General features: G+C 40.2%; 1 protein-coding gene across 1 annotated transcript; it reads right to left on the reverse strand.

Annotated features, from left to right (window-relative positions):
• Positions 1–9,544: 9,544 nt before the first annotated feature.
• Positions 9,545–114,693, reverse strand: NOX4 (NADPH oxidase 4). The gene is given in 20 exon segments (XM_034074456.1): positions 9,545–9,627; positions 9,630–9,692; positions 9,695–9,711; positions 14,828–14,928; positions 16,963–17,031; positions 17,602–17,710; positions 21,077–21,196; positions 45,303–45,384; positions 68,758–68,818; positions 85,947–86,009; positions 86,153–86,317; positions 88,251–88,476; positions 92,827–92,907; positions 96,128–96,200; positions 99,387–99,414; positions 101,309–101,406; positions 102,054–102,138; positions 103,140–103,250; positions 113,903–113,998; positions 114,621–114,693. Coding segments are annotated over 20 exon segments (1,755 nt in total). The 5' UTR covers positions 114,678–114,693; the 3' UTR covers positions 9,545–9,577.
• Positions 114,694–144,179: the final 29,486 nt, after the last annotated feature.

Consider the following 144,179-nt stretch of genomic DNA (forward strand, 5'->3'; position numbering starts at 1 on the left):
ATTAATGTAAACAGGCATCTCTGAAAAGAACATTGAGTACTCAAAATTGTGGACATTTATGCTAGTACTTTCCCAAAGAGTTATCTTGCACATTGCATAGAGATGAAAAAATAAATGCCACCTTCCTTTTAATACATTATTTTCATTTCAGCTCTAGTGGAAAAAATATAATCACAAAATTGGAAATTCAGAACAAATTTTCTGTCTCCTTCTTTGGGGACAAGAAAGAGTGAGGGAAGAATTTGGCCAGCAATGAAAAAGTCAAGACCTGCAACTACACAAAAGACAGGGCACTCATTTTTTCTATCACTTTATATGTGTTAATTGGAAATCATTACTTCCAAGGCTTGTTTCTTAAAAGAAAAATGGAAAGTTGAACTTAGTTTATTGCTTTTTCCAGATTTTAGGGATGGTAACGATTTCATCTGGGATCCCTATCTTCCTTCCTGAGATTGGATTTTAATTAATTGTTTCCTGTCTGTGTAGCACTCTGGTTCAAAGAAGGCCTTTGACTGGTGGGATCACAGGGTTAGGTCTTTTCAGGATATCTACACTCCTATCAGTGTGCTCTTGGGCATTTAAAATGTCAAAATCTCACATGCCTTATGAGCCCCAATTCAAAAGGAGACAAAACTGGATCATTTGTCTTCTTCCTTTCCAAGATAATTCCTGACTGTACATCCTCATCACCAGAGAAACCATTATGAGATAACGTACGCTGTGGCTAAAGGGTAAATAAATAACATGCTCCCTGCCCTCAAGCTCCCAGCAGCCGGCTCAGCATCTGGGCTCAAGTTATGGAGCAACCCAATTTTAGACCTGCCGCAAGAGATTGTCTTGAATGATGCTTTGCTTTAAAAGGAAGATATCCACTTGTTGAAGCTCAGATTATGGTAGGATTGTTTAGGTTGAACAGTACTTTTTACTAATGAAGGCTTGAAATAAAAGGAAGGATGCTTTACCACTAGAAAATAATTGGGTTTTTACCACTTGGATTCCACTCTCCTAAGCATCTTAGAAGACTGCTTTCAAAATCAGACATATTTTGGACATGCTCACACTTCCAAAGTAAAGAAAACGTTTGTTTGGTTTTGTTCTTTTTCATTCAGGAATGAAAAAAAAAAGTTTATATAAACAATGGAAAAACACAGAACTCAGAAAAAAAATCTCCATATGCACATTATGGAAGTGATACAGCTGATAGAGTCAAAATAATTTCTTGGGCATCAGTTCGGGGAAAGATGTCACAATTATGACTTTGCTCCTCACCTATTACAGACCAAGGGAATTATTTCTTACCCAAATGTGCTCTTGTGAATGATTAGAAGGAACACAGGGAGAGAAAATCTCAGTGGGATTAAACATTTCACAACCTGGTGCATATGGGCTAAAGCTACTTGTTTCAGATAAAAAACCAAACCTAATTTATAAGCCTACAGCTTCATCAGTGTATGAATCCTGGAAGAGGGTCTCGGTCACACATGAACCTCAGTGAAAGCTCTATCCTTCTGCAGTCACAGCAGCATCAGTGCCTGCTTCTCAAAGATGCAAAGCAGAACATATGTGTTAGGAGCTGTCTCCTTAACAGCACTATACTTCTTTCCCTTTATAAACAATAAGCTCTCGAGCTCCCTGAAGCAAAGAAACCAGGCAAGAAAATATTTAATCAGTGAAGGGAGGAATTTATATGCAGCTAATAAACTACGGGCTGTATGGAGATAGAAAATGTAATTGAAACAAAGCAGCCCTTTCCATCACTGCCCGCTGTCCTGAAATGCCTATGTGTGAAAGCAGAAACATGATTTAATTCCAGTATTTCAGTGATGGGCACCTACGAACTGACGTTCCCCAAACCAAATCCCCGATTCTCAATCAGAAGACAACTTAATCTGTGACATTTTGACCTTTCCCTGTTTTTTACACAGAAAACAGAGTGTTTCTTGACACAGATGCCCTTGTGGGCATCTTCTCATTCTAAAAAGCATCTCCAACACTGGGATGCTGCAACCCATCATTTTCCTAAAGCTCATCAAAGTGACTGCAAGACCCCCATTGGATTGTGAGCACTAGAAGCGTTACAAAAGATTGTGTATTCTATGGTTAAAATGGAGGACCTCTGCATTTCCCAAGGTGGTGTTTTCCTGAGCTAATGGAAGCAGAGGGTGGGAAAAGCCTCTCGACACACGTGTGCTATGGAGTGAGGAAGAGCAGAGGACTATGTGAGACATGGCTGAGGATGTTTCCAGCCATCTAAAAGTTAGAGCGTATCTCTGGACGAAGGCTAAGGGTATGCAGAGAGAAAGAGACAATCAGAAAGCTCAGTGCCCACTAAACTTCCATGCAGAAGGAGATTGAAGATTAATGAAAGAACCAATGCATCCACCTCTAACAGGCAATGATATTTCACTATCAGGTGGAGACCCTTTGCCAAGTTGCACCTCAGCCATGGTTTTAAACTCTGCTTGGGGACATTAAGTTTTTCTCAGAAGTAAGCACCAAACAGTTCCAAGTGCTTAAGCAATCAGAGTAATGCCATAGCTGAAGCTTCACATTCTTGTGAAATGTTTTTTAACAGTTAATTATGTTGCTATGACAGAACACAGGGAAAACACAGCACTTGTGTCTTCTCTGCAGAGATTTTGCCATTCATTCCTCATGAACATGACTGAAAATACGGGCAGGGTATACTCAATGGAAGTTGGCATTCGCCATCTTCATCTGTTCCAAAGAGCACATCGTTGAAGCATCTCACGCCTCATGAGGTACAATAACATACCCTGCTCCCAGACACTGAAGAATGCGTTTCTATAAAGCTACAGAAACACAAAGGGTATGTCCATGCCCTCAGATAACCACACTACTGAGACTGCACTCGGGAGTCAGACCAGCTCAATGTCTAAACAACTGACCCTCAAATATGACAGGTCTGAGCTCCAACCTGGAAAGTACAGGTACCTCACCCGGCTGCATTTAAACTTGCTTTCATGTCACATTGCAGCCTCAGTCTGAAAGCCCTTGACTTTCCCTGATGTGAAGTGTACCTTTAGGCTGATTCAGCACCATTCAAAGATGTGATGGCCAATGTTCTTACATGGCTTGCTTCTGATTACAGATAATGAATCACTGCTGTGTTTCTCCTTAAAACAGCTTTCCTCTTTGCCTTAAACCTCGCCTCTTCCCAGCGGCTTGCAGAGCTGTTGTGCGGTATTCCTAGCCAAGCTGCATTGAGTGCAGCTCAGAACACAGTCTGCTCTATATGCTGTATGGTATTTTGCATTTCTCTCAGATTATTGTAGGGAGAAGAAAAGGCTCAGAGGCATTATTTATTCAATTCAGAAGCAACCTGTTATCACTGTGTTACACTTCTAACATGCGAACACCACTACACAGCGCCAGGAGGGCATCCGTTACCCCTGAAAAAGAAATGACATGCTCTTTTGAAATCAAAAGATATGCCCTGCTGTCGATGAATATATTCTTGGCTACAGCACAAGGAGGGAGTTTTCACTTTTCCTCCCTCAGTTCTCATCCAAATTTCTTCCCCAGGGTTATAGAGTATGAGATGAGCAATGTGACCTTGCAATGACAGAATCCTAATGTGGGACTAGTGCACCAAAAGCAGTGCGGCAGTGTCTCTCTTCTCCGTGTTGCTATGTACACTAGACATTTATGTAACACTGCTTCTCATCCTCAAGGCTGTCCTTACCTAGGGTCAGCAGCAATGAACACAGAATTTATTTACTGAACTGTCAAAGCTCCTTACTGCTAGCACACAGAACCTGTTCAGTCTTTTGGTGAAAAGGAGTTAAAAGGTAAAGCCATTCCCAACCCCAAAGCTGCAGAAGCGGATGTTTTTTGAAACAGGTTAACTCAAAAGAGTCAGTGGTGGATTTATTTCAGACAAATTGCTTATTTCCAGGGTATTTGCTCAAATATACTACTTTTCTTCACTGCTTTAGCACTGAGTTGTGCAGAGACAGATAATGTCTTTGCATATGTTGGTTATCAAACCCCAGGGAGACTTTGTATCTGCACCTAGACAATAGGGTTTGGTTTAATTGCTCCTTCCCCTTTGCTCCCAGGTTCAAAATATTCCATCCTGTTAATTTCTGGCATTCATCATCCCCTCCTGCCCTCCTTGGTTTGCTCCTCAGTTGACAGCAGTTTACCTGATGCTTCAGGAGCTACTACTGGCTTCCCCTTTCCTGGTGTAACAGTACAGATCGTGAGGAGGAAGGTGCAGATTTTGGGCTGTGGGATGGACAGATTTTGCTAGGAAGAGGCAGACAGCAACTAAATACTTTTTGTAACGTCTGATATCCTCAGAAATCTCAGGCCTCTGCTAAGAGGCAATCTACATTGGGATGCGCGGCTTTCCAAACCTTTCTCTGTGCCACTGCAGTAATGGGACAGATCCTCTGCTGTTGGAACAGCTCCAGGAGCTCTCTTACAAACAGGATCCTTCTAGAGAATATGAAACTTCAGGCACAGCAAACCTTGAGCATGTCTCACAACTTCGAAGACATTCATAACATCAGATGAAGTGCACAACATCCCTCAGTACCAAGAGATCCCATCCCTCTTACAACACGGATGATACAAGTAGCAGGATACTAAACCTTCACAAATACTCATTCAGTTTTGTTGATCAAAATCTTTGTGTAAGAGCATTTGTTATACATTTCACTACAGCAGAGAACTGAGGGTTCAACCCTGAAAGATGCTGGCTAATTAATCTACTGTATCTACAAAGGAAATTCCAGACTTCCTGGGATTTACTATGCTCATTACAGGCACTAAAATATCAGGCTCTTTATGGGAATGAAGATTCTCATTTCATTTCCAGTGCGTCACTATAGTGGCTTTAATGAAACACATCAGCAGCAGAGATGCTACAAACCCCAAATCACCATTCACAGTTGAGTCATCAGCTTGTATTATATATATACTGAAAAATGTATGTTCATTGCAGAAAAGCTCAGTTCAGCACAGGCACAAGTGGCATTTTGATTAAACCTTGCTGTTAAATCCTCTTTGGCAAAACAATATAGACTGGTTTTCTTTGTGAGGGGTGGAAATCTGCAGACAAATCAGATACCTAATCCACAGAAGAACAGATCCAGCTTGTCTTAACTGGCATGTTTATTAAATGATTGCCAGGCTGAAGTGAAAACTAATCTCCCTAGAAGCCCTTTTATTCTTTCAAACAAGTAAACACTGCATTTTAATAACTATGTCTCTCTCTGACTTAAGGGACTTGGACCTGCTACAGGCAATGACTAGTTAGCCTCCTGCCTGCTTCTCCAAGCAATGTCATGCAGTTTGAAACTATAACCTGATGTGTTAGTGCTGAGAAGAGGCTTTTCTCTTAGGCTTCTGTTTTAAAAGCAAATCCTTTAACCAAAACAATCACTTCTCTGTTCTGTTATAGCTGAATTCCTGTTTCCAGCACAGCTGGTCTGCCACTTGTATTATTTGCCCCTTCTCAGCCAACTCCAAATCACTTTCTCACCTATGTGCTAGAAGCATTAGAAGCAAATGGATGACTGTGCACTTGCCTGCACTGGCTGCAAAGTGTGCTTATATCAGACTGTGCATAGATGCAAGTATATATAGTACTTCCTTTACCTGCAGGGCACATCAGCTAACAAGACAGATGAAGATCTGCAACCAACGGGAACAATGGGGATTCAGTGTTGAGGGAGAAAACCCATCACAAGGATGCAGTGGGTGCATGGTGCTTTCATGCATGTCTTCACAATCAGGCTAGCGTGGGCAGATGTCTTCAAACAGAGAGAGGGTTTTATCTCTTTTCCCTTACAGCCACTGTTCTCTGTTGTGGCAAAACAATAGTAATTTTTCAGAAAAAATGGATCTGGCTTAAACTTCCTACCCTAAACAGTGCAGTCATCAGCTAGGAGTCTGTGGTATGAACTGGTGTCTTCTTCCAGCCCATGCTCAAGGCTGTATCCCGTGATCTCTCATGCTTCTTTCAGTCCTGTCTCTAAGAGCAGATAAAAGACAAAGGAAAAATTCACATGCTGTTAGTGTCATACACTGAAATAGGGAAGTGTTACTTCAAACTCAGGGCTGGAATAGTCATCATGGTGGATGGGTTGAAGTGGGGTAGGATGGGTGGGTGGGATGAAGTCCTTCAGACTTCAGAGGTGAAGGTCACCACTGTATGAGGGCTGGATTCCCATAGCAGTGAATGGATCTGGTTTCCATCATGGCATTAAAACATTCCTGGTTTAAAGAAAAGTCCTGAAACATTTATGATGAATAAAACACAAAGTTCCCGCAGAGCAAACACTCAGGGGACAGCAGTTCTGTGGCAGACTGAGTGAGAAGTGGCAGAACATAGTGAGATCCTTCCCCTGCCAGCAGGACACTTATGACAGACTCACTTGCAGGACTCAGTGTAAAGCGTAAAGAGATGTTCAATTATGTAAATCCGGTTGATCTGTAAATGTGGAATTAAGTGCTGCCAGCCTTCACTTACTTGTCTGGCACCGAGTTATATTTCACGAACACTTGGCTTACAGATGAAAAAGCAGGGAGTTTAAAATAGGGCTCAGCTCAGTTTTGTAAGCTGGAGGCATGATCAGAAGCAGCAAGGATAATGCAGCCTGTAGAAAGACTGTGTTTATCGTAGCATCTGGCACTCCTGGAGCCAAGTCACAGTCACTAACCCGGCTCAAGGAAAAGATAAAAAGCAATTGAAGGTTCTAGCCTTTCCCAAACTCCACCCTCACCTGGTCTATCAATTACTCATATTCAATAGAAAGGTTTACACAATATAAAACACAAATATAGTTGCATTATCAATCAGATCTTTTCACTGTGGGTGCACTGAACTGATCCTAAAATGCTAATTAAGCCTCATAATGCTCCAGAAAGGTTGACAGTCCCAAGCCTGTTTACATGTGGCTCAGGGCTGAGGCTGGTATAGGACAAAGGCAGAAAGAAGAGACCTTGCCTCTGCTTATATCTTGCTCTGACAGCACTGCCTAATGTAATAAGAGGCATTTAACATGCCTACACGCAGCATCAGCTCCTGCTACAATGCAGATCAAGAGCACAGTGCTAGTATTACTATTTTAATTATAAAGTGCTAGCTATACAGGAGCTGAGCCAGGAAAAATGATCTGTTTTACACAGAGCTAACTACAAAACGAGGTGCTCATTATATGGTAATGGAACCGATATCTAGGAGATGTGAAACCACAAACAGCATCATGATTGCTTGACTCTAAACTGTATTTAAAAAAACATTAGATACCAGATCCTAAACAACAGGAAGAAGATCGTTGCCTGGTTGTGGTTAATAGATGCAGTCATGATTTCAATCATGCCTTAAGTTAATTGCCAGCAAACAAAAAAGCCTCCAGTATCAGCAATATCCAATATCTACACATTTGCCATCAGTGTTATCTTTATTATAAAACCCATGCAGGAAGTGTTTAAGAATAAATCTGAATGATAAAAAAGGATCTAACTCTTTGCTGCATACCTCCAGTTTTACAATGGATGAGCAAGATCCAATGGGAGAATTATGATCCTTCCAGCCTCAAAAAAAACATTTAAAACCAGTAGCTGCAAACGTAGGCTCCCATCTCACAGAGCATTTCTGATTTGGCTTCTCCCTTCCAGGCTACTTTGAGAATCCCCATCAGTAGTAATAGGTCCATGTCAGGCTCTCTCCTTTCCCCCCGAATCTCAAATAGGACAAAGCCAGAGCTGAAAACTTCAGTGCAAAGTCCAGCCCACCGAGGAACACATCCCAGTGTGGCTTCACCACTGCACCTCCACTGTGGGCAACTCCTGAGCAGGAGCTGCCCAGGCAAGACCAAACTCATGTTCACCACTTACACATACAACATGCCTATACACCACCTACTAGAAAAATGCTTTCCTCTGAACACTGATACTGACACTTGCAGACCCTGTACAGGGTTTGTAAAAATTATTGTCTTTCCTACTAGGATAAAAAGGTCTTCATTGGAAATGTAAACCAAATCAATTGCACTGTGCTAAACAAGGTGAAACCACAGGCATTAGAGATGCTGAGCCATCTTATGTCTGCATGTGCTGCAAAAAACCACAGAGTATTGCTCCCAAGCTCTCCTGGGAATTAAGGGTCAGGTTTTCTGCATGGCAAAGTGATGCTGCTCTAGATGCACTAAAATGATGCATATTTATGCCAGCTTTAGTGTCTGACTGCTGCTTTAATGCCCTCTTCTCAACAAAAAAGGGAAAGGGAGTAGAGAAGAAATAAAGGAAGGTGGGTCAGCTATATGACAGAGGAAAAAGAAGCTGCTCCTCAGAATCAAAAGTTTATAAAGTGCCTGATTCAACCTCTAGCCCTTCCATGGCAACTATGAGCAGAGTAGAAAACAGCATGTGGAGGAGACAGGAAGGAGAGCTTAAATTTGGATGTTTCAGATCCTCCCCTTTGGAACATACTAAAAATTCCACTGCAGCTCCTGTAAGATTTCTATCTGCCCCAGAGGTCTTCATTCTTACTCTGCTGTAGACCTGGCCTGATCTGCTTGCAGTGACAATGCAAACGAGTGTGATTCCAGCGGTGACACCCAAAGAATCAGTCAATCAAACATTCTCTGGGACCTTTAAAATTGGATTTCAACCTGCGTTGTCGCAAAATAGTAAGTAAGAGCATCTGAATGCTTGGAGTATTTGACATTCAAGGCACGTGAGTGCAGAGCAAGTGCAACTTCCATGCTGAGCGCCTGGTATAATAAAAGCATCATATCCTGTCTGCTCCTGTTAATCTCTTTTCTTGCTCCGTCTTTCTGGCTGCATAAATCACACCTATTTTGCAAACCCACTGAATGCTGAATCAATGCAAGATACAGAGTTCTCCATGTACCGTTGTTTGCTTGCCAAAAGGCTGTGATTTACAGCATGGTGAAGTCTGTTCACAGGTGCTACACACTTGTGCTCACTTTTGCATAGGTTAAAGTACATCGTTTCCCATACTCCACCATCTCTTCAGTTCAGGGCTGAGTATTCACATACACTATAGAAGTGGGACTAGGAGAGTAACACTCTATATTTTAAATCAGAATTCCTATTCTGCAATGTATAAAATTTTAAATATGGGGTGTTTTCACCCAAAGCCATGAGATTTGTATACCAACAAAAGCGATAGTCTTTGTAATACACTAAGTCTTGCCATTTGGATTAACATGGTTTGTTTACTGATCCAGCTTCAGGGGACTGAAGTGGAAAGAAGTTCAAACATTCCACCAGATTCTTCTTCTATCTGCTTTTAAAGCAACTGTGTCTCTCCCCAGCTTCTGCAGTTTTTAATTAACAGAAACAACTCCAAAGAATCACTGCTGGTCGACACAAATATTGTGTGAGGGCATTTGAGTTTGAGCATAAGCACTTATATTTGTTGGTTACTGCTGCATCCATCATTTTCCAATCTTTAAAATAATCATAAATAAGTAAATCTGTGCTACTCTTTGGTACATTTCTGTCTGTTTAAACCACAGCTGAACTTTTAAGTTGTACAAACAAAAAATTGCACTTTTATCTTCCAGAGGTCTTGCTAGTCCAACAGGCTTTCAGCTGAAGGATTCTTATTATACTCAAACCTCGTCCATAAGAGTTGCTGCTGTTGCTCAGTTTATGGAGTATCTTAGAGATTTTGTTTTGTCCACACAGAAAACTCCAATGGTCTTCCTGTAAAAAAAAAAAAAAAACCAAAAGAAAAAAAGTTATGACACTGCAAAAGAAACAGTAACTTCTGATGATAAACAACTGGATTCTCATCTCAGTGTATTAAGCTAACTATGAATAGATTTTAAGCTGAGAACAGCTCACTAGACCATGTAGCTAGTATCGATGAAGCCACCTCATCTCTCCAAGTATCCCTATAAAAAGCCTTACTATGTATTTGCATTAAGACAACCCTTAGAAAATAGTGCTTTATCTTTAGTCTCAACCAAGTTTAAAACATCAAGTTATGAAAAATTACTACTTACACTTTACTTTTAGCACGATTTATAACTTTTCTTGGATCAAAATGTGTATCACTGCAATGACTTCACCAGTACAAGTCATGAGTTACACAGCAAAAGATTTAGCCACTAATGGTGATTCCTTACACTAATGAAAGCATGCTACTAACCCATAATTATTCCTGGCAGCAGCAGAATAATTTTACTGCTTCAGTTTCACATTAGCATACAATCTTTCTTTCACCAGCTAGATCAGAAAGTCTTAAATCCAAAACACAGAACATGATCCTTGTTCATTATCCACAGCTATCAGCCAGTTCATAGTTAACCTGACTTTTTCATACCACTCACTGACAACAGCCTTTTGCTCTCTGGTCACTTAATCACAGGCTTTAAGCAGACTCACAGCCATATAGCATCTAAGGGCTATGAACAGCAGCTAGCATCAGAACACAGCAACATCCATATCAGGAGGACTGAGCCATTAATGATATCATCATCTCCCTTCTTTTGGAAGATGAGAAGGGAAAGGAAGGAGCAGGGAAAGAGAATGTGGTGCTGTCTCTTCTACATCACGGAAAAAAAAAAAAGTGAAATACATTCTTCATTTTCCTGCTGAAATTGTGCCACTACAGAGAAAGGTCTTAAAGATTTAACTACGATGGAAAGAGAGCACACAAGCTCAGGGAACATAGCTCAGTTATTGTGATCTACAGCACTCACTCAGAGGCTGGAGTCCTAAAGTTCTGGTCCTTTTTTCCAGGAGTCTTTCAGTATTTTATACTAATAGTCACTAATATAAAATGTTAGACATGCAAGATAATCAAATGCACAGTTTAAAGCTGCCTGCGTCCATGTTTGGCTAGAAAAGGGAAAAAACACAATAGGAGGAAAGCTTTGATGCATACTGTCCTGTGTAACTGCCTGAGTCAGGCAGCAGCTCTAATATGGCGATCCACTCTGTATCAGTGCACAGCAACACTGGCTTGGAACAATTGAGGACCCAAACAATCAAACAGCATCACAAAGTTACAGAGGTAATTGCAATGGTGTTCTTGTCCAGGCACCTTACAATGCTGACTTTCATTGCCTTCTATCACATCATCTCCCTATCAATCCATGGGAAATACTCATCACTCATACTTTCTCACCCTTATGTATATCTGATTAACCCTCCCATCCTAGCAATGCTCCTCTTAAACGTAAGGGGTGCTGTGCTGGTGGCTGTATTTGTAGAAATAATAAGAAGCACTACTGCTCATTGCTCTCAAATAAGATTCCTCAGCACCTGCAGACTCTGAACATCCTCTAATCTGTGCACAGCTGAGAAATGTTGAGCATGAGAATGAGCTCCCAGTCAGAATCTCTCTTTACTGTGTATTTGACTGAGAGAATCAATGTTATTGGGTTGGTTTTTTTTTCATTAGTTTGGTTAGTACAGACAACTAATAAGACCAAAAGAGTTTGCTTCTCTCCATTAGATATATATAGACCCTAATTCACAGACATGTCTGAGAAGCACATACTGCTAACGTGTTCCCATCACAGCAACACCTTTCCAAGGTACACAGACTATTTAGCTAGCAAACAGAACCTCAGAAAAGCTTAAATGATTTGCCTAAGGTCACACAAGAGACCTGTGCCTAAGGGTTTCCTGAAACCCAGCTGAGCCACAGCCTGATGGTGAGCCAGATGCTCTCAACATCACTTACAGGACACCTACCATCAGCATCTCTTCTGGACATATCACAGGAAACACAGACTAGTTTAGGTTAGAAGGGACCTTAAAGCTCATCCAGTTCAAAGCTCCTTGCACGGCAGAGACACCTTCCGCTAGACCAGGTTGCTCCAAGCTCCATCCAACCTAGCTTTGAACACTGCCAGGGATGGGGCATCCATGTACCACAACCCTCCACATACCACTTGCCTCCCACAGTTTCACTCCTCACATCCTCTCCCACCTGTGCCCCCCACTTCCCTCCTTGCAGACACCTTTCTTCCTCTCTGCCTCATGTGGCTCCTGGGGCTGTGACAGAAGCAGGCAGGCAGCTGACAGCTGCTGAAAAGCTACTACATGGAGTAGCACACTACTACCCTGAGCTGATGGGCTTTAATTGTGTTTGGGTCAATGGCTCACTCCCTTTGTTGCTGTGATGAAAATGGGCAGCAAGGGGGCCTTATATCTGAAAATCTTTGTAAATAACATCAACATGTTTACAACTAGGGAAAGTATGTTATAGGCCGCTCTTTGTAATGAGGCATTAATATAGGGGTTTACTCAGGGCACTAAGGAAATAATTTCTCAGTGTTCCTATGGGATGAGTAGGTCAGCATTTATTCTTACAACGCTTTACGATCAGCAGGAGGTGAGGAAGAGGTGAAATACTTTGCTACCCATAGAGTAAGAGTCAGAACTGGGACAGTTTCAAACCCCACATTTATTCTTAGGGAGAGCTTTCTCCTTTAAAGTGCATGAGAAATTTACCATACTATTCCATGCCTTTCTCTCCTATAGATACATATGCCTTTTTCTAGGTCAGTATCCATCTGGCAAAAAAAGCACACATCCATTTGACCAATTCAAAACTAAGCGTGGCAGCCAAGGCATGGTGTAAGCTTTCCAACCAGGATAAGGTTGAACAGGAGCAAGGCTGCTGCTCCATCCCCAGAAACACAGCACAAAACCCACGACCAGTAATTTATTATATAAATTATTATATATTTATATAATTTATATATATTTATATAAATTATTATATTATTATATAAACTATCCAATGTCCACCGCTGGGACTGCGGGTGTCATATAGGATATCAACAGTAGATGGCATGCATCTGCTCCTCTTAGTCCAGAGGAAAGACTCGGGAATCTGATGCTGGGCTGTCCCATGTCCCCCTCTGAAGGTCTGGCAAAGCTCAGACACTGACAAATGCATTTTGCTTACTTGGGACCCAAACAGCAACAATTCACAAACCGCAAGCCAATGACATGGTGAAACCGATGAGAAGTTTGCCAGCTGCATGCTTGTTTATGCTCAGCTTTCACTAAAATAATAAGATATAAAGTGGAAAATATCTTGGCTGCCCACAGATAAGCCCAAGGGGATGGCTGCAAAGACATGTGAAAGCCTGAACACCGGCACCAGACATTCGGAACAACTGGGAGACTAGGAAATTGAGCTATAGAGAAAGACATGAAATTCCCAGCTCCTTCAGAGAAATAGGGGGAATATTTCCCTACAACAAATAAGTTTCTGTGGGACAGCTGAGTTACATGTTGCACTACTGTTTATCATGTTGCATGTAACTACTATAGGTACAGACGTTGATACAGCAAAGGGCAAAGAAGCCCATGTCTTAGCAAGCTGCAGGATAATCATGAGTCAGAACATTATGTACTGAAAGACACTTCACTTGCAAACGGTGGCACAATTTTAAAGACCTGATATGAAAATGCAGAGAAAAGGGTACCTGAAGTCTAATTAGGAATAATGTGATGGAAAGCACAAAAGAAAAAACCACCTATGACTGCCACTAATAGCTTCATCTATATTATGTGTGTACTTACAGTCTTGCACAGAAGTGCAGAAAAACTCATCATTTTCAACTTTTAAAACTGCACTCACACAGTTAAACAAAAAAGACATTAGAAGGGAGCATAAAAGATCAACAGTCCTCTATGCAGAGAACTGAGCCAGAGAGTCAGCTTGCTTCTCTGACCTATTTCCCTTTCTTTTCCCATCATTCTTTACTATAAGACCCTTCTCTAAGTGATACTTGTTTCCACAGTGTGAGTATCCTACTAGGGATGTCCCTCTGTAGCAGCTTTTGGGCATTCTGCAAAGCACCCTATCCACAACATCCCCTAGGACCTGAATCCAGGATACACAGTGTCAGCAGCTTATTCTGCCAACTGTGATACCTACTAGCACTCAGTATGTTCCAAGAGCCAGGGCTCAGTGTCCCCATGGCACATCCAGCCTCAGAAGGGAAGAGTCAATGGGCCAGATGTTTCACTTCGGAAGTGCAACAGAAGACAAGTTCTTGAGGGAAAGTTCTGCAGGAGACCATGAGAGCACCTCTCAACCTGGTGCACCCAGATTGCTATCAACAGCTACTGAGGATGGTTTACTCCCACCCCACTGACTTTGCCTGGGAGTGGATTAGGGAAGATTCACACAATCCCTTCTATCAGATCAGCGTTAAAGGCAGAAAAACTGCCAGCTGGGGGTAAAATCATCAATAAAGATGGACCTGGACAAAGATTCTGCAGTCTAACTGCATCTCTTCTTTGGTTTACAACTGTCTTGTTTCAGATCATAATATGTTCACTTAGCACAGTGAAAAGGCATTGCCAGGTCTTAACAAAGAATAAAAGGTGACAGGAATCTCTACAGACAATATATGCTCTGAATAAAGACAATACAGGTCAGGCAGATTCTTCCTTGTGCATTTTGTTTGCAAACCAGCACTATAAATCAGGAAAATTATAGGAGAAATCAACAGTTTTAAAACTTGCAACTTTATCTATAACCCAACATATGTTGCAAACAAGATATTGTCACAGACAGAAACATATCTCCATGCAGTGAGATGGAAATCTATTACTTGTATTTTCTGGGCCACTGAACAACCTAGCTGCATGGAAAGATGAATTGTTCTGAGTGTAAAAAACCACAAGTTTCGGTTTGTACAGGATATTTCTCACAGCCAAATAGTAGCTACTTTCAACAACAGCTTAAACAGTAAAATCTAAGATAAAACCCCAAAATACTTTCATACAAGCACAGAAACAGATAAGCAAAACTGCAGCATCCTTCAAGCAGGCTGGTACTTACCGCCTGTTGCACTTTGCTATTTCATCAAAAAGGAGCTTCCACCGGGGTCGTCCAATCAAAAGCCTTGAGTTTAAAGCTTGGTATTTTTCACCAATTATTTTCTGCAAGAAACAGAAAAAATACTCCATTCTGCCTGATTTGCAAATTTCCTCATATCACCCAGGGCTCCCATTCCTGACATTGGCTGACGTACCATACCGCTGAGGTGTAAAACCTGAGCACAAGTCTCAGACAGTTGTGATTAAAATTGCAACCATTTCATGCATGAATACCTCTGCTCACTGCCTTCTCAATGGCTCTCCTTGGTGTTCATTATACATTGTTCCTCATGCAGCCTCTCATTAATCTCCCCATTACTTTTAAACCAATTTATTCAAGCCATAAAACAATAACCACACTCCTATTATTTATTCCCTCATTGGCTTTTAATGCTAAGCTGGAAGAAACACTGCTGATGCAAAATTCATATTTCTGTCTGAAGGTTTTTTTCCTAACTTTGTACAAGTAACTATTAAGATGACTATGTCTGAAAAAGTAACATGGGAAATCTTACATTTCTCCCTAAGAGTAGTTTGCCAGCTGTGTGGAGCTGCTGCAACAGCAGAAAGCAGCCAAAAACTGCTCCTTGGATGGAACCTGACCCATTCCAGGGATGCTTACTCACCAGGCTGGGGATAAGGTCAAATGCCCTTCCCTTGCAGGGCACTGCCCTTCCTTGGTTTTTTATTCTAATGTGATAAAAAGGCAGAGAAAATTTACATCTTCTCTAGGCCCCATATTCATTCCACTGCTAAACAACCTGAAACAGTGCTCATACCAATGCAAACAGTGTCTTGTCTAATTCATGCTCTGTTTGCCTTTTATATTCAGGAGGCATTTGATGAAGGATGGGCTTGGCTCCCTGTTGTCACACAGTCATGCTGCTTCTGAGCAAAGGGAGCATGAAGTGAAACTGTCCTAATTCTGGTAGCAGTCAGCACTTATGGCTAACACCAGTGAACACATTGCTGTATAGCAATGGAGAGTTGAGTTTAAGGTCCCCCCCGAGAAATCATGAGCAGCATTATGGTTCATGCCAGTTTTGTTCAATAGCCACAAAAGAAAAGTGACTTTAGACTTAAAACAAAGTTGACTTAAATAAATTCAGTAGCTGCTTGTTACACAATATTAGCAAACTTGCTTTGAATTGTCCTATTATTACAATATTGCTGTGTCATCACAATGCAGCCCTGCATTGAACATACCAGGTTCATGACTGGGTATCTTCAAACACTGCATTTCAATTGACATGTGTCCTCCAGGCATTAAATCTGTGGGACAATGTTCATAACTGCTGTAGCTATCACATCATTTAGACTTTGGAAAGTGTTCCTACCAGAGCTGTGAATGCTTTGCTATCTCCACCTGGTACCAGGCAGATCAAAATTCTTTGGGCATGGTTTCTCACTGCATTTCATGTTTCATAGTTATTATTAGGTTTGGCTTTGAGCACACTGCAGTCAATAGAAAGCTTTCAGACACAGCAGGGTGAAGAACGAGGCCCAGGCTCATGTGCTAAACAATGTAAAACGAAGATCATAAGCATAAATAGCTCCAGGAAATGCCAAGAGTTGGAGATTTAGCTCAGCTCTGGGCTTGGTAATACATGACTATTGACAGTTCAGCATAATTTCCAGTCTCATACATGCAGATATTTGCAACTTTATCTATGTTGGAGGCAAAGAAATACAAAGCACTTAAAAATAGCTAGTTTCTCTCAAAATATTTATTTGAAAGGAAAATTTGAGCGTGTAAGCTCCAAGAACTTTCTGCTTTGATTCTCAGCCCAGAAATGATGTAGATTTCCCATCAAACACAGCCAACTGTCTGGTCTGTGACCTGGCCTGAAAAGGACCTCTTTCTAGAAAAGGAAGATATGGATTTCTGCCCACACCTAATCAAGTTACGGCTGCTAGACCAGATTCTCTTAATGCTGCAGGGATGGACTTGCTCTCTTGCCCTAGTAATGAATCAGTCACTTGAGTTTACGGCCTCATTTCCTGTTTTTACCGTCTGCAGTAATTCCCTTTGCCTCTGAGTGACAGCTTGCTACCCCAAGTTCCAGACCTGTTTACAAACAGCATTTAGCCACATACCTGTATTCCATCTGTTTGACTGAGGTACAGCTGGATATTTATATAGTCTGGTCGATTCTCCTGCCAAAGCTGGGAGGATGATAAAAACAGCAAGTGAAATAATATCCCTTCTCTTAATGCAAGCGTAAAGTCACTTGTGCCCACTATGCTGAGGAATGTGGGTTTCCACACCAGTGAAGTAAGCTTTTTAATGAAGAAGTTACACTTCCATAGCACCTCTTTGTGAGCTCCAGAATGTTGCACATCATGCTGTGTACAAAATATTATCTCAGGAAGCTACACTGCTCTTAAAATGTAAATCCCCCTCCCTTCTCAATCTATCAGACAAGAGGCTAAATGCCACGCAGACTCCTTAACCTGTACTTTCTTCTTCCATCTCATAAATTTCATGGGTAACTGTCCAGACCACTGATACATGGCAGTGCCGTGCAATGGAATCCTGCTGTCAGATACACAATTGTTGTGTGCAGGTCCAAAAACAAATCTGAGTCCAAAAACAAAGTCTGAGTTGGGTATCCCAAGCAGAAGGACTGCTGGAGCTCGCTTGTTTTGAGCAAAGATGTCTTTCTCTATAGCATTGCACAGTGTGGACATACTTAGCATCTATTGACAGCATCCCTTCCAAGCAACCCCCATTACCTTGTTATGCAACATACAGAGCAGATCTGCAAACCAGCGAAAAGACTCAATGTCCCTGCACACCCAAATGAAGTAGAGTCTTCTGAGCTTGTAGCATTTCCAGCCGTCACTTGAAAACAAAATGTTGAGCAATTAAAAACTGTCATTTTAAAAGCAAAGATTAATTAAGATGCTTTATATTCATTACTAGAAACATGAATTTCCATTAGAAGCTAGCTGCTAAGTTGTTCTTCCTCCTATGATACATCTGACACTGAAATGACCTAAGGATGATCCTGAGAATATTAAATCTCTAGCACAGGGCTAATACCCTTCACAGATACTGTTTCTATGTTAGGAAGTTGTCAGCTATACAGACGATTTAGGCAGCAAATATGTATTCATGCATCATCATCAAACTTATATTTCAAAGCAAAGTAGGCATTTTAAGTTCAAGTGTATTATGTCAATCCTTTATTAGGCTTACAAAGCAACCTATAAGAGGAAAATATTGACAAATGCACTAATGTCAGGACTTAATTCTGCCTTTATATTTGAAAGGCTCTGGTTGATTATAATTAATACTGTAGTGAAATCGCAAAGACCAAATTAAATCAGAGCTCCATTGTGTTAGGGAACTGCGTGATATATTACAGTCCTCAGAAAATGCTAGGGGGTAAACTGTGGCCATGGGCAGATTCTGGCACTGCATTTGGAAAGAACAGGACTCTTGTGTCAGATTTGTAACTTAAATAAAACACAACTATAGCGCAAAGGTAGGTACTGAAATGAACTGGGAAAGAAACTACAAGTGAAAAAATAAATCCTGATGATTGATGAGCTCAAATAAAGCACAAACATCCAGGAAGTATCTTTGTAGTTGGCCAACGCTGCTTTCTGTTGTTCTGATCACTGAAACAGTGCACAGATGGTTTTCTCCTTTTCCTCCTAAAATAATTTTCAGGAAGATAAGGCCACAGCTTTCAACCTCAAATGCTAGGAGGAGGAGCCAACTGCAGTCAAAATGTTTCATGATACATGTATTACTTCAAACTCCAGTGTTGCCAGCACATCCAAAAGGATATAGTATCAATGGATTCTACATAAGTGATGGCTCCAACCACTATCTTACCTCCTCATACATCTAATCTTCTCTGTAAGCCTGAGGAGCAAGGATGGAGACATTCTCAACAGCATGGAGAGCCTGAGAACTTACCTTTCATGTCAGCTTCCACAGAGAGAAAAAAAAGTGCTTTAAGACTGAGGAGACTTTAAGACTTGTCCTTTCAAGTCCTGATTTCAGCTTTTTTATTTGTAAACTGTTGACCTGCCGAGCAGGATTTCCTCGCTTCTTCTGACTGCCTATACTAAAACAAGCCCTTAGGAAGAATCACAATCTGGTCAGATGTGACAAGATAACTATGAGCAGTAGCATGGAAAATAAGGGCCCTTCAGCATGAAAAGAAACAAAAAGGAAGAGAAAAATGCAAGGCATTTTGCAATCTAATGCTGTAATTCACTAACGAAACACTACTCTCGGTGATGAAACATTGAAGATAGGCAAAGAAGCTGTACTGCAAGACTTTATGAAACAAGATTTAAAATAGCACCTCAGACACATCCACTTGGGTCTACCTCCAGCAGAATATATTACGCAATAAAGGTGCAATCCACCATTATAAACAAATCCATATGTATATAACACTTCTTGTGTGTTTCTGTGGTTATTACTGCCCATAAGAATAGCCATTATTTACAGACACTTCTGCACAAAAAACTTTCCTTACTGAAGGTTGTATTTTCTTAAGAATAGGACATAGGGTTCAACAGTTAAGTGTAGGGAAGGGCATGAGCATGAATTAAATTGTGTACATAGAACAGGAACTCAACTGAGCAGGAAACAAATGACTGTGTCAACGGCCTGCTGATGTCTCCCTCAGACCTGCCCTTGACAACACCAGGACTGGTTCCGCTGCTTCTGCAGTGCTGGCATCATAAGGCAGTTTGCATATTCATACCTGCCAAATTCTGCTTCTAAGCCAGGGCAAAGTCAACAGGCAGATCATCCCTTAAACCAGAGCTTTGTTGATGTTTAAATACTGAGAAAGAAGCAGGCTGAGACTATTATTTTTTCCCCAGAATCACAAAATGATTCCCCTGCATATTGCACAGTGCAGAAGGGGAAGACTGGCTACAAAGGCAAGTTATGGCTTTATCCAGATAAATGGACTTCACATAAGCTTTTGGACACTGACCTTCTATGGCAATATCTATGCAAGTTCCCACAGCCTCTAATAACACACTGGTAGAGGCAAACATCTCATTACCTGCTGCTGGCCCATCATTATGCTCTGTGACATTTTTGCTAAAGGCATTTGTCAAGGATAATCCATCATAAGGAAAATAGTCATCTCATCCACCTGGCCCCCAGGTGTTCAGCAAAATGTGCCCTCTTTTTGAGAGGATGATCAATATGCTCTCAGGAAAAGAAAATGAGGGAGCCCAAGATGGTCTCTGGGGACTGCAGCTCTATGAGATATGTGAGGATGATCATTTTCAGAAGCACTCAGCACTGTCATGTCTAGCCCAGATCAAGCACAGAAGAATGTGCATATCACCTAAATTCTAGGCTTAAACCACTTTGGAGTTAGACAGAGCTGGCCATTGGAATGTTCTCAGAACAAGTGCTTCAGCTCTGCATTGTAAAACCCTCCCAAAGCCAGCTAGCCTTTCAATACATCAGGGAAGTTTTGCTGCTTTGGTTGGTTGTTTATACAGTGCCTGTGAAACAGGGGTGCTTACCGTATGACTGGAGCTTTTAGCCAATGCTCAACCAAAAACCCCCAAATTAATAAAAAAAATTAATCCAATCATAAAAGCAAGACTGTTTCACACAACTCAGGATTTAGTGGGAATCATATTGCCAGTGTGACAGAAACAAGAGGTGAAAAGTTTGGTCTAAATAGAACATGAAAGGCTTAGTTAAAAGGCATACCTAAAATGAAAACTTTTTATATGGGGTTAAACATCTGAATGCTATTTGAATCCAAGCTTGCTTTAAAACCTAAGCTTACACATTTACAGACCTGGAGAGCTGGCCATGCATTCCCAGTAGAGTGTCACAACTTCCTGACTCTCAAAACCTCACTACCACAGTCCGTAACCTGGGACTAGGGGACCAAGGCTGGCTGAAGGGCTGTGACTACATTACAGGCTAGGCTGGTATCAGGATATGAAGGCTAGTGACACTGTCTTAGTTCAGGTGGATTACTGGCACAACTCTGCTACAACCCTTTAGGTCACACAGCCTGTAAGGTGTGATTTATGCTCTTCAAGGGACATCCCAGTGCTCTACCTCTCTCCAAGGGATCATTCACTTATATTTTATTCACTTCCATTATGCTAACTGAAGTTTCTTATATTCTGACAGTCTTTCTGACATGCTCTGCTATGGTAAATTGAGGGGAATGTCTTTAAAAGGCTTAAGCTCACTTACAGCAGTGTGTTGAGCACTGATGCAAATGGTGTAACTCCAATACCTCCAGCCACGCAGAGGCTGACCTCGTAGTTCAGAGATTCCTCAAAGGGGCTTCCAAAAGGTCCATCCACATACAGTCTGCAGAAGAAACAAAAAAAAACAGCTTTAGAGAAAGCTGCTAAAGTAAGAGACAGGAAAGAAAAAGGAGCTGGAATTAAAATCCTATGAAGCATTTGTTTCAATTTTTTATTAGTCTTGGGATGCAGAATGTGAATGTCTTTTTCCTGGGAAGCTTTATGTGGAGACAAACCAATGCACAGGTGGTATGAAAAAACAGTTATATAAAATCTTGTGGCACATTCCATTATTAGAAAAGCTAATTTTTAAATCAAACAAGTGGAGGTGACTAAATTATCACTGCCCTTTGTATCTGATATTAAAGGACAAAGAAAGTGCTGCATTGGAAACAATGACAAGTTGGTGGCACATATGGAGGAAGAAAGAGTTTGGCTACTCCTGCCTAAAAGGTTCATCTCTTGAACATCAGAAGCACCTGAGATGGACAAAGGGTTAAAAAAAAAATCTATTTCTCCTGGCTTCTCATAATGCTTTTCAAGAGGCATACAGGGAATAAATAAGAGGTGACACATATCCATCCTGCAGTGTGCAAGAGGAACAAATTAATATCTACTCCTTCACTTCATGTTCAGTACTTTTGACTCATGCCTCTCATTATTATAACAGTTTTGTCCACCTTTTTATAAAGATCATTTAGGAGACTGAGTCTCGTTTCCAACCCATTTCTAGAACAGTACATTTAGCCAAGGTCCATTCTGTGTACAAATGGCTCACTGGATCATCACAATTTGGGTAACTGAATATAGCAAAGTGTGTTGGAACCAGGAGCTTGGTGACTAGGTATTTTCTCACAGCTAGGCTGATTGGAGATCAACATCTGGCCTGAGACCACAAGAAAGCTCCAACGTGTATTGGTTTTACACACACATAAACTGGTACTATTACACAACTACATCTAATGAAAGGGCATAAGCTTCTCCTTTATCACATCAGTCAGAGAATTAAAGGCAGAGATATCTTTTTCCCAGACAAAGTCTTCAGCCTCATTGATTCTTTCTTTTAGAGAGCTGGATTTTAGCCATAACTCAAGATCCCAGCCTGATCTCATTTCGTTTAGTTTTGTGGTCTGACCCTTGGCATCTTACTAGTCAAGACATCTTGTCTGGATGTCTTTGGCCAATATGGTCTTTTCTAGGAAATTTCTTCCAGACCTCTGCTAGTGCTGACCTCCTGATGCTGCATATATTAGCTTCCTTCTTCTACAATGTCTTATAAGTACCTACTTTTTGATGAATATGGAGGCAAAAAGGCTGATTTTTAACTATAGCTTGTTTTACAAGCTCCTTTTGTGGCTCTTGATGTCCTACCTGGAGAGAACAGGAGAAGACACTGGGCCAGCCACAGCCATTAACAGAAGCTACTGGAAGAGCTGCAGTAGATGTTTTTAGGTAACCAAAATTCATTCTTGATATTCATAACTGAACAAACCCAGCCTAAGTATGGTTATTATTTCTGTCTCTATTCTGAAGTTACTACAGTGTTCTTGGATATTGTCAAAGCTTTTCAACATCAGGTATCCTACTTCCAGCATGACGGGAATAACTGAAAAACAAATTCAGCCCTTACTTAGGACAGATCAGTTCTTTTGCACAATGGGGCCAAGAAAAAACCTAACTGGACATGTGCGTACAATATAAACAGAATGTTAAGTATCTTCTCATTAAATGTTTCCTGTTAAATGACAGTTTATGCCTATTTGCTTAACATGAGTTTATTTTCCAATAATGAAATGATGCCACTGCTGAAGTCACTGGTTTAAGAGATCTTCTGCATGTTGCACTGTCAGTTAACTGAGGAGGTAAAGCATTATCTCTTATTTAAATAAGCAACAGGGAAATGTAGAGAAGCAGGTTATTACTCTGAAATCAATCTGGTCCAGGGGACATTTTGAGAGAAGTCCACAAATGTTATGGGTCTCCGATGCATATCCCCACAGATCTAATTTTGGGACATCAGTGTAGTGTAAAAACAGCTAAGGGTAACAGGATAACGAAGATCAGCCAGTGAAGTCTACTGCCATTCCTGGCATACCTCTTATCCATGTGTTACCCTTATCAGATCCTGCCTAAGTGATGAAATCTGGAGAATCACTCCTACAGGTATGAAGGGCGTCAGAACATGCCTGAGGGAAATTCCTTGCATTTTGCACAAGCAGCACTGACTTTCATTTGGATATATAAACTTAAAGCCAACATTTTGGGGGAAAACCACAGGCAAATAATATAACTAGCAAAGCATAGTTTTCCAGCAATTACTACAGTGGATGTGACAATAGTCATATACTGTTGGGGTGCCATGGGACTACACTTAAGCCTACTTGAGGACTATGAGAAGTACATATTATGTTTGTCAGAAAGAACTAAGGCATTTCTGGAAAGTCTGAATGCCACTGACTACCCTGGCAGAATCAGATCTGAAACATGCAAAACTACATCTGGTCATCACAAACCAGTCAAGCATGGGGCATAATTCTATGTCAGAAATGCAAGAAACAGCCTTCAATTAAATATGTGCTTTGGTCAGATTACTCCAGTTTGTGGCCCATTAGCCCCATCTGGCCTGAAAAATATTTCTATCTGTCTGCCCACTGTGTCTTCCTCTGAGGGAGTGAGGAACAGTTGTTTGGACAGCAAATGCAGTGAGAGAAGCCAAGAGCCTCCTGCTGTGTCTGCATGTGGTCCAGCACAGAACAGCCAGAAGTCACCACTTCCAAGTGTGAGAAAGAGAAATGGGGAAAAAGCTGGAGAAATATTGCTACTGCATTAACCCACTCCACAAGACTGCCCAAAAGACTCATTCCAAGGATACGATCTCCCTGGAAGCTTCTGTTGGATGTCATAAACACGCACTATTTAACCCCATTTTACTATGGGGATAATTTATAACTAAAAGAAATGTGTCTCTTATGTCTTAATGCAAGTACTCATTTAGGAATGAATCCTTCTTTTATTCAAGTCAGTGGAAGAAAGGAACCTCTTGATCTGTACCAAACAGCGCAGCGATGAACAGAGCAGAGATTGAGTCATGGACATTTGCAGAGATTGCACAACTTTTGCTTCCTGTCAACATGCTCCTACTTTCTTTTGGTAGTACTGAAAAGTTTTGCATAAACCCAGTTCATTTCTGCACATGAAATCTCACAGCGTTCAATAAAAAGACAGACAACCCAAGGGGGTTAAAAGATGACTTTTTGTGTCTTGAGTTGTGCCCTAGAAATACCACACTACCCTGCTATGCTCTCCTATTCCCCAGCTTTAATTTAATTAACATGAAGGAAAGGAATGGAATTTTACTAAAAGTTTACAAATTCCCCCTTCAGGCAAACTTATTCAAGTAACGAGCTGTTCTTTCACATATATTCATTTCCAGTCTTAGGAGTGCTCTCAGTTATTCTGGCACAATTTCTTAGCTCACAAACAGGAAAAAAGCTCCTCAAAACAGAATATATCACCAGAAAAAATAATAAGCAGAACATATTCTTAAAAAGCATCTTACAGATAGCTGGTGAACATATTTTCTATTTAAATCACATTCATATTCTAGATGCTGGGGTACAGAAATACCCCAGCAAGCACTAGGACAGTTTGTTTCCAACGCTGGGAATGAAACTGCACCAACATGGGCTGTCCCTAAACCAAGGGACACTGTCTCAGGAACACAGGCAGCTCTACCGCTTTTGAGCCCCAAGTTATAGAATGATAGAATCACAGAATGGTTTGGGTTGGAAAGGACCTTAAGAACATTCAGGTCCAATCCCCTGCCATGGACAGGGGCACCTCACACTAGACCATGTTGCCCAAGGCTCTGTTCAACCTGGTCTTAAGCACTGACAGGGATGGAGCATTCACAACTTCTCTGGGCAACCCATTCCACTGCCTCAGCACCCTCACAGTAAAGAACTTCCTTATATCTAACCTGAACTTCCCCTGTTTGAGTTTAAGTCATTGCTTTCCATAAGGAACGGCACAGTGATGTGTGAAGACACTTGCTCACACCCCTGCTGGACTTGGGCCTCAATGCTATACTTGTAGGAGCCCTTAGAAAAGTTTAATGCTTATAGTGTACTTCATTACTCAACTGTAAATGCTGATGTTACTTTTTTCTCCCAGGCTCTCTGGGAGCTACTGTGAGACATTATCTGGGATGTTAGTGGAATAACAGATGGATAGGGGAGTTAAGAGCTTGTAGGAAATTTTAATTAAAGAAGTATCAGCAGTTGCAAGCTGAGCAAAGTGCTTGGGTACAAAGTGCTGCACAGAGCACAGAAAGTGAAGTCCCACTCTGATGGGAGTTAAATCTTATTCATGTCAACAGAGTAAGGATTTCACCCAGAAGTATATTTTATATCCTCAGAGCAGTATCCAGTTTGTTACTAAGACTCAGGTGTGGGTGATCTTTGTATGAGCAAGACTAATCCTTGATACAGCCAAAAGAGATGCAATCAATACAGTTAATGGAGCCTAGAGAGAGCTTTGGGGTGTGATGAATTGCTCTCTATGTCTACTGGCTGTATTGACTCAATCCAACAGGACCTTAGAAATCAGCATTTCTCTGGAACAGCAGCTGAAGGCCAAGCAGAACTGAAGTGGCCCTAGACACCTAGCCAGAGGTACCTGACTCCAGACCTAGATACCCACTGAGACAGCTGGAGCTTTGATAACTAACTCACACAGACACCTGTAGCTGGAGCTGAATCCCTCCCCTGCATCCTCATAAAAAGCCCGTGTCATTGGCTTCAACAGGTTTTGGATAAAGTTCTCCAAAATCACAGTAAAATCAACTAAATACACCCCCCCCCCCCCCCCCCCCCCCCCCCCCCAATGCTTGTTCTTCTCTTTAATTTGTCCTACAGAAACCAAAGTTCAGTTCTGCCATGAAGAATACGGCCTGAGAACTCCAAGGAACCAAGTATCTGATGGCTGAAACGACCTCCTTATGTTCTTATGCTGCTGCAATTCTTAATGCACCAGAGAGATGTTATCACCTCCCTCTGATAACCCACGATACCAGCCTCCACCTGCACATGATAAATATTCAAACAAGTGCCTTCATGTTACTCCCACACTGCCCTTCAAGCCTGGGAGGAAATCTCTGTGAACATCTGCAGAGCTATTTCATTATCTCCCTTCAAATTCCTTCTTAAGACTTCTCTTTCCTCTAATACCTAAAAACCCCACAACAAGCCACAAGTTGACAGTAGTTAAGCTGCTGATGTGCTTGCTGTTGCTCAGTCATATTCTGGCCCAATATTGCCTGAATTTTGCTGTCTGTATCCGTCCATGTTGTCTGCTATTCATAGAATCACAGAATAGTTAGGATTGGAAAGGACCTTAAGATCATCCAGTTCCAACCCCCTGACATGGGCAGGGACACCTCACACTAAACCATATCACCCAAGGCTTCATCCAACCTGGCCTTGAACACTGCCAGGGATGGAGCATTCACAACCTCCCTGGGCAACCCATTCCAGTGCCTCACCAACCTCACAGTAAAGAACTTCTTCTTTATATCCAATCTAAACATCTAGTTTAAGTTGGTTTGGTCAGGATAGTCTCTGCTGTGTAACTCTCTGTACCAGGATGGCTTCCTGATGCATGACTGTTCCTTTAGGACTCTAGGATAACAAATGTAAGTGAAGACTTACTGGAAACCAATTCTGAAATTTGCATCAGAGGCAATCTTTCATATGGTAGGCTTGCAGAAAGCAAAACTGACTATGGAAGCATTCTGGGCCACTTTGGAGCCCGAGGCTCAATTTACAGCTTTTAGTAAAAACCTAGCTACAACAAATTACACACTTATTTCTCAAAGATGTGCCTGGTACTATCAATGTGTTTAAAGTATTTTCCAGTGCAAAAATCAAGACAGTCGCTTCATCTTTTGAAGTCAACATATGACACTTCATGTCATGTAAACCTCAATTAAGAAGTGTATGCTGTGACATTGTGATTATTGACAGTGTTGACCAACAGCTTTTTGCAGATGAAGAACCAGCACTGAACAAAGCTCATCTTCCTTGGTTTGTATGGATTTCTGAAACTAAAATGGCTTTCAAGGTTTAAAAGTGTAACAAACTGGGATAGACAGCATGCGAGATCAGAGATTCCCATTTGTTCTCCTGAATCATAGAATCTTAGAATAGTTAGGGTTGGAAAGGACCTTAAGATCATCTCATTCCAATCCCCTGCTATGGGCAGGAACACCTCACACTAAACCATATCACCCAAGGCTTCGTCCAACCTGGCCTTCAACACTGCCAGGGATGGAGCATTCACAACCTCCCTGGGCAACCCATTCCAGTGCCTCACCACCCTAACAGTAAAGAATTTCTTCCTTATATCCAATCTAAATTTCCCCTGTTTAAGTTTTAACCCGTTACCCCTTGTCCTATCACTACAGTCCCTAATGAAGAGTCCCTCACCAGCATCCCTATAGGCCCCCTTCAGATACTGGAAGGCTGCTATGAGGTCTCCACGCAGCCTTCTCTTCTCCAGGCTGAACAGCCCCAACTTTCTCAGCCTGTCTTCATATGGGAGGTGCTCCTGACATTGTGAAGGATGATGTTTTCATTTAAGAAAATGGCAGCATCTTAGATGAGAAAGCTTGCAAAACCCAGTGGCTCCAATTAGCTTTATATACTATTTTGAACAGGATTACAAAGAGTTATGATTCTGATTCAGATTTCATAAGAGATCCCACTTTTTTAACTGCTGGAGTTTCATTTCTGACTGATTTTTCACATTTCTTCCTTTGAACCCTCAGACCAAGCTAATTTCTCTCAGAATTTAATAAAATTTCTTATTACTCGGTGCTGACTATAATAGGAGAGAAGCAATAGTTTAGACCACTCATTTCACTAAAAAGGTCTGTAAAACCACTGAGAACTACAATCAAGTATAATTATGCATTTAGACGACTTTGTACTCTGAAAGTACAAGTACCTTCTGTACCAAAGTCTTGGGTCAATATTCTTAATTAAGGTTGTATTAATTCTTCTCCATGGCAGCTTTTTTCTTTCCATTTTTATAAAATGTTTCCAAAATGTAGTCCTTTGATTAAAGATCACACAGTTTAATTTTATATTATAAAAGGAAATCAATTTTTCCACTTCCTTACCAACTACAGCATCTATTCTGTGCAGTGCCTTGCCTCTCTGTAAACTTGTCTCTAATTTTGCCTCAGCTAATAAAGTAAAACAAAAAGAAGAATATTTGTAATGACTGCAGCACCTATTGTAACTCCTTTTGAAAATTCAGCCTGTTATAATATTAAGTGATAAGCACTAAGATGCTGCAGACCAGCAACACAATTGAATGTGTTGGCCATGTCTCTCCACAACTCATTGCACAGTAATCTGCCTATCTCATTACAAACAGTATTTCTGCTTTTGAGCAATCCACTTTCATATCTGAGCTTTGGTCTCTTTCAGTATTTGCAAGAAGCTTTTTCTTGCCTATGCTGTTTCCTTTGGTGTTCACCTCAGAGTTGCCATATAACAGACAGTATGGGTCTTTCTCACAAGCACTGCTGGTATTAGCACTTAGCCCTCTTCTTTACCAGGTATATTATACTCACTAACTCAGGATATCCCATGTCCTCAGGTCTGTGGAAATACCAGCAGCATCAGTATCTCAGGGTACTGTGGGATACCTGAAGCAACTGAAGCATATAGAAGCATACTGATGCAACTGGACTGCAAATTTCAGATGCTGATTCAAGTTGCACACACAAAATTATAAATTAACCATCACTGGAGCTCTAATGTAGTTCCCTCTGCCAGCGTTTGGGTATTTTCAAGTAAAAAAGTCTAAATGGGAGTTTAGGACTCAGGAAAACCCAATAGTTAGTACATATATGAGATGTAGCAGTCCCCCACTCTGGAAGCTGTTTTGCACTTCCAAATATAATGGGGGCATAATATGCCAAAGCTCAAATACTTTTTTTGATAGAGTAGGCTGGGGGAAAACGAAGACCACTCTAACTAGACATCCATACTGACAGCAGGCGTTACCAGTAAAGCTCCAATGCATGTTAGGGATGGTGAAAGGAAAGCTGGCATCTGCTGACAAATCCCAAGGATGACAAGTGCAGAAATTAAAACCCTGGCTGAGTATCTGCAGAAACAAAAGGGGAGGAAAGAATCATCTGACTAGAGGGCTGGAAGACATAGCTGGCAGCAGATTAACCTGAAGACAAGGCCAGGTATATCACTATCTCCTCCAAAGGCAGTCCATTTAAGCTCTCTGGACTGGATTTAAGTGCAGATGAGGAACTCAAAGTGAAAAAGAAAAAAAATAAAAAAGGGAAAATCTCACAACAAATTCTGCAGTTGAAATGAAGTAGTTAATCCCAAATTAAATGGGATCCTTCATATGTAGTAAACCTAAGCACAAATGTGCTACCTAAAACATAATAAACCCTCGAGAAAAATTGCTGTGTCTCACCGCTTACTCTTTTCTACCTTAGGTTTGCACATTAGGTAAAAGTGACTTAGCCCAATCAAAAGCCACCTTTCCCTTTGTAATGAAATGTCTCTCACAGCTACATTGTTCCTTTAAGAAAACATGTTCTCCATAAGCCTCATATCCTATACCAGTCAGTAAATGTGCCTGTAGTAGGTTACTTTCAGGGCAGCTTCACGAAGCAAGTAATTACTGGTTTGGGGGCCTATAAAACATCTTTGCTTGAACTAAGCTGCCAGGAAGCCTATAAAGAAAATCTCTAAATATTGCTTTGACACTTGAGGAGTGAGGTCTGCAAGATAACGATAAGGTAATTTCAGGTGGCTTTCCAGATGTTCAGTGATGGTCAGACAAGCTGATTTGCTAGGCAGACAGTCCCTTATCTGGAAAAGGATATAGAAAACTGGCAAGGCCAAAATGGAAAGAAAGAATAAGTGCTGAATGCTAGAGGGAACCCTAAACAGTAGAAGTAAATAGCAGATTAAGGATGAGATCACCCAACTTGGAGAAGGAATTTCTGAAGTCAGCATAAGCCTATAGATGAGTCTGCAAGGGCAGAAGCATATCAAGCTACCAGTGAATATAGTGCATTACATCATAGATGCACTCAATGCAGCCCTGACTATCTTGACTTCTTCACTGTTTTTCTCTGAATATGCTCCAACTTCTTATTTCAAGTTTCAAGAGGTAACAGCCTGTTATTGTCTGCAATGTTCCAATTTCAGTCCTGACAAGGCTCTATAGAATGGCCTTACTATTCGTAGGTGGTAGTGTTATTATTATTACCTTTCCAGACATACAAAGATACCTCTCTACAACCCTCTTATTCAAAACAAAGACTTTTTCATCCCTTGCATTTTTAAATTCCTTCAAACTCTTCCCTTTCTATGTGCTGCAAGAGTATCTATGATAAGTCTTATTTTTAGCATTTCTGTGAGTTTTGAATGCTGAGAGAGAACAGGTGATACCGAACAAGACAGATGATCAAGTGATATGTTGAGAGATAGAGAGAGGGAACTAGTGTTTAAGTACTTCAGATGTATAATTCCCCTCATAACCCTTCTCACCCTTACTTTTCATAAATATTCACAGAATGATAGATTACACCTGGCACAGAGACAGCGTCTAAGGCGAAGGAGCTTTTCCTGTAGGTCCAATACCAGTTCCTACTGTCCAGGCTCCCTGAAGTTGTTCCGTGTATTCACAGAGAAACCCCACTGTGTGTGACTGGTCTTGTCATTCCAGGGAGACATAGCAAATCTTGACTTGGGTGACTTCTTGTATAAGATCAGTGTCCTGCAGCTCCACACTGCTCAAGCTGATCCCCATCATGTGCATTATCATTGTGAAATGCAGATCACAGGACTGTGAGGTCTGACGTCAAATTCCAGGTTTGATTTGACAGAGAGGAAGAGAAGTCCAGCCTTTTAAATCCATCTCCCTCATGCTGATCCACTCTCATTTCCAGAATGCCATTTACATCCTCTGCTATACCCTTCCTTCCAGTGAAACCAGGTGGCAACACTTCCTCAGACCTCCTCTCCTCCAATGCTTAATTTAATAGGCTGAATACTCTGACACTGACACAAAAGGCTGTTATAAAGTGCTATATATGATCCTATCATTTCCCTCACCCCGTGTCACTCTTTCTTCTGCAGTGATGAACTGTCTGACATTTCTGCCTATTCCAACTCATCTTCCTTTTCTTCCACCCACCTCCTGAAATTTGCCAGATCATTCAGAAATTTCAATCCATCTGCTCTGAAATACACTATCCTCCCTGGCGCAATATCATACAAGGATTTAATTAACTTGGTGTTTACATCTCCCTCCTTGTCATTCACTGCTTGATATACTGAAAAGAACCAAGTCCCAACATGAACTGCTATATATCTGATACCTCACCCCCTTCTAAAAATGTCTGCTAAAGAACTATTTGCTGCTTGCCACTTGACACCAATGACTTTTAACTTTCTTTCTTTTTAATACACTGTGCTATATTCTTATCTAGGCGATACTTTGCTAAATTCTCTATTGAAAAATCCCATACAACAATCAATAAAACCCAACAAACCCCTAACACCTGATTCTACAACAAAACAAATGGCAAAAATGCCTCTGAATTACAGGATATCAAGAATTAGCTCTGCTGTACTCAAAGGTATATTATTAAGCAGATATCCACTATACAAGTGGATATATATACATATATATATACGCCAAGTTTACCTTTTACTGTTTATCCTGCTGTAGTACCTATATCTGCAAGTAAATACAGCAGGACATGGGCACTACACAACGGAAGAAATCCCGGTGCTCTAGGTTCTGTGTATCTACCAGACCTTATTTTCTGAAGAGCTTATTCTGTATCCATCAACTGGAGATGATGATAAGGGTGCTGAGGCACTGGCACAGGCTGCCCAGAGAAGCTGTGGCTGCCCCAGCCCTGGCAGCATTCAAGGTCAGGGGCTTGGAGCAACCTGATCTAGTGGATTGGAACTGGATGACCTTCAAGGTCTATTACAACACAAAGTATTCTCTGATTCTATGATATGTATTCTATGGAAAGTAAATGACATGGAAAATCTATCATACTGGTGTTCCTCATACCATTTACTTTCTGTTTAAAAATTAACAATTTAATTTATACAAATTATAAGGTAAAAATTGGGCTTACAAGTGAATACTTCCTGTCTGTTCCTTTCTGAGATTCTGAAAACTGCATTTGTATTTTTTCCTAATGGTTGCAAACATCCACCATTTGCTAAGCCACCACCACATGTTTCTATAATACAGCTACACCTATTGTGGAAGTGCCCAAAGGTCCCTAATCAAAAGATACTTTCCCCCTTGGGTAAGAACTTTACAAAGAGGCAGGATTAATGCAGCAGCTTGGGTGCTGTGTTAGGATCCAGCCTGCTCTCTGCCACACCTTCCTTAGGAGTATTTGGGCAAGTGAGTTTGACATGGTGTGACAGCATCTACCTGTTAGGAATAGCTGTATTTCTCAGAGAAGAGCATTGCAGCAATGACCTCATTATAAGTCTGTGAGGCCCATAGATATATCTATAATGGCGGTCATAAACCTCATCAAGGTTTGCCAAGGCAAATGAAAGAAAGGGTAAAGATGGCTGTGAGCAAAGGCACCAGCCCTGTTACTTTTTAATCTTATTTCATTAGTTTGGTTAACTTTACTCAACAGTGTCAAAATGCTTGAGTGCACAAGGTTTTTATTTACCACCAGTGACCCAATGATAACAAAACCGTACATGACTTGAAGCACTTTGTTGTGTTTTTTTTTTCCTGTGAACAAGTTTTATGGTGCAATATCCCTTAAACATTCATTCGTCAAGGGGCCTTCAGAGCAGAGAAGATCAGACCCCAGACTCTTAAAAATCAAGACACCATTTTTGTTTTCTACATAGATGCTAAATATTTCAGTCATGAGGCTTCTTCCTTGGATGTCATAAGAAGGATGGAACAGGGGAATGAGCCAAATTTAATTGGCTTTTAATTGCCAAAACATTTCCACAAGGTGCAGATGCTATTGACTGGTGCCAGAATCCGAATGAAGGGCCAAATAACTGCCATCAAAGCTAATTCAGTGAGGGGAGTTCATCTGATCATGTACAGCTGGCATAGCCAATGCAGAGATAAATGGATTTCTTAAGCTCCAGTGATGCTCTTTGTTGTTGCTTGCAGCCAACCTGCTCTATTTTGCTATCAAATGACTTGAGAGAGCCAGCTCAAATTTCAGCAACTGCTGTTTGCAACCCCTTACAGTGGGTTCCTTAATTGTAGTGCAAATTTACACCAAGAAAACAAGAAGTTAACCATCAACCATTAACCACTACACAGACAGTATCTGCCACCTAATAATGTGAAGGCAAAATGCACGCAGACACATGAGAAAATGCATTCAAAAAGCAAAACATTGCTGCAGATGGCACAGTGAGAGCTGGAAAAGTTCCTTATCTCAGAAGTGCTGCCTGTGCTGACTCTAAAAGAGGGAAGCAGGGGCTGAGCCCCAGGAAACAGCCCTTATGCTGCACTCAGGGATAGGAATTAGATGCTCGAGTGCATGCTAATGGCATCATGGTTGAAAGAAGCCTTGGAGACTCCAAACTCACAGCCTGTTTTCTCCTGGGGACACAGCAATCTGCAAACAAATTAGCAAGAAATTCCTAATCCCCCTTTCCCTACACAAGACGGAGCTCAAGTTGTTCATCAATACCAGTATCACTTACCTGCCACAGAAGAGCCCTTGGGCTCTTCTACAGTCAGAGCCCTGTGCAGCTGAACAAGCTCCTTATATACTGCTCTACTGATCCTATAGGTAAAACTGTTCTCTTGAATTAAGGTATCTTTCTCCATGTAGTGTGTGGACTGTGCGCAAAACAGAAAGCTACATCTATCTTTTCTTCCTTCCTGTTCTCCTTGCCCTCTTCCCTTCACCATCCTGCTCAGACCACACAATATTCAGCATCCATGTTGCCTTCCAAGCTGTTCAGAAATCAAACTTTTCTTAAAGAGTCTTTTCTTCAGTTCACCAGCAAGTTTGACATACGTTAGGGCTGACACATGAAGTAAAACTTCATGCCACCTCATTGAAGCAAAACAACGCCAACAGAGAGGCTAGCACGTAATGACTGTCCTTCACACAGACCCTGCTCTTTCTGGATGGAAAGCAGCATAGCGTTTCACTTGGACAGAGCTGAAACATGTAACCAGTGACTTTTACACTGCTCAGATCATCTGTCATCCTTCACAACAGCAGCTCTTCCCCTTCTCACTCAGAAACACTGACACAACCACTGAATTGCCTACTGCTTCACCCTAACTCATGGATTTTGGTACTTTCTAGACTTTCTTGCAGCTTATACTAAAAAATTATGGAAAGCCTGAGATCATTTCATAACTCTACCAGATTTTATCTTACACCAGCTTGAACGAAGTGCCAATTTCCTAGATTTCAACAAAGTGAGTGGGATCTCTCCAACACACTTCAAAGTGATGCAGTGTTCATTTGAAACCCTGGAACTGCTTCCCTTGAAAACTGCAGTGGCAGGAGATATTCTTGTATATTATAAAGATCATAGAGTTTCATCTTCATAGTGCCCAAATGCCCAGTACATCATGTCTATGACTCCTTCACAAGATAATGTTACATCTACATGACTTGCTTCATCCATATGGAAAACATATCTGGGGATGAAGCATAACAAAATGTGTGGCCCAGTTCTGCAACCAGTTCTGCTTTGCCCTTGCTCTGGTAGTAATAGTACCATGTGATGGATAAATTGTCACTGACCACTTCCATTGCTCAATTTTCCCTAACATAAAAAGTATGGCAGAAATAAAAAGTATGGCTACAAATAGCTTTCAAAGTCTTTTGAGAGGGGATGCAAATACCTTTGCTTTGGAGAAAACACTGGAAACAAATGCCTGCTTCTGCTATCCATGAAAAAAGGAGAATTTAATCTATTTTAAGACCTTCAGTATTTGTTTAGAAGAAGAAAATCAATATAATAAAGAAATTTAATGTGTTGGTGATTTGTCTAAAAGAGGAAGTAATTATACCTTAAACATTGCAGCATTAGAGATCACCAACAACAATCTAGCAAAAAAACCTATTTTAAGCCTTAAAGACAAGGTATACAGTGAAGGGAAATACAAAGCTGTAATTTCTTTAGGTAACATCACAATGCACCACACAGAAGAAAGCAAGATATCAGTCCTCAGAATTGATCAAGTTTTTGTTAGACACTTTTGAGTACTGTTTGGAACCAGACAGAATACAGAGAACACACTGACAGCTGTATAGGTTGTAGAACTAGGTTACTGTACAGGTGAAATGGATTTGGGGTAGGAAGACTGACCCTGCTCCCATGTGGCTTTTTGGAGTCTGCAGCTATTTTGCCTTACACAAGGTCTCAGAAGAATGAAGTTCATTGCAGAGTTTGGTTTTAAATGATTTCCAACCACACACAAACTTCATTTAAATCTTGTACTACAAAGATACCTTGACAGCAACAGATAATTAAGTCATAAAGCAAAGTGTTATATGAAAGCTATTAAGCTCTAAAGCAAATTATTTTAGTGTCTTTTCTTTCTGGCTGTTGCCTGTAACACAGCTTCTCTCATTGCTTTGGGCAAAGAAAATTGTCACTATGTTCCTGATAGCAAAGAAAAGCATTGCTAGTTACTAAACACATGTAATGCCTCACTTTAGGTGCAGATGCTTAGACTGGTAATTTTCTGACTAATCTGTAGCCCAAAAAATTCTTCTATTAAAAAGCAACCACCAGGAACTCTGAATATTGCCCAATTTATCTTCACCATCCAACAACTCAGTACATATCTTCTATTCAAACAGCTTTTGAGTCAGGGCTTATCTACTTTAGTCTCCAATTCAGCTCATGAACAGGCTCAGCTAGCTGATTAGGCAACACGCAGAAAGGATTTGGCAGCTAATACCATGGGCTGTTGCTATTCTGCAGCTGCTAACAATGTTTTCCAGCTGCTAGCTGTCTGGATGTTCAAAAGTACTTGTGATTCTTACAAACCACTTGACATGGCTGTAGAGGATCTTTCCTTGAGGCTAGCTTGGCCTACTGAGCACAACTTCCCAGCACCAACTTCTGTCCCTATGACTGAGGATCATTAATATCTGGAATAACACACATACTATAGGATGAGATGGATTTTCTACTGCTGCCAGTTTTTAAGACTTCAGAGTAAAGCTTTAGACCAGCTGTTGAGGCATGTTCCTCCATGACATGGGGCTGACATACATAATTACTTGGGGATGGATGCTCAATTCTGAGTGGTTCAGTTAGCATCCCACAGCTGAGATCTCCTACCCATTTCTCAGAAGACATAGTAGACAGCTATTAGATCATTGTGGGCCCCTTGCTGTCCCTATTTATCAACAAGAGCTTGAAATCCAATGTGTTGCATGAAAAAATAAATGTGAAGCTTCTCCCTCACATATACTAAAGAGCCTGGCACTCAGAACTGAAGATTCCAGTTGCTAAAACTGAAATCTAGGCTCATGTCTTGATAAGAACAAGCCACCCTTGCTCATTTTATGCAAACTAGAATATCATAACCGTCTCTTTCAGCGTTAAAGCTTGTGCTCTTACACAGAGCATACACTTGCTCTGCTACCGCAGAGGAAGAAGCAGTGTACACTGTTGGCAGCAGTATTAAAGAACATGAAGAATGACTTGTGGTGCTGCTGAGATGCTTAAAGAACAAGTTTACTTGGTTCTTCAAACCCTGCTGGGGAAGGGCCAGAACAGCAATGAGTGTTGCTCAATTTCTGGCCTCCTTAGAGACCAGGAAATACAGGTTTTGTTTATGTCTTATATGAAATACAAAGGATAACATGGTAGGCAAATCCTTTTTCCCTCCCATTTCTTACATATATTTAGGGGCACAATATTGTCCACTTTCCCTATTATTATAGCCAAAATAGTTCTCCCTTTGCAGTAAGACTAACAGAACACCAACAGAAGATGCTTTCGCCTTTAACAGGCTCTACAAAAGAAAACACCGTCCAGGATCCCTCACTGAAAGCATGGGGCCAAAAATGTACAGGTAGGTGTATGGGAGTGAATGAAAGATGCTGTTCCCTTTTATCCATACAGTCGAGGAGAAACTCACTACTGTCAACAACCACAACTCTTTAGCACTTGTTTTTCAAGAATTTGGTTCTTGGATTTCTGTAACCATGTTAATTGTGAAATTAATTTTTAAACTAATAAAAGCAATATTTATTAAAGACTATGATAAAGCTGGATGTAAAGGCAGATGGGATCAATGTAACTGTTGCATAATGAATCAAAGAGCCTCACTAATGATTTCTGCATCAAACTACTATAACTTCTGTTTGAGCTGCCTAAAAAAACATCCTTCAAGACACGTGGCAGATAATTCCCCAAAGCCTTACACTGCTGCTCAGCGGCAGGCAGGTATATACCAATTAAATCAACCAGCATTATCAAGAATCATGCCTATGCTCCCAAAACCAATGAAGAACAGCTGTAATGTTTTGTCTTTCACCACTCACTTTGAAGAAAGCAATGATTTCATCTCCCAACTATTTTGAAAGTTTTAGCTGCCTTTTATTTTCAGTCAGCCCTTTCCCCTCCTCAATTGGGAGCATTGCAATGTTTTGCATAAAACAGTTTATGACTGCTAATGAGCCACAACTATGCTATGATAAACAGACCTAAGTTAAACTTGCATTCTAGACTGCTTGGTACTTAAAAGAGAATATCTGTGCACATGAAACTTCTATTTTGCTTGTATATTTCTGCACAGATCTCTCAGAGGATATAGTTTTTCCCCCACATTTCTCTACATATGAAAGATTTGTACTTCCTTCAAAGATTCTTAGATTCCAGGTCTGAGATTTGTTGAAGTTAGCAACAAAATTCCCACTGATTTTAAGGGGACTGAATCACTCTGTGATGTCAGGACCTGAATTACGGCCTTTGAAAACGGAACTATCTATTTTGTACTAGAAGTTACTGGGGAACTGATAAGCTAAACAAATATAGCCCCTCTCTCCAGGAATCGATGCTCACATTAGAGTTTAATGTGTAGTCCTAAATATTTCAAGATAATGACTTGATCTTGTTTGATATTACATGGATGTGTCCACATGAGTCTCTGTAGGATCTTAGCTCAAACATGTAGTACACAGTATGAATTATGTCCTTTTTCCATTTCCATTATGATTTCACCAAAATCTAGATCAAATATTTGCCTTCTTAGTGACATGATTACTCCTATAACATGATTGCTGTTTTTTATAAACAGCTACCAGCCTTTACCCCATCGCCACTGTTGTATTTTTACCACATTTAGTAGAAATCCCACTTGACAAGAAAATGACAGGAGGTTTTCATGGAGCTCAAACCTGCACTGGTCTGGAAACTCATCAAGATAACCCCATATTACCACAAGGATGATCAGGGGACTGGAGCACCTCCCACATGAAGACAGGCTGAGAAAGTTGGGGCTGTTCAGCCTGGAGAAGAGAAGGCTGCGTGGAGACCTCAGAGCAGCCTTCCAGTATCTGAAAGGAGCCTACAAGTTTGCTGAAGAGGGACTATTCATCAGGGACTGTAGCAATAGAAGAGGTAATGGATTAAAACTTAAATAGGGGAGATTCAGATTAGATATAAGGAAGAAATTCTTCCCTGTTAGGATGGTGAGGCACTGGAACAGGCTGCCCAAGGAAGCTGTGGCTGCTCCATCCCTCGGCAGTGTTCAAGGCTAGGCTTGCCAAAGCCTTGAGCAATGTGGTCTAGTGGAAGGTGTCCCTGCCCATGGCAGGGGGTTGGAACTGGACGGTACCTTCCAACCCAAACTATTCTATGCTCACTGTAAGTCCCATTAAAAAATAAATGTGATGGCTCAGTGCTGCTGGTGAGATGGTTAGCTTGTAGCCTGCATTTTGAAATTAATCTTGGAGCGCTTCAAAACCAGTAATTTTCATGCTTAATGTACAATGCTACACAAAGCATTTAAAGTGCTTGTGTGGGCATTTCTGAAAGACTCCTTCACTTGGCACTTTCCCATCTGATTTCAGCAATATGGGCAGGCCACGTGTTTTTGCAGTAGAAAACAGGATAGATGTTATTTTAGATGAGAGAGCCAGTTGCATGCAACTGAAAGGACTATGGAAGACCTGATTTCTATTTCTGGCCTCATCCCCAGGAGAATTGCTCCTGGGTGACACTGGTAACTCACATCAGAGTCCCCTGCCACACTTTCTCCTCAATAACAAGAGAACATCTTTTGTAAAGCACTTCACAGAAAGCCTTTTATACTAAATTCACTCTGTGAAAGTTCACCTCTTAAGATTAAACACTGCTTTGCCTTTACAATGAAGACTGAGTGATGAAAACATAGGTCATTGTTTTTCCCCTTGTTGGACACCAAGGAAGATGTTGCCTTTGTTTCTAATGCAAACTAAACCGGGTTTCTAGGCCATGATCCTGCTAGCTGCTCTCGTGCATGTTTAAATCTGAATTTCAGGGGGAAGGCACTGTCTGAGCACCATCATTTCCAGAAGCCATAACTCACTACTTTCTCTAGTTAGACACAAATTATTTTCCTCCAAAAAGAAAAATGTTCTCAAGACAGTTACAAATAAGACGCAAGTTTTATTCCTGGGGTATTATTTATGTAATATTATCAGTTTCTTGGCTCGGATCTCAAGCTGTAGTAGGCTGGCACAGATCCCTTACAGATCCATTATCATTAAAATGAGTAGCAATTGGGAACCAGATGGCACAATGGTTTAAGGCACTAACTTTCTGCCGCCTATTTGTCTAGACTACTCCATGATGAGAATTGAGTAACACCATTTGGCCTTGTTTGAGCTGAAACTTTCAACAGCTTTCCAAAGATGACCTTCAAAATATGTAATTGAAGATACATATATATTGATAAATCAAGATCCTGCTTTTTTTCTACTTTGTGACATGAAAATGGTATTTTTGTGCATACAGAAGTCTACCTTAATTTACTAAGAATATATGCCAAAGAAAGGTTTGTAGTTTATGAGTGGTGGAAAGTAAATGTATTTGGAATACTCTGTTATTTCATTATACCTGCGAGGCTCTAAGTTCATCTTTTTTTCTCCCAAATTCAACACCTTATCACTCCATCAAAAAATAATAAAGTACTCAGTTTACATTGTCTTTCTATTTGACAACAAATAAGTGCTGTTATTTCTCTATATGTTCATTATGGAAAGAGAAACGAAAACACTTTTGTAATTCCTGACCATGCTTAAAAAATAAAAATAAAAAGTAAAACTAAAAATAAAACTTTGAAAAGGTTTTAAAAAACAAAACCCCAAATGATTTGAGAGACACTTTTTATGTAAACCTTACCCTGCAAAAAACTTCTAATTATTTGTCTAAGTTTTTAAATCACCTCCAGACTCTTGCACGGATATGTCATTTCAGATGGTACAGGGCTTTCTTGTCTAGCAGCAAATGGTACAGTGAGATGGCAGAGACTGGAAACTGAAGTTAAAGAAATTAATGTCATACATATGTGAAGTAATCGACAAGTGGAACAAGCTGATCCAAAGGCTTGTGAATATTCCAGTTTTTAACATCTCAATTTAAAGACTGGATGTCTTTCTAAATTCATGCTCCGCGTGAACCAGAAGCTTGCTGCAGGGATTATCGGTAATGCTCTACGGCTTATGTTAAGAAGGGACTCAAATTAGCCGGAACATAACAGCTCCTTCTGTTCTTAAAATCTGTGAATCATCCAAGAACTTTTCCACCAAAACCCACAGAAGATAAGAATGAAGACTGAAAATATTTCTGAAGGGGGGAAAAAAAGAAGCAAATAATCCCTTTAAGAAACCCACATGTGTATTTGAGGATTTCATTAATATCATGAAAATAGAAAGTACAGCTGAACTGTCAAGTCACTTGTATACAGAGAAATTTGCTAAAAAGCTGTAACGCCAGCAGCATTTCTGGCACATCCCTCTCAAGTGCTGTTTTGTGCAGTGTCAGCCTCCCTCCTGCCTTTTTCACCCACCAACCTAATTTCTCACTTCTTTTATCACTTCCGTTATTTCCTTTTTCTTTTTTTATAATTTCTATTTAATTTTATTTTTTGACATTATCAGGCCCAAAAGACACTTCTCTGGTGTTACAAGGCAATTGCGCATCCTTCCCTTGTGAACACAGAACGGGAAGTCAGGAGTGGAGTGGAGTCAGCAGGAAAAGATCAGAACAGCTTTGGTGGGATGGAGCAATCTGTGCCCCTGCTTCTAACACCAATCATCCCGTCATGTGCTGGACCCTCAAGCCCAATTAATGACTATAATAGTGTCTTCTTTAGGAGCAATCCTCTGTAGCCTGTGTCAGCACTTCAGTAGTTACTGTATTTTATGGGTGAATCCATGTGATAAAATACCATATATATGATGGATACAATAAATGTCATATCCATCAGGAATGTCATCAATGAAGTAGGCAACCAAGGAAAGCACAAGCTTGACACCAGCATGAGAAGAGCTCCTGCAGAAATGTGCTATGAGTGAAATCTTGAAGTGCTTTTTATGAGATACAGGAGCTACAATGAACATTGTCAAAGTAATGAGTTGGGATAAGACTCACTGCAACAAGTTCAGTTTGTTGATGGGCCTGGTTGTGTTGGGGTAACTCATCTCAGTGACTTCAGCACACTCATGGAAAGAGGGAGAGAAGGGACAAATCTGTCTGTGATTTGGTTCACATGCAGAGGCTCTTCCCACACACATACACTTGGAGGCAGCTATGTGCCCCAACCCATCTGGCTGCCCACAGCTGCAGGTTTATTCTTAGTTTCAGGAATGCAAATCCTCATGGACATGGTGATGGCTTCATGTCAGCTAGCAGACAGATTTTCTCCTTACAGCATTTCTCTCTGTGGAGGGGTGAGTTTCCTAATGAGGTGGATGAGGCGATCTAGTGACATTTGGTTTCTGAACCATGCATTTCATCTTCTGACAGTCACTTGAGGTATCAAAATTACCTGCCTGGATTAGACTGGTTTTGCTAGTTCAGTAACCTGTAACTATATGAAGTGTAATATGTTTCATGATGAAACTAGTATAGGCATTTACAGGAGAACATAATTCTGTATTTCTTCCCCAATAACTGTAAGTTTTCCATGACACAGCTATGTTGTGCTTGAGTGAAGTGTGAGAAAAACCAAGCTCCATCTGCTCTGCAGCCTTGTAAAGAAAAGTTAGAGGATGTATACTGCAGGTTGGGCTGGCTGGCTGGATGCTGTACCAATGTGCATAGGACAGCATCTCAGTCCACAGGCCACAAGGAAAGATGATGCTCATGATGCTACACTATTTGTGGACACACAGTACTAAGTTAAAGAATTCAAGGTGATGTGTCATGTAGCTTTACAAACCTTAGTCTTTGTAAAGCTCGGCTCTCTGTAACCTCCTCCATGTGCCAGAGTTGGTATTTGCTCCTTGGCTAAGCCAAGACCAGCAGATTAAACCCAGGCAAACACATAAAAGACCCTGCATTTCTCCCTTCATAAATCAGGAGTAAAAAGCATATTTATTTGACTCATTTACCCCAGCAAAACCAGAGCAACATGCATGCACATTCTAGAAAACTTCTTCCAGCTATTCCAGTGCTCAGACATCATCTCTGAGAACAATCACATCCTCAATATTATCCTCCTGTTCCCTGGGAAAGAGTTCAGGTTGTAATATAATAAATGTACAAGAACAGGCCAGAACATCAAGGTTTCTATTTCTTTCAAAAATTGATGGATTATAGTTTGCTCGTTTAGCCTTTAATATTTATTACTATGACTCTGAATATCCTGAGAAATGCAGAATATCTTCCTATCCAATCTCCTTCCTTTGGACATGTCTTAAATATATGCAAACTTCTGTCTTTTCTACTTACTAAGCCCTGCTTAGTCAACCTATTGAGCTAAGTCATTACTAAAACTTCTATTTTTTATCTTCCATATTCTTAGCATTTCTTTAAGCATTACAAGTTCCACCTTGTTCTCCATGACAATGTCTTATTAAAACAGCCTTACTTCTCAGGTCCTCATGTAGTACAATCGACCACTGCTCAGATGACATCAATGAAGGGACACTGATTTATAAGATCTGTCTGTTCATTACCTTCATTTCTGTTAAGTGACCTTCCAATGAAAATGAGCATAGGGAAGGGACAAAAACTGACATGGGAGTAAGACAAAATATATTATGAAGATGAGCAGGTTTTCTGCCTTGCTGAACACAAATATTTCACTTGAAAGACAACCCCTAGAGAACCTAGGACATGTCAAGAGTCTTCAGCCTGCTTCTGAGTGAATTATAACACATGCTACATTTCTGTAACAAGCAAGCAAATTTGCACCAATCAGTGATGCTATGAACAGAAATCTATTGCTTTTAGAAGATATGCAAACTTCTCTTTCAGTTAGGTGCCAAAGTTTGGCTGATTCTGTGTATTAGAGGAATCAGTCAATCTCACCAAGTAATGTGTCTGAAAACATGTACTGTTTTGGGATGCAAGGCCACTGTAACTTCTAATAGGAGTAGAGCTCCACAATATATGCTATTTTTGTATGGTCGTCAAAGGCCTGAAGAATCCATTGAACAGAGGGCAACAGGCACTCAGTCACCTACGAATCTGACAATGCATAATATTGCTAGTAGGCTGTACTTGCCAAGAATGCTAGTAATAAATTGAATGTAAAGAAATGGAAAGTCAGACACCTCAGAAATGATTTATATAGAAATAAGTCTGTTCTTTGAGGAAGGGTGATAAACTAGTTTCTCAGACCAGTTTGACAGTGTCCATACCATAAATGAAAACATCTAAACCAAGCAAAGTGTTCTGCTGCCATGGAAAAATAACTGTTTCAGTGCTCTGAAGGGTGAGGAGAAAAATAATATTTAATAGAAGAACTAGTGAAACAAGTAGACCAGTCCATCCACCCAGGTGTCCCCCATAGTTTCATATATCATACATTCACAGCGTTCCAGTAAAACAGTGGCAATGGATAATGCAAACAATAAATTCAGGGGGATCTATCCAGGAAAATCCTATCTCCCCTTTGAAATTTTGTCAGTGAATAATTTCACCATTTTAAGAATTAGGATTTCATCCTTGACTGCTTTTATTTTCAAGAATTCACAGTGAGGAGGTGACTGCTTTTCAGCACTCAGCCCCTCTATTTGTTACCTTCTCTTCAGAAAACTCATCAGACTTTAAGAGCTGTATTTAACACTTAGCTCCACCGCCTTCCTATGTATTTCAGGAAATAATCACTAAAATAAATAACATTGCTTATTTCCATTATCACTGCTGGCTTAGCGCCAGACTTTCATTCTTCATTCTCCTCCCTCTGTCCATCCTGCACTATCCTTCTTTCATTGCTCACTCTGGTCACAGTTAATGTGAGGACCAGTTCTTTGTCATCTTCACCTTCTCCCCCCTTCACTGCCTCTTCTCAGGACTTAACTGAAAGTATCTGTTTTTTCGAACTAATATAACAAGGAGCATTCATTGTTTCATTCAGGTATGTCACTTTGGAGAATAAGAGGTTTTGTCCAGGATACTCTATATATGCAAGACCTCCTAAACACAAAACACTCCTCTTTTGGTTTGCCTGTATCTATATCCCTAAGAAGGGCAGAAAAAAAATGTTTTCTAGTCCTTGCAAGCTTCCAAAGGGGAGCCTTTTAAAACCCACGGGAATCTGTCACCCTAAATGATGGAATCCCACAAGACAAGTGTGGGGATTAGCCTGACAAAACATCTGCCTATGTCAACACAGTGCCAAGTGAAACAAAGCTCCACCAGACACTGATCCAGGCAACCTAATGTCTGCACTCTGCCACCACCACCTCCCTGCTGACAGCTGGGCACACTTGCAAAGCACGTCTGCTTCTCCCTGACACCACTGAAAGACTGCAAAGCTCAGTGCAAGTGTGGCTGCTCCCTGACAGCTCTGCTGTAGGACTTCACACCAAAAGCATGTACAGTGCTATAAATGCTTCAGTCTCCCTTGCCACAAATAGATAAAGAATGTATTTCTCCCAAGAAGACAATCTTACTTACTTAGGATAGCGCCTCTGCTGAAAGATGGGCAGAATCTCTGTATCTTGATTGGAATGTAGGAGCAGTAAATCCCGAAATCTTTCTGTCAGGACAAAGAAAAATAAAAAAGAAGAAAAGAAAAAAACAAAACAACAAACCCAGACTGTGACTCTGCATTCTAAGCACAGGCCACATGTAAGCAAGCATCAATATCAGTGAACTCTCTTCTCCAGCAATATTTACCAGAGGACAAGGCTATAGGGAATAAAATCTATATATTCATACAAAACTGCTGCTAAGACCAGAAATCACTGTTTCCAGTAAAACTTTTTAGTAATATTTTTAAATGTCTTTTTTTATCCAATATTGAATTCCAGTAATGCTTACAAATTTCTGAGACCTGTGTACAGGTCTTCTGGATATCATATACAGACAGCCATAAAAAGTCCCTGCCTTGAAGAGCTTAGTCTGAACAGAAAGGAGGAGCCACCAAGAATGGACCAGGATCTATAGGAGCTTCTATCAATACCAATTTCCCAGTTCCTGGAAGATGGGAACCTCCTCAAAACTCACTTGATTTACAGATAGAAAGGTATTTCCTACCCAGGTCAAATCCCTTCAGCACACCCCATAGCTCTCTATAGCATGGGAATGTGCTTTGTTTCCTTCTTTCCTTCCATCACTTGCAACTTTTATTTAACCAGTCCTTCAGTGGCACAGAAACCCAAGGCACTGGTGATGCTCTTCCCACCTTTGCATCCCCTACTCTTCCTGCAGTACCTTATAACAGTGGCTTAAAGTCTTCAGCAACAGGTTTTATCCATCATTTGCTAAATGACAGCTTGTGGCCTGTGTTGTTTGTAGTAGCTGTACTGCGGGGTTCTCCAAATCAACTATCTCTTCCATGTAAGCTCTTCATTCTGGGAACTGAACCTGAGGATAAGTGCAGTCCTCCTCCCCTTATATCCCTATGTATCTCAAACTATCTTCTAACACTGGGTTTACAGATAAGGATATCAAGGGATAGAAAATCAGTGGAGAAAAAAATATGAACCTCCCATCTCAAAAAAGGAATCATAGCAGCTTTCTTACTTCTTACAGGTTTGTATATGATAGCTTTCTTACCATCCAGTTTTATTTACTGTTATGTCATCATAACCAAACTCCATTAAATTGGATACAATTCATGTAACCTCTAAAATGAAACCCATACTTAATAACACTTTGATGAAAGCATGTTAAATTCAGAAGAAAAACTCTCCTGTTAAGGGCTCAGTTTTAAAGGTCAATAGTCTCGGTGTAATCTAGTCTTTCATCAGCTGGCTAAGATGTATTGCAAACATCTCAGAGAGGTACCAGGATCTGCCAGTGAAGAAACAAGGGCTGGTACTTAGTTTGTTCCTTTATTTCTACACCTCTTCAAATCAATTCTGAGCAAATTTTTGGAGGTTGTACCTCCAAATTTCTTACTGCATCTTCAAAGTGAAACTTAGCTTTCCCTGTACCTAGCTAGGACAGCAATTGGATGTGGCCAACAAGAACAGCAATGATGTAAAGATGGAAGTGAAACTCAAGGAGCATTTTCAGGGAACACTCTGCTCATTGTCTTGACATAGAGCTTGCCATTACAGCTACTTCTTGACCTCCTGTTGGATTTTTAGGAAGATGAAGAGATTTGCCTTTTTCCTCAGTCCCCTGGTACATGGCAATATGGTGTATGTGGGCATGCCCTGTATCCTTAATGATATGCTATGATCTTCAAAACACACTGGACAAGAACTGCAAGGCTTCAGGAAGTTTTCACTGGTGCAAAATGACCAACTGTGTATGTTTCAGAACAACCACATCAAATTCCACCCCAGCCTCAGGAATCTCCCAATATAACTTAAGCTCCTGGCACATTTCTAGGAACCCTTTTTAATAAGGCTTTGTATGAAGAAGAGCCTTTGCGTGTGCCTGGTACAGGAGTGAGAAGTTTTCACTGGCAAACACTAAACGACAGCACTGGAGGGTTTTGACCTCCAGAACACAGTGCAAAGCATCATGGTTAAGGATTTGTCTTTGGGGTGCTCTGATTTATTTATTTTGAGGGTTTATAACTAGGTGCAAGAGCAATGCAAAGCCTGGGGAGACATGCTCCTCTTAGGTCAACAGTGTACAACACCCCATTACACGTAAAGTGAGTGAGGGTTGTTTGGCAGACCTTGCAAAGCACTTGTGACTCTCTAGGAGAGACAAAACACATCTTAGTGAAGGAGCAGGTATTCCCACTCCATTGTTCTGCCCAAGATGGACGGCACCCAGGCAACGGGCCGTATTCCATCTCTATTCCCATATTCCATGACTCTTTTTCTTGTACTGCTGCCCTTTCCCATTGATCCAGACCACCTGGCTGCACTCCAGGACCCAATTCAACAAGCCACAATCTTGAAAATGTTTTGAATAGTAATGTGACAGGGCTGGCCAGTAGTGGAGTGAAAGCAGCCAAGTTACAGCATCTGAAATTGGCCTAAACATCTTCCCTACTGGATCTTGTTTCACTTAAAGTCAACTTTGATTTTTTTCCCCCACACTATGGCAAATTTCCCAGGCAGATGTATTTTCTTTTCACCATACGACTTTACTCATTTTTCCATGTGTCATGGTTTAACCCCAGCCAGCAGCTAAGCACCACAGGGCTGCTCGCTCACTGCCCCTACTCCACAGCAGGATGGGAAAGGGGATTAGAAGGGTAGAAGTGCAAAAACTCCTGGGTTGAGATAAAGACAGTTTATTAGGACAGAGAAGGAAGAAAATAATAAGAGTGGTAATAATAATAATATTAGATTATACAAAACAAGTGATGAACAACGCAGTTGCTCACCTCTTACAGTCCAATGCGCAGCCAATTCCCAAGCAGTGGCCCTCGGCCAGCTTTTACTGAGCATGATGCCACATGGTATGGAATATCCCTTGGCTTAGTTAGGACCAGCTGTCCCAGCTGTGTCCCATCTCAACTCCTTGTGCCCCAGGCTACTCACTGGCAGGGCATGAGAAGCTGACAAGTCCTTGATTTAGTGTAAGCACTGCTCACCAACAACTAAAAACATCAGTGTGTTATCAACATTATTCCCCTACTAAATCCTAAACACAGCACTGTACCAGCTACCAAGAAGAAAATTAACTCTATCCCAGCCAAAACCAGGACACCATGGCAACACCTACGCTATATGGTAGTGTTCCATCTCATCTCAAACACAACCTACAACTTCCTGGAGCACATGCAGCCTCCACAGCCTATACATCCTGAACAGAAGCCTCTAGGATTAATTTGTCCCAAATGACCATTACATACACACTTAACCCTTCAGGTCTATAGTATTCTCATATTACCCATACATGGGTGCAGTACAGAAGTCACACTGGTGCCCATGACACTGCTGTCTTTAACGACTGTGCAGCAAGATGATGAGGGGGGTTATGAGAACTTTGGCAGCTACTGACAGAACAGAAGTACTTCTGGTGCTCTTACAAAAGTGAATATCAGAAGCCTGATTCTTGACAAGTGAAGCAAGAAAAAAATCACGACACCTCTAAGGGGGGGATCTTTAAAAAAAACTACGATTTTCTTCTAGTCCATGCTACGACAACAAATGAAAAATTTGAGAGCTGATGAAACTCATAATTAGAGCATTTTTACATTATTTTCACTTGCATTCACTAGTTGATGAATAGTACCAAACCAAACAGTTGATAAACAGTACCATTCAGTACTTGCATTATCTTAGACATCTCCCAAAATCCAGTCTTTTCCATCACTTCTTATGGTTTAGTACCTAAATGTGATGCTTTTGTCTACGTGTTGGTCTGTTTTTTTAACAAAACATGCATAGCATTTATTTAACCAAGTTTTAAAAGGCTTACTTCCAAAAATCTACAAGTATCTCCCCTTCATTCTATCCATGCAATTTGTATTACTTTAAGTCTGTACTAGATAATCACTGTTCTGATATCATTATTATGCCATTGATTGTTTTGTCACTGCTGAATTAACACTGCAGATGTCATCTCACCGACTTTCCCATAAGCCCACTCACAGGGCAAAGTCCTCACAGACATCAGGAATGGCTACACAATTACATCTTATCTTATGTTCAAACTTGTCTTTTCAACATGCTGAGTGTCTCCACTTCCCCCTGGCTTTCATTTTGGGTGTACAGTGTCTTCAAAATCCTTGTTTAGTGATAAGTCAGTTAAAGTGAGGCAGTCCCACTGGGCTGTGCATGTTTAGGTAAATGTGCAGCACAGTTACCAGTGAGGATTAGGGGCTAGATGTAATAATGCAATCTTATGCCCTGTCCTCCTAAATCAGAAAGGTTGTAGACTATAAGGCAGAAGAGTTTGCCATTGAAAGCTTTATAAATTTAATCTGTCCTCTTGCATATACCTCTCTTCCCTGTCTCACATCTGATTCTTCTCCCCTCTTTTCTACCCTTTGCTCTTCCTCCTCCTCCCAGCTCAACATATTCGCAAGTCAGCCACTGGAATCTCTACATAAAGTCCCACTAACATCTTTATAATACCTGTTATGAAAATCCAGTTAGCAATTTGCAAGGACAGAATGATGCATTTGAAGGAAGATTTTCTCTTTGAAACAGTTAGATGCATGTCATTGTTCTCAAGCAGAATGGGGCTGTGCTCAGTATGGTGAATAAACAGTAATGCCAGAAAAAATGTGAGCCATTCCTGGCTGTACGGTCTGAAGCCCATTCAAACTGGTTACACAATTCAAGTTTCCTTTTTTCCAGGATAAACCATTAGAGCAGTGGAAAGAGAGACAAAGGAAAATTTTATGATCATATTTTAATACCTGGGGGTCTCAAAGCAATTTGTATAGAAGGTCCCTATGAATTAAAACACATTAATATTCATATGCTGTAGATAGAAACACTATCACACAGGGAGCACTTGTTTTTTGAAGCTATGACGTCCCTGAAGTTCTTACTGCTTTAGCACTTCAAAGATGATACCATGAGTCACAAAACGCATTTGTGTTAGGTTTGACTTTAAAAGTCAGGAAGTGGGGTTCTTCTTTCCTTTCTCCTTCTTGTTACAAAATATTTTACAGAAAACAACAGCAAACACACTCCGCTGAATTCCAAGGGTCTTACAAATCAAATTCCTGCTCTGTCCGTGTCCAATGGGTCTGTACCTACGAGGCCATAGCAGTATATAACTGAAGTCTGAGATATTATACATTTGGTTATCCCAACCACCTTTTCACACAGCAGGCTCAGACCACTCTGAACCCCTAATAAAACCAGGTTGAATTGCATACAATCAGCTCAATTAAGAACACTGTAAAACTGATGGTAATTGTTTTTATGGGATATTTATTCTTTTATAGATTATTTTTTAAATCAAAATTCTTAAGAATAAACAGAAATGTGGTTAGAAAGCAACCAGAGAAAGAAGGAACAGAATAGCCTCAACAAAGTGAAGAACACTACTGTCCAGAAGTCAAACTTAATTTGGGTATTTGGCAGTCAAGTTTCTGTAACTCTCTGTAGCACTTCTACATTAATTGAGACACAAATCTCAGCTCCGTCTTCTACTATATGGACACTTGTGAGCCTCTCTAAACTCAGAAATGTTGTCCTAAGTAGTTCCTTGGTGACTTGTAAAAGGAAAAGGCATTTAAGAAGTCTTGGCCAGTTAAGGGCTATAAAACTGATGAGCAACAAGATGGCATAAAACTGAAATGTCCAGTATTTTAGTTTGACTTGTGGCTTATAAATGACTAAAGTTTCTGAAGCTAAGGAAGTGTCAGTTCTATCCCCCATATAATTAAAACAGGAGGAAAGAAAACAATGGTGATGTAATGGTGATGAGTTAAAGGTTCCGAAATAATTACATATTTTGCTGATAATGGAGACAGGCTTTTTGACAGGCTTAAACTTCCATGATTCCCAGTACATTAAGCTTTATGGAGTTTAATTCTCCTGTTTTATCACAACCATTTCCTTCCACCTTGCTCAGTCACCTGAAAGACTAATGAGAGCCACCATTCACAGCTACTGAAAACAAATAATAATTACAAGGTAGTAAGAAACCAGAAAGCTGAAAATTATATTTAAAACTTGGTATCTATATTTATTTAAGGGAAATAGAAAAGATTTAACAGAAAGGGAACTGGTCTTTTCATTCTCTAACTGGGTGAATAAACAGTAATCACCCTTCTGTTCAACATTTTCTTTTGCAGGATTTTAGTTTATTTAAGCAGAGAAGAAAATATGAAATCAATTAATAATCATTACACAGGTCAGCAGTGAACCTTCCAGTCACTGTAAACCTGCAGAATAGTCCTCTTTTCTTCAAAGAAAGCCTCTACACACTCTGCTTTCCATCTTAACCTGCATTTGCTTCCTAAAATGTGGTCAGCTCCTTCTCTTTCTCTAGCTGTGCGCTTACCAGATGGTAATCCTTCTCCTTCCCTGATTCTGGCATGAGCTCATCCTTTCCCTGCTGGAACTCAAGGTGCTTTCTTATCTCTAAAATGTCCCACCTACTATGTCAAAATTAGCTCAGACATATTTATTTCTAACTAGACTTTCCTCAAATACATTATAATCACACATACTGCATGATTTGTGTGCACCCATATACCAGCCAATGAAGAATCAAAGTAAAAGGCAATTCTTGTCCAAGGAACCTTAAAAAGTTGGAAGATGAATGATGGGAAAGAAGAAGCATCATTTTCTTTGCTTCAAAACATGGAAAAGAGATACCGAGGACCACAGTAAGACTGCATTTTGTATGTCTAACTTTGACAAGACAGCAGTGAGTGACCCAGGCTGCCCATTACCTATGCTGCCAGACTCAGGTTCCTTGGACAGCCAATGAAGGGAAGAAGGGAAGCAGACACAACACCAAAATCAAGCAGTCTTGATGCTCAGTACTGAGTTAGAAATCCTTCTGTAGGTTACACAGCAACTCCCTGGCAGAGCTGGAGATTAGCTTGACACCTGAAGTTCAAAACCAATGTAGAATCATAGAATAGTTAGGGTTGGAAAGGATCTTAAGATCATCTAGTTCCAACCCCCCTGCCATGGGCAGGGATACCTCACACTAAACCATATCACCCAAGGCTTCATCCAACCTGATCTTCAACACTGCCAGGGATGGAGCATTCAGAACCTCCCTGGGCAACCCATTCCAGTGCATCTCCACCCTAACAGTAAACAATATCTTCCCTTATATCCAATGTAAACTTCCCCTGTTTAAGTTTTAACCCTTTACCCCTTGTCCTGTCACTACAGTCCCTAATAAATAGTCCCTCCCCAGCATCCCTGTAGGCCCCCTTCAGATACTGGAGGGCTGCTATGAGGTCTCCACGCAGCCTTCTCTTCTCCAGGCTGAACAGCCCCAACTTTCTCAGCCTGTCTTTATATGGGAGGGGCTCCAGTCCCCTGATCATCCTCGTGGCTCTACTCTGGACTTGTACCAACAGTTCCATGTCCTTTTTACGTTGAGGACACCAGAACTGCATGTCTTAATCAAGAAGCTGTTTTTTTTCTCAGACGTTCTTACTATAGTTGAACACTATTTCTGTCATGACAGCAGAGTTCATTCCACAGCTCAACACTTCCCAAGTGCAATAGTAAAGTACACAAAAACGTAACTGCAACATAAAAAAATATCTTTATAAATACACACTCTGAAGCTAATGCTATTTATGCAGATCTTTTCAGCACTGAGTTCTACAAATGCTCCCTTTAGCCATCAAGGGCTGTACTTTGCTTTTTAAGCTCCCCTTGAGCCAATGCAGGAAGGTTCAGCTATCATTTTTTCACTAGTGGTGCACTTTCCTCTTTCAGAACATGCCAGAGGAAAAGATGAGGGATCAGTACATCCCTTCCTGGCTTTAAGGCAAATTTGTTACACTTGATCTAAAAAGTTCTTACATTCACCAAAGAAAGAAGACTCAAATTATGTCATGGGGGGATTCAACTGATTCTCTCTCTGTAACTCGTAATCTGATAGAGAAACTAGAGAAAGACCAACCTTTCAAAAACTCCATGGCATTTTAGCACTGAAATGGAGCTACCATCCAGCTGTGAAATTACTGCTATACTCTCCAGCCTGCAAAGCTCCAGAGGGTATATGCTTCTAAAAAGCTGAGCAAAAGCACAATTTGCCAGGCTGCAGTGATTCACATCAAGGGCCCCCGCACCCTAAGATTTTGCTTCACCTGCATAAACCTTTGGAAGAATCAGCACAAGGCAAGACCCTTCCACTGTCATTTTTCCATCCTCCAACCATTTCTATCTCAGCAACTGTTCTGATTCCAAGGTGGTCTGCTTATTAAGAAATACCTTGACTTCTCTTTCAAGTACTTGCCCAGACCCCTATGTAAATATCCTTATCTATCCCACATCTTCTTACAAGGAGTCCCATGTTTCTCTCACCTACTACATGAACATTCATCACCTTATGTTTGCTCTGAAATAATGTGTTACTCACTGTATCAGATGGTCAGAAGTTCTGATACTGCCAGAAATTGCAAGGAGTCAAGACTTACCCACCCCCTCTTACAGTGCTATGCATGAATTTGTAGCCCACTGCTATATTCCCCTAAAGTACCTCTTTTCCAGGCTAAAGAGTCCCTGCATACTCAGCTGTCCCATGCCTGGAAGCCTCCCATAATTGTGATCATCTTTGTCATTCCTTCCTGAACCTTGTCCAGTATTCTGTCTGAGAGATGAGGACCAGACCTGCATACAAGATTTAAGTCCTGGGAGCACCACAGAATTACCCAGCTGCACAGGGTTCTCCTCTGCTTTATTCTCTACTCTTCTCCTAATAAATTTCATCTTTATTGCTGCTGAGCACTGAGCTGATGTCTTCATGGAAATAATTATCACCACTGCAAAGTGTTATTCTTGGGCTGTCACGGTCACTTCATCTCCAGACATGTATATTAGTTTGTCACCAAATATATCAAACATCACTACATACCCACATGCATACATGCACTGGTATTTTTAGCCAGGCCTATAAATAGATTTGCAAGCATAATATATTTTATACACTTGAACAAGCTACAAGAACTTTTTATTAAATATATTTAAATAACAGTCACCAAAAAATGGAATTAATCCTATCCAAGGCCAAAATTTTGTATCGTAATAAAACCACCATAAGTCACTGGGAACTCAATCTTGGGCTTTTGTCATTTCATATTTTGTCTCAGTTTGCACTGTAAGCATGGGATCATTTCACCCTCTTACTAACATAGATGTATTCATTATTACATTCAAATATGCAAGTAAATTACTCCCCCAAAAATCACAGGATCACAGAAAAGTTGAGGGTAGAAGGGATCTCTGGGTCCTGTCCCCCAGCTCTGGGCAGGGGACCTACGATGAAGGTGCTAATTGCCCAGCAAGAGCAGGTTGCTCAGGGACATGTCCAGCTGGGTTTTCAGTATCTTCAAAGATGGAGACTCCAAAACCTGTCTGAGCAACCTGTTCCTGTTATAATCAATACATTAATAACACATTTAAAATTAATTACCTATATTTCAATGTGTGCCCATTGCTTCTTGTTCTGTTACTGGACACCACTGAGAAGAGCCTGGCTCCATCTGCTTTACTCCCTCCCAGGTTAAAAGTAGATAGGACAAAATGTTTTGGAGGGAACTACTACATTTCATGAGGCTTGGATTCAAGATCTAATGAATCTTTCCCTGTGCAACAACAGGGATGATTTAAGGCTGATAAGATTACATTTTATCTTAAGCCACTGTTACTGAATTGAGTGATGCACACCCAAAGCATACACCAAGACAGTCTTGCACAAGCACTCCTACTTCAGTACAACAGAACCATCAGATTTTGGCCTAGCAAAGGATGCCTCTATAGACAAAGCACTGCTAAGTATGTCCCAGTTCTTTATACCAACTCCTTTCCTAAAAATCACCCTAAGTTTCATTGATATAATCAGCAGGTCTGTTTATGGGGAAAAAAAACAACAAAAACCACCAAAAAACAATGAAGTAATATCAGTATTTTGTGCTGTTTTGTTTTTTGTGCTTTGGGTAAAATGGCAGACCCATGTCTGTTTGAGAGACACAGCAGGTTGGGAGGCAATGGCACCCACGGCTGGTAGACATGCAGTTAAGACACTGCCCTACCATAGGCTTCATCCATGCTGCTCAGGTTAGATGCTTGCTTCTCTTAGTTGGGACAGGGATAGGAAGGGAATATGCAAAAGAAACAAAAGAGTTTGCAAAAGAGAAAGGGGGTCTCCTTGTTAATGCACCCTAGCTCCCCGCTTTTCCACACAAGGTGATGCTGAGACTGCCCAGCCATCTTCCCTCCAACTGCAGCTTGAATGATGTTGCTAATCACCAAGGCTTAACTGATGTTAGTAAGGTTACTAAATATAACTTTTACTTCCTGCCAGCTAAGCTGTGTGGATACCTACACTGAAGACACTAAGTTGCTCTCAGGGTCTGTGCTGAGGGACAGAGGGAAAGCTGAAATACCCTAAATACTTAAGAGACAGTGCTCAGACAAAACAGCGGTGCTGATATACACACACTATGAGGGAAAAGTCTGTCCAGCCAACCACTTAGCTAAGCTAAAATGCTAGAAACGACAGTAACAAGGCTCCAAATAAGAAATAAAAGAAGAAATAGAGTATTAAGGGGCTCCATTTATATATAAGAATCATTTCCCCTGTGTTTTCAGCTGCCTGTGTCTTTCAGATAACACATACAAGTTCTTCCTAACAGCACTCCTAGCACTAGTTGCGCTGAAACATAACACAGGATAAAGAGATCAGAGCCCAGCTGGATCCTATTTTCTATATAAATTTTCTAGTCAATTGGGGATGATCCACTGGGAAGAAATGCACATTTTTTTCCAAAGATCTAATCACATCTGAGGCTCCATTTCTTATAACATCTCTCAAAGGGCAATATCAAAACCTTAGCAGGAAATCATTTGAATGACTGGCAAATGAAATGAGCCACTAGATACTGGTTTTTTTCTCTCTTTTTTTTTTTGGATAGGTGATAAAATGCAATGCACACAAGTGTATCAGGAAATATATCAAAAGTTTGGCTTAATTTCACCCTGATGTAAGCAATTTTCTTATTTCTTCTTACATCTGAATTAGATAAGTCATTCCTGAGAACTTAAGCCATCTTACTCCCTGAATATAAACTGCTATATATAACCTAATTTGGGTAGCTTTCATTTACTGTTAATTAATAATTTCTTAAAAATACATATATTTGCTACTTTAGCACTAGATCTTATGTAGACTCTTTACAATATGCTGCAGGGTTTTCTACCAGATCATCTCCATCTTTCAACTATCATGTTATGAATACAATGAAATACCAAATAGGCATCTTTTTACATGACAGAAGGTCTGTTACCACTTAAGTCAACAGAAGAAGTATTCCCACCCTTGAATGGGGGAGAAAAGCTTTTCCATGTTACCATGTCATAACACTACATTGATAACTATTTTGTAGAACAAAGAACTAGTGGTTTAATGTGATATAGATCACACGGTTTCTCACATCACTGTAAGGAAATGCAAGGAAATCACTTCTGAAAAAGTGATTTTGTTGATTTCTGTATCTCTAAGTTGTCATTAGATATCTACCTGTTGATTCTCTTAGATACCAGTAATGATCTGGTATATAGCAATGCATCAGTGTACAATCACAAATTCAGCAATACAAAAGGGCACAAAAGTGATAAAAACCTCTTCATGCAGAAATGGCAGCGTGCTGGTACATTTGTGCTGAGAAGTATAGGAGACTTTTAAGGAAATACTATTTATAAACAACTTTTTGGATCAATGAAATGCTGCTTTACTTGGAAACTGCGCTGCAAGTGATTTACCATTCTTGTTAATTATGGGACACAATTAGCATAATCACCTCAACCTGCTAAAAACCTGCAAACATCAAATACCAGAACTTAGAAAAATGTCTTGCTTTAATTATGTATTTTGCCTTTTTCAAACCAGTCATGACTAAGCTCAAGAGACACTCAGCTGACACAGTGTAAGTGAAATCCCTGAGGGAAAGCCCTGTGCCGTCGGGCTGGCACCAGCCGCTTGGCAGAGCATCACAGCTTCATCATGGAAAATGTGCATGGGTGTCTGTGGCATTTTCCTTGAGAAAATGGCACTTACAGTGTACATAATGAATATGTGAATATGTTAAATTTATGGGAAGAGATAGTCCATATATCTGTTTATTGCAATGAAGAGCACAAAGTGCCTACTGATTTATTTTCATTTCACATAAGACGTGGAAGCTTCTCAGAGGCTGTAGGTGTCCTAGTTAACATTGACAGCACAGGAAAATCATCACAGCAGCCATTTCAGCAAAACTCAAAGTAGCAATAACGTCCAAAACATCTCCTCTCCCGAAATCCCCCTTCAACACTGAAAAACATGGAACAGCACTCAGTAAATGCTGCCCTGTACTAAGTCCCACTTTGTCCAATGCAAATAATCACACAGATACGCCTATTTTTGTTCCACAGACCTTCCCAGCAGAGCAGCATTCCCTTTTACTCATGACCACAGCATTTAATTCAACATAACTTAAGCTCTTCTGGATCCAGGTAAGTCATAAGGCTAAGCAGTCATCCACTTTTTATCAGCTTCTACATAGAATACAGGGCTCCTTCAAATTACTAAAAACACAGTGAAACTTCGTGCAAATCATTGTTCAGATTTTACTCTCAAATGTGGATTAGATATGGAGAATCTAAGAGAAAATATATTGAAATGTAAAAAAAATAATGCTGAAGGTTCAGGAATGTGTGTGGACATTGATGTGTATATAAAATGCAGTGCTTCATGCAAGTCACAGTGGAGCTTTCTCACATGCTCACCTCTTTCTCAAGTTCGAGCTGCCAGCCGGACTGTATCTGCCACAGGGCAAGTACATTCTCTTTCTAGGAGACAGTGAGACCATTTCATATTACAGACAATATACCCTAAACTGGGAGCCCAGCCAAGAGAAGATCAAGAAAGCTGAGGACATACAAAACCTAAGAGACAGTGGGGAAAGCATTTGAAAGGGATGTTTTTGGCTTCCAGAGATGATTATTGATGATATGAATTTTTCTATGGAACAACATTTCTTATGGAAAAGGTTAAAACAACTTTAGGGAAAAAAAAGGTGTGTAGGGGGGATATCTTCTGTTCATTTTTATCAGTCAATCTTATTGCTCATATTTCTGAAGGAAAATATTGCTTAAAACAAGCAACTGGGTTACTTCATTCCCTGCTCTTTGATTTGACTTTGCTGCCTCTTTGTTAAACCTGCTGAAGGCACTGGATGCCTGAAAGACAACCTGCTTTTTCCGGCTGATTCAGATGATCTAATAAAAGATATTACTTCCCCCTGCAAAACTTGCCTCTGATGGAATATTATTTCATTATAGTGCCCTGTGGTCTAATCTGCTACAACTGTCACAAAGTATATAAATAATAAGGATAATGATTTCCATTTTGAAACAAGCTCTGTCACGTTATCCCCATTGTGAGCAAAAAGAGCTTTAAATAAAGAAAAAGAGGAAGAACAAGAACATTCTTGAGCTGCAGAAATGTGGGTTATAATGTCAGTGAAACCAAATACAGGCTGCACCCTCCCCATCAGCTGCTGCATTTCATACCAAAGCGCCATTTATTGCCATCACAACACACTCTGTGCCGCGTACCACAATGGTAAAGGCTGCAATCCCATTCACAGTTTGGAAAGTCATTTCCCACTTATAAATTCCCTCCTACAGTTTGTCCTCACAGTGCTTTAGTTAATACTGATATAACCGAGTCATTTGTCTTGTTAAGAAATGCCACATTTGGCACACAGCAACTGCCATTTCCAATTTCACTCAAAATTCAGATGCACCAGCTGTAATTTACCTTGCAGAGTCTTAAACTTTATAGAGTATTTAAGGCATTTCTGCCTCGACAGCTTTGGAAATTCCAAGGCCTAAGAAACAGAAATTAATTGGGTTGCATTACAATTAATTAAATGACTGACACTCACAAAATGATGCTTTTATATTAAAAACTGGATTGAACTGGCAGTCTGGCTCCATTCCCATTAGGAACTTCCTCTACATCTCTGTTCTGCATGGGGGTATCCACTCTTTTGAAGCATTGGACCATAAGGTTCATAGTCCAGTACAGGGCTGTGATTAGCACATAGTTTCATGTGTAGTTTAAGTTTGTATATCACAGAATTGTTTGAGTAGGAAGGGATCTTAAAGATCATCTAGCTCCAACTTTGTGCTATGGGCAGGGACACCTTCCACCAGACCAGGTTGCTCCAAGACTCATCCAACCTGACCTTGAACACTGCCAGGGACGGGGCAGCCACAGGTGTAGCCATAAACATGCTAAACTAAACTTTTCTGTTTATAGCAGATACAAAAAATATCTATTGTGACAAGCTATGAAAGCCTGCTCTTGGCCCACTATCATGACATGATTCTGAGGTTTGGTTTGGCTTGTTTCTCTGAAGGAAGAAATAACACTTTTGCAGCAGTCACATACCCTTTTTTGCCAAAGAAATCCGATTTCTACAGTTGACAACTACTTAGTTGGTGGGTGGCAGACTTTTATTAATAGTATTTATTATTTAATGGGACAGCATTCCAGAGGAGGACTGGGCAGAGAAGAGCTGTGGCTACAAGACTGCCTATGTTTTTCTTATGGTGAAACCCAAATTCTCCAGCTAGTGATTGATGGATCAGAGAGACTACACATATACAAAAGTCAAAGGACTGAATGGAGCAACAGAAAGGTGTGTGTGGCACATGAATGCAAAATTCAGTTGCAAGGGGCTGTAAGAAATTATTGCTACAATTAGGGTGTAGGATCTGCTTCTCATGGACAAGCCCAGCACTGATTTTAATGTATCTTGGAACAGAAAGGGATTTTGGAACAAACAGGTGCTATTTCAGGGAAGCCTGGAGTTTGGGGTGGGGACAAACAGCTGGCAAAAAGTGGGGTAAATGTGGAATGGAGGAGAGAAATAACGCATAAAGGCAATGGGACATCCTATCAAGGCTAATATGACCGCAAGAAGGAGTTAGAGAATATTTTCTGTCAAAATACATGGAAAATGTCATTTGACCATGGTATTTGATCATGATGAAATTTGCAATGTTGTGGGAGATTTCATTAACTCCTACACTTAACTATTGAGCACTGAACAAATTCTAGGCCCCTCTTCCTTCTGAACCAAGCTTAGACAAGGCATCTGTAGAAATAAGCAGACAGGTAGGAGGAGCCGAAGAATAAGGAGCAATACAAGGCACCATCATGATAGGTAGTCTTCTGACTATCCCAGCAAACACCACTGCTGGTGGTCTTTATAGCAAAAGCCCAAACCAATGAAGAGACCTCTTATGAGGTTTTAAATACTTCTATATTTAAAATGAATGTTAGAAGTGGAGAGGGTGCAGAAAGCAAAGAGGCAGATAAATGCAAGATCTCAGAACTTGAACTTAGTACAACAGATCAACCAAACAGAAGGTTCAAAGCCGCCATGCTCAGTTTCTGTAAGCATCTGCACAGAATGAGGCAACAACTAAAATGCACATGCATTTTCCAGTCATGGTCTTTGCCCGGAAATGAAGAAGGAAAGGGGAAAGATGAAAACCAGAAAACACACTCAATAGCGACATCATCGCAGATTTGAGCTTCATTTTCACAAGCAGCCTAGAAAGAGAAGGTAGACATCAACATGTTGAAGCTGAAAAATCTCCAAACTATTTCAACCCCAAATTTTGGGTTTTGTGTTAACTTCTGTATAGAAATTATTCTAAGAAATTCCAAAGCATCATGCGAGCATTGGGAGTATATAAAGATAACTGCTCCTCTGAGCATAAAAGTTTATAAATATCAGCAATTCCTATGGAAGATTTTTGTTCTTTTTTCAATGGTCCAAATTCAAAATATATTTTCCTAATTAACTACAAAAATTTTTCAATCTGTTCAAAAAGGATCCTCAAATAAAACCTTTCAAATCTATTTTTAAGATATTTTAACTAGTAATTGTTATTTAAACTGTGGTAGCTCATAATTCCAAGTCTGCAGTGTGTCTGCTTTTTAATTCTGACCATAAGGGAGAAGTTTTAATGAACTGGGATCAAAACAAGGTGATGTCCAGTAGGGATTCTGCAGCAAAACTTGAGTGGCATCTAGGGGAGTCCACTGCTACTCCGAGGGAAGTGCAGGGATGCATGAAGAGCTGTCATTTTAATGTGAACTCTCCCATTTCTCTAGAAACTATTACACATCTGAGCTTGTTAAAGGTGCACAAAAGTGGAAAAGTCCAGCCAGCCTTTGTATATTCATTGCTTGAAGAAGCTGTGTGTACCTCTACAACCTACCACAAGAATGGAACTTCCCTAAGCATCCCTAAGCAAAGATTAACAGAAAAATGGTAAAACACAGGCAACCCCAGAACAGCAAATACAGCATATAAATAGCAATTACAAATCCAGAAATTACCCTGGCAATCCACTCAAATACATGCCCCAGAGCTTTTCTTTCTCGTGACTCTATTTTCAAAGTGGGGAGTAGCTTTTTGCCTTTTTTCACTCATTTAGAATCATAGAATAGTTAGAGTTGGAAAGGACCTTAAGATTATCCAGTTCCAACCCCCCTGTCATAGGCAGGGACACCTCACACTAACCCTTTTCGCCCAAGGCTCTGTCCAGCCTGGACTTGAACACTGCCGGTGATGGAGCATTCACAACTTCCCTGGGCAACCCATTCCAGTGCCTCACCACCCTCACAGTAAAGAACTTCTTCCCTATATCCCATCAGTGGCTACATGTTAATGTGCTCCACAGGTTTCAATCCCATAGTTCATAAGGGCACTTAAAACATCTGAGGCACTGCAAGGAATCTTTCAGCCTTGTATTTTTGGATCAGTTTTTAACTACAGAAATATCCACATATCCTGTGCATATTATATCCAAGGATAATTTACGTCATTCAGACATGTTTTCTATAACTATTATGTGAATAAAAAGAGCCTAGGATATGCAAAAGGTGGACATTTACAAACAACAGAATGCATGAAGAAAGGTCTTTGGAGTAGAAGAAAAATTCCTTCCAGACAACTTTTTCACCTGAATTTTTTTTCCCCATGTAAAACTCATTAACTATTCAAATCAGAGTTGACTCAAGACATGCTGGTTTTGCTACTAAGCCACTTGGAGGTCAACTAATGAAAAACATTGAGGTCTGGAGCCAAAAATTCATGTCTGTTCACCTTCAGCATTAATGCTTTAATCAGAGGAAAAGGGCTTTCAGCACTGAGCCAGAAAACTAAATCTGCTCTCCCTCTTTTTCTCCATTCCCTTAATCCTGTCTGTTATTGAACTTGCTTGCAGTCATAAGTAGAATAATTAATGAACTTTAATGGCAATGAAGAATAAAACTAGTACTCTTTATGGCACATTTTGGCTAACCTTATTGTTAAAGCATTTTAAATCTCCTAGTAATGTAATATTACTCCTCTTATTAATGACAAATTTTATAGAAAGAAATAGAATTAAACCTTTCTACCACTCATATGTTCCCCAGAAGTGTAAGCAGGATTCACTGACAATATAAGAATTGATACTCATAAAATCTAACAGGGGAAAATAACATCTATTCCATCTCTGTCTTCTGCTTCCAAAAGCACACATTGATTTTGCTGGAACAAGAGAGTACCACGTCATTAACACCTCTACACCCTGCCAGGAATCTCATGGAATAACTAAACACAACAAAATACATGTTACTATGGAATGAAAAAGGCCCAAATCAAACAAAGCTTGAAGTAACAGCAGGAGACTTGACCAACTGTTCACCACTGATGACTAGATATTTTTAGAGGAACTCAGTAGCAGTTATAGTGATCCTGGGACAACCTTGTCACATCCTGCAGGCAAACTTTGTAGTCTTATTATTCCTTCTTGTCATCAGCTTCACACACTCCTCCAGTCTGAATCAAAATATCTAAGGCTATTGTAGATACTGCCTGAATAATCCACCACTTCAATATGTCTGTACCTGTCCCCAGGGTGACTGAAAATGAAATGTGACTTCTTTGCTAGCTCCTGATCTTGCTGATAAATCCCACCTAAGCACAGCAATGCACAGCAAGCCTTGGGATGCTTCAGGCGTTCTCTAAACTAGGAGCTGTTAACAAGGTCACATAGATACTCCTGAGCCATCTGACAAACCCTCCCAGCCCAGCAAGTTCAGCTCATTCTTCCTTCAGAGCCACTCAAAAGGTATTCTCATTTTCTTCTAGTGAGTATGCAAAACAAAAATCCTTAGCCTCCAAAATCCCAAACGACTGCCTTAAAACTGCTTAAAAATAAGAAATCTGGGGTGTGTACTCTTTTCTGTCTCAGGTTTTAGTCCATAGGGAGATAAACAAGAGCCATGCTTTCATACATTTCTGGAAAAAAAAATATTGTTTTTAACTGAAAAAAATGTTTTGTTTTGTTTTATTTGTTTTATTTCCTGAAACTTCCTGCTCCAAATCTGGACCTTCTAAAAAAAAAAAAACTACTATGACAATATCTGACAAAAATTCACATCATACCACATCAAATTCAAAATAAGGTAGTCATCACTGACCTAATGAACCTGTATATCCTCATCTCTAAGAGGAAGAATTAAGCAAAGATACATATTTTCTGACAAGACCCAGATTTTATTAGGGTCATGAAGACCGATACCGCATGATCTGTCGTGGTCCTAGCTGGAGAGTTCCAGCACACATCAACACATCCTGCTGCCATGACATTTAGTAACCTATAGGATAGAAGTCTCAGATTCAACCAGTGGTATTAAAATGCTCTTAAGGCATCCCCACAATCAATACCATGCTGCTCAGAAGGGTGGTCAGGCCTTGTAAATACCTCTAGAATCATACACACCCACACAAGAGAAGGATGTCACTACAAGATAACAACTACTGTAGAGCGCAGAACAACAGCAGTGTTTTAAACACTGCCCCACACCAATTTGTACCAGCAAAACACTTGCAACATAACAGCAATGTTTTATTGCCTTAAGGCAATGCAGTTCACCTTAACACCTCTAAGTGCTGTGTATTCATCTTCCACAAAAACATGCTGCACGGCCTCAGAAGTCTGTTAGCTCGGCGTCATCAATATCACTTTCTGTCTCGCACCCTGATGTTTGTCTGGTGAATGAGACACATTGTCTTGATACACTGCCATGGGTCTTTTTTTTACTGCTGTGAAGTGTTTGGATACAAGGCATGGCCCATGGCCTCCCTTTTTCCCCTCTGGAGGTGCCAGACAAAATGTCAGCTTTAAAACTAAACAAGCAGTACTTGAGGCAGCAGCAAGGACATGGGAAGCATAAGGCTGATAGATGACAACACTGATGACAAACTAGACAATAACTGAGACAACAAAAGCTTTCGAAAAACCTTTTTGTAAATGCTAAGCCAACAATTTGTTCAAAGCTGAGGAAGAAATAGGTGAGCACAGAGAAGCAGAATGAAACAAAGGTGTTCAGAGGGCAGGTGAGTAACAAGATCAGCTTATCAGATAACCCATGCATCTCAGAGGACTAATCAGTGCACAAGCCATTACAGGGACTTCAATGACACTGCAGGATTTAAAGTGGCTATCCACCAGCTCAGCTGCAACAACTGTCAAAGACACGCTGACTTAGCTCCAAGCCAGAGGGTAACCCAACCTGCAGAGCTTCAACTCTGCCATTACCACAGACTAGCCACTGTAAAGCCATCCTACCTTGGGTGTCTTCATCCTGACAGCCTAAACTAAGCTGTGCCCTACAGCCATAGGTTTCACCTCTGTAATATGACGAAACAATTGCATTAATAGTAAAAGCCACCACAATTCCACAACATTTTGTGGAATAGATGCTATTCCACAAAAACAGATGCTGACTTAAGTGGTCATATGTCAGCAAAAGAATAGTGTCCTGGCTTTGGCTGGGACAGGGTTGATTTTCTTCCTAGTAGCTGATGCAGTGCTGTGTTTTGGCTTTAGTCTGAGAACAATGCTGTCAACACACCGATGTTTTAGTTCTTGCTCAGTAGCACTTACCCCAATCAAAGGCTTTCCAGTCTCTCATGCTCTGTCAGTGAGGAGGGGCACGAGAAGCCAGGAGGGAACAGAGACAGGGCACCTGACCCAAACTAGCCATAGCACAGCACATCATGTCCAGTATAGAAAATGGGGGGAGTTACACAGAAGGGACCAATCGGTGCTCAGGCTGGGCTGGGTATCAGTTGGAGGGTGGTGAGCAATTGTATTGGGCATCACTTGTCTCTCTTGGCTTTTATTCCTCTTTCTCTTTTTCCTATTATTATTATTATTGTTGTTGTCATCGTTGTTATTACTATTATTTTTATTTTACTTTATTTCAATTATTAAACTGTTCTTATCTTAACCAATGGGCTTTACATTTTTTCTGATTCCCTTCCCCATCCTACTGGAGAAGCAGGGTGGAAAATGAGTGAGCAGCTCCGTGGTACTTAGTTGCTAGCTGGAGCTATGACAGTAATTACATTATCACAAACCCATTTTTTAGGGAGATCTATAATAGCTATTGCTCTATTCACAAAAAGTAGTACACATGGCAAAATATGGAAAAATAGCATTAGGAACCTCTATATGGGAAAAATCACAACTAATTGTCAATTAACTAAACTACCTCTGACTTAGTGATGTATTGTAACTAGACCTTCTGTACAATGAATGAAAAGGAAAAAGCCATGCTTAGGGCCTGGCTTGTCTCATAAACAGGTCAGAAGTCTACAAAAGGAGCCACGGAAAGTATTTCACATGAAAGGATGTGCTACACTGGTATCAGAAGGCACACTACAGCAACACCAGTGCCTGTGTGTCTGTTTGCTGGAGCAAGCATGGAAACTTAGCACAATACAGTTACTAACACCAGCATAACACAGATGAGAAATAAAAGAATTTAGATTTATATTGGGAATTTATCTAATGGAAGGGAACTTTATGCCTTTATTCAAATCTGCTTCTGAGGAGGCCAGGTTCTCAGTTCTTCTAAGCTCAGATAGTACTATTTTGATTTCAGTAGAGCAAGAAATCCATTATTTAGGGGTCTGGATTACCACTTGGTTTGCAAAAGTCTCACAGCTACTGTTTCTGAGGTTTCTTCCTCTCTTCCTTATTCTTTCTGTCCTAATTTTTTCATTATTCAAATTACTGCTTTAAAAAGCAATTAATTGCATTGCCTGAAAATACACTAAGTATCTGCTCCTATGTGAAAAATTACCTCTGGAGTGACTGCCTTTTACAGGAGCCATCTCTTATAGCCTCTTCCATTGGCTACTTGAAATGATAAACACCGGGATATGGGCAATAAAAGACTTTGCAATAACAGCAACTTGTCATTGGGAGCTGACCATCCTATTACCCCTATCCTTTCTCTTGACATGAAGTTTCTTTCCCAACCTACAAAACACAGACACTAAGGCCACGAGGTATTCTATTATATTTCAAAACTTAAGATTTGGTGTCAGGGACTTGACCCGAAACACAACTCATAGAATTGGTTTGCCAGCAGTGTGCATCCACCATCAAGACCTACAGTTAGTGGCAGAAAATTGCTCCTTCACCACATCTCCCAGGTGCAGGCAGCAGAAGCTGAAAGGAAGAAATGATTCAAACTAACTGGCTCTTCTATGCATTGCATAGCGTATCTGTGCTACTCCTGCATCCTTTTAATTTAGGCTTGTAATTGAGTTCGCTGAAATAAACTGTTAACTCTCTTTGGTGTCAGGCATAAACTGTAAGGAATGGAAAAATGTGATACACAAGAGAATTTGAATAAATAGGATAAAGGCTGAGAGAACAGGTCTTGAGAGGAGCTCAAACAGCAGTATTTCACATAAAAACTCCTCCGGCCCAATATCCTGTGTGTAAATGCAGCCATTAGAGCATGCTTAAGAAAGATAATAAGGACAGTGGCAAATACAACAATCCTTCCTCAGGCACTCAGCAGATTAGAGACCATGAATTATCACAGGGCTGAAGGGGCTGAGTGAGAACAGGTCTCCATGGTGGAGATGTGGCATAAAGGGTTGGGTAAACTGCCTGCATCCTGACTGCACCTCTGAGCTAGGGAGAGATATCCCTGTTTTACAAAACTCAACCAACAAATGGCCTCTGTAGTGTGAGGATGTCTTGAATCTCACACAGTCTCATCTAGGCAAACCTGGCTCTCAATGGGGAATGTAAATACTGAGTTGGGAGCATAATATTTAAATGCTAATAGAGAGCAATTCACACCATAGAGGCAACCAGAAAACTTCAAAGGTGCAACTTCTTTTGGAAAACTCATTTAGGCAATACTTCTTCACCCCACTTTTCCCAATAGGCTACTGTCCTTTCCCAGATAGGAATGATGCTTACAACAAAACAGCAATCATACTGGGGCAGTATGATTAGCCTCATAATCTGCCTTTGTCAGGCCAACATCCTATACTTAAAACATGAACAGAAAGTCAGAGTTATTATGGAGCATATGTGCATATGGCACTGTCCTCCCAACCTCTGCCAATTAAAGTTTCAGTGACTTCCATAGCCAAATATGCAGCCAGACCAAAAAGTTCAACAGATATTCACGGACTTATTTTGCCTGAATTGGTCTAATCCCTTTTAGGGCAACAAACTCATTTGACTCAGTTCCACAAACACACAAGCTGATAGAAATTAACATGGAAAACAATTCTTCATAAGAAAGGAACAAGACGGTGTTGTATATTTGTCTTCCTTACAAGGGAATGCTATGCTAAGCGAGAAGAAAGTCAGCTGCCAAGGAATAATGACAACTATCACTGGAGTATACAACTGTCACAGGGAGTAGCAAATCAATGCTCTTCTCTGCAGGGAATCCTGGCTTACACCCCTCGCCTGGAGGGCATTCAAAGAGCAAGGGAAGAGCATGGAAGAACATGAAAGCAACCTGCAATCTCAGTGTACCACAGGCATTAATTAACCAGGCAGCTATCCCAACTGCTGGCATCAAAATCCCCTTATCTGGGAGCTGCACATTTCAGCATTTCTTCAGACACTACTATGCACAGAGGCACTGCATTGCACAGGGGCAGCAGGCTGGAAATAAGGGAAAGAGGCAGAAATGGAGGAACACTGAAAATTATGGCATTGCAATCATAAGATCTGTTAGTAGTTGGAAATACGTGTTATCTGAAGAAACGTACGTTTGAATAAAGCAGGGGTGGCACCAAGAATGTAATAAAACAACTCTGGGAGAACAAGCATGAATGTTCTCTAGTGAGAATACACCACAACTAAAGTACAATCGTGCTGAAGCCAGAAAGGGATAACAGTTCAAGTAAAGGTATTTGTCTCTGAAAAGGAATTGGTTTTCTACATACCTGTCCAGTCTCCTACTACTTTAAGGTGGACCCCAAACGTTGCTTTGGTATCTGTAGGGCACTAAAAATATTAAATATATTAAGGACCACTTCTGAGTAACAATAAAATAACAAAACACATTCAAAGTATAGTAGCTAAGACAGAACCTGGTGTAAACATGTAATTCCTGGGCAGCCATACCAACAGCTATACTGGTATATGGCTATATAGATACACTTCAGAAAACAGATGTAGCATCAGTGTAGTTCAGGAAGCCAAGCATGGATAGTATCCACTCATGTTTCAACCCTTTCTTCTGGTCTCAGAGGAGTTTGGGATGGGTTTATGATTCAGAGAAGTCACTTCACTGAGCATTACTCAGCAATGATACTGGGGATACAACAGTAGAGTAATACTTCCTCTACTATTGACACTTATCATTCAAAATTAGGCCTCATCAGTCCTAAGTCAAGGTATTTAAGAGATTTCTGGTTCCTGAATGTCAGGCCATGTGGTTTCAAGCTCATCATTCTCACAAAGTTGACACCTTCTAAATGGAAACAGATTTTGCTGCACTTCACAAGAAGTCTGCAAAGGGAAGACACCAGATTGCATGACACACCATACTTTGCAGCCATCATTCTCTCATTCTGCACCTATGCCCTTGCCTCAGGGCTACTTACTTGTGACTATCATCAATACAAGAATGATATTATTTACAGTCTTATCCACACCACAGTATCTAAAAACCTCCAGTCAAGCCATGTCAAAGGTCTAAGGAGTCCCATCAGTTTTGTTCCCTGTTAGCTATAGGAAGATTTCAAATGCACTGTCTGGACAGCTTCTGCAGGTACATCAAGCGATTTCACATATAAACAGGACAAGCAACTGTTCCTCAAGGGAAGATTTCTCACTTGACTTTTATAAACCAACACCACTGTTTTCTTGTTGACAGAAGATATTACTATTGAGTTTTGACACATTTCTTAGAAACTGTATTGACTGATCCAAGGTCCATCATGAATCCAACAACCAACAGATAACACTCCTTCCTTTTTTGTTCTACTGCTACAAATAGGAATTCTCAGAAGAGGGCTTAAATTCAAGGAACTCATCTATATTAGAAATAAAAGGGGCCCACATAGTGAATCCAAGCACCAAATAAGCAATCATCCATCAGTTCTTGGCTCTGTCCTGGACCACTGCCATTAGTATTCTCAACATAATCTGTTGTGAAATATGAAACCACTAGCCTCAGGGCTGAGGCTCAGTTCCTATCATTTCTTTACTTAGCAGCAAACACATGAAAGGTTAGTATTCTCTGCATCTTGGCCAACTTAGAATGGGGAAAGCAATGTCCCAGCAAGGTGCTCCATTATCCGTAAAGGGAAGAGTATTCTTGTTAAGAGTACTGATTACAGGATAGACTCATAATTAATTCCTTGTCAAGTGTTCCTATAAAAATTTGGTACAAAAACTTATGTCAGAATTATTTCAGCAAGTCTTAGCCTTCAAATAAAATGGCATCAAGGGAGGGATGCAGGCAAACCTCACACAATGAGGCTGTTATTTGCTGTGGCTCATTGCAATGCCTTCCAATAAAGATATCAAGATCAATTCCCCAGGCAGAAGTATGTAACCAACCTCTCAGCTAGAAACTTGCATACTGGCTGCAAAAGGATCTGTTTTCCTGGGGCCTTCTCTAACAGCCTTTAGCTGAGTTCATTTTTTAAGCTGGACTATCCCAGGGCTCTCTGTTTTACAGGAGGTTGAGTGATTTTCTTAGTCCAGTTATGCACAGTCCCACTTCAGCATATCTTCTATAAAATTGTCTGTCATTCCCTCCTCCCATTAAAGTTAAAGGCAGAATACCCCTGGTCTCCAGCCAGAATAGGTTCAAATCTGTTTTCTTTTACACTACCCTTGTGACTATCTCATTTCTGCACAATTCTGGGAAAAAAATCCAATAAAAATAGATTTATTTATTTCTTTTTAGACTTAGGAAGCCTATTTTGATACTTATAATTGGGTATGAGAGTTCTGGAAAAATCTTACTGCACAGCTAAATCTTACCAGAAGAAACACACTCATCATCTATGCTACATGGAGTGAATTTCCTGCGTCCAAGAGAGGGAGTAAAACTTTAGATGGTCCAGCAAAGGGCCACCAGGATGATGAGAGAACTGAAGAACCTGACATACAAGGAGAAGTCAATAAGGGATTGTGCTTGTCTAACTCACAGAAGAGAAGGCTCAAGGGAGATCACTGTCTTCCGATACCTAAAAATAGCTATAGGGAAGATGAAAGTGCTCTCACCATCATCCATTGTGACAGGAGAAAAGACCAGGAGCATAAGTTGCTTCAGGGGAAATTCCATCTGGACATAAGAAAAACATTCCTCACTACGGAATAGGTAACCAGATTGCTAATTCAGCTTCATAGGTCACTATGTAAAATAATCTAGACCCCTTATACCAAAGGTTGAACCAGATGACCAGAGGCCTCTTCTTATTTAAGACTTTCCTATGGACCTGTAATTTGAAGTTTGAAAATTGTATGTATGTTTTTACTGCACAGAACACTTATTTTACCTCTTTCATCTCTGTAAACACGATTACAAGTCTCAAAATTGTGGTGTTGGGGTTTTTTTCAGACTGTTAGAGAAAATATTCCAGAAGCTGAAGAAAATATTCAAAGACAGTTTTACAGAAATTTAACCATGAAATTTCCCCATGTTACTGACAGACCACTGGGCACATGTTAACGGAGTGCAATGAAAATATCCTCTTATGTATTTAACCTTCTTCATGAAATCACAGAATCATAGGACAGCTGAGACTAGAAAGCACCTCTGGAGACTGGCTACTTCAATTCTTCTGCTCAGTCAGGGTCTGTTGTTCTTTGAATGTCTCCAAGGATGGAGAGTCCATAGACTCTCTGGGTACACTCGTGGAAAAAAGTGGGGTTTTTTCATATGTTCAGATGGAACCTCCTGTACTTCAGTTTGTGTTGTTCTGTCACTGGGTGCCCCTGAGAAGAGTCTGGCTCTGTTTCCTTCAATCCTGCATCAGTTCCAGCTCTCTCAGCCTCTCTTCATATGAGATGCTCCAGTATCTTCTTCATAGCCCTTTCTGCTCCAATACATCCACATCTTTCTTGTACTGGGGAGCCCAGAACGGGACACAGAGTCCAGATATATCTCACCAGTTTTGAGATACTCCCTTGACTTGCTGGCAATGCTCTGTCTATTACATGCCAGGAGGCTGTTGGCCTTCTCTGCTGCAGTGGCACATTGCTGGCTCATGGTCAGCTTGGTGTTCACCAGGGCACCCCGGTCATTCTCTTCTGAGCAGCTTTCACCCAGTCAGTTCCATCACTAGTACCTGGGGTTATTCCTTATCAGGTGCAGGTTTGGCAATTCCCTTTCACAACCTTTATGAAGTTACTGTCAGCCTAGTTTTCCAGCATCCCAAAGTCCCTCAAGTGTCAGCACAATCACAACCACATAGTGTAACATCCACTCTTCCATGTTCTGTATCATGTGCAAACCAGTGTCGATCCCTGAGGTACACCACTACTGCCAGTTGGACTCTGCTACAGATTACAGCCCTTTAAACCCAGCAGTTTTCTACCTAACTCCCAGCATTCATCAACTCCACACTTCATCAATTTCTCTATGAGGATTTTATGAGAAACAGTGTCAAAAATCTTGTGAATAATGACGCTCTTGGCCATTTTATGTATCTAAGTCTCTGATCACCTTATTTACTTTCAATATGTCATATCTCATCTTTAAAACACTGCACAGCTAAACACTGCTTCAAGATCTGTATTACAGTCAGCTCAGTACATTAAACTGACATCTACTTATGTTCTATGAAGACAAGCACAAGCTGAAACACTTTCTTAAACTGGAAATCAAGAGAATAAGCACATGAGCCTTGTTAAAATAGTTCTTAAAATGTGTTTTGGCAAATACTGCTTGGGTTTTCCTCTGCTCCTTTTAATCTGGGAGCCCTAAGAGACATTCCAGTGACTATTAACTCTACTGTGGTGGGAGCTGCAAGAAGCCCCTTATTTTTCCTCATTGCCCAGTACAATGCCCAAGAGGAAAATGTAAAGATTAGCCAATATTGAAGAAAAAAACAACCTAAAACCCAAACAATTTCCTTTTCCCTAAATAAATGTCTTCCAAACAGGTAAATCAGTAAATTGGATAGTCTGTAATGAGAGGAGACATTTGACATTGTTAAACAAAAAGGTCACAACAGGTAAGTTTTTCAGTAGCTCATTCTGCATTTTGAGGAGTTAAATGAACCCCATCTGCCACACTGATTTGATTATACTGCTATGGTACACAAACTAACTGTGGCAGATGAGAGATTACATGAAGCTACATTAATCTCATTCTGACCTCAAACTATCTATACCTTTAAAAAGTGAAAGCTTTTTCAGGTGGGAACATCTATGCTAATCAGGTTATCCACCTGCTTTTGGCCATCCTCCAAAACCAGCTGAAAACCAAAGGAATTCTATTAAGTTTAATAAAGCTGTGAGGATTTGCACCTCTGGATAAACCAAACTATGTTCTTAGCATTGGAAAGTTGGTAGATTAATCAAATGTCTGCAAGTTCACCATATCTATTCCTATTTTATTTCTGTATATATTTTCACACTCAAAGCAGTGACAATACTATTTTATATGTAGATAAAACTGATGGAATACAGATTATTCTATATCTTGATGAAAAAAAAACCACTTTTCCATGGATTTTTTTGGGATTTTTCCCTTTTATTTGAAGCTAACTTGAAATACCTCGTAGGAAACTTGCAACAATCCCTGGAGAACTTTATGCTTATAAACCACAAAATTACCCTCACCAGTAGCCACAGATCTACTATTTACCTCTATGTTGACATAAAATATAGATTTTTCAAGTAACATTAATAAGTTAATTACTAGATTAATACATACTTGAAATGTATTTTATCAGTTTTACAATGTGAATATGTTCTCAGTTGTCCTCTATGCTTTGCTTTTAGACAAAGTGAATGAACTGTTGGATCATAGCTGTAATACTCTACACCCACTTTATATTGGTATAAAGATCAACTAGAGGCAATGAGCAATGGAGAAATCTGTGCATATGACAGCACAACATACAGTAAATGAAAACTATGTTACTGGTGTCTATGCTTCCAGCTTGGAATAACATGAATATTTAACATCTCTGGTATCTACTCCCAGACAAGATTCCTTCCCAGAAAAGGAAACAGGGCAAACCTTACTGAAATAATATTAGGGTTCAGCTCCTTACAAGTTCCTGTGGACATACTGCATTCAAGCTGATGTACCACAATAAGCACCGTGTCTGGTGTTGTAGTTGGATGCTGAATTGCACCCAAAGTTATAAAGACCTGTGATATATTTGGAAAAACAAAGTGAAACCTCATCTTTGATTCCAGGAACTAAAAAAATATTGCAGAGTGTTTAAATAAAGGGAAACTCCTTTAAAGTAATCTTTTACTTTGGGGGAAAAGCCATGATATGATCGTAATATGGAATTGCAGATACCCTGGCAAGGACCCTAAACATTGCAGAGTCCCTGCTCTGTTTCCATGTCTCCTCCTGCCTGCCAGTGTGAACCGGCTGCATCACAAAGCCCGTTTCATCAGCCCATCCTTGCTCCAGACTTGGATGAACTCTTACAGAGATCAAGAAAAACACATTAAAGTTTTAGCATGTTTGGGAAATAGGCAGTATTAAGGGGGGAGAGGAGAACTAAACACAATGTATTTTCCTTCCTATAAAGGGGAAAAAAACAAACAAGAAAAAGAAATGTTTTTCAGCTTTTTCAGCTAAGAAAATGTGAACCTCGGGAGCTCAGTGAGCTGTAGATTGTCTGTTTTCACACAGAGCTGATATAAACATTCCTAAAATGATTCATCCTGCCATTAGGAAATGAAGGGGAGTGATGACAAACACAGGCATGCTATATAAAGGTAGCCAAAAAATAGTAGCTAGACTCCAGTCTGACTCACAGGAGGTGAACTCTGTCACACCAGGTTACCCTTGTTTTAAACTAATGAATCCCATAAGCAGCAGATTTCAGAGGAAAAAAAAAGGTTAATCTGAGGAGTTACTCTTTTAAACCCATCGCTGCCCCAAAGGCTGGAAGATTCTCTAAAAGAACACTATTTTTCTGTTTTGTGTTATTCTACAGATTGGATTTTGTCTAAAAGCTTTCCCTGTTACATACTTGCCCTTACAGCTCTCCTAATTTAACTGGCAGACATCAGCCGGTATCATAACATCTCTGAATGTGGGGAAATCCTAACCATGCAACATGATTTAAGTATCAAGGGTGTCAGGATAATCAAGCTGAGACGACCATGTCTTGAATACCCATTGCTTCAGCCTGAGCCCTCCCATTGCACATCTGGCTCCTTGCTAGCAGCCCAGCTGCAGAAACACCTCCCAAATACCTTTTCCTTTTGCTTTCAATTCCCTTCCACTCTTTGCTGTAGAAATCCAAACACCTGCAGTCTAGCTAGCGGAAAAAACACACCAAAACACTGTGGGATGCTCAAGATACTTCACTGGTCAGCTGCGGTGCCAAAAAGGATCATTCTGGTCATCTGAGGTCTAACTTCTTCTGTAACATAAACCACAAACTCACACCCACCAGTTCCTGTGAGCCTGTAATTCAGCCTTTACTACTTCGCTCCCTGCAGCCCCAGTTGTTAAATTACTCTCAGTGTTCAAAACAATCTGGTTTTTTTTCTATGATGTCTCAATCCATGAGCATTTGTTCCTTGGTTTCACTCTTGCACCACAAGAAAACATGAATCTTTACTGTAACAGATGCCTTAGGATTGCAAAGAGACCCACAGTTGTAGATGTAAATACATAGTGTTGCATTAAAAAAGATACACCGTTGAATAAATAATATGCAATTACTTATTAATTTCCTAGTAAGTCTGTAATAGCCCAACTGTTCCCCTATTGATACTCTTCTACAGACTAGCCAGTATTTCTTTGCCTCTGCATCTCAACCAAGATAAAAAACCTTGCTGACTCCCCTTTCACCCCAGCACACACATTGCACTTCATAGACTCATGGTGAAAGGAACCCATGAGGGTCATCAAGTTCAACTCCCTGTAACACAGTGAAAATGTTTCAATCCTAGCAATATTCAGCTCATATTGTTTCTGCATTTCAAGTTACTAGCTAGTGGAGAAAACAACCCACGACCTTATGGGATGCTCAGGATACAAGGCATTGCCCCTGATGGAGCAGAAGGCAGCAGAGCAATGTCTCTGTACAAGGCTGCCTCTCCAAGTCCTCCGAGGATATTAGGATACATTGCCAAGCCACACTGTGCTGAGCTGAAAAATGCATGAACAAGGAAATTAAATAGCACAAAAGGCTCCTTCTCCACCATCCCTGCGTAGAAACTATGGGTCATCTCCAGACTTGTGCAGACTGGCTCCCTGTGGTGTGAGGCACATATGGGAAGAAGCATCAAAGGGTCAACAAGTTTTCTGGTTGGATCACCAACACCTTTAATAACACCATGTTCCTCCAAACTACCTTACCAGCACACACAGCATTTTGCCAGGCTAAAGCACAGATCCCAGCCAGTCAGCTGGTCTTAATTTTAGGACAGCAAGAGGCAGAGTGCTTCATTTCCTCTAATACTTTGCCCACACGTTTGAAAGTTGTACTTGGCTTTTTCATTCTGACATTCTCCTGCACTCCCTAGACCTTTCCCTAACCCGACCTAGCAGTTAACTGCCTCTGATGGGAGAAAACACACTGCTAGAGTCAGTAGATGCTTGTTATATACTGTAAATTTACTTTCCTAATATCAGAACAAAACAGTGCTCATGAGAGGCATCAGACACCTTCTGTTTAAAGTATCTGCTGAAGAAGGACTCAGGATTTAGTGAAGTTGTGTGTAACAACTTCTATGTTCCCTTGGTCCATGAGAGTCAGATTTGTAAGTTTCAATGAAAGTAAAGGTTTACTTAGGGTTTTTATGCAGACTCCAAAACTATTAAGCCCAAAACCAAACAAGAAAGCCTAAGGAAGTACAAAAGGTATCTGAAATATTACTCTCTTCTACTCTTGCTTTACTTAAATTCTTTGTCAAACAACTGCTAGATTGTCTATTTCTATGGAAAGCAGACAAGCTCTAGTGATTTCTTTAGTCTGCCAGCAAGATACTTCTTATCTGTGTTTCTCTAAATGCTCTGTAACTTATCTCATACAGACAAGTTTCATAACCATTTGCACAAGATATTTAACAAATGTTATTAGAATGTCATCGTGTTAGATTTTGGGTTTATTGTATTCATCTGTTAGTATGAACTTAGCTCCTGATGTCCTCACATACTTCTTACTCAGGCAAACTTCCACCAACTTTACAATTATCTTTTATGAAGAATTTCAGAATTTGGCCCTATGTTTGTGAATTGTTTATTTCTCAAGTTTATAGTACAGGACATGTGCTCCTCCATCATCTCCAGTTTTGCTCCTCGCATAGTACAAAATTTCTTGCATAAAAGAAGCTCTGAGCTAAAGCTTAACTGCTAGACTTTTAATACCATCACTGAATTTAAGTTAGTTCTGGATTACCCAAGGATAAAGACAACCTTGGCTCTACAAAACATTAATTTTCTCTTGCAAAAGTAAATGGCATGACTTGTGGCAGTTCTTTATACTCATGTATTATTTGCTGAGATCTTTCTGACAAGGCATCAAGCTCAAAAATGTGAATGCAGGGATCCGGGCCATCATCTTGTCATCTCATTAGGCCTAAATCCAGATACCAGATGTACTTAAATAGAGGCGTGAAGATAACAAGGAAAACTCAATCTATAAAAATATAAAACCAAAACAAATAAAAGCCTTAAATGGCAGAAAATATATGAATAAGTAATAGCTCTGAGACTAATTAGGTACAGCACTGTAATTATTCATCTACATCCAGAAACCCCTTTCAGGTAATTCTTCTGCCTACTCTGAGATGATTAATGGCCTTAAAAAGTTTTCCTGCCTAGGGTTCCGTAATTATTACTTTATAGGATTTTAATTTGGATACGAATCAAACAAAGTATTCTTTCTCAGTAATATATTTGGGGCTTGTTTGTGGATCTGACTATCTGCATATACAAACTTGTCCTCTCCCCTCCTCAAAAGAGCTTTGACTTACTAAGAAATGCATACATAATGGCCCCCTAACTTGCTACATACTGTAAATGACTTAGCACAGATTTGACCATCCATTTATACGAGCAGAGAATTCAAACCCCTGCAGTCTTTTTCTTTTCTTACTCATGCAGAACTGCATGTGGAAGGAAAGGAAAGGAAGACGTCGCACTACAAATCCTCCTGATCTATCTGCTTCAACTTAACCATCTGTGCAAAAAGACAGAGAACCAGCAAAAGGGCAGAACTTGTTGGAGCTTATATGACCAGACTCTTCCAGGTTCCACTTCAGTGGGATTTAAAAGCAGATTTGTTATGCAGCACTGAAATAGGGGAGGTCAGAGCACATTGTAACAGGGAGAAAAATTCTGGTTTCAAAAAGAAGTTTCAAACTACCCATCACAGGTAGTGATCTCCGCTTATCTACAACCAGAAATAGGATCTAGACATGGAATGAAGAGCCAAAACTCTTTGGAGGATATGAAGAAGCAGCCATTCACGTTAGCACAAAGCAGGTATTTCCTCAGGTCCTGGAGTCTGGAAGGCTGTGGTCTTTGCTTTGGATTCTTTGGTTTGGTTTTATTTTTTGCTTTGTATGTGCTGCTTCCATGCCACCTGTCCCTATTAACCCTATCTTGTGAAGCTACTCATCAGTGGATATGCACTTACACAGAAAAAGCTCAACAGGAGTTTATGCGATTTACCTCTGAGTACCAACACGAGTACGTTGGGATAGATACGAGTAAAGTATAAAGACATTTATCCAAAATACTTAAGGTTTCACTGTTCACAGGAGCAGAAGAATTAGGACCCTTTCCACATAAACAGTCAACTTCTTACAGTGTAGAATAACATCTTCAAATTAAACCTTTTATCTTAATAACAGAAAGCTTTTTAATTGTTTCCAAAAGGGTTTATGGGTGCTTAATGGGGAGCCACAGGATGGGAGGAGGAATCCTACCAGTGGAGCTGGGTTAGGACGAATGATGGAGAGAGGACTGAAATCTCTATGTCAATCAAGTCAGTCAGTGAAGCTTGACCTATACAAACTAGGCAATGCTTTTTCCCTGCCTAAAGAGCCTCAGCTTAGTGGGCTAAGATTTATTGCACTGGAAGGCTGCTATAAAGTCCAGAGACCTGAAACAATATTATACACAATTGTCAGAAATGAAAGAGGACAATCCTTTGAGACCCAGTATTTTAGCTGGAAAAAAAATCCAAACTATTCCAAAGAGCAGCTCTATGCTGTTGCCATAAAACTTAATGAAGCCTTTCTATCAGCACTTCAACTTCAGCAAAGTGGATTCTGAAAACTAACTCATTCAATCACAATGGCACTTGCTAGGCTTTACTCCATAGCCACCACTGTAAATGGCAGCAGTAAGAAAGATTTAGTTCACTACTGCATGAACCATCAGGACTAAGTTTTCTTTCCTCCTTAGAGGTGGTAATTCTGTTTTAGAGTTGGTACCCACTGAAAGAACAGTTTGAATTGTTCCATGCATGCACCAGAAGGATTTTAAACTTTAAGCTACTTACACAGCAGTTCAGGTGAGCTCTGAATTCACACCACAGTGGCAGAACAGTATCTCCTATCTTTGTGCAACACAGATTCCAGCTCCAAGGGAACACAAGGGCATGACAGCAGCTAGTGACAACCAAAACTGTCACAAATTTGGTGTAACACATCATTTGATTCTGAATTTGTGGATATTTGTTGCAGAACACAAGTTTCACTAAACCTGAGATCCAAGCCATCCCCAAATTAAGAATTAGCCTCTTAGTTTTGTCCTTACTTCAAGGTTACAGTCTAAGTCTCATATGAAATGATGTAATTGTTTTCTACCTTCTTTTCCCACAAGCAAATCAACACTACTAAAACAACAAGGTTACCAAGCCTTACGAGGTGCTAGGAGTAGACACCAGTCTTTTGGTAGCCAAACTGTCTAAACTGCAGCTTGTGTGAGTTTGTGGCTTGCATTGATTCTAGTAGATTCAGGAGAGACCACATGAAAGGACCCAGCACATCTTCTGAAGCACTTAACATCTGCAAAACACAAGGCTATTTCCATGCGGCTTACTTCCAATCACTGCATGCCAATGCAAGACATCCCAAAAACACAGCAGAAAAAGTGACTTCTTTTGTAAGACACTAAAACATATTCTAAATAGGAACTACCTCTGAAGTCATTCATTAGCAAAAAAAAAAAAATAGAAAGCATGCAGCTATAAATGGTCAGTACTATGGTTTCATGCTGCTGCAAGTAACCAGTAGTGTATTTAAGTGTCTGGAAGGAGAGGGACCTCAATACCAAGTGGAAAATATAAGATGGAGTTGGAAAGAAAACCAGTGCTACCATAAAGAGCAAGCCTTGGCCTCTTCTTGCTACACAGGCTAAAAGAAAGAGTAAACAGAATGAAGGGAAACAAATACTCCCCAAAAGTTTTTGCTAAGAGATGATGCTTTGTATACTAAAGAGTAGAAGCAGAGTTTGGGTATTTCATAGAATCATACAATAGTTAGGGTTGGAAAGGACCTTAAGATCAACTAGTTCCAACCTCCCCGCCATGGGCAGCGACACCTCACATTAAACCATATCACCCAAGGCTTCGTCCAACCTTGCCTTGAACACTGCCAGGGATGGAGCATTCACAACCTCCCTGGGCAACCCATTCCAGTGCCTCACCACCCTAACAGTAAATAATTTCTTCCTTATATCCAGTCTAAACCTCTGCTCTTTAAGTTTTAACCCATTACCCCTTGTCCTGTCACTACAGTCCCTAATGAAGAGTCCCTCACCAGCATAGGCCCCCTTCAGATACTGGAAGGCTGCTCTGAGGTCTCCATGCAGCTTTCTCTTCTCCAGGCTGAACAGCCCCAACTTTCTCAGCCTCTCTTGAACTGTGATGCAGGACCATCCTTATTACTAGAAATCCATACTACTGCTAACACTTGTTTTCTTTTCCAAGGTCTTTAAAGTTTGCTATAGACGACATTTAAACTGTATTCCACAGCAGAGGAGTTCCACACTTTCTTCCACAAAAGTGTAAAGAAATGTCAGTCTTAGGAAGCAGAGCACTAAGAGATTTCAGATGTTTCTTTGGATGGTCTGATCTCCAGCCCATACTGCGCACTTGGGTCTGAAAGACAAATCTCCGTAATAGAATTCAGCAAGGGGAAACACACAAAAATAACTTGTCCCTTTACAAACCCTCAACTAAAATATTCAATTGCAGAAAATACTTCTTCCTACTACAGAATACCTTGGAGATAACTGTACTCTGCTCAGATTCAACTGTAAGATGCAATAGTGTCCTACCAAGTACATCAGAAGCAAAGGTACATAGGGCTGAGAATGTTACTAACACTGTTTTACACAGCATAATAACAGTTGTGTTCAACTGTGAAACCAGTGAAAGAAACACAGTAAAACATGTTAAAAAGAAAGCACTTTGGTAAAGTAAAACCAAAGACAACGGAGCAATGAAGACAATATGAAGTGAGTGCCCATCACAAACTACCTAGCACTGGCCAGTGGGTCATTTGCAGGAATCCCAGATGTTGGGTCATATATCCCTTACCACTCCCAACCCTTCCAATGGAGGGAGTCAAGGTGCCACACTAATGAATGCAAAGTCACTTGGGAATAAAAAACAGTGGAAGCATGCTTCAAGAATTGAGTTGAAAATGACAGCTTCTATATTAATTGTCAGAAGATACTGGGATGTCCGAGTGCCTGAACTTCAGTGTGTACGAGTGACACTGCCAAAGGTAAAGGGAGGTGACCCTTCCTCTTTATTCAACACTTGTGAGACCACACTTGGAGACTATCCAGTGCTGGGTTCCTCATTGCAAGAGAGATATGAACACACTGGTGAGAGTTCAACCAAAGCCCATGAGGATGATTAAGTGTCTGGAACATCTTCCCTATGAGGAAAGACCAAGACCTGGGACTGTTCAGCCTGGAGAAGAGAATACTGAAGGGGACCTTATCAAAGTGTATAAATACCTGAAAGGAGGGTGCAAAGCGGATGGAGCCAGACTCTGCTCAGTGGTGCCCAGGGGCAGGACCAGAAGCAATGGGCACAAGTTGAAACCCAAGAGGTTTCCTCTGAACATCAGGAGACACTTTCTTACAGTAAGGGTGACTGAGCACAGGTTGCCCTGAGTGTGTGGTCTTCATCTTTGGAGATATTCAAAAGCCATATGGCCATGGTGCTCGGTAACTAGGTTTAGGTGGCCCTGTTAGAACAGGAGGTTGGACATGACAATCTACAGAGGTCCTCCTCTATCTCAACCATTTTGTGATTCTGTAACATGAAGCCTTTGACAGCAGAGCCAGGTCACAGGTTAGCAAAGAAACCAGACTGGCAGCTCTGAGTTCAGAGCAACATGGATCTTTCTTCTCCAAATTCCCTGTGGGAATTTTGCACCCACGACTTTTGCTCATTCCTTCCATTAGCAGGGAAAGAATGCTTCCAATAGACAGAAAGGAAAAGAAAATAAAGGACACTACACACATTCCTGAACAATGCCTACCTCTTTATGCTCACTTGGTTACAATTCAGAGTTCCCTCTGGCTCTAAGTGAAGCACATGGGAGCTTTGCCAAAGTGCAATGGGAGTGGGTTCATGCCCTTTACACAGCCTCCCAGTATTTTCCTCCACCCTGGTGTTATGTAAGAAACTGAGCTAAACTAAATATTACACAACCTTGAAAAGGGAAGGGACTAGTAAGATATCTGCATGACTCCACGCTGATTCACCCCTTCCTTTCCACTTTTGCTTATAGCCCTTGCTTAGAATATTAAGATATACCTGAATTGGTCACTTCTTGTCTTTTAAGCTTATTCCAGGTAGTGAGATGTTTCATCAGCTTAAAAAGGACATTACATAGAGCCTGGGGTCAGACTTTTTAGTAGGGTCTGTTACAATAGAACAAGAGGTAATGGTTTTAAGCTAGAAGAGGGTAGATTCACACTAGATGTAAGGAAGAATTTTTTCATGATGAGGGTGGTAAAACACTGGCACAGGCTGCACAGACAGATGGTAGATCCCTGGAAACATTTAAGATCAAGCTGGATGGGGCTCTGAGCAACCTGATCTAGTTGAAGATGTCCCTGCTTAGCACCAGCGGATTGGACTAGATGACCTTTAGAGGTCCCTTCCAACTCAAATCATTCTATGATTCTAAGCAGGACAACAGCACCAGGAAGCAGGGTGCAGTCTTCCCTCTAGCACTGCTACAATCATTGCAGCACTGTACTTCCAGTATCCAAAGCCCAGTATCCCCCACAAGCTGCTCTTGCTGTGGCTCTGAGTCTCACAGTCCTACACCAGCCTAGGAAAATAACCCAGGGATTATCATCATCCAAGAAAAGAAGCAGTAGCTTCTTCAAGTAGGTCAGAAGAGAGCATAAAAAATACTGAGTTAAGCTATTGCCTACACACTTTATAAGTGCAGTCCCATGTCTGGCACCATATTAAACAACAAAAAGAAAAACCCTTTTCTAAGCAGGACAGCAGCCCAAGGCATATTCTATGACCTAGAAAGACATGTGGAAATGACTATCCCCTGCTTAGGCTGGGCAAAAGGATTGTCATAAACCTAGACATTTCAAATCCTCATTATGCTGTAAAACAGCCATTTACCCAATAACAGCATTTCTCCAGCATAGTTGATGTTCTACTGAAATATGTCTGTGGCAATAAAAATGAAGCTCAGTAACTTAGTGGTAACTTCATATCTTGTAATAGATAAAATATGTGTGCAATCTTGAAGGGTATGAAGGATATAGCCGTACTTTAAAGTATACTGCAATGAGGATGAACAAAAATTGCCTGGTCTAGTATTACGTACTTAAAATACAGTGCAGTGTACATGAGTAGAAATTTCTAGTTCTAATGTTACATATTTAATATGTGACTGTGACAATTACCCAAACTAATTTATCAACTAGACTTATGTATCGGAAATATATTGTATATTTTCTGAATATGAGTTATTTGTATTCACCAAGAACACTCAAACTCACAAGAGCTCCAATTTCCACCCCTCCTAGATCTAGAAGTTTCCATGCAAAAGCTATTTTTCATAACATGCATTATTATAGTATGCCTTTTTAAATACTGGATGAAATCCTCAACTCTTACAAACAACCTGGCTTCAAGAAAACATCTTATTCAACTTCATCCTATGATCTAACCCAGTAGGTCCATATCAGCAGTCTCTTTTTTGATAAAAAACTCTCATGATGACAAATTGGAAGTTTTGCCAGAGAAAAGACAGCTATACCAGGCCTAATACTCTTTGACAACATTAATTCTGGAAATCAGAACCACACAGTCCACTATTTTAGCAGGGTCCTAATACAGAAAGAGTAAAACCTTATAATAGTCTCATATTTTCCAATCTGTACAAGGATCAAATTATTACTGTTATTTCAATTTCCATTGAGTTGGACAGTCAGAAATTGAGAACATGATGTTTTGAGATTAATGTTTAAATAAGACCTGTCCACTGGTATAAAACAGGTCAAACTTTATTAAATACAGCTATGCTAGGGCCAAAGGAGTTTAAAGAGTAATCTGAGACTTATGTTAACTTCTTTATATACATCTTCTGATGACTAAACTAATTAAAATTATAAATAAATATTGACTGTATCATTCTGCATAAAGATGATACTGACTGCATCATTCTGTTACCATTCCATCATCCTCTATGCACATCATTTTTCTACATTGCATATCTAGCTATATTCATGCACTATGAAGAGGAAAGCCTTAAAAATTAACAGATGAAGTACACACGCCTCTGCTTTAAACCAGTGAAGTGTATAGCTAGAAAAAACTTTGCAAAAATCAGGCTATGCAAGTGCCAGTATTACTTCACCAAGAGACAGATTCCCTTAAGTGAGATTCAATCCCAGAATTAGAGTATGAAATCTATTTTGGGTGGAATTTAGTGACAGTACCTGCCTTCTGTCTTGGTATATAGGTAAATACATTAAAACAAAAACCCCAGATCAAAACAGCCCACAAAACCAAAGAACAGGAAGTGGACATGACCTGTTTGTGCCTTATGAATTTCAGGTAACAGTACCCGAGCTGCTTCATAGCAGTAGGTACAATTCAGTGGGGATGAAGTATCAGTTATCAGTCAAAGAAAACAATCAGATGTGAGCATTTATCTCCATTGTCTTCTTGAAGAAGAACATCTGTTTCAGGCAATTCTAAAGCCTTTATTCCCTTTGAAAGGAAAAGGCTGCCACTAATATTCAGCCTTGAACTCTGCTTTTTGTAATAACATAACCAAGGCAGTACAGTGATTTTTTGGCAGCATCTCCCAGGCCACTGCACTGCTCACTCCTGCAAAACATCAGCTCTCTTTACAATTTCACTTTATTCCTGTCTGTCTCCAAGAGGTCCAATTCCCATTCAAGCATCAATTGAGCTGAATAAATAATTCCCACGTTGCATGATTTCACTGGTATGATCACTTTAAGTCATTCATGTATCTCTTAACATAAAAAAAATAAAGGCTATTTCAGAAACTTCTTTTTTAAACTTATTGTTTTTCTAACTTTGGAAAAGGGGTTGCAGGAATATCTTTTCATTGAATAGAAAAGACAGAAAAGTCATTAAAATTTGTGCTCATTCTGTGTTAAGTTCTACAGAAATGCCTGAAACTTCTTTTATGAACCAATGACCAAACTCCCACTGATTTTATGTTTTTATCTATTATTGTTTTTCACTTATGGAAGACTTTGAAAAAAGTTCCCATTATTGTTTTCTCAACAGTAGAGAAAAATTAAATATGTATTGAGCACTGTCATACATAATAATCATGCCATTTCATATTCATTGGTACCCTCATAAATGAAACATAAGCTTTTCTGGAGGAAATTTTCACCTTGAAGGAAATAAAGACCATTTGCTTACCAAATATAAATGAAAGGGAAAGTGTAGGAAAAACAAATCATATTTCTTACCATTGTAAGGGTGAATGGATGGCTTTCCAGTGCAGACACTCTTGGACAGTGTAGAATAACATACTGAAACAAAATCAGCCAGAGAAAATAAAATGATGGAAAAGGTATGTTCAAAACATTCAGTGATGGGTTAGTACATACAGAAGTCAACCCTATAGACAATGCTATGTGAATAGCAGTGATTTTTTAGGGGCACGTTAACTCACCTGACCAGGTCTTGCTTTAAAGTCATCTTTTATCATCCTTACTTCAAGGACATTGGAGGGATGGCTTATCACTGAAGTTACTGTGACCGGTTTATTGCTGCGGATGTAGCGGTAAAGCCTCTCAACACAGTACAAGCACAGAGGTCCAGAAATCCAAAACCAGGTCTATGGGAGAATAAAGCTATGTTACCTCAAGGACTTTTAATTCCACGTTTTCCAATTTCAAAACTACATGAGTGCTTGCAGGACCTCATTCCAAATCTACTGTGGACAACATTTTGGTCACAAGTAACCTCCACAGGTCTCCACATGCAGAAATCCAAGCATGTTGTGGAGGAATAATCTGTCTAATCGGCAGCATCATCCACAAGCACAAACAATTTCAATCATAAAACTCATGAGAAACAAAATGCTAATGATCTCATTTGCAATCACGTTACTCTGGGTTTATGTAGTTGGATTGCAGCTGACTTCAGCAGTGAATGACAGAGTACATACATTGCTTCAAAATCTAATAGACCAAAGCACTATAAAACTGGTACATGAAATAAGCATTCTGGTGCTATAGAATTTAGGCTTATATTAAACTAGTGTAAAATCGTAGACAAGGGAGAGAAATGGGCACTTCTGAACCACAATTCATTTGCCCCTGTGGAAGATGTGTATGCTAGATAACTAATGCCCTGGAAATGCCCATTTCTCTGCACTGATTATAAGGGGAGCCCTGGGTGACTACCTCAAATGGAGACATTTGCAGCTGCTCAGCTAAATCCCATCCTAACAGTCAATTCCTAAGAGCTTATGGCAGAGCTAACCACTAATTCCACATCTGCTTAGTCATTCAAGCCATGGCACTGAAGTGCTCTCAACCCCACCCATCTTCCCAACTTCTGAAGTTACACATCAGCATCTCTTGCAGCTAGCAGAGCACTTGATTCCCTCAAGCACCTTTGGCCTTAAAAACTTCAGTAGCTCAGAGGACGTGGTATTACTAAATGCATAAACCACTTCCAAATCAAAAGAAGTCCTAAATCATGTTCCAAGCTGCCAGAAGAACACTGAGTGGCCATTTGTTTCATGGCTCTTCCCATATATGGCTCTAAAGTAGACATTATAAGCCCCTAAGAAGACTGCCTGATGTCCTGTGGGTCATATGGAGCACTGATGTTTGTAATTCAGGAGTGATCATAAACAACAAAATACAAACCCAAAGAACTTTGTTAGAGGATTTCAATGCAGAATTCACTGTTTCTTATTATGACTACATGCTGCATAATAAAATGGGTTCCTCATGCATCTAGTATGGGACATATGTGTTGTACAGAAAACAATGATAGTAATAAAGCAAAACTCCTGTGAGGTCTATTATGGGACCAACTTGCATGGTGGGTCTCGGACTCTATATTCTCAAACTTCCTAAGGCTACTTGCCAATACAGCCCAGCTCATCTTTTCTCAAAAGAAAAGAGAAAAATTGGATGAATGAAAAGCTGCTGCCCCAAAGCATAAAGAATCAAAAGGAAAACGGAAAACAGAAAAAGAAAAGGCTTTTCTGTCCCCACTGTCATCATACTCATTTACCCATGCCACATATAAAACAAGCCTGTCTGCAAACAACAGGCTATACAAAGCCAAACCACAACCAACTGCAACCCAGAAATGAGGATTAGGGCTTGCATCCACATGATAAAAAAGAGAACAAATGGAGTTTGATTATTTCAATTAACTACTGCGACACAATGCTTACAAAGGGACCTCATGAATATGTTATATAAATGTTTCCTCTGAAGTGCTTCGCTGTAATTTAAAGTCACATTTATAGCAAGACCAATACATCTTTTATTGTATTGTACAAAACAGAACATTACGGCCAATCTCTTGACATTTTTCCACCCTCTTCTATGCACCGCATTGTAATGCAGTTCAAGGTTTAATGCAGATTGTTTTTTTCCCCACCGAATCTTTGAATGCCTTGAAAGGTTTTTAATAATATTTTCCATTATTAAAACATCTGGTCTGGAAAAGCAATAATTAGTGGTTATGGCTGACTGAAAGACTTGGCATGGCTTGTAATACCTGAAACGTCGGATCATACAGACCTCTGGGAAGTGTGACTGGAACTTGGGTTCCTCGGAACAAATTCTCATAAAGCTATTTTGTACAAAGGGCTCTGGTACTAAGTCCTCTGGGAAAGGCTCAGTAGTATAGTCAGGGAACAGCTCTTCAAAAGCCTTTGGCACTGTCATGTTCTGTCGGAGTGTTTTGTTGGGATTAAAGCAACCGGGAGGATGTTCCACTAAATTGGTCTGGTACTTGAGCACTCCCCTACAGGAAAACAAGAATAGCAAAGACACTGAATTAACAGTCAAAACCAAGTGTACGATATTAATTCAGAGAGGGGTTTAGGAGGCAGTCACAAGGCTCATATTCTGTAAGAATATTTATTCCATTTGCTCTCAGGACTTTCAATGAGATCGAAGCTTTGCAACAATAGAACCCTCTGTCACTAAAGGCAAGGTTTAACTTTTCCAGCTCACTTGGCACTCTCCCACTGAACAGCCTCAAGCTTAATATCGCTTGAAAGGGGGAAGAGATTGTGGGAGCCTTGAAAGAATTAATCACATTTCTCATTCCATCACACCCAGGCTGTTTTCACCCATCCTTCCTTCAGTCAGCAAGCCCTGCTTTTAAGGCAATCTGGAGCACAAGTGGCCTAAATTGCCAAATCATAACTGCAGGAATGTCCCCATTACTTGTTTCTTATCAGGGTTACACACAATGGTGTAATTTGCTCTTTTGAATATCATATTATCAAACAGAAAGGAAAAAGAAAGTCCTGCACGATAGCCAAGGAATCTTTCTTGCAAATTATTCAGCAGGCTCCATACTTGTTTTTTAAGCTAAAGTTAAATTTATAGTAAAATGAAGTGAGAACTTTTCAGCTGCAGGTAGAAGCTATGAAGAAAGAAGTGAAAACCTGAGATACTCTGGATTATCTCAACACATGAATGAATCATTGGACGAAGTGAAGAACCAATAATACTAGTAATAAAATTCCCTATAACTTGCCTCCAAATCTGGATTTGATGACAGTAAAACTACAAGGAATGTTTAAAATAACAAAGGGCTAAATGACAACTGTACAGGATGGGTTTGGGTGGGAAATAAAGCACACTGACAAAATGCTTGGTGAGATGTGCCCTCGGAGTGCATGGCCGTGCAGTGAAGGCTCATCTCAAGCGTACAATCAAACTTAAGGACACATGGTTAACTCTCCTCTCCCCAGCATATACACACAGCAGCAGCAGTGACAGAGTTTAATTTATAAGAGAGACAAGTAGGACATCTGCAACATTCCCAACTTAAATGTGCTATGACAGGCTACTGGCAATCCTCCCTATTGGAATGCAGTCCTGACAGGTAGTAACAAGCTTCCCGCATGGTCCAATGAATAATATACAGCTTGAAAGTCAAACCTGCTCACTCTAAATTCCATGTCCAATGCTGGGACATCACCTGGGAAGTGTCCATGTGCCTACAACCACGCTTCTGTTTGTATTTATTGCCTGATCATGCCTGTCACTTGCATCTGGCATCACTGTTGGTCACTGCATATTTACAAAGTGACAGATACCCCTTGCATTATGCTAGTTCCCTGCTCCATAAATATTATGGTGTGTCATGGATTTAGCTGCAAGTCACAGCACATGCGATATTCTTCCAATCAACCTTGTATGCATGCCTGACAGCTGCTCCCACAGCATCTCTGTTCCTTGAACATCCCCAAAGAGGATTCAAAGATTTCCTTGAGACATGAATAGCTGAACTGCAAACATAAGCACTTCCACTCCAGTGATCTCTAGTTTGTTTAAGCTATTACAAACATGCTAACTGAGTGGCACACTGGGATGACAAAGCTGTCTGTTAACAGCAGCTGCAATGACTCCCATTTCTGAAGCTGTCAAGGGACAGCAAGTTGTCTTACACACCCAAGAGCAGCTCCCAGAACAGATGAGTTCTGCACAACTGTTAAGGAACTTAAGATATATCCTCATATACTTTTTTGGTGCAGTACTTCAATACATAAAAGCTCAGAATGGATATCAGTAAGTAGAAGACAGACATCTTTACCAAACAAAAGTGTGAGAGACAAAAAGGATAAGTAATGTGAAAGTGTCATACAAACTGAACAACACAGCATGCAGGATTTACATGGGCATATATCAACTTCTGCCCAATTTTCCATCCCCAAAACAGATAAAATTCACTTCTGGATAAATTTGGAAAACATACACCATTATTTCTTGAGCTATTTATGATGATAAACTAGAGGTCAATGATTCTAAGTGGTTTCATAGGGAAGAGCTTCTCATCCCCTTCTGCTGTGCAGCTCAGCTCAAGGCAAGTTGTTTGAGGGGGTCTGCTATAGGTAAATGTGTAGATGGAATCTTAAAACTTTCACCCTTTGGAAGTTAAATCCTTGGATAACTTCAGTTTCAGCAGAGAGGCCTTATACTCAGCACTAGCACAACCTACTTAACTCCACAGTAATATCAAATTTGGATCAGCTGAGGATCTGGCTCCAAATGGTTTGTATGTTTGACAGCTCCTTACATTTGGTACTAGAAACATCAAGTTTCTATTTTACACAAACTATTTTCTGTCGTTGCTATTACTGCCTTAAAATACGGATAAATCACTGAAGATATGCACTAAGCCTTAAGCCACTGAAACGTTTGGAAGTCATGTTGAAGTACAAGAGTAATGGAAGTTTTTAAGGATAATTCCCTGATAGATTCTCCCTTCCCTAATAGCAGGGATGAAAGAACAAACCAATAACATATGACAGATGACTTATTTTATATACTGCTGAACAGTGCTTGGGTACCCTGAAGAAGAGTATACAATAAGAACATACCCATAATAATTAGAAACAAAACAAGAATCCAGGAACACTGTGGAAAACTCAAAAGGAGATAATCCCAAAACAGGTAAATCCTCACCCAATCTGCCACAGGAGTTGCCTTGCTCTGTAGAGTAACTGGCCATTTGCCTGCAAATCTCTAAGATACTCCATGCAGGAGTCATTTGGGCACCTAAGTGTGGATATCTAAGCTTCCTTTATTCTCAGAAGAATAAGAAGAATCTTCTAATCACTATCACCAATGGAGCCCAGAAATCAGCTCACTTGAGTGTAGAACTTTGTTGCAGAAGCTTAGTTGACGCATCCTTCAGGCTCCATTGATTGCATTTATTAGAACTCATTATACTATAATGGGAGAAAGACACTTAGAAAACATGTAGAGAACTACATTTCGGCATCTTAAACTTGAACTGACTCCCACTCTTCATGACTCATTTTGCTCCCACTTTCAAACGACAGTTCTTTTTGATTTGCACTGCACAACTTTCCAATTCAATACTAAGAAGGCTGTGTACAAGATGCTTGTTTAATGCTTGGTGAGTTACTGCAGCCTTGGTTTGCGAATTTCTCCATTTCTTCCTTCATGAAGAGTCAACATGAAGTGGTTAGGAATACAAGGGACAAAGGATAATATATAAGGAGGCAAATAAAACTGTCCATGAAAAATACTGGAACAGACTGCCTAGGGAGGTTAGAGGATCTCAGAGACCAGCTTTTTTTTCAAGAAGTTAGACAAGTATCTGTCAAGTTTAATTTAGCAAAAGTTCATCCTGCTCCAGGATGGCAAAAACAGGTTGGATCCACGTTCTACAGATACGAACAAGAGCTTTGCCGCAGCAAAATAAGTAAATAAATAAACTCACAGAGAACTGGAATTGTGTCCAGGAGTTCCAGTTGTTTTGAACTCATTCTTTCAATTCATCAGATCCCAAGCTGTGTGTTTTGTTCAACAACATATTCCTATTGTGATCCTGCCAGGCCTAATTACCTTTCACTGTTTACTCTAAGCAGAGGTGCTCAGTGTCACACAGTCGTTCCAGCCCCTTGCGTTTCAGTAGATGTTTGAATACATGGAAAAATAAACCCTGTTCAAATGCACCTTCCTTTCCCTATATCAATCTCTGCACCTACTTCCACAAAGGAAACTTCAGAGATGTTAAGCGACCAGATTTTCACACAGCATAGCTTGTGGAAGCTGCTTTACCCTGTGACAGAGCTAGGTTTTGGTTGTGCCTGATATGGACCTGACCATAAGCTTCATGGCACATGTACATTGTTCTGATGCTTGTTAAAATAAGAAGAAAAACTAGTAAATATTATATCATAGAAATGAGAAGGAATTAATAAGGAAAATAGGGAGATGCTGCTCCTTCCCTCTCCTCAGAAGTCAAAATGGAAGGTGGAAGGGAAAGAGAAAGGGATGAATGACTTTGCTTCACAGTCTCTCAGCAGCCAGATAAGAAAGAGATGAAAAGAAACAATAAAGTTGTCTTGATTTCCCACCAGGAAAGGGTAAAATGGACAAGGAATAAACGTATAAGTGAAGGAGTTTGTGTTAGCTGGCTGTAGTAACACACAGTTGTCAAAGCCATAGCGTGAAGTTTAAACAAACACCTGCTGAAAAGTGAAGGAGATAGCATCTTGTCAAGAAGTTGGCCCACTGTGCACAAGCAAGCTCAGTAAAGGCAGCAAAGGAACTACTCTTTCTGGTTGTGCTTCAGGAAAAGGGATGGTGTTTTCCATTTACTTACCCAGAAACATGCAGCATCAGCAGCATATAGAAGACAAAGAAAAGGTTGTGTGTATACCAGAAGATGTCATAGTTTGAAACCCTGAAAAGAATAAACCATGGTTCAATGCTGTTTCATTCAGATGGAATCACCACTGATTAAAAGTGGATCTGTGCACATAGGACATCATTATATACCACAGAGTCACGTAGGACACTCAAAGCCCAGTATGTATTCCTACAGGCACACTGTACTTGCAAGCAATTAAGTGCTGAGAAGAACAAGTGACTGGCACAGAAGTAAAAAGCTGAGAAAGAGGGATGAAGAACATGAAAGTATAGAGCCAGCTGAAGAGCTCTTCCTATACTAGGAGTCTTCACTGCTTTCATAGGTTCCACTTAGCCCTTATCAGATCCTTGTAGCTAGAATAGTTCTTCAGTCTCCAAGCTCAAAACTCAACCTCTTTACAATGAGTGCCTCTCCTTGCGTTCTCCCTGCCTCAATACAAGACTGTGGTGTTTAATGTGTCACTTCTAGTATAACATGCAAACAGATAGCACAGACAAAAGCAGAAGGGTGGATGGGAAAGGTAAAAGAAACTTGAGAATGTACGGAGTGGAAGGAGATACAGGAGGATGGGGAACTAGAGCAAGGAGGCAACAAGAGGACTGGTAGGAGAAATCTCAGGCAGGAGATGACATACAGTGGGGTTCAGAACAGCTGGAGGAACAAGAACATTAGCACTGTGAAGATCAGGAGAGGTGAAGGGGAAAGATGCCTTCCTTTCATCAGTAATTTGTTAAGTAACGCAAAAAGAACCAAGACCAAAGAAAATATCCATCTGGAATTGTTTTCTGTTAAGCTTGTTTGTTTTTTCTTGAGTAAAATAGTCACCAGAAAATGACAACAACCAAATGGTTAAGAAAATACTCTACTTCACAGCACACAAGTACAACCCTCACACTACACAGCATGGTAGGAAAGTCCCTTCCAAAACCAAAAAAACCTACCCCATTCATAAACCAAAACAACTCTTAAATAACAAGTAACTTTAACTCTGAGGACGTAGTTTAAGAAGCTACTCCTCCAACATAACTAACTTTTGTCTGAACTTTTCCCCCTCCTATGGCCTTTTACATAAACAACTAACTACCTTTGCTTCAGCACATCTGAAATGTACATTGCATTTGTTTCTGTCTCACTTTCTCAAGAGAGAAAATTAATGTTAACAATCTGAGGGCCACCAAAGTAAAATACAAGCAAGGGCAGTTCTAAGGAACCCAGCAACTGGGCTCTGAAACCTGGCCTTCACCTGGACATCCTTCTTCCATTCAGCACCACACTAACCCTCTTTCCTCCTTGAGGCTGCTCAAACCATTTCTAACTACCCACCCTGGTAGCATTTCCATACAGCCACTCAGCATCAGTAAGGAGCTGTGAGAGTGAACATCAGTAAGACAGATCCAAACAAAACTTACTTTCCTCTTTGAAAACACTAGCAGCTAGTTCAATCCTCCTAATACTTATTCACACAGTTTACTGAACAAGTAAAGGCACAAAAAATAGCAGGATAATCATGCATGGAAAAATTTCAGGAAGAACATAAGAAGGAAGCAAATGATTAAGTAGATCAGTGTGCAAGAGCAGATTAGGGCTGAAATCCAAGAGTGTATAATAGTCTTCAAATAGTCTATTTTTAAAAACCCCACTTTCTGATAGGCAGTGAACATTCTCCTAAGACTGCAGCGTGAGCATAGCCATCATAAGATACGTGAGAATCCACTGGGAAAGAGGTTGGAAAGGGACAGAAAGAGGCACACAGAAGCTTGTTTCCTTACGGAAGAGAACCACAAAGACAAGCTTGAGCCATAGGCCTGAGAGAGAAGCCAGGATAAAATTTCTAAAGAATTATTGCCTGAGTAACAGGAGATGCAGGGCTTTGATTCTGCTGGCTAGATGGCACAAAGACAGGAAAGCACTTGCACTTACAGTAATTGAAGAAGGAAGTAACAGGCATGTCCCTTAAAAAGATGGAAACCTTTCTTGCGTGAACCCCTGAGTTATTACTTTCAAGAATATGTTTGCAATTAGATGTATCTTCCCAAGTTTCCCAATCATTAATAAATGCTGTTCTTTTCTCCTAATTTAACATGGCCTTGGAGAAAACAGGGCTTTGTTCTGGCTCACTGCTGCAGAGTGAAGTAACTGTTTTATTTTTCCATCTTCCCAAAACCGGCTTTCTTTTGCAAGCAGAGCCATCTGTGTGGACTATGTAATGTGCAGCCATGCCTGACATCCAGCACAGCAGTCTTATCCTGCACTTCTGCAGCCAAAGTCTCAACTCTGAAAGTATCTTTGTCTTCGATAGGAGTACAAGTATTTGCTGAACTACTTTGCTGAATCAGCACCTGATAACATCGCTGCTCTGGAAAGACAGATTTAGTTCAGCTAAGTTCAAAACCACACATCTAGCTCACATCAGTCAAGCACCATTAATGTTTGAAGATATGGAATTAAAATATCCTTCAGTGTTTGCTGAATTGAGATGAGGTATTTACATAATCACTCTCTGAATCCACCAGAGACTGCTATAAAAATCAAGGGACATTTTATATGCTTCAATTGCAGAATCCAAGCCTTAAAAGGGCTATAGTGTTGGGCTAGGTCCTACAAGGTACTGGTCTCTCAAGTGTACTATAATAGGTGTTCAACAATGCTGGTGCAGAATGGGAACCCATCGGAGAGTCAAACATTTGATATTTTGAGTCAATACTGCATTGCTGTTTTGACTTATAATCTGCATTATAAAGAATATATCTGACAACCAGAAACAGAGCTTTAAAAAAGGGACATTCTACTTAAGTAGCACAATTCTATTTTTGATTTTCTTCACTGCAGCTTTTTTTTTGTTGTTCCTGTTTTTTAATTTGATGAAAATAATTAATAAAGTTACCAACTTAATTTAGTTCCAGTGTACTTAATTTAGGCATTGGACTGAACTTCCCATGGGGTGAGTTTACTGCCCTCCCTGTACAAATAGGAAAAAAGAACTATTTGAATTTTTAAAGGTCTAGATTTTTAACTGCACATTCCTCAGACAGTATTTTTCTCTGAAGGCAATTTAATCAGTTTTGTGATTTTTTGAATACAAAATTCACTGTGATAATTTACCCACAGGCTAGTAAAGAAATAGGGCAAGAAAACTGGTACTTTTAACACTCATTTAAATGCTCCTTGCCTCATATTGCATTTCCTCTGATCAGTATGAAAATATGATTATTCAAATGGAATTTTTCAGCATAATAATCAGATTATGCCTTACCTGATGGCATACGTAGAAGCTGTACACATTAGGAATAACACTAACACCATAATGACTCCAGTCAGACCTGGAACTAAAATGGACATAAGATAACTTGCATTTGAACTGTGCAGAGATATACTTGTTCATATGACATTTTAAGAAAGTGGAAATATTAGACATACAAATCATGATTCAAGCAAACTCTTGCATTTATCTCCTGAAGACAATTCATGCATCAAACTAGACAGGGAAGAAGAGATGTCGTGAAATTTTCCACCATCTCAAAGAAAACTACCCTTTTCCTTGCATTTCACCATGCACCACTGACTTCCTATTAGGCTTTGCTCCTGTACTCTTTTGCTCATAACATTTGCCTATAAGCAGGTAACCAAGAACAAATCTTGTCTATTTATTTGCAAGACTGCGCAAGTTTCTATGTCTCTTTTTCACTCTAAACCCTAAACTCTGTTTATCATGACAATTAAAAACCTGGTCAGGGAGAGAATTTCAAGCCCATCAATTTCTATGCAAGCTGTCACTACAATTGTTTGCCAACCCATTTCATCCTGGAATGAGAAAGGGCCTGAAATTACTCTCTATTACATTGTATCATGCTTGAAATTGCTGCCCATACAGCAAGATCTGTGAGGGTAACCCACAGCCAGCATTTGAGAATATAAGGTTAAAAATATTAAGGATTGGACTCACCTGCTCAGTGGCAGACTTCTATTAGAACTAGTCTAGCCTCAGCTCTTTTTTAAGTGAAAGGAGAGAAACAAGTATTTCTGCAGCATGATTCACCTCTTCCTAAAGTAGAATCCTGCCCATAAAATACATTAAGCCATCAGCCTAAAGTTGCCAAAATTACCACTTTTCCTGAGCACCTTATCATCAAAACTGCCATTCCAGGAACTAAGGATCTGAGTCAAGAAGCTAAAATCCATAACGCATGGCATCAAAACCTTTTACTACGCAAGAATCATAGTTTTTCAGCATAGTCTCTGGTCACCCTAAAAGCCACATGTTTGGATTTAAAGAAAGTCAGTCAGGCCAATTACTAAAGCTAAATATGTGCTGGTTTGGTGTAAGGATCTACATCTAAACCAGTTTTCATGGTTTAATTCACATATTTTAATGGCCCAGGATCTTTTACAGGATCCTATCCTAATGATAAGAATGAGCTAATCTTTTTAAATATTTCATTGTGATTTTAGACTCTTTAGCAATTTCAAATCTTAGGTTTTTACAAACTTCTCAATATCCACTTGTTGAAAAGTCTGATACCCCAATTCTGATACATCTCAGACCACTTCTCAGTTTTACAAACTGTAGGAAAAATTGTGGTTCTACAGTCAATGGAAGTTTTGTCATGGGCTGCATGAGAAACAATTTCACTCCTTCAGGGAAACGTTATAATGAAAAGTGCTTGCAATAAAAAAGTGATTTTTTTCCAATTGCCTCCTTCATTTCTTTTTTCTTAATCTGATTTGATGGGTAGCATGCAATCAGTCTCCTCTCTGACACATACTCCCAATCCTATTGCAGTACAGCCCTTGATCCAGCTTTCTACACGGTCACTCAAGCCAAGGTGTACAAGGTCACATATTACATTCAGTTCTTCCAATTTTCCATCAAACTGCAACCAAGGAATCACTCACAAACTTGCTCCAATTCATCAGGGCATGTTTAGAGTTTCCTCTCTTCCATGTCTCTCTTTTCCTCCAGTAACTGTAATCTTGAACATTTGTTCCTCCCACAGCTAGGAAGAACATATACATTATGTATATATTATATGTATGATTTTATATATATAGAATAATAGAATAGTTATGGTTATGTAATATGAATATGTAATGATATATATAATATAAAATCATATCTATAACATACATATATATAAAAAGTACATATATATAGATATATATATGTGTGTGTGTATGTAATCATGAATATAAGGAGGTTCTTTCCTGGACAGATCTGAAAAGCCATCACACTATAAATTCTTCTAAATCTTTGTTCCTTCTCTTCACTGTGTTAAAAACAAAAAGCCAATGAATCTAGTTCTGAACTGTTTGTGAAGAGACCAATTTTCTGCATATTTGTACAGCTTCCAGTGCAGCAAAATCTGGTCCCTGTCTGGGCACTCCTTCAGCACAAACAATGTTAGTTACCAATTGTTACCATGGGGCATGATCTGAGCAATTTCAAAGTCAAGATGACTTACAATCACTGCTTTTTGCAATAGTGTGCTCAAACTTTTCCTGGCTATCAGAGGGTAAAAGTATTTCCACCTTGCAGCTAGAGAGGTCTCAAGATGGCCCCAGATCACTGGCACACTATTTTATGGGGCCACTACACTGTTTCTCCACCCCATGCCCTTCTCCTTCATCCAAGATATTAAATGTAATCTTTAGCCCTTGTTCTGATTCTCCCTCCCCATCTTTAACTCCCTCATTTGTCACTTACCCTCTTTCAAGCCTCCACCACTGATTCACTAACACCACCAATTACCCAACCTATTTCCAGCTAACAAGTATAGTATACCTCAATTTCTATCATTTCACCTTCTCAGTTCCTCTACTCTCAACTCATTTTAGGGTTTTTGGAAAGCACTTTCCCACAGGATGCTAATTCTAGTAAGCATATTGCTGTCCAGATAGAGGCTCTTTGGGACCTTGCCCTACATGCTGCCAAGTTGGGATTTTTGTGTTTGATGTAAATAAGGGTAAAAGAAAGATAAGGATCTTTACCTGCTTGTGAAGCACTAAAGCTCAGGCTTGTGCCTATCCCTGTATACCCACACATTCCTCCCTTCTAGATTCCTGCACCAAAAATGAATTTGCTTATTTATTCATTATGAGTGCTGAAGTCCAATTCCTATGTAATAGTTTAAACTGCTCTGAAATCAAACCTACCCTTAAATAAACCAGCTGAAGCAAGACCAATTTTTTTGTTACGTTTCTTTTTTTTCTAGAAATTGGATCATTTAGGAATTTGGTTTTAATGTTATGCAGAATCTCTGTTTGAAACTAATGATTTTCCACTGACTCATCTGTACAACAACAGCTTTGAAGATGCAGCTCATCCTACTACAGGGCTTATGTAACTCCTCCCTCCTGACTATTGTATAAGCAAACCCAGGTTATACTAACACAAATATCTCAACCTAGCTGAGATACAAGGAATGGAGCATGGGAACATAGAGCCACAATATTTTGTCTGGAGAGTGGCAATGAGAAACAGCAAACTTCCTCATTCAGTTTTGCAACAGACTTACCAGTAGCAAAAAGCAGTTTCCTTGGGTCCTGAAAAACAGACAGGAAAAAGAAAGCATCAGCATACATGATGTTGTATCTCTATGAGTAACATCATAATAATAAGTAGCTTATAAAGCTCACACACTTGAAGGCATAAACAATCCCTAAATCTGGACACAGGAATGGATTCGGTATTTGCGAACAGTTTACACTGACTGCAATTCAACATAAACTAAACTTTCAGCCATTTCATTCCCCCCGTGAAGACAATTCTAATCTATTATGAAAACTGGGATCCAGATAGCTTTACAGTTAATCATCTTTTGAAAGCTCAACTTTACTCAGTTACCTCATACCTTTGGGAGGATGGAAGGGAGCAGAACAGAGAGATATTTTGAATTTAAAGGAAAGACAAGTGGCAAGCATCTTACTGCCAGTAACATTACCAAGAGATTTGCAGTGGTCTCTAGTGAAGGAGGACTAAACACGAAGGAGATGACAAATACAAGGCCAGATGTTCCTGTGTCCTTCACCACGTGTGGAAGGGAAAGGGGATATTTCAACCTCACAGGAAACTGCCTCACTCCCCCTGAGTCCTACGTGTCACGAGTTTTTTGTCTTCACTGCAGAGAAAATCTATTTTGTTTTAAAACAGTAAAATGCAGTGAGGGGAGGTGAGAGTTTTCCTACAGGTCTGGGAAAACAAAGCGTCCCTCTCCTTGACCTTGTCATCCAGATGTGCACAGTCATGTAAAGAAGATGACAATAGCATCTAGACTGCCCGCCATAGTTAAAAACAAGGTTAAGTGGAATTTAAGCACAGAGGTTCAAGAGCTACTAGTGTACCTAAAATCTGTGGGTTTTCAATTCTAGAGTTACTAAAGACTTGCTATTATCTTCATTTTCTATTGCAAAATTCCCACGGCTGCTCAGTGCAGGCTGTCATGAACACCCTGGCATTTACTTGTCTGTGGCTAGCTCTTGCTAATGTTCCTGATGAGGAACATTAAGTTGTGGCCTAAATCTTTTAGGACACTCCTAACACATGCAGAAACTCGAGGTCAACCCAGAACCTCAGCACAATAGTTGGTGTTGGCATGTCTGTCTGCCATAGAATAGCTCAGTGATTAGATCATTCACCCAGGGAGTGGAAGACCTTGGTTGTTGGTCCTTTTGAGCCTAGCCTGAGTCAAGCTCTCCTTTTCCAGGAAAGGCTGCAGCTGGGATAGGGTCATTCTAAATATTTCCTAATGATGGTGGTAGAAAAGAAACGCAGACTTGAGACTAGAATCAATATAAACAGAGATAATTTGACTGTAGCCCAAAAAAAGAAAAGAGTCTTGGACTCTGGTCTTACTCCTAAAATCTGCAAGTCTCTCTCCAGTGCCAAATGCATAACCAACAACCTAGAGGGACTAAGAGTCTGCTGTGCCTGCAAGAGTTCTGCATCACAGTCAGAGAAATCAGGCAAACCATGTATTTCATAAGTAGGAGTCAGTTTACAGCTCAGTTCACGCAGACAACTAATTCCACTCAGCATATATACTCCAGTTCCCACTGCAGTTGAAAGATGCAAAATCAGTCTCAAATCCCACTATCCTCAGATCCCCAGTACCTGTCACATAGCCCTACATTGTAAATAGTGGAAATGCAGAATGTATTTTTCCAAACAGCAGCAGGGCCACCCAAGGAACAGAGCAAGACAGAAGAGAGGCAGGAACACAAGGTGGAAGGTGAAAGGACTTGGTGACAGCATTCATAATCAATAGGACTACATCCCTCTGTATTTAATAAAAAATGCTCAATACATGCTTTGTCCAGAGAAAGAACAGCAGCACTATAAAGATCAAAGGATGGATCATAGAATAGAATTGAATATACAAATAGCCATATATGTAATTTATATGCTTAAATGCAAAATATGAAAGGGCAGTTGGCTCACCTCACCACGATAGTTCGCTACATTTATGGCCAGAAAGTCTTCATTGTAGTTCTCAGAGAAGTTAAGAGCGTTCACCAGATGAGCAGCAACATGTAAGACTAAAAGAAACAGTAAACCTGAGGTCCATAAACAAGAGGTAGATGTTCCTCTGAAGTAAAGAAAAATGGCTACCCAGATGCCAAGCTATAACCACATCATCTGCATGAGATGCGGCAGGGACTAAGGAATTCTTTTTCAATGGTAAATCAGGTTATAGATATTGATGGCAGAAAGCTGTGTGCATTTATACGTATTTTACCACTACAGCAATTATTTTCATACTGCAATGCTTCAGCTGGGAGACAACACCGAAAGGTGTCCACACAAGAATGTTCTTTCACCAAATTGAGTATTTGTCTCCATTGCTCCCTCTTCTGCAGATAAGCTGGTAGCACCCTATTTCTTCACTGAAATTCTTTAGGCACAATAAAGGGTCACTTGTAATGGCAGATTTTGGCCTGTTCTTATATACCTGTCCTTTTAGAAACTGGAATTTTAAGGAAAGGCTTGGCATTAGAATATAACCCCGAGTGTTTGAAGGAAAAATAAACCACAACCCACACATATCTGACAAAGCATTCGCAATTTAAGATAGGGAAGCACAGAGCAAGACTACCCCCAAATGTACTGTACAAGAAAAAAACACGAAGTTCTGCTTCAGTGTGTGCTCACAAACAAGCTGCTACTCAGCACAGCAAGATCTCACCTGAAAAGATGCATATTGTAACACCACACGTCACATGGAAAGTTTTACTTTTATCAAGCAGCCTTCTGGTTTTCCTGCTGGCAACCTAATAAGAGAAGAATTCAAGCAATCTCTCTTATAAAACATAGCAAACAGAAAGAAATACTAACAGCAAGTGAGGTGATGTAACAGCAGCTTCAGCTTCTACTAAGTTTAACACGCTTGCATGCCCAGTACCTAAATGTAAAAACAACAGGATTATGTCACCAAGCCAATTTTGAGACCTTAATGAAGAAATCACAGTTGGGTCCGTATTAGATGTCAAGAGCACATAAAGTAATGTCCTTTCTGCCCTTAAAATTTAGGAATTCCAGCGCTAATTGTTGCAGGCAGCAGGTTCTCTAGTGAACAGGATCAGAGGGAAAGGGGTATGGCATGCATAAATCCATCTATAGGCATCAGATCTTATAGGTACTGTCATCTGATGAACATAACTCATAGGTTCAATTTGTAACCATTTAGAAAACACAAATGTTCCTCAAAGCATTACTTAAATTTCTGTAAAATTGGTGAATTGCAAATAAACTAAATTATTCTTTACGGAATATTGGCATTGAAAACAAACCCTCTTAGCTCCGGCAGAACTTCTTCTCCCATGCTAATGGATATATCAGATTGAGTATTTTTATTCAAGGCTCTGTCACCTCCAGTAGGATGCTTCTGATCACACAGAGACAAAGTTCTTTTGCTCTGCTGAACTAGGAAGCAGTAGAGAGGACAGAGATGGCTTTTATATTAGAGTCGGGAAAGAAGGAGACTTTACCTGGTTACAATTCCAAAGTTTTCCACAGGTTACAATTCCCTGTCCTTTGAAAATGCACTGAAAAAACCTTTGCTACAAGTCCAATCAAACCAGACAATGCCAGTCAAGGCAGTCTTCAAAGGAGTCATGAATCGGGGATGAATGTCTGATACCTGCACCATGCAGGCCCATACTGTATAATAATAAATAGGGATATAACAGACTTTTTTCCCTATTATGTTTAGACTAAACAGAGATCAGGGCCCTCACCTTCACTGCTGCTGCATTCTGAGGGCAGTGCTTACCTTCTGAGATCCTCGCAGGAAGGCCAAGAGAACACGGCACATTGGTAGAAGGACCAGGCAGCAGTTGAGATTGAGGACAGATGCTGAAGCTCTGCTAACACACAATCCTAGCTGAACAAATATAGCAAGAGTTAGATTACAGGGAGAAAAGACTCTCTAAGGGTTCAGGTGTCAGCATTCACCCTCCTGTTCTTTGCTGTGAAAACTGAACAGTTCCCATGCCCTCTTGACTCATAAGAATAGTGGGGTTTAATGATGTTTTACATGTTCTGGAAAAAAACATGTTTGACATCAAATTTTGTCAGCAATTATGCCAGCAAATGACAACTCTCTACTGAAAATAAACCACAATGCTCTCATCAGTGCCCAAAGCCACATGGAAGAAAACATATCTGAGACAACAATAAGTGCCCACTGAGAAATTACCTGAACGCTTCAACAGACTTAATTAAATCAGAACAAGGGATAAATACCTTGAAGACACTACACAGCCACTGAAGTAACATGCAACGATTTTCTGGTAAAGAAGCCAGAAAAAAGATGTAAAAAAAAATCATATTGATTCAGTGAAGCTGAAATGATAATATTGTTTCAAGGACCGTTACAGAATCGTCACAGAACTCATCCATTCACACTGGTGCTGTATTTGGACCTAAAGAAAGTAGGTTTTCTTCAGTTTAACTACTCAATAGCTGGGAACTGTAATGAAATCTAATTTCACTAATGCTTTCACTGGTATATTTGGAACTTACATAATTAGAACAAAACCACTTGTCAAATGAATGAACAAAGCACACATTAATGTCATAACCCCGTATTTTTTAATCTTATTATATTCTCTCATTCATTGGTGATTGTTAAAGAAGTTAGCGAAAATGCCTTTGTTCTCCTAGTTGTTAGGTTGAATTACCATTTTACTAGCTTATATAAAAGATGCTTTTAGACTGTCAACAGATTTCTGGAAGGGTATTTCTTACAGTGTTCTCTAATACCGAAGTTTTTCAACTCCTGAAGAAATTAATAGAAATCTATTATAAGCTAATTCAAATACTGCAGAGATATGCAAATTATTTGAACTGGTAAAAATTATCTCATTAAAAAAATATAAAAGTTGTATTACTTTTTCAAAACAAAACTTTATGTCAAAAAAAACCATTTCCTATTTCTCAGTCAAAAAAAACCATCAGTAGTGAAACATTTATTATATTCATATGCTAATCATCAAGAAGAAAATGGAGAGAAACAAAGGGTTTATTTGGGAATGTTATTTTTTCACAAAAATTATTAGAAAAGCCTGGTAATTTCAAAATTTGTAATTGTTATGAGTTGGTTTTTACAGACTTATCTACATGTCACAAAAATATACGAACATACAAACTAAACAATAAAACCAGGCTTCAATGTGTCTAAGAAGATCCTAAGCACAACGACATGGCAGGAGCTTCTCATTGTCATGAAACATCAAAACTACCTGCTCTCACAGTTAGTAACACCCCATTTGCACCCCACATTCTCTGCAGTACGTCTGGGCACAAAACTGGGAGGCAAGCAGAAGGTAAAGATGCTCAATCTATCTGAAGCATCAACCTCTCCACCTAAATTCTGTTTCTTTAATGGCCACTTTACATTATTTAGTTGGACATGAGTGCTAGTAACCTCCTCACCTGACACTACCCCCTTCCACAGAAGAAGTCATGAGGGTACCCTCTCTCAAAAGTTGCCCATGAGGAGTTGGAGCAAATTCTGCTTTGTCTTGTTCTCGACCATGCAAATGTATAATCCCTGGCTAATATTCAGAGAACAGATCTCACAAAAGTTATACTGAGAGGGACACTTCCAGCAAAGGCATCTCTAACCTAATGAATTATAGAAAATAAGACTGGAATGAAGCACAGCACTTAGCTCTTTCCCACGCTCCAGACCTTCTCCACAATTTCTTCCAATGCACTTAGTCCTTTTTCCCTGAGATAAAATCTCCCTCCTTTGTTTCTCTTTCATGTTACATCACACTCTGTTCATATGCACAAGAGATTATTCTTGCTTTTTTTTCCTCACTAGCCATGCTCCTGAGACTTTAGGTCATCCTCTCTTTTCCCCTTTGGATTCTCCCAACTGGTTATCAGCCAGATCTGGTCCAGAGCTCAAGTGCAGTGACTACAGTTGAGCACCAGCTACAATGGCCACAGCCTTAGAAACTAAGCTGAGATTTTACTTAATGTTGATGTCACTTCCCACTTCAAAGTATGATTTTAAAAGAGAATGTGAACAACCACAATAAATATTTATCTAACCTTGCCCACAGTAGCTTAAAAGAACTTTAGAACATTGTAAATATTTTGGACTATCAGATAAAATGCAGTACTCTTGAAATGACGGGACTTAATGGCGAGTAAAATGCCTCTATGATGTGCTGTTTGCATATACAAGACTGTCTCTATTTTCATTAATTATTATTCCTCTAAAGGGAAGCTAAAAATGAGTTTTATACCTCTTAAAAGTAGCAACTTCAAAAACACGGTCATTAAACACATATAAGCATTTTAATGAGAGCTTTACTGATGTGCTATAGTATTACAGTGGTTTAAAGAGCATGATTTGAAAAAGTCCAAGAATTACATAGAATTAACATCATGCAAAACCCAGAAGTAAACTGAACAATCTTTATAGCTCTCAAATAACACCCAAAAGGTGGAAAAAATTGCAATTATAATTAACAAGTAAAGCGATTTGAAAATTGTAATGATTTCTATTGTACAACCTATATGACACATTATTAGTTCCTCAAGACCTTATGTTGCCTTGGAGTTTAAACATAAACCAAGCATGACATTTGTTATTCTACTTTATGACGCACGACCATTCTTCTGACAAAAATTTAACAAAAGAGCCTAGTTTGGAATAGTCTAGAATATGGCATTAAATACATGAAATCATTTAGTGTAAGAAATAAGTAAAATGCCAAACAATTTAACTGTTGAAAAAAAACATGAACCAGTGATGATGAGCAGAAGAGCTAACCTACTGACCTCCGTGGATGTTTTTCCCATTTGGTATTTAAGAAATAGCAGATACTCATGACAATTCAATTACTGTGGAAGAATGCCCTTAGTTTAATTCAATGCTATCAACATCGCTACAAAAGAAAATAAAGAGAGCAGGAAACTACTTCTTTGAATATGCAGTGCACTTCTAGGAAAGCTTGATGCAAATACTTTCACCAATGATTCATTTAAGGTTTTATTCTGATGAATTAAGGTTGAGCTTAACAACAAGCTACATGCTACAACATGCTACAACAAGCCCATGATCAGTTTGAAAACAATGGTAAAAGTAATACATTTAGCAATGCTTAGAATCACAACTCATGCAAGACATCGAAGAATAACAGAGTACTGAGTTTGCTCTTAACATATATCCAAAGGCTAAAAACATCCCCATGAAACTAATTCTTTCCGAATGGTTTCCAAGCGGTTTCATTCTTGACTTCCTTCGCATTGCCTGGGTGACATGGTAACAACACAGTGCATTGCTGGATTCTTATACTAGAGTAGAATGAAAGATGATTTTTCCTCCAAGGCACCACACTGGTTCTAGAAGGGAATATATATCCTTATTCTCCTTCTATGATTAAGTAGCTAAGAAATGAAAGAAATAGAATCCTCCTTTCCAAGATTATTGTTTTAAGGAAAAAGAAAGAAGTATTGTATAATGTTAGTACTATGTGAAATTTTTGTGGGATTAAAAACCAGAGGAAAAACCACCCCAAAAATCTCTGCTGGAAACTCTTTTTCATCCACCTTTGCTGATACCATATCTAAGCATTTAATAACTTTCTTCTCTACTCTGCCTACCCGATATCACACAAACTGTTAGCCTATTTTATAGAGGGGAAAGAGACATAGAAAAACTAAAGGACTAACTGAATTTGCAGAGGAGATTGGTGGCAGGGATAATAGGGAACTTTTTTGTCACCACTCACTTGTAACTCACCAAACAGGCATTCCTTGCAGATTTTCCTTCTTTTTCTGTCCACATATTAAGGTCACATCTCATTTTACACACAGTCCCTTTGTATTAGATGTACTCCTGCTTAAATAGATCTGAAGAAAGCAACTATCTTAATCTGGAATGCAATATCAGCTTCCAATTTCCCTGATAACTTCCGAAGTGTATTCACTTACAAGATTACAGACCAAATGTTCAACGTTATTCACCTATTAATCAGTTTGTTTGATCTGTCAGAATCCTGACCTCAGGAAATACAAGTCTTAAAAACACATAATTTAGTGTGTGGTGACCTGCCTATGGCAGGGGACTAGAACTAGATGATCTTAAGGTCCCTTCCAATCCTGACTATTCTATGATTCTGTGTTGCTGAGTTACAGGAGTGCCAGTCAGGATGATACACACACAGACTGGAAACGATCTCAAATTATCTTCCAGACCTGAGTGTCCCAGACCATCCTTCTTCTGCAGCAACAATGCAAACCATTATAGTCTTTCATATATTAATTTGTAATAACAACTTGGATGCTTGATCCTGAAAGATGCAGCATGAGCTAAACTCCACAAATTTTGTCATGATTCAAGGGATTAAGTGTATCTAAGTCCCCCCAAGAGATTCACAACACGCTGCAACTCCTGGCCAGAGCAGTAAGTTGGTTATTGTCATATCTGAGTCGCAGTTACATAGAGTAATGCCATGTCCACTACTAAGGGCTTCTTTTCTGCTGAATTACTTCCCCTTATCACACACAGTAGGTAATATGGTCTGTAAAAGCAGTTTTCTGGAGTGTAATGCATCTATATTTAAGACCTGTCATTGCTAGAGTACCATGGGAACCTGCAATAATACATACTATAATGAATAATCAAGTATTGAAACACTTTGGACATAATTCAGTTCTGTTCTACACAGAGTATTATGCCATGGTCATCTTAGAACAAGGAGCAATTATAACAACAAGGCAGTGGTCTACATGATACAGTAATTGAACCTCCACTATTAAGAGTTTCACAAGAAGTTCTGACCAAGTGGAAGTTCTCCCACAGAAGTTAGTAATACAGATGTGCTTTACAGGACACCAAAGATACTGAATTCTGGACTATCCAGGAAGAACAAGGGGTTGGAGGAAAAAATGTTTTGGCAAACAAAAGGTCTAGGATAAGGCAAAGAGAATGCAAGAACTGATTTACTTGCAAATTCAAGGGGACTATCAAGATAAGGTCTTGTGGATAACACCCTGAGACTTCATCAGGGAATCCTGCATATATATTTATGTATATATATAGCTTCCATAGCAACATAAATCTATTATTAGACATTTTTGACACATGTAACACTGCAAAGAGCAAATAGCCTGGCTCAAGACCATTAAATAGCAAAACCACCCTGCATTAGGGAGAATAAAGGGTCAAGACACACAACCCCCTCCAATGCTTAGATGGGGGAAGCAGGCTGCAGGGTGGTTGTATAAGGATCAATGTAAGCCGAATTTGGCCTCAGTTAGTAAAATCTCTACCATTACAATAAACTAGCAAGGAAAGACACACAAGTTAATGGAACATCTGGAACCTATTCCAAGCAGTGAATAAAGATGACATAATTGTACTGCACAGTAAGAAGGCGGCAACTGTATAGATAAAAAAAGCAAGGCAGCACTTTTCCTTTTCAGTCCCATTTTCAGTTATTCAATCTTTTCCCAATGAGATCCTTCTGAGGATGCATTTTCTTCACTTTGGTCTGAAACCCAGAAGCTTATCACTTGCATTAAAATCCATTTGACTACATTAGAGTTATTTCAGCAGGGACTAGAGAGTGAATAGGGAGAAACCTTTTATGCCATGACAAGATGAACCCAATGTACTTTCTGTTCATGGGGAACTCAAGCAACAAAAAACAGGTATTCCATTAAATGCTGTTAAAAGCAAGATTTAACTTCTATACTAAATCCAGTGCTGAATTCAGGCCTGAATTTGTGGGTCAGAAGCAATCAAAGTGGGAAAAAATACAGCCAAACTCATCTGAAGGGAGAAATCTTGAAGTCCACAAAGAAATAAACCACCTGGACAATTTCTCTGACTGAGCAGATACAAAAACCTTCAACAATGAAGATTCTGGAGTGATGTCAGGTAGTTTATGAATCCTCCCTCCTGTTTATGCCTACTTCATCTTGTAATATCTATCGTGAACATGAAGATCAGAATACTCCTTCTCTTTCTGCCAGTCTTTTATAACAAATCCATGCATTTTGGGTGGTTCCTGGGCTTCCCTTCTTTAAGCAATGTAAGCCCACAAGTTAACATTTATTGAATTATGAAAAATTGAGATTCTTCACCTGAATCATGTTCCTGAACCAATGGTAATGAATGCATTCATGCAGCAAGACTATGGTTTGCAGTGTTAAAAGCAATTAAGCACCCAAATGGAGGGTTCATCAAAGCAAAGGTACCGGGAAGGGCTTTATATCCACTAGGTTCTGGTTGAATTTGCACTGTAAGAATCATATAATCACAGAACAATTCTGGTTGGAAGGGACCTTGGCATGTCTCTATTCTAACCTTCTGTTCTAAGCAGGTTCAACACAAAAATCAGGCTAAGTTTGCTCAGGATTTTGCCCAAATAGGTTTTTAAAACCTCCAGGGATGGAGATTCCACAGTGGGAATGTGGCTGTGGGACTCAAACTAAACAAAGACACTTAACCCAACATAAATTTACCCACTAGATTTTGTAGCATAGAATAGGCTGATGAACCTTGTCCTAGCACATCAATGACCTCGAATTACTTATTCTCTTTGTGCTTTCAGGATGCCACCATGCTCTTGATGTCTTTTTTACAGGTATAGAATTAAGGATCAGAAAGATCGCAGTTGAAAGACTGAGAGTTAGGTACCTAAATGATGTTAAAATCCTGTGCTAAGTATCTTGTTCAACATCGCAGAGCATGCAACTGGAAAAGAATTAAACTGAGCCTCCTTCTGTGGAAGGCTGAAGGAAAGTGAGCCACTGAAGGAAAGACTAACCTCATTCCTTCTTCTTCACATCAGAAAGAAAACACAAAGCATGAAAATGTGGCAGAACTGAATATATTCAGGATATTCAGTCCAAGATCTCATTTCACAGCATAATCTGATTTCCTACACCAACTCTTCTTGTTCTCCATCCTGTTACTCGGTAAACAATAAAATTACCTGTGGTAAATCTTTCAATGCTGTAAGTGCAGTTTTTAAGGAGGTTTTAGGCTATCGGAGCATACAAAAGGAGAAAAGAACTCCTTAGCAGACCTCACTGAAAAACAAGAGGATTTTTTTAATTCAAAGAAACCACCATTCCTTTTTGCCATTTTTTGTTAACTGACTGGAAAAAGGAATCATGAGAGTATCTGTAAAAAAGTTTGTTCTGCTACAATAAAAAAACAAACAAATAAAAAAATAACCTCCAAAACTGTTGAATTATAAATTAAGAACTTTTATCTACATCTCAAAATATTCAACCATCAAGAAACAGCACACAGAGGGACTGCAAGCCACTCACCTGCACATAGAATGGAGAGGAGAATGATTACATGGACAGGCCCTGGGCCTTTGGCCCATCCCAAACCAATACAGAAAAAAGAAGAGGAGCAAAAATCCCTGTGAAAGGGATGCAGCAGTACCATGGGTACATGTATGGTTTTCTGAAGAGATTAAAATTGGGTCCAGTTTTCCCAACCATTGCAAAATAATCATGATTTAATCACATATACAAATATGTCGAAGAGAAGGGAGAAAACTAATTCTGGGGTCTAAGGATGATATTTAGACAAACTTTGACCCAAAGCATCTTATGGACTTGGCTCTTCACTTTCCTCCTCATTTTGTAAAGTCCCTAAACTGCTCCGGTATTCTTTCCCACTGTTGCAGACACAGTAAGACAAACTCACACACACAGTCTCCTGGTCCTCACCTCCTGACCAAGAACAAGGAATCTGTTGCTTGAGTCATCTCACGGGTTCTGAGCACACATTATGTTACTTTGCATGTGCCTTTCATTTTGAAGTATAAGAAGACCAAAACAAACCACAAATAATGAGCTGGCACAAGGCAGACAAGTCTTCTGAACTGAGAACTTTGCTAACTGATACCAGCTGGATTGGGTTAGAATGGTAAGGTTTTGGTAATGGGGGGGTTACAGGAGTAGCCTGTGTGAGAAAGTGCAGGAAGCTTCCTCCATGTCTTGTAGAGCAAATGCAGCCAGATCCAAGACAGACCCATCGCTGGCCAAGGCTGAGCCCTTCACTGATAGTGGCCTCACCTCTGAGATAGTTTATTTAAGAAGGGGAAAAATCTGCTGCACAACAGTATCTGTGAGAGAGGAGTGAGAACATGTGAAACCAACAGCTCTGCAGACACCAGGGTGAGTGCAGAATCATAGAATCATAGAATAGTTAGGGTTGGAAAGGACCTTAAGATCATCCAGTTCCAACCCCCCTGCCATGGGCAGGGACACCTCACACTAAACCATCTCACCCAAGGCTTCATTCAACCTGGCCTTGAACATTGCCAGGGATGGAGCATTCACTACCTCCCTGGGCAACCCATTCCAGTGCCTCACCACCTTCACAGTAAACAATTTCTTCCTTATATCCAGTCTAAACCTCTGCTGTTTAAGTTTCAACCCGTTACCCCTTGTTCTATCTCTACAGTCCCTAATGAACAGTCCCTCACCAGCATCCCTATAGGCCCCCTTCAGATACTCGAAGGCTGCTATGAGGTCACCACGCAGACTTCTCTTCTCCAGGCTGAGCAGTCCCAACTTTCTCAGCCTGTCTCCATACAGGAGGTGCTCCAGTCCTCTGATCATCCTTGTGGCCTCCTCTGGACTTGTTCCAACAGTTCCATGTCCTTTTTATGTTGAGGACACCAGAACTGCACACAATACTCCAGGTGAGGTCTCACAAGAGCAGGAGGAGAGGAGATTCTCCTGCAACCTATGGTACAGCCCATGGTGAGGCAGGCTGTGACCCTGCAGCCCATGGAGGTCCATGGTGCAGCAGACATCCACCTGCAGCCTATGGAGGACCCCAGGCTGGAGCAGGGGAATGCCAGGAGACTGTGATCCCATGGGCAGCCTGTGGTGGAGCAGGCTTCTGGCAAGACCTGTGGCCCCATGGAGAGAGAAGCCTAGGCTGGAGCAGGAGTATGAGGAATCCTCCCCTGAGGATGAAGGAGTGTCAGAGACAATGTGCAATGAACTGATCACAACCCCATTCCCTGTGCTGCTGCCAGGGAGAAGATAGAGAATCCAGGAGTAACACTAAGCCTGGGAAGAGGAGGGGGAAAGGTGTTTCTTCAGGATTCGGTCTTATAGTTACCTTATTCTGATCTGATTGGTAATAAATTAAACTAATTTCCCCAAGTCAAGATCATTTTCTCCATAATGGTAATTGGTTAGTGATCGCTCGCTATCCTTAACCACAAACCTTTCACTCTCTCTTCTCTCCTTTGTCCAGTTGAGGGTGATAGAGTAGCTTTGGAGGGCACTGGGTATCCAGGCAGGGTCAATCCACCACACCAACTGACAATTTGGTCCAACATGTTGACCCAAGTACATCTGCTTTATAAGCAACCCACTTGCTCTGCCAGGAGCACAGTTTTCAAATGGATGCCCTGATGTACAAAGCCATCAGAGAGTACTGTAATACTGAACACGTTCTCATGCTTTGTCTTTCAAGAAAGTGATCATCAGGAAGGATTTAGGTATTTTCATTCCCTTCTTTCTGCACTGCTTTTGCTAAGATTCATTTCTTGAATCTATCTGAGTCAGACATAAGAAAAATCAAAAGTAGATCAGGTCAACTTAACTTTCTAGCAAGTCCACAGAAGCTTACAGAACTCACTAGCTACGGCAATGATATCAACCATAGGAAAAAATACATCCTGCATCTACCAAAGGTGAAACCCAGAGGCCCTACAGCAGGTTAAGATGTGCATCACCTCTGCTTTAACCCCATATCAGCTTCCAATTGAAATCCACCCCTGAGCATGTGCTACAAAGCATCATATTATTGATCCACTTTTTCCTGGATTCTCAAATTGTGAGCAGCTCTAAAGCATTTTCAGAAAGCTGTTAACCCTTACTCTATCCCTCTGGATAGAAACCATTTCAAACAACTGCAATGGAATAGCTGAGGGTAACTTCACAAGACAGGCCAGTATCTCACTTCCCCATATAATCTTTATGGGAAATTCTGGTGGTGATGGATGTTACCCTTGCTAAATCAAAGTGGTCTAATGACCATTCAGACTCCATGCTGATGCTATATTAAATACCAAAACTGAAAGTATATAGATTACAGCGATTTACACAGAACGGAGGATCTATGAGGATAACAAAGACTGAAAAGAACTACAGCTTATAAAAATAATTCCTTCAGCAACAAGCTTGGCTAATGCTTTTGATGACAAAAGTTGAGTTCCAGTCCTCTGTTGAGCTTGTTTGTGTTCCTATGAGTCTGTCTGCAGCTGGGGACACTGGGAGGGAAGTGAGGAGGGGAAGGAGAGCTGCCTCATGCTTAACTGGTGCTTTTTCTTCTCAGCACTTCACTTTTTACTCCTAAACAACTGTCAACAGGATCCCAGCGATCTCCTACTTGAACTTTTCCAACTCTGCAGAGCTAAACAGGCAGTTTGTGTCGTCTTTGATTACCAAATGCATTCTGACCTTTCCCCACCTCCCAGCATCCCAATTTCCAGAGCAAAAAGTAATGTCCGGGTCACTCACCCCTAACATCTGATGCAAATAGTAATACTGCAGCCCTTGATAATAGAGCAGGAAGGTTTTCCAGAAGAACCATACATTGAGGGAGAGCCAGAAAAACTGAAATGAAAGAGAAACGAGATTGTAAGCACAAGTTACACGTGCAAACTTCCCAGTGTTGATTTCATTCATAACAGTCACATCCCTACAGATTCATAAACGTATGCACAAGGAATGGGGGGGGGGGGGGGGGGGGGGCGAGACACGGGACACCAAAACAAGTTTTTGGCATAAAGTCCATTAAAATATTAAATGGAATAGCCCCTAGGTGAGAAATCTTCACTTTCATTCGACTTCACAAACTTCACCGCTGTGACTACCGAGTGTTGGCAAACCCCTCTGCATACCGAACGCTACTGCAGATCTGTAGTTACACTGCAGTCAAAGACCCAGGGAATACAAACTAGCAACAAAGAGACAAAGGCAGGAAGAATCTGACCTCCGACAAGATGCATCTTCTCCCCCAGACCTTCCCGAAGAGGCTCTAACAAAGAGCGAACGTCCCGACCGCGATGCCCGCAGACACCCGCAGTATCCGGACGCGGAGCACTCGTGTCCCCCGTGCCTAGCACCGCGCACCGGTAACCTGGACATCGAGCACCAACGGGACCTCCCCGACTCCCCCGGGCCCAGCACCACCGACGGACCCCTATCCCCCCCACCCCGGGGTGCAGCGCCCTACCAGAAAGAGGTGTTTGCTCCCCTCGTTGGCCAGCCAGCTCCTGCAGGACAGAGCCATGGTGCGGGGCAGCACCCGGGGGTGTGGGGGGGCGATGTGCGGGCTCGCCCTCCTTTTCAGCCGGGCCGAGCCGAGCCGGTCCTCCCCTGTCCCCCACCCCTCACCCCCCGCCCGGGCTTCCGGCCGCCGGGGCGTTGCGCTCCGGCCCCGACGAGCTCCAGCCCCCCCATCGCGGCCCCGCTGCGGCCGCTGCCCCTTTGTCTGCTGTGTGCGGGGCTACCCCGGACCCGCGGCGGAGGAGCGGGGGGCTCGGCAGGGGACACCCCCGAGGGGGCTCCGGGCCCCCAGGGACTCCGCTGTGGAGCGATGGGGCCGGCTCCTCGCATCCCCCCACCATGAAACTCGTGTTTTCCCCACGGAGAATCCCGTCCGAGGGGTTTCCCTTTACACAAACGGGGGAACGGGACACAAGAAACCGGAGGGAGTGGGACAGTTGCCGTGATTGCAGCTCCGCTGCAGTGCGGGGGAAAACAAAGAGGCTGCCCAAGAAACTACTGTCTGGACTGCACATTAGAGTCCTGGAACAGTTTGGGTTGGAAGGGAGTTTCAAAGGTTATCATCTCTAGTGCAGCTCCCCTGTAGTGAGCAGGGACACCTTCCAATGAGTCCTGGAAAGCTGGATGGGCCAGACTGTGCTACTGTCAGTCTGATCCTGCTCTCTCCAGGGGGCACGGGGAGAGGCAGTCAGTGTTCAGCACCCCCGCCTCAAGAAAGGGTGCTGCTGGTACCTCCACATCCACAAGGTGCTGTGGGCACATCCACAGGGTGCTGTGGGCATCTCCGCATCCATAAGTTGATGTGGGCACCTCTGCTCCATAAGGTGCTGTGGGCACATCCACAAGGTGCTGTTAGCCCCTCTGCATCCATAACGTGCTGTGGGCACATCCACAGGGTGCTGTGGGCATCTCCGCATCCAAAGGGTGCTGTGGGCACATCCACAAGGTGCTGCAGACACCTCTGCATCCACAGTGTCCCATGATCTGATCACTAAGCTTTGCAACCAGTTTGCTTTTTGTGGTGGTCTTCATGTTTGGTTTGTATTGGGTTGTTTTGGAGGGGGAGTTGCACTGGCTGCTGATTTTCATGTTAAGTAAAAGCTTTTTAAAAACCCTTGTAGCTACAGCTTTTAAATACAACACCCTCATGAGTCACCGGGGGAGCTCCCACTCTGAGCCAGGCACTGTGGTGCACACATTGCTCCTTGAGATAGCAGCAGCAATGACAGCTGGCACAGAGCAGGGCTGTTCTTCTGGGAGATGCCAAGACCAAGGAGCAGTGCCGACAAGTGTCATCCAGTCCAGCTTGAGCTGGCTGTCTTCCTCTTAGGAAACTTGCCATGTTTTGTATTCCTCATAAGCCTCATGCCAATGGAGGAAGCTAAGTGCCATCTTTCTCCAATCCCACATAAAGAAAGGAGGGAGCGTCTGACCCGTGTGCAATCCTAAGCATAAAAAGCACAGGTAGGGCATAGCTCCTGTGAAACTTGGTTGGGGATATTTTGGGTCTGTTTCAGAAAGTGGCAGGATATTTATGGCTGTATGAGGTTCCAGGTGAAGTTTTGGAACATCAGAACAGAGAATTACAACTATTTTATATCATTGAATGACACTAAAGTAAAACTACTGGAAGGGAAAAGACATTTTGAATTTAACACTCACCAGAACCATAGTTTGATGCCAAAGCAGCTCTAACAGCAAAGGAAATAGTATAGTTTACTTATGTTGTTTGGTATTTCCATTCACTTCCTTGTTTCTGTTGGAATGTAAAGAGAAATGGAAACTGCTTTCAGAGAACCAGATGATGAAACCTCCCTAGACAAGCATGTCAAACCTGGGATGACAGAAAGTAAAACTCTTTGGATACGTTAGGCCTAATAATGTGGGGCCTCAGCCAAAGCTGCAGCCCCAGCGAGCCCAAACAAACCCAAAATAATTTTCCTATGCCATATTTGCCCATTAGAAATGTCTGAAAAATCAGCTTAGGCAGGATTTGGCCCACTCTTACGAAGCTGATGACTCATGAGCCAGCAAATGCTCTTCACTGCCCACTTACCGAGTCATGTAATGCATGTGGAGTACATGACTCATGCTACATCAAGATGGGATCCTACATCGTATCTAGGTACAGAGCAAGAAGTTTGTTTTTGTAGAAAACACTGTCTTTGCTTCCTCCCTGGAAACAGCCAAGGGGTTTCCTTGATACTTGGGATGCTTGGGATACTTGAATCAGTATCAAGAAGAGGCTGGCAGAGACCAGTGCCACAGTACAACTGTGTTCTTCCTCCGTAGAAAAGGCTGAGTTTACATGTGGCTAAATCGTGCCTTCCCAGGGACCTCTGGAAGTTTCCTGTCTTATTTCTCTGTTTGAACCCATCTCAGATGTACATGAGCATGTGCTTTAAACCTCCTGGTAAGGGCACTCAGATATGGCCATAGACACTAGTTATAACCTGGATAATTAAATTATGACTGTCAAACATCATTTGAGCATGAGCTCACCTCTTCTCTGCTTCATGAGCACCCATCCTCCAGTTATGCCCATCTTGGTGTTTCATCCCATCAGCTGGACAGAGCATCCTCAAGGCAGACAGTCCTTAGAGACTTTCTCTGATAAGATTGCATCAGCAAACTCACCCTGACCGCACACTCAACTTCCAACTCTACTTCCTGTCAACTCACCTACAGTCAAATCTACTCCTACAACACTTAGTTGAGTGTTTGTAGTTAATGTTACAGACATGGCTTAAAAGGTTTCTGGTGTTGAAACTTTGCTGATGTACCTGAGAGTCATCCAGAACAACACTGTGTCCTTCCAACTGGGGACCGCAAAGGGCATTTCATTTTCTGCTCTATTGCAAGCTAGATTTAGGCAGACAGGTCCTTAAGTCCTGCCTGTGTCCCTAAGGAGGTTGGTCCTGGGGATGCCTTCTTGAAGTGTTTACCCTCAACACTGAGATCATGGGCGGAGAAGGAAATGTTGGCGCCAATTTCATTACAGACAATGGGAAAAGTGCTGTTTCTGCATAATAGCCAAGTGATTAAGGCACTTTCCCAATAGTGGGAATCCGTTGCACTCATATCCCAGGGAGGTTTCCTAACCACTGCCTTTTACCAGAGTCAAAGAAGGAAGCAATCTCCAAGCGAGCCGCTGTGCAGCCAGGAATGCAAGAGAGAGAAATCAAAGAAAATCACAAAACTAAGCTGGCCATGTGGTAACAACACACATCTAAGGAAGGGAGAGGATCATCAAGGAAAAGGAGATTTGGGATCCTGGTTCATTTTATATTTGCGTTGGAAGAAAAACTGTGGAACAAAGTTCAAACTCCAAAATATTCAGGAGAAGAGAGCAATCACAGGAGAAACCAGAAACAGAAAGGTTTCCCCACAAATTAACTTCTTGTATTCCTTTGAAACTTTATTAAACTTAAGCTGCATGCTGTTTGCCTTTATCGTTTTTCCTGTAAGTTTAGTGTGTAGCCACAACATAAGGGTAGAATAGCAATACAAATGCATATCACCCTTAAGATCTGTGCCTGTGCGATGGCATGTGGCTTTTATGGCATTATGTGTTGTGTCATTTCTTTCCTTTTTTGAAACTGACTCTTTACATTTGCTGCATACCACAGGATCAGGCTGCTTTCTTTTATGTTCCCTAATGGACCTGGAGGCCTCCTTAGGGTGGAATGCTTCTCCAGGTTTGGGTGACAGCCAAGTTCATTAATTTCAGTGAGGCTGCAGTGATTCACAGTAATGCACTGCTGCTATAATGTCAAGTGTTAGGCATGGCTCAGACCCACACCTTACCTTACCAAAAAAGTACAGTTTATGCCCAGAGATTTCATATGAGAAGTCAGACAACCACAGATGGAGATCTGATCTTTAATCCTTACAGACAAAACAGGATTCTCATGGATCCTATAGCAAAATAGGCAGCAAGGCATGCGTGCACTGACAGCAGTAGCAGGCTCTGTTTTGTGTCTGTTGAAACTCTCCTAAACCAAATCATTCAGCCACAGCTCAACTCCATGTCACAACCTCAAAACCATGAAGATCCTACAGTATTGAGTCCTCAAATAACCTCCTACACATTCCTGATTCAAACAAGAAAGAAAACTCCAACACACGGCAGCATCGTTCATCATGAAGGAATGCAAGCACATAGCACGTGGGGAAAATGTGTATAATAAATACAGCTGGAGTGCATTCCTTGACAATTTGAGAGAAATGTCAGTTATATTTATTTTACCAACTGTTTGTAAGATTTTCTTGAACTTACTGCAGAATTTAACCACATACCCATGGATCATTAAACACACAGCATCGTGCACCTTATAAAATGGTTTAGGTCCAATCCATTTTCCACTGAAATTATGGGTTTTTCCTTGTTTTCACTATGAGTGGGGCCTAGGTCTGAGAATAGTACAGGGGTTAAAAGATATATTGCATTGATTTTAGAGGTTAAATGAACTGTTATATTCCCCCAAACTGGCATTAGAGATTAAGCAATTATTTCTGGATTTGCTCAATAAACTCTTTTTGAGTTTGAGCAGTTTTTTTAAAAACCTTTGAAGAGGGAAATAAATGCAATCTACCAAGCTAAATGATCCCTTAATTCATTATACTGTGTTTCCTCTTTTTTTGTGGATGCACCATATTTGGGGACCAAACAGGACTAAACCATACTGTCATTATCATGTAGTTTGCTGTTACATGGAAATCCCCTTTCTCTTCAGTTTCATATCATTTACTATCAAGTCACATTTTTCACTTGTTCATGATTAACTGGATAGGCTGTGCATTCAGTTTTTAATTCTTTTCCCCAAGAAAAGGTTTCCAGAGTTGGATGAGCATTAGCACACATTTCACCTTCCTTTTTGAAGAGGAAATTCCATTTTTTTATAGAACAGTCCAGATACAATGTTACTGGTAGGAGTACAGTATCTTAATACATTTCAGGATACTCCTCTGCTTATATCATAGAATTATAAAATGGTTCAGGTTGGAAGGGACCATTGAGTTCCAGCCCCCTGTCACAGGCAGGGACACCTTCCACTGGAGGAGCTTGCTCCAAGCCGTGTCCAACCTGGCCTTGAACACTGCCAGGGATGGGGCAGCCACAGCTTCTCTGAGCACCCTGTGCCAGTGCCTCAGCACCCTCACAGGGAAGAACTTCTGCCTAAGAGCTCATCTCAGTCTCCTTTCTTTCAGTTTAAAGCCATCCCTGCTTGTCCTATCACTACAGGCCCTTGTAAAAGTCCCTCTCCAGATTTTCTGTAGCCACCAGAAGCTGCTTTAAGGACTCCCTGGAGCCTTCTCTTCCCCAGGCTGAACAAGCCTATCTCTCTCAGCCAGTTCCTTCAGGATCCATGAATGCATCTCCTCTGCCTGCATTGACTTGTGCACTTTCACGTTCCTTAGATGGTCTTGAACTCGATCTTTTCCTACAGTGAGCAGTGGTCATTCTCCCAGTCCCTGCCTTTGGCTCCTGCAACTCACACTGTGGCTGGAGCACTTGTTGGTGAATACTTCAGCAAAGTTACTGTGTTTGCCAATTAAGTTACAGAACTGCACTGAAGATTATAAATGTTTCCAGACCATGAATAAAAGCTATAAAAAAGAGCTGGTGGAGAAGTCACACTAACACAGAACCGCTGAATAACATTCCCTTGTGATATGCACTTAATAGAAAAGTGATCTTCAAAGAGGGACTAGAGCTTTAGTGGAGTTATTAGTAACTGAGTCATGGAACAATACATGAAATAATAAGTAAAAACTGGGTAAGAAATGCTTGATATCAACACGGTCACTTCTCAGATAGAAGGGGAGCGATAGTTAAGTGTATGCAGCAATAATTTAAGACAAGAATCATAGAATCATAGAATAGTTAGGATTGGAAAGGACCTCAAGATCATCTAGTTCCAACCCCCCTGCCATGGCCAGGGATACCTCACACTAAACCAGGTCACCCAAGGCTTCATCCAACCTGGTCTTGAACACTGCCAGGGATGGAGCATTCACTACCTCCCTGGGCAACCCATTCCAGTACCTCACCACCCTAACAGTAAAGAACTTCTGCCTTATATCCAGTCTAAACCTCTGCTGTTTAAGTTTCAACATGTTACCCCTTGTCCTATCACTACAGTACCTAATGAATAGTCCCTCCCCAGCATCCCTGTAGGCCCCCTTCAGATACTGGAAGGCTGCTCTGAGATCTCCACGCAGCCTTCTCTTCTCCAGGCTAAACAGCCCCAACTTTCTCAGCCTGTCTTCATATAGGAGGTGCTCCAGTCCCCAGTCATCCTCGTGGCCTCCTCTGGACTTGTTCCAACAGCACCATGTCCTTTTTATGTTGAGGACACCAGAACTGCACACAATACTCCAAGTGAGGTCTCACAAGAGCAGAGTAGAGGGGCAGGATCACCTCCTTCGACCTGCTGGTCACACTCCTTTTGATGCAGCCCAGGATACGGTTGCTTTCTGGGCTGTGAGTGCACACTGCTGGCTCATGTTCATTTTCTCATTGACCAACACCCCCAAGTCCTTCTCCGCAGGACTACCATGAATTTCCTTTTTGCCCAACCTGTAGCTGTGCCTGGGAAATACAACACTCTTTACATCTCCAGTATGTTGCATCCCAAGTTGATGTAGTGCACACAAGCATTGTGCTAGTGCATCCTGATTCAGTGCCAGGACACAAGAGTCAGTGCCCAATAATCTGCAGCATCCAAGTTTGCCAGGAGGCTCAATAAGAACACAACAGTCTTGGTAAACTGGAAAATTCTAAACAATTGCAATACAAACTACAGCTCTTCTACAGAGCATAGTTTACAGAAACTCTTAATGTCTACACTACAGCATCCAACAACATGCTTATGCAAGCATCATAAATATTGACATTAAGTAAACACTCATAATTCCCCAATTCTTGGAAAAAAAAAACTTCTTTCCTCTGAAGAGTGTAAAGTTAAAAGCATCAAAACCACAGATATGAGAGATTGGCACGTTCTTCCACAATCGCTCTGCCAAAGTGGTGTTTGCACTCTTACTTCAAGGTTAGAGGGGCAGGTTGGAAAAGCAAGAGCAAAGGAAGGCATGAGGCTAACAAACAAGCTCTGAGAACTAACACTGGCTTTTATCCATGATCAAAGAAAAGTAAAATCAGGAAAGCACTTTTGATACAGCAAGATAAAAAGTGACCAGATTTTGGTCAGATACCCCAGGTATTAGAAATTCCCATCTGAGGAAGTGTTAATTTCTTTGTTTATTCACATTGTTGCACTTCAAAATCCTCTTACAAAAGTGCCTCTGTCAACTTTTATTGCTATTACTTAATCTGAGGTTACATTTGTCTTTGTGAAACTTGCTCAAATCACTCATTTAGACGACTTCCATGGAATTTCGCTGTCTCTGAATTTAACAAAGGAATTCCCATAGGAATTCAAAAAAGAGCTATTCAGATATATTGTCCCCTAAGTATTCTAGCTTTAAAAGTTTGCCTTCTGAAAGATGCCTTTAGGCTGCCTTTAAGATGCATCTTGCTGCCTGTGGAGGTAGAGAATCTGAACTGCCATAAACACTATTGCCAGAGATACGAGAATCTCCAAATGCCCCCATGCAGATAAAAGGTTGTAACAGCACAAAATAAACCCAACCAAAACCCCTAAAACCAACACACAACCACATAAGCAGTGACTGCAACATGCCAGGCCAGTAGTATAAACTTGAGCAGAAAAGCCGACTGTGCCATACAGCTGCACTTGCTGGGGAGTAGTGCAAATACAGTTAAAGAGCAAGTTCTGCTTAGCTTGGTAATGTTGGTATGGGACTCAATCAAACAAAGCAACTGCAATTGGCAGTAATAGCATAAATACGAACAGGGGAAAGTACTCAACCACTCTTTAAATACAGGGAAACACCAGTATGTGAGTAAATATTTATGCCCTGTTCATGGTTAAAATTAGCCTGAAGTATATAATATCATCCAGAGTTTGGATTAAATGATCCCATTTCAGAAAATGTCTTCCATTCTAAACATACTTTCCTGCAATTATTACAATGACCTGGGGCTGCCACCCAGGGCTCTGAACAGTCACTCATAGCCCTGACTTCACCACTCCTTCCATTGTTATTAGCAGCTTTTTGGGTCAGAATTGCCAAGTTATTTCTGATGTTTGATTTTCAATTTAATATTGAACACAATGTTCCTCTCTCTTTCTTTTAATTAAAATCCTCATGATCTTTCTTGAGAACATGCCTATTATTGCCACAATTATGGGGCCTTGCTCCAGAATTCAACTATTTTTGTAGACTACTTTATATCCTAACTTGGCAATTAACTGCACTGCAAATTTAACTCATATTCCTTGCTTCATACAAACTACAGAGGCAACCAGTTTGAAAAAAGACCAACAACATGGATCATGTTGCATTTAGTGCTAAGACAAGGTAAACAGTATCAGGCAAGATAGTTTAGAGAAGAAAGATTGTGAACATTATTGGCAAGATTATGGGATAGACTTGAATCCCCTATTTTATTCAATTAGGTTCTCCTTCAGCAAAAGTCTTCGGCACACATTTAACTTGAAGAAACCCAAGCATTGAGATCCTGTCTAACACTGCTTACAGTTAAGTAAAGGGATTTCATTGCTCGGTGTGGGATTTCAGCACATATGTAAGTGCATTGTTGAATCAAAGTCTTGCAAAGTAAATGAGAAACAACACAACTGAACTGTATTGCATGGAATTATATCAGTCAGACTAGGAACAAAATATAACTGGTATTTCTCCTTCTTCTCCCCTTAGTACTCAGAGTAGGCAGAACCAGTTTTATTAGAACAGCCATAACAAACTGTGGCACAAAACGCTGCTGGCTTGAGAACCTTCATTTTAAATGCATTTAAAATTTAATAAGACATTTAAGTGTTATTGAATATCTAGAGGTTTAGGGTTTGCTTGCATAGATACCTATGCTTACAACTATTCTATGACTTTCTTTTCAGATCATGCCATTCTTTTGCAAAGTATCTCGATAGAAAGTTAGGACAATTCTCAGTTATCTGAAACTTTTGGGCTGTCTTACTAGACAGTCTTCTGGGAAAAGCTGAAGATCTCTTCAATGTATCGTAAGGACTTATATCGAAGTTAGTTCTTTCTTCCTCCAGAGCCACAAGAGTTACACAAACCCTTGCAAATTAGTAAAGTGCAGTTTCTGGTAAGGCTATGTAAACTGAACCAACCAACAGCATCATGAAAGTTTAGTGTTGACTTTGTGTGAGACCAGTGCCACAACTGAGAAGTAAATACTCCTGCAGGACAGTCACACCTCTCAGCTACACAGTAAGTGAGCTATTTCCACAACCATTTAGTATCCCTTGACCACGTTTTATGACAGCACTGTTTTCTTTTTCTTTATTTACGTGGTGCCTGTGAAAAGTTTGCTGCAGTCACCTTTGTGTATTGCAGATCCAAAATGTGTTTATCCAAAATATCTTCCCCTTGAGAACTGGGCTGCAGTGGATTATGTTAAGCCTTACTGAAACCAAGGACTGTAACCAAACTCATTTCCCTCATTTCTCTCACTCAAGAGAAGTATAAGAAGACACTGAGGTCCATCAATGAAAAAAGCTGATGAAAAAGTAATATCCTGAGAAAAAAAAGGCACATTTCTGTTCCAAAAGGCAAGTGTGACAAAGCTGAATTTATTACAGGGCAGAGTTTGCTAGATATTGACTAAGAGCAGAGTTTATGGTTGCACATTAAAGTACTGCAAACCAAAACCAAAAGAAACAAATGGAAGAAATAGAAAAACTGGGACACCGTGAATAAGGTTTGTAGCTGATGAAAAAGTCTGGAGTCCATACAAAGATAATCTTTTTTGTTACTAGATCCCCTGCTACCAAAATATAAGTGTACATTCTTTATGAGCAAACACTTCTTGCAAGTACTTGTTTCACCAGGAAGTACTTGTTTTCTTCACGCACATTTTCTCCAAACATGTTCTCTTTCTGCAAGTCTATTTCCACTGTTTAAAAACATAAAGGAATAATGTAGATAACAGTCACATGCTTTCTTCAGTTTGTGTACATTCAGAATTAATTTTTTCAGTTTTTATCTCAGGGAAAATATAGAAATAACTTGAAAAAACTGCTCTTCTTCCCCCAAGTAGGAATCTTTCTACCATTATTTATCCTTTTTTTTTGTTTAAAGTATTATGAACACTTTATAAACTCGAATAGATGAATAACATCTATTTCCAATTATGCTGGGCTTTTGCAATTGCAGCAGTAATGCCTCCTTACTTGGTAATTTGTTGTCTAAAAGCAGTTTCACTCTTTAAATGTTACTTAAAAGCAGAAGTGTTTTCTCCCACATGCACAATTTGAAGCATATTAAATCATTTCAATGACGGATGATATACTACGTATTCTTGAGCAGATTTTTTGGATGTTCCTTTTACTGCCCTGTCTCCTCAGTGGAATTTAAGCAGTCATCTACTTTGGAAGCCAAAAATGTGAATTGCGGTATCAACTAAACAGCTAATATGAATTCATTGTAAAGAATTTAGGGAGAAGGATTTATGGAGATGTTTGAAGACCAGAGGTCAATAAACATCATTTTTCAATAATTTAATACAAAGCAAATTTTGCTATTTGATTAAGGGACACCAGGGGAAGTTCAAAAAACGCTTGCCAGGAATGAAATGCATTTACTTTTTCCTGCCAGTAAAGGTAACCCGACCGACATCAGAGTCAGAAAGAAACAAACAAGAGTCAATTCTCTGTGAAAATGAAAAACATTTTTTCTGTAATTAAATTGCTTCCCAAAGGAAATAAATTTTTCAGTTCAGTGCCAGTCTTTCATCAGGGAACGTTCCCCAGAGCCTTCAAGGAGAGTGCTGGAACACAAAGGTACTGGCATTTTTAAGTACATAAATCTGTAAGAGTTTATTTGACAAGAATTAATGGGTTTAATAGGAAAAAGCTAATTCAGCAGAAAATGTTTTTTATTAGTGTGTTGCTTCTTACTTTCATTCTTAATGTTTTCCTCCTTTCCTGGTTTTGCTACTGTCATGGGTTCCAGCCGTAGCAGTCATTTTTCTCCTTCTTGTAGCTGGTGCAGTGCTGTGTTTTGAGCTCTGGGCTGGGAACAGTTGCTGATAGCAAGTATGTCTTGAGGGTGTTTTTTGTTCAAGGTTTTTTCTGAGCACATGCTCCAGCCAGGTGGAGGAGGGGAGGCCGGGAGGAAGGAGAGACAGGACACCTGACCCAGGCTAGGCAATGAGGTATTCCATACCATAGCACGTGATGCCGAGGATGCAACTGGGAGAGAGAGCTGGAGGGGTGGAGCTCTGGAGGAAAATGGAGGAGGGAGCACGCGGTGCTCGGCTGGGCAGGGTGGAGTGAGTTATGGGTCGGTGGCTGGTGGGGTGTTGTATTCTTTTCACTTGTTATTGGCTGTATCATTATTATTTGTAGTGGTAATGGCAGTAGGGTTTTGTGTTATACCTTAGCTATTAAACCGTTCTTATCTCAACCCGTGGGGGCTACATTCCTTGGATTTTCCTTCCTAACCCTCCGGGAGTTGGGGGGACTGGTTTAAACCACGACAGCTACACATTGGCAAAGCAAATCACAGCTACATTCTCATCAGGTTTCCCTGCAAGTAGAGGTACCCGTCATCTAGTCTGGATGCTTAGGAACCTGGGTACATTATTTTCCACCAAGACATGCTCTATTAAGAAGGAAGCTGAGGACTTTAACCACTCATCTAAAATTTCAAGACATAAAGCAACTTGATCAATTTATAACAGCAGATCTCTGTAAGGATTTTAGATATCTCTTTTTTTTTGGAAGTAGATAATTCATTGCTACATCTATGTCTACTTGCAGGCCTTTCTAGTATCTGCATAGCTTCCTTATGCTGCAGATGGAAGGAGATGGCACTAAAAGCAAACCACACATCCTTTCTCTCATCCCTGCTGGAGTATCATCTGTTGTCTTAATAGAAATATTTACCCTTTTAGTTGAGAGCGATAATTCCATTAGCATGCTGCTATCATCATCTGCTATAAACTAACAGGTACGATATACTGCAAGGGCAATGTTCATTCCTAGGTGACAGTGCTGAGCACCTGCATGGTTACCACATCCCCTAAGGCTTAAAAATAGGCATCCCTCACTGAGCAGTGCTAATACGGGGGTGCTGCAACAGTTCATCCCATCTTCCAGACAACCTGTGCATCAAATGACTGCTATTGTATAGCCACAGTCCTACACTTGAATCCCCCTTATCAAAAATCCACAGTAAATATGCTTTATGTATATATAAATACAAATACATATTTACTGAAAGTATCATCTTTTTGTTATAGCCACAAAGAAACCATTGTGATGAGAAATTGGAAAGTGCATTTTAAAAGAACCTGACAGCATTTTATGTTTTTATCCGTTTAGTTTATGTCCCACAATATTTGTAAGCATTTTTATTTTCCATTTTAAGTATCTAATAGAAATACATTTTACATCCATTTCCTTTTGTATTATCACTGTAACTAGTGATAATAGAAAACTAGAAAGCATTCATATAAAACTATAAAAATATACACAATTTATCTTTTTAAATAAAGAACCCCCAGTGCTTTGGAATACAATTGTTCTCATCAAACAAAGACTCTGTACCTACCACAGAGAAACTGTCATTCTTGCTGGGGAATGTTTTGATTTTTTACCTATTGTTGTTCCATATAATGTCTATATTATAGAAGTCACAATTATCTACTGAATGCCAAGATAACATCTAATTTTAGTTTTCCCAATGAGATTTATTCTTTATCTTTGCTATAGAAATGAAGGACTGGTATTTAGAAACCCTAATGTTCAAAGAAAGTAAATAGCCATGTAATCTGAGGCTTGCTCAATCAACCTTCCTTCTTGTAAGCAGAAAGGCAGCAAGAATGTCTTATGTGTGTAGAGTTGTAGAATAAAAATAATAAAAATAAATAAAAATAGAAATAAAAGTAAAAATAAAAATAAAACCAACCAAACAAGAACCAACAATAAACACTTGGAGATTTGCAACACGGCACCACATCAATTCACACAACTCATGTGGCACATGTACTTTCTGAAAACAAGAATAATTCACAACATATTAGTGTTCTAAAACATTTCTAATCACCACTGTTGCCCTTCTGCCACCTGCATTATTTTAAGCTAGTCTGGACAGTGGTATTTCAAATGAGAATCAGATGTGTCTGTCAAAGGAGTGTACTGAAGTGTGGTCAGTGCAGTTCTAATTTAGCTGGACATTTCTCTTGCTTTGATTATCAAACCATATACATGAAAGAAATATAAGGGTGTCATAAACTGATGTATGATGAGTGCCTTTATCTTGCCATATTAAAAAAAAAGGAAAGGAAACCAAAATCATTTTGTAACTTTTAGAGTTTTTGTTATTTAACCTGTTTGTTATATTAATTTTTTCCCCTATTATTTCTACAAACTAAAATGAAGTGACTGAACAGTACAACAGACTTCCCAGAAATGTCAGTTCCTTGGGTAACCTAGCCTGGGGGCTGGAAAGTTTGCTTTTGGTTTCGTTGGTTTCATTCCAGAGATAATAAAGTTAGCATAATATGGAAAAGGTCTGACTATATTATATCTGAAAATGCATCGCTAGGTTACCCCAAGATTCATGTGTTTATGTTTAAAAAACACACTTAAATATTCTCAATGAGTGAATACATGAGGAGAATGACAAAAGTGGTTTTTTATACATGTAAGTTACCACTCATAGAATCATCGAATCATTGAGGTTGGAAAAGACCCTTAAGATCATTGAATCCAACCATTAAGTCAGTGCTGCAAGTAAACCATGTCCTTAAGTGCCACATATACACCACCACTACCCAACATCATCCTTGACTGTGACATCCTTGACTGTGACTTCCATCTTTTCCAAAGACAGGAAAGACAGAAGATGGACTGAAGTCAAGGCAATTAATATGAAGAATATTCATAACAATAGTAGGTGGTACAAGCCCACCAGCAAGGCCAGGTTTTTAGTAAGTATGATACAAAAGGATTTGAAGGAGGTCAATGAAGTGGCTTTCAAGAGTTTTACAATCAAGCTTCCTTTAGCAAGAAAGGCAAAATGGGAAAAAGCCCAGTTTATGTTTGCTACTGAATTTAGTAAGTGGCCTGGGAAAGTCAATGAGTAGTGATTAAGGTTGGTGATGGACATTGTGATAGCAAATGCAAAGTAATAACCACCAAGGTACTTCGTAGCCTAAGTATTTTACAAGAGCAATTCACCACAGTCATATGTAAAAATAAAGAGGAATTTCCCATACGATGGAGGACAGTTCATAAATCAGTGTCAAAAACTTCAGTACTGGTGGCAGGGACAAGATGCACAAACTGCACATCCTGTGCAAAAGGAGATCCCCCATCTTTCAGTATTCATGTAATGCAGTGAAGTACCACTGGTTTTACTGTTCCTAATGGGTCTAATATTATCAGATTCCTAGACAAGTGGTGGGGGTTTTTTTCTGTGAGATTAATACCCTGGTTCTTTGTCTCACTAATGCAGTAGTCAAAGGCAGTTCAAAAATAAACAACTGTTTTGTTTATAAGACACAATTTTTAATACTATCTAATTCTGGTTTTAGAGTCAGATGTCTTAGACATCAAAGACTTTGGAGCAGAGACTAGGAGTACTTCGATCATTCATCTTCTAGCATCTTGCCTGTAAGCTCTCACTATCAGGATACTGAATGAAAACAGATATCATCTTATTCTGTATTTGAAAGAAAAAATATCCAATAGCATTTAACAAGATGCCCAGTTTGATATGAGCTTGGAGACCTATCAGATGTAGCTCAACTGTCATTAAAGTTTTCAGATGAGAACATGACTTGGGTGAGAGCATGTAATGGGAAGCTTGATACCTGCTGGAAACAGGAGATGCCTATACCTGAGTAGAAGGAAATCCTTTAAGATGTTTGAGAATTTCTGGTGTTAAAATGATGCATGTGAAAGAGGCTGAAGTAGTGACTAAGCTCAGATAAAATAGAGACACCATCTTATTGAGAAGAAGAGTCAGAACCGTGGTACTTAGGACCACGCACATACCTTCAGCATCCAGAACCATAACCACAAACACTGAGCAAACTGGCACAGTACCAACAAAGTGAGTGACCTGTTGGCAGTTCCAGGGAGCACATATTTGTGTGATAAGGTCCAGAAAGACTTCAGAAACCTCACAAAGCTGTAGAAGACAGGATCATAGAATCACAGAAAGGTCTGGGTTGGAAGGGAACTTAAAGATCACCTAGTTCTAACCCCCTGCCATGGGCAGGGACACCTTCCACTAGACCAGGTTCCTCAAAGCCCTGTCCAACCTGGCTTTGAACACTGTGGGGTATCCACAGCCTCTTCTGGGTAACAATAGATACTCAGAAAAAATATGGTAGCAAACTGACTAGTTAACAGAGTTAAAAAAGGGGAAAAGAGAGAAAAAATCTCCACCTCTTAAGAAGGAAACCCCAAAACCCATCCCTCAGACACGCTGTAGGACAAGATGTGTTACTCAGGCTGTTTCTTCTGTCTTCAGAAGACTGTCCCTCTACTTTTCATAAATCTTGTTGTTTGGAGTCTTTTTTAAACTTAGATCCTTTGATGGATAATGCTCAGCAAATGAGCCGTCTTGCTGTTCAGAATTCTCTTTTTATTTCTTTATTTGTTTTTTACTAATCCTCTTCATCCAGTGTGTGGTCTTACACTTCACACTGCATTGCACACGATATTCTGTTTCCTTGGGAGATTTTTTACTGCATGCATGATGGCAGAAAATAAGCACCTCTAACTTTCACAAGTGATGGTGAGATGTCCTCATTTTAAAGATAAGAAACTGAAGTAGAGTGATTTGTTCCTAGAACGTTTACTGATTCTGAGTGAGTGAGGTTCTTCAGTTCCTACATCCTTCATTTTTTGCCTCTTTTGATCTCCAATTCTCTTGGCTTTCCACTTGTTACATTACAGGCTTTACAAGACCAATAGCCCTTCTCATCTTTGGGCCTTGTCAGTGCTGAATAAACAAAGCACAATGACAGATGGTAATTTTTTCCCCACATAGATAGAGCAAAAATTTGCAGTTTTGGCCATCTTGCCAGGCACATGTCAAGTATTACTTTAGTTAAACAACAGTTTGGAGAAGAGAGAATGTTGGACTTTCATACCTCTTGTTTGCCTCAAAACAGTCCTCTGGGCTTTGCAACATATAGGCAGATTCAGTTCACCAAGGAATTGCTTTAGGAAGCATGTGTTTTCCAGCCCACAAGGACATGTATAATCATAGACTAAACACAACAGACATGTCTCTCTAGCACTGCAAAGCCATTCCACTTTTCAAAGTTGATTGTCCTTTAGGCTCCACTCTGTAATGTTAAGTGACCCAAAATGCACAAAGACAACATGCAATTTGTATTATTATTTATTGAATTCCAGACATCTAAGTTCAGATTATAAAACACTGAAAAATGCTTTAGCATGCAATATCCACTCCAGGTCAGGCAAACGGCCTCATACACTGCCGTGACTCTGAGGGCAGCCAGGGCCATATGCCTAAACAAAAACAAGAAAACATCAAGAGCTTTAGAGATGCCTCTGCAGAATAACCTTCCTTAGAGTCAGTCATTTTTTTTAATCCTCGAGGTGCTTTTCCTTCCATTGATTGTCCATCACTTCAAGAACCACGTAGACTTTCAGTGTCCACTACCTCCACTGATAAGAAATTCTACAGCTGAACTATAGATGAACAAATATTTTCTTCTCCGGCTTAACACCACTTACTTATCAGTTTCATCTGACACCTCCCATTTATTGTTTTAGAAGTATAACTGTTCTGTGCTAATGCTTACCAAAGCAATCGATTAATCAGGATATTGAGGACCTATGCGTACCCTTCGCACCGAATTCTGCCATTAGTTATTTCTGAAACTCGAATCCCTGTGGTTGCCTTCTCTGTTGCTCTCCCCGTTGTAGCATAACTGTTGGGAAAGTGAAGGACGCTGCTTAGCACTGGTTCAGCAGAGCTCTGACATTGCTTCTGGACTCTGTAATTGAAATATATTTAAGGAACAAAGGTTTACATAGAAGAAACTGAGAATTTTAGAAGTGCAACAGATCTGTATAAAAAACTAAGATAATTCTCAAGTTTAGTCAGGTTAGGACCAATTTATAGCTTCATTAATAAAGCCAAGAAAAAACTAATATAACTTGTAAATTTGAACTGCATATGCAGAGCAAATACTTATTAGAAAATGTGGAAGAATAATGTCACAATATAGCTCAAATTTATGAAATGAACAATTGAAAATGAAAACCCAGTTTGGCTTATCTTTTTTTATGTTGATTAATCTAGAAAAGAGATGCATTAAGTAACATCAAAGAGCTGCAGGTGATCAATTTGGGTTAGTGGTGGCCCTGGCAGTGCTGTGAACAGTTGGACTTGATGATCTTCAAGGTCTTTTCCAACCAGTTTGATTCTATGATTCTATGATTTGGAGTCATTAAAAGATGCAGTGACCTAAGTTGCAAACATTTTGGATGGCACTGAGTCACTTAGCTACCTGCTAAATCCCATCAGGAATTCTATTCACTAGTGATGGTACAGTGTGGCCTTATCGGAAACACTAAAGGAACTCTAAAGGAAATGAATCCTTAGAAATAGAGCCATGTCAAAAAGTATTTGAGAGTAGAACCAAACTGTGAAAAGAGACATTATTGAAGAAGGATGGTACTTTGGAGATCTCCTAAAAGAGCCTGAAGAAATAATTTGTGAGAAGATAGTGAGAAGTGAAATGTTATTGACAGCTTGGAAGAAGCTGAAGTTCAACAGCCTCCAATCACATAGTTGTACTGAAGAAAGATAACTAAACACAGACTGGGAAAGAGAGGAAAATGGGTATGATTTAATTATCTCAACAGAGCTGTGGTTTTAGCCACATGTGAAGAAAAATAGAAGAAAGGTCATATGAAGGAATGTGAAACTGCTAAGAAACAAAGGAAAATGGTAAACAACGTCTTAAAAAATGAGAAATGAGAATAAGGAAAGGAAGAACTCCCAGTCCTTGTTCTTGTTAAACAGGATTTTGTTCAGTTTAATTCTGTAAAACATTCAAACATAACAAGCAATCCACAGAAAACATAAAAAACAAGGATGCTGCTGCTGCAGAAGTTCAAATAGTGAGTCATCAGGCCTGGCCCCATTGACCAAAAGTTGCAGACAGGAGAACACTCAGGGAAGCCACCCTAAAGACTGCCTTGGACTTCTGTATCCCTAACTTGGAACAAGGGTTCTTCTTGCAAAGCCAGAGACATGCCAAGGATTGTAAGATTATTAAAGTCTACAGATAAAAATTTATGCTATGATCAGTTATTATGAAGCCATACAAAGTTGCACAGGGTAAATCACATTGGGACAGAAGAAAATCAGATCGGGCTTTAATGCAATTGACTTCATAGCAGGAAGGTCATCCTGAGGTAGAAAGCAAGCCAAACCTCACTGCATTTCAAAATGCAGCTCAGATCCAGACAAAAAGAGTGGATTTGTCCTCACAAAGAATAAATTTAATAGAAGTCATTGTATAATAAATCTCCATTGTTGTGGAGGAAGAACTGAGAGTTCCTTGGAACTGCTCTGAATTCTCATTTGCATTCAATGCCATCTTATAACTCTCATGCACAGGTGGAAAAAGGAGTGAGAGCAGCCTCCAGAGGCTCCTGGAGATTGAAACCTGCAAGTCTGAGCCTGAGCCAAGTCAGATGGGGCAAGACAGCAGCAATATGCTTCTGCAACTTATGCCTTCCCATTGCTAGGGTTTTCTTTCAAAATGGTGTTTCTAATCTCATAGCCAAGAACTGAATCTCTTGCTTTGCTACAAATCAAACTCGCTGTTTGCATTTTTGAGCTTTATTTAAAGTGCATTTAGGTGAATCTTACTAGTAAAACACACCTTACTTTTGGGGTGGCAACCAATTGCAATAATATGTTGCTATACCCTCTACTTCATGTACATCTTTATTGCAGTGACATTGGAAATGGCCAATACACAAGTGGCAGCAATAGAGGCAGGACATGGCAGAAGGCAAGAGGCAACTTTAAAACAAAAAAGAATGCATTAAGGGAGATCTAGCAGGAAGAAGAGAACAAATGGTGTCCTTCATCATTTACTGTGTCCGTAATGCTCACCTTAAGATGTTGTAAAGTACTTTATGCTCACTAAATCTTGTCAGATAATGATACTGGCTACATATCAGCATCCTCAGCATTAACAGGGATTCCTACAAATCATTATGAATAATTTTTCTTCTTTTAACAACATGCTTCTGAGGAACCGCCTCTTCTATCGTTATATGTATCTTCACATCATTCAAAGAGATGGCTTTCAGTGGTCTTTTCCCACTCTACTTCCATAGCTAGCTCCATTCTTTTAGGAGTTGCTCTGAAGTATTGGAATTTTTTTGCTTTTGATTGGAAGGAGAGAGGGCTTAAATCACAGTCCCCAAAGAAGATTTTGTTGGTCGTCCAAACACGATTTACAGAGATCTGATTGAGAAATTCTGTCAAACCTGAGGTATGAGAGAGTACTTCCAAACACTTTTTGACACTACAACAGCAATTACACCTCAAAATGCAGTCAGCATTTTAGAAAGCAGTATGCAATTAAGTTCACCCTGCCTTACTTTCAGAGTATCAGCACTGCACCAGCTACTAAGAAGGAGAAAAATAACTGTTACAGCTGAACCCAGGACAACAGGTTGAAGAACTTTATTCCTACAGTGGGTATATAGAAGAAATACTTGATGGCAAAGCCATATTTCTTAAAGATACCCACTCTCATTTATTCAAGTGGTAAATGAAAAAATCTTCCACGGCTATTTGTAATAATTTATTAACATATCTGTTAAAATATTTCACTCCATTCTCAATCTGAATTGATAGGTCATCAATTTCTAGAGACTGGATCTCATGCTTACCTTGTTTTCCTAGACTAAAAGCGTGTACTGTCAGGTTTCTTCTGTTTGTGTAGTCAAAAGGCACCTTCATCAGCTTTGTAATATATTCTATTTTTTTAGTAATTAAGTTCAGTTGAAACCAGACTTCAGATCTCTCTCTTCAGAATGCTTGATCTTCCTGTTTGAAGAGAGTAAACAGGTCTAGAAAAAATATTCCAGTAATGGTCTTCTCTCTTCTGCACTTGACTATAACAACACTTCATTGTTCCAGCTGAAGTCCCTGTGATGCTACATCCAAGTATTGTGTTTACCTTCAGCTACACCAGCACACTTGAAATTTGCACTTGATTTGCTATGGGTCATGCCCCAGCTCCTATCCCAGAATCACTTTTCCAGGAGGCAGTTCCTCACCATATGTCCTTTTGCCATGGCATTCCCTGTGATCTTAATAGAAGGAGATTATTCACAGGAACATTCAAATCAAGCTGTAGAAACTATTTGGTGTAATTGACCTGTCCTCCAACTTCCATGTTATTTGCAAACTGGATGAGTGTTCATTTTATAGAATCATAGAATCATAGAATAGTTTGGGTTGGAAAGGATCATAAGATCATCTAGTTCCAACCCCCCTGCCATGGGCAGAGACACCTCACACTAAACCATATGTTTTTTTTGAGTCATAGTAACCAGCTCAGAAGCACTGAGCCAAGACTATCATAAGAAAAATACTCAGATGTTTGCTGTTTTGTTTAAGGAAAATGAGAATAACATTTTTGTCATTCAGTATGTGCCATGCTTATGCACATGAGTGTAGTTTCTTAACTAGTCCTCAAGCAGTTAAAATTTATTAGTACATTAAACATCTTTGGTATTATTGCTTCCTTGGAGACAGTCTTAGCAACTTAATAAACTTGCCCACTGAGCAATTTTGAAGACTAAGCTAAGTGTCTTGAGTATTTGTACTTCAAGATTTAGGATGTTTGGATATTCCTATTACTTGACGTTTAAATATTGGTATGGAGTTTTTAAACTCAAGTTGGAAAAGAGGAAACAGCCAAAGAGCAGAAGAAAAACACCCATCAGTCATTCCAACTGAGATAAACAGAGACTGAATAACCAAGCTTTAATATCTTTTTTTTCCTGGCAAGATCCTCTGTTTTTAATTTGCTTGAACATGTTGATTTTTTTTTAATTTTATTTTTTACTTTTTAAATATTTGCCTGCCTGGAGAGAGATGCACAAGAACCTTAGGGAAAAGAAGATGTACTCAAAACAGTAGCACAGCATAAAATGTTCAGACACTAGGAAGAGATTACTTCATCCTATTTTTGCCTGAGTCCGCTGGTTGTAAGAAGTGAGCTGGCCATGAACCTGTTCCAGCAATTCTTTAGAGAACTCAGGTTCACCATCAAGAGGGTAACAAATTCCTCTTCCTCCACATTAATCAACAGTCAGTACTTTTTAACTTTAAAATGCACAAAAAATAAGGGCAACTGAAAGGTTAGTTCTCCCACATAAATATTAAGGAGGAATTATGATTAATACAATAAAGGAATATCATAGAATATATGGAAAGGACCTTAAGATCATCAGATTCCAACCCCCCTGCCATGGGCAGGGACACCTCACACTAAACCATGTCACCCAAGGCTCTGCCCTACATGGCCTTGAACACTGCCAGGGATGGAGCATTCACAGCTTCCCTGAGCAACCCATTCCAGTGACTCACCACCCTCATAGTAAAGAACTTCTTCCTTATATCCAATCTAAACTTCCCTTGTTTAAGTTTGAACCCATTACCCCTTGTCCTTTCATTACAGTCCCTAATGAAGAGTCCTTCCCCAGCATCCTTATAGGCCCTCTAATATACTGAAGTATGCACTGTAAACAATAAGAGAAACTGAGAAATTTTTTGCAATAAGGAAAATTATGAACAAATTAGAGCAAAAAAAATTCTCTCCTGAATGCCTATACTCTTCTTAAGACACCATTTAACAAGAACACTGCTTTTATTTTCTCTTCTAAGAAAAACAAAGGAAAAATCTGCTTTCACTTAAAAAAATGAAATTAAAAATGAAAAGGTTCTAATCTAAAATTAATTTTATGGGAAGGGTGTCTCTGCAAGTTCATTTTATGCTGTTCATATTCTTGGTACTTCTCCTCCAGCATCCTTAGCTATGTATCCCAGACCCATGAAGCTCCACACAGCATACAGCTTTATTGATTATCTCTCATGGCAGAATCAGTCTTAACTTACATCTCAATCTATTTTCCTCTTAGTTCTTCATTACATTTCAGCAAACAAGTGGTATCTCTCATCTGTTTCCCAATATAAACCTCATCAGAGTAACCATGACTATCTTTCTAGCAAACTTGGAGAAGGCCATGCAATACACTAGCTAAAATGTACTTAGTTGTAGTTACACACGTCCAAAACTATGTCATCTGCTCACATGTGCTGATTCCAGCACAAATCTCTTTCCCCACTGAGCTAGGATATAGATTTCTCCTTTTTTAAAGGAAATGAGAAACACAAAGGTTCCAGCCTGCAATGGAGCTACACGTCTTTCTCCTTGTTGCAATGAGGTGTAGGTGCATATGCACACAAAGGTAACCTCATTCCAGTGTTTTACAGAACACAGTGTGAAACTTATTTCCCCAAAGTATTTTAGGTTTGCAATTTGTATTTTCTGTGAAATGAACAAAAGAAAAGTTAGTACTGTTCCTGAAGGGATTTATTTGGGGGCTATGGGTTGTGACGGATTTTTATAATCAAGACAACATTGAGTGGCCTATAAATGGTTTCTCCTTGGCAGCCCTTTACACATGAAAAAAACACACACTAGAAATTTGGGGGAAAGATTTGTAAGCTTAGAGCTAAATTCTGTTGCATTTCTTTAAGTTTAATCCAAAACAATTTCATTAAACTCAGTCACTTTTCTTTAGATTACTGCAGTGCAAATGAAATTCAGTTTGGTTTCAAATGTCTAAGTGATGTTTGCAGTGTGCACAGACATTTGTGCAACCAGTAAGGGTTTGTGTGTGTTGCAGTAAGGGTTTACTCTCACAGCAAGATAGTAGCTGAGGTGAAGGTAAAGGGCTGCATATCCTAATCCAAAGTCTGTGTAAGGAATTCTTACTGTGTTTGCATAAATAGCTAACAAATTTTGATCTTTTTTTTTCCCCCCTGAGAGTTTTAAGTACCTCATTCAGCACATCCTCATCTCTAATAGTGAAAACTGGTCTTCAGCCATGAGATGCTGCATGTAGTGGAAGAGGTTTACACTACACATAAGGTTTCTAGGTTACACGAGCTCAGTAATGACAGTGAATCACCTTCTAGACCATAAAGCAGAAAGCACAATGGTTTCCTCCAGAGAAAAGAGAGAACATTTTATGCATAATGTGTAGCCTTGTTAAACTGTTTCTCCCAGTGGGGCAGTAAAAGAGTTCTGAGAACTCACAGAAGGAAGGAAAATGTTGCATTCCCTTTTTGCCTTTGTTTCAGAAGTAGCAGCTATGCCAAAGACATGAACGGATAAGAAGTGTTCAGAAGTAGAAAAATGAACGGATTTAGGCTACTGTAATTCAAAGTGTAACAGAGAACATCATAGCTACCTTATAGAGACACAAGAATAATGAATATGAATGAGTGAATTTTATATATAATTAGTTCTACTGAGAAGCATAATTAGTTGATTGTATAATGGAGGGAGATTGTTGCTTCCTATACACTCCTGAGCAGCATGGTGTCAGACACCTTGATACACCCTTACAGGAATTTCTCAATTAAAAGCAGCTCAGTTGCTTCACAGAGATGCTCCCCTCTCATCCTAATCTTGCAATGGTGTCAGAGCAGGCATGACATCTTTTCCACCTCTGTTCCTCTCACAGGAAGAGGTATCATACCTCAATTTAGAGGTGGCAGATCCCTGTTAAGGCATTTCAGTGCTTGAGGCATGTGGTGGTCCATCCTCCATGCACATTCTCAGAGCTGTTCTATGATCTAAGGAATTCCCATTGGGCCTTAGTCTTTGCATAATGAGTTGGGTGATGAAGCAACCCTTGACTGTACTAGGAACTTTTACATGGCTAAGGAAGGAGGCACTGATTGTACCAGGGGACTCCTGTTCCCCGGATAAGGTGGGATGTGAGAATGGGGGTGATCAGTCATCCCCTGACAGCCTTAGAAAATGCCTTCCCTTCATCCTAGCCTGAATGGAATGGTGCTATTGTCAATGGAGTTTTGTAAAATTTCTAGTAATTACTGACTAGGGTTGCAGACAGGATGGAGATTTACTAATGACTAAAGCAAATCATCTTGCAACCCTGGAAACAGTGGTCCTAAAATTAGACCCTTTGAGCTCTTCTGGACCACAGTGGGCTGCAACCAGCATCTCCTTCTGGGTGAGTCACCTCTTGGAGTTCACAAACTCACAAGTCTGTGATAATCAGAGGACTGTTAACAAAAGACAGGACCTGGGCTGAAGTCCCCCACTCTTTAAGACTCAACCCTCATCCATTGAGAAATGCTGAGGCATTAGACATGACTATTTCACTGACCTTGAGGGGAATTTTTAACTGGTATATATCTGTATATATCTTCATATATCTATATCAACCTATCTGTACTTGTAGGTGTATATTGCTGTGGCAAGTGTTGTAAATTCTATTGACTCACTTTATAAGATCCACCTGCAACTAAATGAAAACCATGGAAAAGTTCCCTCTGTGGTAAATTGATAAACTTGTTACCCTCTAGATAATTACGGTTGACCAAGTCTGAGAGCAAGACTAGATCCAATCATACCCAGGCTATGTCAGGAGTTTAGAAAGCAAGAGGGTCTATTCAGAACCTTGTAACTAAAGAGGAAGATTTCCTTATTCCCTATATTTCTTCCATAAGACATAAACGGTTGTCCAAGTCTGAGACTAAGATTGGACTTAGTCACACCGAGGGTCTGCCAGGAGTTTAGAAAGCAAGGGGGTCTGTTCTGAATGTCATGGCTTAACAGGAGGGTCTCCCTTGCCCTTTGTGCCTTCAGTCTCTGTACCAGGCATTTCTTAGTTAGATTTTACCTTTATTTTCCTTTGTATCATCCATGTAATAAGTAATATAGTGAACCTGTTAAATTGTGGCTTTAAAACTACTCCTACTAATACCTTTGATGGTCATTCTTTGAGCAACCTTAAACCCCTCATTTTGACACAGGGCAGGATGTTATTTGCCTTCCTCCAACTGCTTCAGTTCCCAACTCCACTGCTTGTCCTCTGCCAGGCAGATCCTAAGGCCATTAATGTTCTTGTTCTACATCCCCAATACTCCTTCACATATAACAAAGGAGACTTTTGCACTGACCTGTATATATCTCTTCTCTCTATTATTAACTTGCCCTGGGAGTTCAAGCTACATTTTCTCAGCTTTAGGAGAATTGTAAGATCCTCTGCTTTTACAAAAGCTGTCTTAGCCTATGATGCCCATTTTCATGGAAATTCGTGTGCTACTTTACTGTGCTTCAATTTGCTTTTCTTACATTTTCAAGTTTAAGTGACTACAAACAAGGTTCTACTTTCCCTTCAGCAAGAAAAACCTCAGCTTGTTAATACTGGGCATTTAATAGGTCCATTCTTGGCAGCTCTCTAGGGTTTTATGTCCCTTTTAAGGGTTTATCAACAAAAAGATACTGTGGTGAGCAGCAATATTCCTGTGGTATATTCTGTACCACTGGCTTGTTGGCTGAGTTCAAGTACAGACAAAAAGATGCAAGTGGAAGACTTCAATTGTCTTTTAAAGTTTCTTTACAGTTGTTCAGAAGCAGAAAGTTCTGTTGATAAGTGAAAATTCTTTTAACATTCAAACCCCTGTATACACATTGATGTACAATTTTGGCCCGACTGTAAAACAAATTATTTCAGTTTTGTGGACTTTAATTGGTTCATTTCATGGAAATAAGAAAAAATATTTTGTTTATATAGCAATGTCAGGTCCTTGAACAGAAAAACTGCAGCTACTTAGTGGGTCATTCATTGTTTGAGAAATTTTAACTGTCCCATCAAGGTTTGTTTATGATACACTTCATCCTAGCTCATGTTAGTATTTGAAAAGATGTTGTTCCCTTTAGCAAAAAATAAGTTTAATTTTTTTCTTTGTATTAGAAGGAGACACTTGGGCCAGTTAGCATTTTGCTCATAGTAAAATCTGTGTCTTGATTGCAAACTGCTTTTATTATAGAATCATAGAATTATAGAACAGTTAGGGTAGGAAAGGACCTTAAGATCATCAGGTTCGAACCCCCCTGCCATGGGCAGGGACACCTCACAATAAACCATGGCACCCAAGGCTCTGTGAAATTTGGCCTTGAACACTGCCAGGGATGGAGCATTCACAGCTTCCCTGAGCAATCCATTCTAGTACCTCACCACCTTAACAGTAAAGAATTTCTTCCTTATATCCAATCTAAACCTCTGCTGTTTAAGTTTTAACCCATTACCCCTTGTCCTATCACTACAGTCCCTAATGAAGAGTCCCTCCCCAGCATCCTTATAGACCCCCTTCACATAGAGGAAGTCTGCTATGAGGTTTCCAAGCAGCCTTCTCTTCTCCAGGTTGAACAGACACAACTTTCTCAGCCTGTCTTCATACGGGAGATGTTCCAGTCCCCTGATCATCCTCGTGGCCCTCCTCTGGACTATTCTTCAAATGCTGCAAGAAGGCACCAGAAGCTGTAACTTTCTGGGGGGGTGGCAGGGACTGTAGTGATAGGACAAGGGGTAATGGGTTGAAACTTAAACAGCAGAGGTTTAGATTGGATATAAGGAAGAAATTATTTACTGTGAGGGTGGTGAGGCACTGGAATGGGTTGCCCAGGGAAGTTGTGAATGCTCCATCCCTGGCAGTGTTCAAGGCCAGGTTGGATGAAGCCTTGGGTGATATGGTTTAGTGTGAGGTGTCCCTGCCCATGGCAGAGGGGTTGGAACTGGATGATATTAAGATCCTTTCCAACCCTAACTGTTCTATGATTCTATGATTCTATGAAAGGATTTTTAAGATAGATATCTGTGAAAATAGGTACGATCATGTATTTGGAGCAGAAAACATAATTTTACATTGTGTTGACTTTCTGTATATCACAGTGGAGATTCTTGCCACAACTTAATAATGGAGAAAGATTTGTCTTCATAAATCATCCATTAGCCAATAACACAGGATCAGCTAATTCAGTATAACATAAATGTTTCTCTTTATTCAGTGGAACATTGAATAGTCTGAAATGTTCTATGAGAAACCAAAGAACACAGTAGAACACAATAGACCATATACAAGTATGAAGAAGAAATGACACTTGTCAGAATTTCCAACTAGCCTTGTTCTCTGTCAAAATCAATCCGTTCTCAGTCCACTAAAAACCCTATATGTCTGAGAGGAATCTCTTCAGTCAGTGTTCTCAGACCTTTGAGGAACCACTCAGGGAGGTTTATTTCATAAACTGATTAAACTTTGTCTTAAAGACAATTCTAATTTCAATTCTGCTCCTCCTGAATGATTATCACACATCTTTATTCTTCAGATACCTAGATACTTATGTTATCCAGCTTAAATGTACTTATATGCTCTGAATTCCATCCTGAATTTGTTCCAAAATCCTCTTTTAGTTTAATTTCTCCTTATCTCAGTTGTTCCTTCCCCACACCATGACCTGTCCACTTAAGCTCTGCTTTTCTAAGCCAAACATAGAAAATGGATATTCTCCGGGGTAGTCTCAAGTCTTGCCTCCCAGATGTGTATGAAGGCTGGGTTATGACTCCTCGCTGGGAAGCGACCACAAACACAGGCAGGTTTCCAGAGCCTTGGTCAGTGGTATTAATACTTCCTTCTTTCTGATGGAAATATGTTGTCCAATATATCACAGCATTATGTTTGTTGTTTTAAAGTTCTTTACTGAAGCCAAGATAAGGGAAATTTATTGCATCTTTTTTATTTATCAAAACCCAGAAATATTATCAGGGCAAATGGCTGGGTTATTGAATATCGTTTGCTCTTGAGAAATTCATGTTGCTTTTTCTCCATTTCCCAGACACCATCCCATTGGTAAAGGATTTTCTTCTTAAAATGACTTTGTAAAGTCTTTTATATAACCAACTCAGTCTAACATATGCAACTTCTGTTCTATCCTCTCTATAAGACTCACCTCTACCCTTGTTCCCTGACCATTTGGCAATAATCCTCACTAATACATTCATGTTTAATGCAGTCAGAACATCAGAATTCTGGAAGGAAATATATCTTATTCTCCCCAAATAAACACTCTCTTATTTAGATGCTAAGCATCTTGAGATTAGCTTCCACTTCAGTTCCTGCAGTTTTAATTTTCATAACCAGTTTAATCATGATATTGATTGAATGCAACTTGAGTTCTGTCTGTTTGTAAGGTAATACCTAAGCTTGTAGTTGGAATTTCTGCAAAAAGGAAATCAAATATTCCCCCTGCCAAGAAGCAGCAAAGATAGGCTGGAGACAGGACTAGAGACAAGTCAACAAGATAATGTCCAAAATCCAGACAAGAGACTGGGCTAGGAATGAATACATATTGTATAGCTCAGCCAAGTCATGAAGACACAGCCTAAGCTTAAACAGAGCTCCTGGAGAAATGGATAGAGGGTTCATGGAGCAGATGTCACAAGGTGAGGTCAGTCAGGATAATTAAGGCCTGCTGGTGCACTTAAGCATCATGTGGTCCTGAGAAGCGATACCTACTGTACTCACAATCATGGCATGGATTTGACAAAAAGAAGTCCCAGAAAGGGAAAGGATAAACAATATAAACTTAGAAAAGAACCAGGAAATACTGTATCTACATAAATAATTCCTTGGCTTTGACCCTAACCCATTTCTGCAGGCAGCTAGCAGACAGAAGTTTTTTCTAGTCTTAGAGGTTTTTAGGACTCTCACTATGAAAATATCATGACAGTCATTTGTAAAATGATGATAGCAAGCCCGTAGCATTGGGCAAGAGTTTAGCATTTTCATTAGACTATAACACTCCTGCTTCCACATAAAACAAAGCCGAGATTCATCAAAGCCTTACTTCATTTATGCACCAGCTTGACCAATGTGAGTTTCCTTTATGACCAGATACAACCCGTAAAGAACTCTACTTGTCTTACTATATTAAGTGATTTCCTATTGCACAGCACTGCATCTAGATAAAATGAAAGTTTTAAAACATGAAAATCAATTACAATTTCTAACAGTCACCTCAGTCTTCTGCCACTTTGTGTTTTTAAATCTGCAATCACATTTGATGCCATTTCTCAATTTCTAGTAACTGTAGGGGCTGGCTTAAGTTTTTACTGTCACCAAAGGTAGTACAAGGTGAAAATATTGTGACAATCTTGCCTGGTTTGTTGATAATGAAGCAGAAGAAAGACGGAGGCTGTAATGACAGGGGATGCATGTTTGTGCTTTGAATTATTCTGGGATTTAT

The sequence above is a fragment of the Melopsittacus undulatus genome, chromosome 2 (assembly GCF_012275295.1).
Source record: "Melopsittacus undulatus isolate bMelUnd1 chromosome 2, bMelUnd1.mat.Z, whole genome shotgun sequence".
Classification (NCBI taxonomy): Eukaryota; Metazoa; Chordata; class Aves; order Psittaciformes; family Psittaculidae; genus Melopsittacus; species Melopsittacus undulatus.